This window comes from Melitaea cinxia, chromosome 29 (assembly GCF_905220565.1).
Source record: "Melitaea cinxia chromosome 29, ilMelCinx1.1, whole genome shotgun sequence".
NCBI classification, from domain to species: Eukaryota; Metazoa; Arthropoda; class Insecta; order Lepidoptera; family Nymphalidae; genus Melitaea; species Melitaea cinxia.
This window is the reverse complement of record NC_059422.1, coordinates 7,888,972-7,997,454: the sequence shown is the minus strand read 5'-3', so window position 1 is coordinate 7,997,454 and position 108,483 is coordinate 7,888,972. Positions and strand designations below refer to the sequence as shown.

The window sequence follows — 108,483 nt, the reverse complement described above, 5'->3', positions numbered from 1 at the left end:
GGAATCGAATCCTCAACATTCGGAGCAGAATGCAGGGTCATTGCAAAAGGTTCTATCGAACTATAAGTATTTCTAAAACCTACTTGAATACAGACTTCTGATTGTGATTTTTTGAAGTGAAACTTTTTGAGATTCGTTGTGATTTGAAACTCGATGAAACGTAAATGAGAATATGAGACGGAATACACTATTGCTCAAAATGCGTAAGCGACGCATTTTGCATGGCGCTTACGATCTTTTTCACGAGACCGCAATTGTCATCTATTGAAAAAATTGCGACGCCACGCTGGCGCAACGGTTACAGCCATGGATTGTACCTGTTGCGTTGGCGGTTGCGGGTTCGATCCCCGCACATGACACACATTTGTATTGGCCATACAGGTGTTTATCCGAGGTCTGGGTATTTGTGCAGTCCTTGTGGGTACCGTGCCTCGGAGAGCACGTTAAGCCGTCGGTCCCGGTTGTTATCATGTACACTGATAGCGATCGTTGCTCGTAGTAGGGAATATATCCGCCAACCCGCATTGGAGCAGTGGTGGATTAAGCTCAGATCCTTCTCCTACATGGGGAAAGAGGCCTATGCCCAGGACTGGGATATTACAGGCTGTAGCGAAAAAATCGCAACGCCTACTTTCCTACGACTTTTCAGAAGTTTCAATTGCGGCGTCTGTGAATTGCACAGACGATTTTATTTTTATTTTTATAAGTATACACATAATTGCGTAATACAGACAATCATTTTTCCTGTATTGCCATTTAAAAATACGAAATAAATCTAATTTCTCCTATATCGGATACAAACTGGCAACTTTCCAGCATCTGCGAACGACATGTCAATTTGTTTCCACAGAAGTATAGTTTTCCTCATCGGTGATCAATTGAGATAAACTTCTCATAAGTTATCTATTTTAGGGCCAATTTCACCAGTAACTGATAAATTCTACCTGACAGATAAGCTGCTGATATTCTTTATCAGGAGGAAAAGTACACTCAACATCGATTCAGCCAGTAAAATCGCACTGCTGGGCTCTCTCCACGTAGCACCCAAGGTCGGAGCTTAACTCAAATCAACATACATACATTCCAAAGTAGAAAGAAGAGAAAAACGTTTAACTAATTAATCAAGGTAGTGAATAAAAATATCTAGCGGATACAGTGCACTTTAATAAAGTAATAGAACAGTATGTTAGAATGTGTGTTTGATACCGTTATATGACAGATAGCTATCTGAGGCTTTATCAATAGCTGGTGGAATAGGTTCTTTAAATGTCAGTATGTTCTAACGATAACACAATTATTTATTTTTGGGTCACTACGTATTTATTAATTAGTTATCGCATTCAGCTTGTAACATCCCACTCTCTCTCCATGTAGGAGAAGAATTGCAGCTTAATTCACCACGCTACTCCATTACGGGTCGGCGGTATATTCCCTACTATGAGTAACGATCGCTATCAGGTGTACATGATAACAACCGGGACCGACGGCTTAACGTGCTCTCCGAGGCACGGTGGGGAGACCCACTAGGACTGCACAAACACCCAGACCACGGCAAAACACCTGCACGGCCAATACAAATGTTTGTCATGTGCGGGGATCGAACCCGCAACCGCCAGCACAACAGATACAATCCATGGCTGTAACCGTTGCGCCAACGCGGCGTCACGAATATACGTATGTTATTAAATTATAACATACAAATATACGTGTGTTATAATTTAATAAATAAATGAATAAATATCTACACCTATATCTGTTCCTAAAGTAAGCAACTTAATGCTTGTGTTATATATATGTTATATATATTATAGATAACAGCCGACTGGTATAGCTACATATTTTTTTTTTCGATAAAAATACATATCAATAATACATATATATTTATATACATTACACCCAGATTCGGGGTGGGAATCGAACCTACAACTCCGAGAGCAGGAAGCAGGGTCACTATAAACTGCGCCAACGGGTTAGTCAATAATTAAATAATCTATACATATAATATAATTTTTAACAAAAAAAAACCGACTTCAAAAAGGAAACTAAAAAGTGAAAAATAAATTTACTTAGTACAAAGTAATTCGTATTTCGATTTAGTTAATCAGAAATGATTAAATAAATATTTTATAATTTTGAAGTCGGTGCCAAGTAAAACAATAACTACTCTAGTATCTACTTATAAGTTGTATTCAGTTTTCTTTCATAATTTGTTTCATTGACTATTAGGTTGAATACTGTTATTATTCTGTTATTGTTTTGACATATCTAATAATATTTTTTGTACTTGTTTGTTGTGTGTGTGTTGTTTGTATTTGTTATTGTAGCCAGGTTGTTGTAGTATTTACTTGGCACCAACTTCAAAATTATAAAATATTTATTTAATCATTTCTGATTAACTAAATCAAAATACGAATTACTTTGTACTAAGTAAATTTATTTTTCACTTTTTAGTTTCCTTTTTGTAGTCGGTTTTTTTTTTGTTAAAAATTATTTTATTTTACAATTTTTAGTGATGGGTAGACCTAACAAGGATGCTTTTTCTCTTATGTCGGGGGTTCGGAAACATACACAATACTCAAGCACAAACACCCAGATCATGACAAACATCTATATGGCCAATACAAATGTCTGTCGTGCTCGGGGATTGAACCCACTAACGCTAGCGCAACAGCCGGTGCTGTGACCGCTGCGCTAACGCGTCGACATACTATGAGTAAAGTTCGCTATCAGGTGTACGTAATAACAACCGGGACTGACAGCCTAGCGTGTTCTCCGAGGCTAGGTTGGGAGAACCACAAGGATTAACAACTAGACCAAAAATAAATATTTATATAAACATAAATATCCACTCCGAGCTGGAATAGAACCCGCGACCGTCGGTGTTTAGGCGCCGTCGACACGGCACATGCACCATTATATCAAAGCGGTTGTCAAACAGCAAAAGGTAACTGCTGTAAATTGTTGAGAAATTCCCTCGAGTGTTTATGGGCTCCATCATCAAACCTGGTCCTGCGACACAGATGATCACACAGCAGGTAATTGCTATAAATCGTTGAAAAGTTCCTTCGACTATCTTTCGTCTCCATCATCAGACTTTAATGGCACTTGTAACTCATATAGGTGCAAAGTTCTCATCAATAGAAACGAATTAAGTTCAAACAGCGGGTAAATGCTGTAAGTCGTTGAAGAGTACCCTCGACTATCTTTCGTCTCCATCATCAGACTGAAATGGCATTTTATAACTCATATATATGCAAAGTTCTCATCAATAGAAACGAATTAAGTTCAAACAGCAGGTAATTGCTATAAATCGTTAAAGAGTTCCCTCGACTAACTTTTGTCTCCATCATCAGACTGTAATGGCACTTATAACTCATACATATGCAAAGTTCTCATCAACAGAAACGAATTAAGTTCAAAAAGCAGGTAATTGCTATAAATTGTTGAAGAGTTCCCTTGACTATCTTTCTTCTCCATCATCAGATCGACTCCAGACCTCTACTAAATAGTAGTGCTTTATAGTACTTAATGAAAACATGATTAAATTTACTAGTCACCCTTACGATTTTTGAAAGTTTCCCTCGATTTCTCTGGGATCCCATCATCAGATCCTGGTTTCCTTATCATGGTACCAAACTATGAATATCTCCTTCCTAACAAAAAAAGAATTATCAAAATCGGTTCATAAACGAAGAAGTTATCTCCGAACATACATAAAAAAAATATATATATACGGTCGGATTGAGTAACCTCCTCCTTTTTTTGAAGTCGGTTAAAAATGGTAGGAAAGTCAAAACTGTACATTGAATATTTTTTTAAAATAATACTTGGGGTGTGATCTACAATCGATACCGAAGCCAAAAATATAGTTTTTAGAATTTTTGTCTGTTTGTCTGTATGTATGTCCGGGATAAACTCAAAAAGTACTGCATGAATATTATTAAGAAGTCGGGTCAACATATAGGCTACCTATTTTCACGCTATCACCTACCGGGAACGAGCAGTGAACCTTTATTTCTTCAACGCATTCTGTAACAACGTGTAATCTAACGACGCATATTTTAATGTTGTTGTTATTATGTTAATAACCATGTCATAAGCTAGCTTCACACTATAAATAAAGACATTCTGTAGTATATATAGTATCAGCATTGCACCCGTGCGAGGCCGGGGCGGGTCGCTAGTAATAAATAAATATCTTATAACACACACACACACACGGTCGTCTGTTCCTATGATAAGCAACTTCATGCTTGTGTTATAGGTAACAGCCGACTGTTAGAACTATTTTCTCTAATATACATACAAATAATACATATATAAATATACAAATACAAATATTACACCCAGACTTAGGCGGGAATTGAACCCGCAGCTCGCGGAACAGAAAGCAGAGCTACGAACTGCGCCAACGGGCTAGTCATATTAGAAAGCAATATAATACATATAAGATCTAAAATTAAGATTTTCCATCTTTCTGCAATCGGCTTACAGAAGTCACTTCTCCCTTCCATGGCATAATCTTTTATATAACATTGTATAAAAACCATAATTAAGACACTTATAAATTAATTTACGACTTTAATCTTCCCTTTTGGAATATTAATTAAACTATAAATACTTAAAAATGTTATTTAGTTAAACATAATCAGAATTAACTGTCTTTCATTATATTTTGATTAAGACGTGAACAAAATATTTGTAAGCAAGGATTAATTTATTAAAATTCTGTATCAAGGTTTTTGTGATGAAATTTTTAATAACATTTAATTTAACTATATAAATTTCTGGTTTTGGTGTATGTTCTTGTACGTCTTCTTAACGTGTCTCAGAGCAGGTTGTTATAATATAAATTTGATAGTAATTGGAATTCATAGTAGGTAATATATCCATAACCCGCAGTGGAACAGCGTGGTGGATTAAGCGCGGAACCTTCTCATACATGTGAAAAGAGGCCAATGCCCAGAAGTGGGGTATTACAGGATGAAGCATCGATCGATAAATTTAATTAATTTAAAATATAGGTAAATACAAGCGATGGGCATTAAATTACGCCATATATATACTACATACTTTTCTTAGCTATATCATTATCATTATTACATAGTATAAAACAAAGTCGCTCCCCGTTGTATGTATGCTTTGATCTTTAAAACTACCCAACGGATTTTGATGCGGTTTTCTTCAGTAAATAGAGTAATTACAGAGGAAGGTTTATATGTATAATACATACCTAATATAGAAGAAGAACACTGATAGTTTTTGTAAGCGTGCGAAGCCGGGGCGAGTCGTTAGTATAATATGAAACAAGATGTCTCTGTGAACTTTTCATCGCCATATTTGTGTATGTATTTTGTGAATGTGTATATATTTTTTAATTTATCTTATACAAACTTTCTCTAGACAATTACTCTACCTAACCTAGCTCATAGAAGCCTGCAACACCAGAATCGTCGCAAACGTGTTGCTGACCTTACCCCCAATCCTCCCCAGGAGCTCTGGTCACCTTATTCACCACAGGAATACAACACTGATTGAAAGCAGTATTATTTAGCTATGATCTTCTGTAAGGTCGAGGTACTATCCCAGTCGGACTGCTCCATATTTTGAGCAAGAAATTTCCTGCTGTGCACTACATCAAAACGTGTGCGTACATACATTTCGTCAATTCATTTTAATTTATACAGATACCAGTCAAATAGTAGCAGTTGTTTATTTTATTTTTTAATCAGTTATAAAACCTATTTTGTGCCTAATTTATAAGTCGGATTTTGAACTATGAATTATTCATATTAGGCGTACAACTAACTCAAGTTTCCGACTGCGCGAAGTAATAGTCTCCTTTCTGGGTTTTCGTATTCGCAAGTACAATAAAATCCCACACACAGTTTTGGAATTGTTTCAACATAAATTAAAGTTTTTATTACAAAAATAATAATTGATAAAACGTATTCGGTGCAGGATTACATAGTTGACATAGTTGAGGATTACATGTGTGGACTTAGTGACGCTGTATTTCATGCAACATGTTACTAATTTTGTACTAAAACACAGTTTATATATTATTTTTCATAACAGTAACTGCGGAGTTTCTTGCCGATTCTTCTCTGCAGAATCTACATTCCGAATCGGTGGTAGCTTTACTTTTACAAAAATAATAATCATTTTTAAAGTTTTAATTTGTAAAATGACGATTCGAAAGTGCTCATGGAATTAAGTTGTTTGTGATATTGATTTTGATATTTTGATACACTAGTTTTTGTAAATGAACCGCGTAATATGCAACGTGTTTTGATAAAGAAGACGTATGGAATGGCAACAGACAAAAGTTATATGAGGTATGCAGTAAAAGGGCCTGGCCCTCTGTTTGCGGTCAACTCAATAAAATCTTTATTGCACTGTGGCGCTAAATGTTAGTTTTTCACGCCTGGATATGTGAACTCTATTGGACGTACGTTTTCTTTATAAGAATTGATTTTCTTGTGGTCTATTACTGAAACCTAGTGTGCGCCAAGTGATCGAAATTCGACCATAATTTAACCACATACTTTAACAATAAACAAAAGAGTATATTATGCGTGTGTGTGCCAAATACATGGTAGTGTGTGTAATGTTTTTTTATTGATTTAATGTATTGTTTTATCCATAACTAGCTGTACCCGCGACTTTGTCCGCGTGGAATTTAACAAAAAAGTTATTGTTCAGTTCGCAGAGTTATGTAAAATAAATAAATTATTAAATAAAAGTAGCCTAGGTTACCCCTTATTACAGCTATTTGCCTGCGAAAGTTCCACCAAAATCGGCTTAGCCGTTTCAGAGATTAGCTGGAACAACAGACAGACAGATAGACTGACAGACAGACCGACAGACAGACAAAAATTGTAAAAATATATATTTTGATATATGTACCGTGTTTACATATCCGCCAACCTGCATTGGAGCAGCGTGGTGGATTAAGCTCTGATCCTTCTCCTACATGGGGAAAGAGGCCTATGCCCAGTAGTAGGATATTACAGGCTGAAGCGTATACATCCATATGCATTTAGTAACAAGCGGTTATTTTAATATTACAAACAGACACTCAAATTTTATTTCTTTGCATAGATTAAAAAAAGAAAATATTTAACATTCTGCACTCCTTCTCTGTATAAAATTGAAGTTTGCGAAATTTCATACTCATCCATTCGCGCAAGTAATTGCATCACGTATTAATATATAAATATAAATAAGAAAGATTTGTTTTATAAAAAAGTTATATACTACATGACAATGACATTATAAACACAAGTGGAACCGCGGGTCTAGTCTACCTAGATATATATGACAGTTTAACAGGCAGACAGGATGAAACAAAACTCTTACCAGGTGTGAAACTCTGGGGTTAGATAGGGCACAATGGATGTTCAAACAAAAGAAGGGAAATTAAATTTTCGCGGTAGATTTGTCGAACGTACACCGCGGACTTGGGACCTTTTTAACTTCAAATTGAGGTTTTTGATTTTATTTCGGTTTATTTCGGTTTCGCTTAAACCGTAAATAAAAATCATCAGATCAAAAAATTTCGCTCTTGCGGGTACATCGTTCCATAGCTTAATTGGCTAGAGCGCCGACACGGTCAGTCGGAGACGCGGGTTCGAACCTCGCTGGAGCGGTCAATTTTTGATATGATATTCAAAAATGTTTAGAATTCCTAATGTATGGGTAACACAAAAATAAAATCGTACATATTATCCATACTAATATTATAAAACTGAAATGTTTATTTGTTTGTTTACACGTTAAATGTTAATATGTAAAACACATTTATTAAATTTTGCTTATGTTCGAAGTTTATGAGGTACTTCATCGAGTACCATTCACTTAATACAATGAAGTTAACTTATTCAACTTGTGATACAGACTTCAATTGAACATTGCTTATTGTTTTATAAATCTGTTTGAAGTTCGCTTATTCACTTATTATTTTACACGAAACTATTGTAGTTATGATACTAGTGTTTATCTCGGCTTCGTTCGCGTGGATTACGATATTTTTCTAGTTCAAGTATATATTATATAAGATTCTTTTTCATGTTCAAAAGTTTACTAAGTCAATTTTATTGCGTTGGCAATATTGAACATTGTTAATTTGGGTTCTTAAAATGAAATAACAAAGTCTTTGGAAATATCAGCAATTCGGAATTTAGATTCTGCAGAAAAAAATTGCGAAGTAACCCCGCAGTTACTCTTTGAAAAATTATAACTGTGTTTTGAAATTGGACAAAAATATTTCCGACCGTCAATCATGTTAACATTGTTTAAAAAAATTGGAAATTTAATGCTTAATACGATTTCATTTTTGGGATTTTCGAATAAAACATCTGTTAGTATAAATAATGTATTTTGATTGAGGAATACAAAGTGATAGGTTAGTTGAAGTCGAGTTGAAGCGTTTATTAAATCGGCTTAGACTAGGATTAAAACTCTTGTTCTTAGGGATTTTTTTAGTTTGGACTTGGGATTATCAACCCAACCCGGTCCCAACCCGCCTGCCCAGCGTGGTGACTATGGGCAAAACACATGAGTTCACGTTATTTTTGGCGTAAACTTGTGGAGGCCTATGTCCAGCAGTGGACTGTATAGGCTGTAATGTAATGATGGGATTATCAACTGGACTTTGGGATTTTAATGAATAATCTTCAGGACTTGGTGGAAATACTACTCTAGGTAGACTAGGTTTCTGCCCACGACTTCACTTACTTGATTTACCATCTTCTTTAAAGTTTTTTGGGCTAGAGATTTTTGGTGTCACTGGACTTAGATGTCAATTTTTTTTCAGAAACATACATTTGGGAACATGTTAGAAACTAATTAAATAGATTAAATATCACTCAGTGATAAGCTAGTCTAGTAGTCTATGTGTTTTTATACCACTATGGCGGCGAGCGTACATTTGTTACCGTAGCCTATGGACGTCTGCAACACCAGAAGCACTGCAAGCGTGTCGCCAACGCTGTCCCCGACCCTACCCAGGAGCTCTGTCCAACTTACTCACCACAGTAACACAACACTGTTGAGAGCGGTATTATTCAGCTGTGATATCTAAGGTTGAGGAACATCGGTGTGTGTATGCTGTAAATATTTATTTATTTATTATGTATTCCACAGTTACGCTTCAGCCTGTAATATCCCACTACTGGGCATAGGCCTCTTTCCCCATGTAGAAGAAGGATCAGAGCTTAATCCGCCACGCTGTTCCAATGCGGGTTGGCGGATATATTCCCTACTATGAGTAACGATCGCTATTAGGTGTACATGATAACAACCGGGACCGACGGCTTAACGTGCTCTCCGAGGTGCGGTGGGGAGACCCACAAGGACTGCACAAACACCCAGACCACGGCAAATACCTGTATGGCCAATACAAATGTTTGTCGTGTGCGGGGATCGAACCCGCAACCGCTAGCGCAATAGGTACAATCCATGGCTGTGACCGTTGCGCCAACGCGGCGTCCATTTATTCCACAGTTTCTGTTCCTAATTTTTGATAACATTTGTATAGATACACGTGTGCATGAGTTATTTAAAAGCTATTCACATGTACGTTTTCCCCACAAGTCAATTGTGTCTCTGTACGTCACGTTGTTTCCGTGATATGGGTAACTTTGTTTAGCAGATAATGTCAGCTCTGTAAATTAATTTACACCCACAATCGTATTGTCTGTATGTTTCTGTTTTATATTTAGGAGTAGGCGATGTACTACGGCTTTATACGTTTAAAGATATTTATAAAAATTAAAAAGAAATTAATAATTAAAACTTTTTATTCGGTGCAGGATTGCGTAGATTATAAAGATATGTGCCTAGTGACGCTGTAATTCATGGAGGATATTATTGATTTTGTATTAAAATACAGTTCTTTTGAGTTTCTTACCGGTTCTTCTCAGCAGAATTTACAATCCAAATTGGTGGTAGCTTCACTTTTGACAATAATATTTTTTTTTGTAAGATCACAATTGGAAAGTTTTTTAACCCGTTTGAATAAAGTTGTTTTGATTTTGATTCAATGGGATATTCCTTAGTTTTTTAATATTGATTTAATGGACAGACATATTCTCATTATATTTTTAAGTATTATTAATTATTTTTAATTGTCATATTATAAAAAAAACAGCGTTTTCTAAAAGAATGTTTTCAATAATAATATAAAAATGAAATATTCTAATTGTCTGTATGTGTATGTCTTTTTTTTGCATTTTTAATACAAATACTTAAGTAATTTTAATATTCTTTATTCAAATTAATTTTAATACAAACGCGAGGAAAACCACCCAGGTTCCTTAGTATGAAATAGAACAATTTATAATTTTCAGCATAATTTCAAATTCAATTAGACATACATGCAAATTTATGTCACTAGAGGCGTATTAATTTCCGCATCACGCGTCCACTATCAACGAACTCCTGGCAGCGAATGACAATATCTGTTAGAAATTCAAATTTAACGCCTGACAGGAGATACGGCGACTTCCGGTGACGTTTAGGCACTGTATGCTTGAATTGTATGGTGCTTGGTTTTTTGTTTTTCTTGTTTGATGTTGTGATGAGTTTCTGTTCAATTTTGTATATTTTGAAGGGATTTTTGTATTATGTGTGTTTCGTGTTAAATACATGTTTGATTTTTTTGGAAAAATGTATATTGGTGGAAATTTCTATACATGACAATCTTGTAACATTTAATAAAGATTTTTGTATGTATATCAACGCTTGAAAGGCAATCCTTACTAACCGACATAAATTCGTAAAATGAGTTATATATACCATAAGTATATTAGAGAGATATTTTTACTTGTACAACATAATATTTCTTTTTTATCCTCAGTTCCTTGTTATTATAGTAATTAAGGACAGCAATTTTTATAACTATGTCAAAAAAATTTACACTTATCATCACTCCAACTAATTTTGCTGTTATTTTACAAGAATTTTCTTAGTTTAGTTTACTATTTTTAATAGTTAGTTTATTAAAAATTCATAATTCATTTACTAAAAATGTGAGTTATATTTTTTTTTTTGAAAGTGAGCGATTAAGGTGATAGTGTAATTTATATTTGCGACTGTGATAATAATTTTCCAATAAAAAAAAAATGATCTCAGACTGAATACTATTGTATGATTAGTTTCATTATTTATTTTGTATAGTCGGCACTACGGCGCATATTTGCTTAATTCCAATAAAGACGATTATTCAATAATCATTTATTTAATTTATTTTCGTGCATTATAAAATTACCTAGAGCTCTCTGTTAGGTTTAGTCAGTTACGAAGTTACGTTTGGTGTAATTTTAATAACTAATATAGAATTTCCAAAATCAAAAAAAAAAAAATCACTAATAAATGCTCAGATAAATTTACTTGATTTATTTTAAACTATCAGATCTTTTTAGATCAATCTTTCTGTATCAAAATTCTAAACTAAGTAAGTTTACCTATTATTGCATGTTACTGCACATATTACAGTAATTATTTAAATAAATTTACCTGTGTATCAAATCAGGTAAATTTTATCTAACCGACACAAACTGGTGTTTAAAGGTGTCAAGTATCTTATTTTAACAATGTGGATAGCCATAAAAAATGACTTCTACGAGTGTTAACGTCATTTTAATCAAACAGGTAAATTTTTATGATTTTTTTAAAATTTATATTTGTAAGGTTATAAGGTTCATATCCATAAGTGTTTGTTGTTTTCGTATTTTCATATACGAGTAAACAGATTTGTTCGCTCCATAAAGTTCCTAATTTTATACATGGTTTCCAGAAAAATACGTTTTTATTAATAGCCAAGCCGAGTTTGGTCAGCCGTTATAATATATTGCAGATTATGCTTTTTGTTGTTGTTATATTAATATAAGATAATTAGTATTTTTTATACGAAGACTAAAAAGTGTAAGTTATTAATTAGAATCTTCTCAAATTCAATGACATTTACTTTCAGAAACCAACTAGTACACTTCGTAGATTTTACCGTTAAACTGTTCTTCATAAAATTTAGAATAAGCAAATTGAAGTAGCAGTGGACTGGTCACCTGTGTCACAGAACGGATGGCCATTGGAGCTTAGTCTGGAGTGGAGACCGCGTGCAAACCCAGTATGAAATCTGATCTACGTAAGATGGGGATGGTGGGGGCCGGATTTGAATTGCAGAGAACCTGGGAGTTTGGCGCGAATTTAGGGAAGCCTACGTCCAGCAGTAGACTGCGATAGGCTGAAGCGATTCGAAGCGAAAAAAATTCAAATGATCCCTTATTAAAATTAAATAAAGATTAAATTAGTCGCTATATTTGTTTGTAGAATCAATTTTGACAGATGACAGCAGTTTGCGCGGGAAACGGTTTTCAATGATGGCGGACGCGTGCCTTATCCTAACATCAGGATTTGTTGCCATTGTTGACTGGATTTAAAATTAAATATACATTTAAAATTGTTTTATACTTTAAAAAGCATAAATAATTAAAACGTTTAATGAATATTGTTATTTTGTATATGTTTTAGTTGCTATATTATTATTTTTTAAGCAACTAGGTTGGCAAATAGGCGTACGGTCTATCTGATGGTAAGCGGATACCGTAGTATATGGACCCTGTCCAAGACCTCTGGTATCTTACTCACCACAGGAACACAACACTGCTTAAAACAGTATTATTTAGCTGTGATCTTCTGTAAGGACACTTTCCCAGTCGGGCTGCTCCATATTTTGAGATTCTTTTATATTATTATAATTATAATACTTATTAACAGTTCAGTTAATAAATACAGCTTATAATAGGTTACGATGCAAGGTAACAATCAATCAGTCATCAATTGTCAAACCCTGCATTAAAAGTGTTAAAATTTTGTGATTATAATTGTTACAATTTTTAGCATTTTAATCACAAGCTCAATTTGATTTGATTCAAAATTTTAATTGAAATTTAAAAATTAACTTCGTATAATGGAAACACACCCTATAATTTAGAATACATTTTAAAATTTCAATACAATTTCCACATATTATCTCAAGTGTTAAAGGTTGTTTCGATAACATCGTCTGAGTCTGGATTCGATTCTCGTTCGTGTTAAATTTAAGTTTAACGTCTAGCACTCATACGTAACATGGCTTTTGGTTTCTCTTCCATGACTTATAGCTTATTTTTTTGTAATTGTTACATGTAAAAGTGTAATTAATTTGTCATATTTTTTCTTGTATTTGCTTATATTGATATTGTTTATTATTTATTCTTTAGAGGTTGGGCACAGCAGAAAATAAGTTAGCTTCAACTCTGGAGCAGCCCGACTGGAGAAGTACCTCGACCTTACAGAAGATCACAGCTAAATAATACTGTTTTCAAATAGTGTTATGTTCCTATGGTGAGTAATAGAACTCATGGGAGGGATTGAGGGTGAGGTCGGCACCTCGTTTGCGAATACTTAATTCCATACGAGTAAAGAAATTGATTTTTTTAGTATAATAGTCTTAAATAGTCTTATAAAACAATAGAAAAAAAAATCAGATAACCAGATCGTTGTCTAAAGTACTAAAGTACTTTTTTTGTGCTTGTGTTCGTTGCCCACCTTTTATGACGGTGTCCTAGTCTACAAGTAAATCAATGTCTATTAGTCAAATCAGAATCTAAATTGTTATTTTTTTAAAAGCTGTTAACATATTAACCAGTATAAAGTCACTATCTGTCCTGCGTAACAACAAGCGCTAATAACTTCTACTACATATCTTTTACATTCAATCTTGAACAGATATTTAATTTTGCTATTAAAGAATTCTCATACAAAATTCATAAGACCCCAATAAAAAATAAATTATTTCTAAATAATTGGTCGTATCAAACTTTAACAATAAAAATCTGAATGAAAATTTAAAAAAAATACATAAAATAAAACGTATGTCCGAAGTTACAGATAATTGCATTAAAATAACGAATTGGGGATAACGTAGAAATACAAAACGGATATAATATTCTTAACGTAAGCAAATAAGTTTATTCTCATTCGTCTCAGAGATCGAAATGACTAGTATGGATAAGACGTTTTTTTGCAGATAAAAAAAAATTGCTAAATTCGCTTGTTAAGTACAAAACGCGAGAACAGCTGGATTCATTGTGATTCTTTTTTTCTAACTTTTTTTTGTGGTGTACAATAAAGAGTATTTATAATAATTATTATTATTACTTTTTTGAGTTTTCTAATAGATCGTAAGATCTTCGTATGGAATTAATTAATAATTCTGAGACAATTAAATATATATAGAAAGTGTATCGCTTATTTTTTAAATAAACTAATATTATATAGAGAAATTATTTGAGTTTTTGTTTGTGAACGCTATACTTTTTGATTGCAGTGTTATTAAACTGTAATGTGAGGTAAGGGTACTCTTCCAGGCGAGCTTATCTAGATTAAGAGCAAAACATTATATAAAGCACATTAAAGTACATAATGTATAATTATTGTTTTTCACAATACAAAAAACAAATACTATCCATAATTAATTATAATAAAATATCTATAAAAAAAATATAAATAGAATCCTAAAATTTCGAATTCGGTTCATCGTCTTATCCATATTAATATAAATGACATTTTTTAACCGGCGGGCAAGTTGAACGACGCTTATTCAAATGAGGGTTAAAATGAACAATATATAATAAAGACGTATAATATACAAATACATAGCTTGTAGCATCTGGCTTTCTTAATAATAGAAATGTATATTTACTTGGAGAATTTTGGTAGTTAGCAAAGTTTTAATGGTTACAACTTGCTGATAGTATTCTTAGATTTTTTTTATATTTATATAAATATAAATAGAAATATCTAGTATATTATTTTCTGTATAAAGTTGATAAAATATCTTTTTCTATCTATATATAAATAAGAATGAATTAAGAAAACGTATGTACGTGCATAACTTTCAAACGACGCCATTAATATGGATAACTATTTTAATTGTGTTCATTATTTTCAGAACAAGAATTATATAGAAGAAAAAAAAGAATAAATAAAATTCAAAAAAAGAAAATATGGGGTACAGAGTTCGTCGTGTCATGTACATTAAAGCAAAAAGGGATAGCATTAGGATATAATCAAAATCAAAATAAAAACAACTGTATTCAAATAGCTTCAAAAGCACTTTCGAATTCATTTTACAAATTAAAATTTTAAAGTGATTATTATCTTTGTAAAAGTAAAGCTACCACCGATTCGGAATGTAGATTCTGTAGGGATGAATCGGCGAGAAACTCCGCAGTTACTCTTTTGAAAATAATATATAAACTGTGTTTCGTCATGGCATAGAAATAAACATTCTTCCTAAAATATTATTTATTATAATTATGTCCTCGTCTTAAAGCCTCCACTGGTGACAAGAGGGTTAGCACATTATTTGCCCAGAGATTCGGGATAGTGATTCAACGGGGAAATGCTGCCAGCATTCTCGGCATCACACCACGCGGACATGATTTTTACAGAAACTATGCGTAAATATTTAAGCTCTTAAGTTGTGAATTGTAAATTACTTAATTAATTCCATTTAAAGTAAAAAAAAACATTTCTCATATAAAAAAAATTGGAGTGTCTGTTTGTAATATTAAAAAAACCGCTTTTCACTAAATGCATATGGATTTATACACGGTACATATACCAAAATAACATTTTTTACAATATTTGTCTGTCTGTCTGTCTGTTTGTTCCGGCTAATCTCTGAAAGGGCTGGACCGATTTTTACGGGACTTTCGCTGGTAGATAGCTTATATAATAAGAAGTAACTTAGGCTACTTGTATTTCAGAAATTAATTATTTTATAACTAGCTCTGCGAACTGAAAAATAACTATTTTGTTAAATTCCACGCGGACGAAGTCGCGGGCACAGCTAGTTATGAATAAGTAATCTTTTGTGACCAAACTTTAGTGGTGTCTTCCAAAATTACATTTAGTAATTTAATTATGCAAGTTACTCTGGTTGTTTAGGTGTTACTCTTGTTGCATCCAGGAACATAATCTTCATAATGGTTTTAATGAAAGTTTTTTAAGAAAAATAAAGTATTTGTGACAAAGTCAAAGCTAAATAAGTATTTCTTCTTTTATTACGGATAAGAATTAAGAGTTTAAATCAACATTTTTAACCGACTTCCAAAAAAGGAGGAGGTTCTCAATTATACTGTATTTTTTTTTTGTATGTATGTTACATCAGAACTTTTGACTGGGTGGACCGATTTCGACAAATTTTGTTTTAATCGAAAGGTGGTGTATGCCAATTGGTCCCATTTAAATTTATTTGAGATCTAACAACTACTTTTCGAGTTATATCTAATAATGCGTTTTTACTTGACGCTTTTTTCGTCGACCTACGTTGTATTATACCGCATAACTTTCTACTAGATGTACCGATTTTGATAATTCTTTTTTTGTTGGAAAGGGGATATCCCTAGTTTGGTACCGTGATAAGGAAACCAGGATCTGATGATGGGATCCCGAAGAAATCGAGGGAAACTCTCGAAAATCCGTAATAACTTTTTACTGGGTGTACCGATTTTGATAATTTTTAATTTAATCGAAAGCTGATGTTTATCATGTGGGCACATATAAATTTTATCGAGATCTGATAACTACTTTTTGAGTAATCTTTGATAACGCGTAGTTGCTTGACTATTTTTTCGTCGATCTACGTTGTATTACTTGTCTATGTAATTGAAGTCGGTTTTTTTTATTTAAATCGTATTTAACAACGCCATCATAGCATCTGTTTACGGTATACATTTGTATTAGACATAAAATTTGTTTGCCGTGATCTGGGTGTTTGTGCTTGTGTATTGTATTTGTGTTTCCGGTGCCCCGATGCTGAACTAGATCCTGCTTTTTTCCTTATTTTTTTTAAGTAAAATTTCTTTAGGCACATGAGGGTAATTTTTTTACGCAAGAAACGGCAACGTTTTTGTCGAATAATAGAGCCATCTAGCGTGTACTATGGAAACTACAAAGGTTGTTACATAAATATCGATAGTATTACATTGCAAACTAACTAGATGGCGCTGGAACGGAAATCTAAAGCTTTAGTTTTGTACAAATATAAACGAGACTTAAAAATTAGTTTGCCAGAGAAGTTTCACTTCTGACATGTGTACTTGTACGCACGCACTTTTTTTAATGTGTAGAGGTATATTTTTATAGATTCAGTTGTCAATAGCTCACTGCTGAGTATAGGACTCTTTCGCCGGGTAAGTGGATAGGAGCTTAATATAGCACACTGCATTGCGTGTTGGCGGCTATACTCATATTCCCTACTTTGATTAACTATGGTTATCAGGCGTCTATGATAACTACTAGAACCGATGGCTAATTATTCGAGTCACTGTGGGGACACGTGTAATTATAATTGTAAGTCGCTTCAGCCTGTAATATCCCACTATTGGGCATAGGCCTTTTTCCCCATGTAGGAGAAGCTTCAATGCGGGTTGGCGGATATATTCCCTACTATGAGTAACGATCGCTATCAGGTGTACGTGATAACAATCGGGACCGATGGCTTAATGTGCTCTCCGAGGCACGGTGGGGAGACCCACTAGAACTGCACAAACACCTAGACCACGGCAAACACCTGTATAGATAATACAAATGTTTGTCAAGTGCGGGGATTGAACCCGCAACCGCCAGCGCAACAGGTACAGTCCATGGCTGTGACGGCTGCGCCAACGCGGCGTCACTATAATTACTATAATTGTAAAATTATGACATAAAAGTACTTTTGAAGCCTATTTGAAAATAATGTATTTTTATATTTCAATTTTTCATCTTCACACAAGGAGGTAGGGCTCAGATACAAATCTCGTTTATGACAATTGTCGCTCCAAGTCGAAATGGAATCAACAACCGTTTTAATGTTACTTTTATCACCACTAAACCATTCGCTGGAAATAAATAATCTCTATTATTTAATAAAAACCAATTTGTGATAATTTAAAATAATTTCAGCGTGTCTGCGTTTAAAAATATGAAATAATATTTAAAAGTCAACTACAAAACAAACAGTGAACGCTTAGCATACTAATGAGTGATAAAATCGGTCAAGAGTGAAATTTATTTCAAGAGGGTTCTCTAAGAAATACTTTAGACATACATTTATATTTAAAACACTAGCTGTACACTGCGGTTTCATCCGCATTTATAGCCTATAGCCTTCCTCGGGAAATAGACTATCCAACACAAAATAATTTTTCAATTTGAACCAGTTGTTCCTGAAATGAGCGCGTTTAAACAAACACACTCATCAGCTTTGTAATATTAGTATAATATATATATATATATATATATATATATATATATATATATATATATATATATAATATTAAAAATGTTTGTAAAGATTCGTCGTTTTCTTTTATAACTATATATTATAACGTTTTTTTACATATATTTTTTTTTAATTCTGTGTATTATTTAAAAGAACGAGGGTGCTTAAGACCTCACGACTGAAGTATATGCACAATAGGCCTGCACTGTGTCTTAGATATAAGAAACGTAATTGATGGCTACGAGAGGAAGTAAGAAAGAAAATGTGTGGTCGCACCTCTCTTGCTCCGTTCGCCTCACTCGATCACACTTTTCGTAACGCTCTCGTCACGCATTCACCAGCTTACTCTCCAAGTTCGTATAGAAGTTTTACTTCAAATATTCTATGTTTTAACATTCACACACGATTGTCTGATTCTAAGATTGTTTGGTTCAAAATTGTTTGTAAAATTGTGTAGTGTAAAAAGTTTTTATTTTCTTTACATTAAAAAGAATTTAATATACAAAGAATATTATTCGGTTCAAGATTATATAAATAATAAAGACGAGTGGGGTTAGTGACACTGTATTTCATGCAAGATATAATTAAATCTATAACTAGCAATACCCGTGCGAATAATTCGCACTAAATAAATAAAAAGTTTACCGTCCGTCAATCATGTTGAATTTGTTTCAAAATTAAAGCCGTCATATATAATTTTAATAATTAATTAATTTACAAAAACAAAAGCACTAATAAATTATTCAGTTGTGGATGCCGGTAGAGAAAACAATTATCTATAAAATGATATATAATTTACGTGGAGTAATTGGGGGTTTTTTTTTCTAAAAAGGGAGGCAAACATCTTAGCTTTAGCGTATTAATAAGATGTTTATTGACTGTTGTTTTTAAAGATTAACTGCAGAGTTTCTTGCTCATTCTTCTCTGTAGAATCTACATTCCGAATCAGTGGTAGCTCTACTTTTAACTATTATCGAATAATTTAAAGAAATATAATTTTAATTTGTAAAATGATGATTGCAAAGTGCTTTTGAAGCCAACTTAATTTTGATTGCTTATATACTAACTCGTCGAGTAGGGATATACATGCGTCCTACATGTGTTGTCGGATAACGAATGATAGATAATAACGACTCCAAAAAATATGTCCAAAAAATAGAGTGTGTGCTTAAGACCGCACAGCAGAAGGAAAAACTTCATAATTATGTTTTTTATGATGTTTAATCTATAATAATATATATAAAAGCGAAAGGTCACTCACTCATCACGAAATCTCCGAAACTATAACACCTACAAACTTGAAATTTGGCAGGTAGGCTCCTTATAGGACGTGGACATCCGCTAAGAACGGATTTTACGAAACTCGACCCCTAAGGGGGTAAAACGGGGGTTGGAAGTTTGTATGAAAGTCCTATGTTTTTGAAGTAAGAGACCTGAAATTTAAAATGTATGCTCTATAGATGGTGAGAAAGTGTCCAAATAATGTATCTTTAGAAATCAACCCCTTTTTGGGGTTGAAACGGGAGATGGTACGTTGACTCACTGATCACGAAATCTGCGAAACTATAACACCTACAAACTTGAAATTTGGCAGGAAAGCTCCTTATAGGGCGTAAACATCCGCTAAGAACGAATTTTACGAAAATCGACCCTTAAGGGGGTAAAACGAGGGTTGGAAGTTTGTATGAAAGTCCTATGTTTTTGAAGTAAGAGACCTGAAATTTAAAATGTATGCTCTATAGATGGTGAGAAAGTGTTCAAATAATGTATCTTTAGAAATCAACCCCTTTTTGGGGTTGAAACGGGAGATGGTACGTTGACTCACTGATCACGAAATCTCCGAAACTATAACACCTACAAACTTGAAATTTGGCAGGAAAGCTCCTTATAGGGCGTAAACATCCGCTAAGAACGAATTTTACGAAAATCGACCCTTAAGGGGGTAAAACGGGGGTTGGAAGTTTGTATGAAAGTCCTATGTTTTTGAAGTAAGAGACTTGAAATTTAAAATGTATGCTCTATAGATGATGAAAAGGCGTCCAAATAATGTATCTTTAGAAATCAACCCCTTTTTGGGGTTAAAACGGGGGATGGTAGGTTGACTCACTGATCACGAAATCTCTGAAACTATAACACCTACAAACTTGAAATTTGGCAGAAAGGCTCCTTATAGGGCGTAGACATCCGTTAAGAACGGATTTTACGAAACTCGACCCCTAAGGGGGTAAAACGGGGGTTGGAAGTTTGTATGAAAGTCCTATGTTTTTGAAGTAAGAGACCTGAAATTTAAAATGTATGCTCTATAGATGATGAAAAGGCGTCCAAATAATGTATCTTTAGAAATCAACCCCTTTTTGGGGTTGAAACGGGGGATGGTAGGTTGACTCACTGATCACGAAATCTCTGAAACTATAACACCTACAAACTTGAAATTTGGCAGGAAGGCTCCTTATAGGGCGTAAAGATCCGCTAAGAACGGATTTTACGAAACTCGACCCCTAAGGGGGTAAAACGGGGGGTTGGAAGTTTGTATGAAAGTCTATGTTTTAGGAGTAAAAGAAATTTAAAATGTATGCTCTATAGATAGCGAGAAGGTGTTCAAATAATGAATCGTAATCTATATATATAAAAGAAGAAAGGTCACTGACTCACTCACCACGAGAACTTAATAACCGCTGGATGGTCCATCCATCCAGGATGGACAAAGATGATGCAGGGAGGTAGATTATAGTTAGTTGACGACCGCTAAGAACGGATTTTGCGATATTCCACCGCTAAGAGTGTTTAATTAGGGTTGATAGTTTGTGTAAAACATATACAGCCTGAAAATAAAACTAAAAATGTGGTGTATAGAGAGGTTTTATAAAAATAACTATTAAATTATACTAAATTGTGCCTTTTAAAAAGTTACTCAGTTTGATAAGCATTTCAAGTGACTGAAATAAAAAAATAATTTGCGTTAAGCATCTTAATAGTAATGCATATCTTCATAACCACGCGGACGTAGTCGCAGGCGATAGTTAGTGTATTATAAAACAAAGTCCCCAAAAGTATATGTGAAAGATTCCTTCAAAATCTACTGAACGGATTTTCATGCGATTTCACCAATGGAGAGAGGGCTTGGAGAGAAAGGTTTACGGAACGGCTAAGCCGATTTCGATAATAGTTTCACTGGAAGTTTGCCGAGAAAACTTTGTGACACACTGATTTCTACGCGGGCGAAGCCGCGGGCACAGCTAGTATATATATATATATATTCTATGTAAAATATTAGCACGATAAACCATTAACTACACACACTAACCTCACAATGTAAACCAAATAATTGTTAAATAATTATTATTACGTACCAATAATAACTATTAAATTAATTAAGATAATTATTTTAACGTATTAATTGAATATACTAAACACAGCCACACAGCAGTGAAGACTGACTGTATCTTTCTCGCTCGGGTGCGCTCGGCGGTCCCGAGTTCACCCGATCGAGCCTTTCACCTCAGCGTGACGGATCAACATAACTTACTACCTACGACAAAATATGTGTGCAGTGCGCCAACTTTAGAGGAATATTTACGGAACCCTAAAATCAAAAAGTGATTATTTTTTAGTCTTTTTCCCACCCTCTAGAGTTCAATGGCTGTACGAAACGGTCGTAATACTGTGCTGATGTGAACACATCTTGTTTGTTTTGTTAATTTAATAATGAAACTCTATGAGAATGCCTCATAATCAATTAATAGACGCCGCGTTGACGCAACGGTCACATATTTTTTTTTTTTTTTTTAATTATGTGATATATCCACAGGCTCATTATGCCCGTGCTTTTGTTATTCCATATATTATTATTATTATTTTTTAACATGCATCGGTACTTCACCGCAACTTAGAATCCAGAAGCCTTAATAAGTAGTCTTAAATTTCAAATTTCTAAAAGTCGACGCGAGTCCACTGACCAAGACTATTCTACATATTGCTTTTTTATATTCTTATATACTAATTATTTTTATCACACTTACACCCATTTGCTAACTACAATATATGTACACTTATTTTCTGACACTTATTACTTGACTTATTTTGACATAATTTATTTGTGGCTGCTCCGCGGGCGATTGTGGGTTCGAACCCGTTCATGACAAACTTTTGTATTGGTCATACAGATTTTTGCTGTGGTCTGGGTGTTTGTGCTGTCCTTGTGGGTCTTCCCACCGTGCCTCGGAGATCACGTTAAGCCGTCACGGTTATTATCATGTACACCTGATAGCGATCCTTACTCATAGTAGACTGGGGGGATTGGGGATTGGGTCGGCAACGCGCTTGCGATGCTTCTGGTGTTGCAGGTGTCTATAAGCTACGGTAATCGCTTACCATCAGGTGAGCCGTACGCTTGTTGCCGACCTAGTGACATAAAAAAAAAAAAAAGTAGACAATATATCTGTCAACCCGCATTGGAGCAGCGTGATGGATTAAGCTCTGATTCTTCTCCTACATGGGGAAAGAGAACTATGCCCAGCAGTGGAATATTGCAGCTGAAGCAGTTAATATTGACTTTTAAAGTGGGCTATTAATCTCTTTTGCTGGAACAGTTTGTAAGTATCCCACTTTTGGGTAGAGATTTTTATCTATGATGAATAAGTATATGCTTATTCTGTTATTGTATATAATAATAGCTTATAAGCATGCTCATGAGAAGTTATCTATCAAACAGTCAACCGCTTAAAGTTGAGAAACTTCTTTACATACACTTGACTTGGGGAGTAAGCTGATGAATACACGACGAGAGCGTTATGAAAAGTGTGATTGTGGCGAGGCGAACGGAAGTTGAGAAGGAGATAAAAGTTAGTGAAGATAGAAAATTTTACTTCAGTCTTGTGGTGTAAAGGATACTTTTTTTGCGCAATTTTTTTTTAAATTTTAATCCGATTCAAACTTTTTTAAAGGAAAATGGGAAAATGAGAATTATTCGAATTGGTACAGTTCTTTTCGAGTTTAAACATTTTTGAATATCATATAAAAATTGACCGCTACAGCGGGGTTCGAACCCGCATCTCCGACTGACCGTGTCGAACCTGGCTGGAGCGGTCAATTTTTGATATGATATTCAAAAATGTTTAGAATTCCTAATGTAACACAAAAATAAAATCGTAGATACTTTTCGAGTTTAGTTAATATGGTCGCTTTAAAGCCTTGTGCTTGTCGTATCTCTTTTATATGTGATCGAGATCAGACGGACAGTCAAATAATCTTTCTTTATAATCTTTTTTTAAATATATAACTAGGTCGGCAAACAAGCGTCCGCCTCACCTGATGGTAAGTGGTAACTGTAGCTTATCGAGGCCTGTAACACCTAAAGCATCGCAAGCGCGTTGCCGACCCCATCCCTGATCCCCCAGGAGTTCTGTCCACCTAACTCACCAATAGGAACATAATACTGTTTGAAAACAGAATTATTTAGCGTGACGTGAAGGTCGAGGTACTATCCAAGTCTGGCTGCATCATATTTTGGGCAGAAAATTTCCTGCTGTCCCCTACTCCAGTTAATATTACGTTCTAAACTTATCGAAAAAAATCGTTTTGTTTTTTAGAATTATACAAATGCATTATATAAGTTAATAACGAGGTACGAATACGCTTTCTATACATTTTTATGTATCTGTATTCACCTTTGCAATATAAATAAAATAGAACCACATTACAGAATATCTTCTGACTAAAACTATTCTTTATCTGCATGAATTTGTCTAGCCGTTATCATAAAAAAAACCTCTGCAGTATTTTTAAAATATTCATAAACAGCCTGAAGGCTGCAAATATTGATTTTTCAGTACTTTTACCCAATTGGCTCGGCACCACGCCCATAGAAGTTGCCATGGAGAAGGGAAACTTGAGCACAGTCGGTTGTTGGATGCGGTTGTTATCAACGTCTTTAATACAAATGTTTATTTATTAAATACTAGCGGGCCACCCCGGCTTCGTACAGTTGTAAAAACTATCAGTGTTCCACTACTATATTATGCATGTATTTTACATATGAACCTTCCTCTGGAATCACTCTATTTACTAAAGAAAACCGCATCAAAATCCGTCGTGTAGATTTAAAGATCTAAGAATACAGACAGTGGGAAGCGACTTTGTTTTATACTATGTAATGATACTCATAATCTTATATTTTCTATATGAATAAAAAGGAATAGCTGAAATATCTCCACGTACATACAACGCACATAACTTCCGCATTACTGCATTGAATCAGATAATTTAATATTTTGCTAGGACAAGTGTAATGTGGAAAAAAATAAATAAAAAAACATATAATGCAATGTATACACCAAAGCCGTATGTTTATGGCATTTAAAAGGCTATTTTAGAACAAAACAAAACTATATTTTTTTATGGTTGTACTAAAAATATTATAAATTTTTAAAGTATATGAAAGATAGGTAGGAAATAATTGTCTACAGGAGACACAACACAGAATTTTCTAAATTATATTCTTGCATATAACTTAATAACCTTCTCTTCCCAGTTCCCAACACAGTTCCACTACAACCTTGGATCTTAAAAATCCGACCGATGACGGGATAACCCAGCGTGGTGACTATGAATAAAACACATGAGTTCATGCAATTTTTGGCGTGAACTTGTGAAGTCCTATGTCCAGCAGTGGACTGTGTTAAGCTGAAATGATATAGCTTAATACACAAATGAATGAACTATACAGAATTTGAAACTGTAAAAATTATCTGTTGTATTTAGGCCATGAATCACTTAAACATTTACCTGCTTGGATGATGATTCAGTCTGTATCATCCTACTGCTGGACATAGGCCTATTTCTCCATATAGGAGTAGGATCGTAGCAGAAATATCCGCTAACCTACAGTGGAGCCGAGAGATTAGTAGGAGCAGAAATTGCATGAATATCAATGTAATTTTGCTAGATTGACGAACTCTGATCCAAGATTGTACTTTCGTTTGTCTCAAAATACACTAAAGTTCCTTGCGGAGAATGGTACGAAATATGATTTTTTATTATACTAGGTAGGCAAAAAAGCGTTAACTCCTCACCTGATGGTAACCAATTACCGTAGACTATTATAGACGCCTGTAATACCAGAAGCATTACAAGCGCGATGACGACCGTACCACAATCTCCCCAGGAGCTCTGGTCACCTTACTCACCAACAGGAACACAAAACTGCTTGAAAGCAGTGTTAACGACGCAAAAGTTGAGTTTTACGCCATTATTGTAAGCGCAGAGCAACGGGTGACAACGGCTTTAATTATTTATATTATAAATTTATAAGTATCAAGATCTAAATTTTTCCCAAAACATATATTTCCAAAAACATATTCCATTCATTGAAATTACACGAATAAATCCAAAAGGTAGTCCCAATCTGACAATTCTTTTCAATCACTTTAACATTATACTTACTAGCTGTGCCCCGTAACTTTACCCGAGTTAATTTGAGAATAAAACATACAAAAATCTCCATGTATAGACTTCCTCGGAATGGACTATCCAAAACAAAACTAATTTTTCAGGTCCAACTAGTGATTCTTGAGATTAGCGTGATCAAGCAAACAAAATTCTGTACTTTTATAATATTAGTATAGATTAGTCAATTTTTGAAGTAAACGTGTGAAGAGCGTTATGAGAAGTGTGATCGGGCTGGTCGAGTAGAACTTGAGAGGAAGTTAGTGAAGATAGAAGGTTAGGTTTGGAAAGTTTTACTTCAGTCGTGTGGTCTAAAGCATACTTTTTTTTTATTCTTAATATTTTGTAGAGGGTTTGTTGACAGGTTGGACATGTCACCCACATTTTTACACACTCATACTTACATATGACGCTTCAGACATAGTTGTACAATTCCATACAATTGTTTTGCTTTTTCGCCAAGACGAAAAGCACGAATGGTATTATAAACCCCTATGTTATTAAGGAGTACATTGTGTTCTGTATAATGACTTGTCTTTCGGCTTCAATCCGGGCACTAATATAGATTTGAAAATGAAAAATACTATATTTTGCAAAATAAAAGAAATCCACACAATACAAAAATATCTCCTCCAAATTTCCAACATCGATGGTTATCAAACCACGCCCCCCACAAGTCCCTCCCACTCAGATAGGCGTTCCCATTTCCGTATATAAGCACATATCTCCTTAGTACATAAATGTCTGTCTGTCCTCAAACTCTTTGTTCAACGCCACAGTTAGCAGTTTGTATCAGATACAACCTTAACTCGATTGGCATTTTAGATGTTTCAAAACTCTGATCATATTTTCTGTATATCTATTATTTTCTTTAAAAAAATAACACTTACAGTTTTATATTTTAATAATTAATATAGTACATATAATTACTTACGCAGTAACAAAAAAAAATAATAATTTTGTAGCTATATCAATCAGCAGTTACCTATGACACAAGCATAGTTGCTTAATTTAGGAACGGAAGACCGTGTTTGTGTTAAGATATTTATTGATTTGTTGAAAAATAATAAAAGTACTAACTTTTAACAGGAAGTCTGGCCTTATTTTAATTGCAATTGTATTTGACAATAAGCGTGCGATCAGCGTTTGTTAGCATTCTTCTCGCTATTACGTCAAGCTGTCATTATATCGTTTTGCGGAAAACCGGGATGTCTGGCGCGAACTTGGGGAGGCCTATGTCCAGCAGTGGACTGCAATAGGCTGAGCTGACTGACTGGGTGTTTTGTTCAAATATCGTCTGAAATAGTTTGTTTAGCGAAATAGAAATTAATTTTATATCGTTCATATTTTTTAAGTAAATTTTACCTTTTATTAAAAAAAATGTATTCCTTATATGAGTTAAATTAACTTTGAAACTTTCAGTAAAATGTAGACCATGAGCTGCGCCACGCGGTCTCAATCTCTTACCTTAAGACACGGACAAATAGAACCACGAAATAGAACGTCAGTATCTGCGTACCGTATTATTAATGGCTGCGGGGCAGTATTATGTTGACATGACCAATCTGATTGATTACAACATGATTCGGTCTGTATCATACCACTGCTGGGCAAAGGCTTTCTAAATCTGTATGTAGGCTATATTCCCATCTATGAATAACGATTGCTATCACATTTCTGTGATAAAAACCGACGTCGGTAGTCTTACGTGCTCTCCGAGGCACAATTGGAAGACCGATAAGGACAGATACTACGACCGAAAAGAAATTTTTGTATAAATACGAACATTCATTCCTGTTAACAATCGAACCGCGCCCATCGGTTTTCAGATTCCTTCACGCACCACTACAGCAGAGACTGGGTGTTATCTGACGAGGACATTATTATAAGTCAAAAGTTGTGTGTCATTGTCATTGCTACTGTGATTATATTCTTTGATTACCTACTTTATAAGAAAGAAAGTACATCTTTAGTCTGCTTTTTACGAAAGAGTCAGCAAATTATTTGGTGGTTATCTTAAGAGAAGTCATATATTAAGAAGAAGTTATGGCACTCGCCACTCTCTCGTAGATCGTGGCTACGTTTCGCAGTTTCAGTAGCAGTTGTGTAGCTATACCGTAGCGAGTATACATATGTAAAAATTATAACACTAAAGGCGATAACGTATTATTTAATATATAGTATTAAATTTTAAATTAGTCTTGTAAACTTATCCATAATTACATTTACGATAACAAGTAAAAAGATTTTCTTTTAAATTTGAATTTATGAAAATATTTAAAATTCGTTTAAAACCAATTAAATTGTTACCATACTCAAAAGAAGCATACGAAAAATATTGTTAAAAAAACTTAAAATGTAATGTTGACCAGTTATAAAAAAACATCTGCGCATACCGATTAAATAGACAAATTATAAAAATATAATTTTTATCAGAAATACTGCAGTAATACACAGACAATGTACGAGTACACATACTATTTCTATGGTCTTTTAAATCCTATTGAGATTGTTATCTCAACCGCCCCGATCAATCTTATTCATGTCCTCTCCATTCTACGTAACATTGGCGACATTATCTGTGCTATTTTGGCACTGTTGCAAGCCATTAATACAAATGAACGAATGAATACACATGTGTATTTTTAACCTATTTCAAAAAAGGAGGACGTTATTAATTCGTTTTTTTTTTGTGCGTTACCTCATAACTTTGGACTGTGTAGATCGATTTTTATTACTCTTTTTTAATCGAAAGGCGGTGCTTGTTATGTAGTCCTATGTTAATTTAATCGAGATCTGACGAGTGCTTTTTTAATTATCTGTAGCAATAATAAATAAATTAATATGCGTTTTTTTTTACAGGATATATTTCGGAGAGTGTGCTCAAGAACTATACAATTTGGTTCCGCCATCACCTTTCTACCACCGAACCGCAAGGCATCTTATGTGTCTGTACCGCTACGTGGTTGAAATCCCACGATCTCGCACTAAGCGCTTTGTGTCCTTTTTTCCTAATACGCACCGCAAAAATATGGAACGGGTTCCGTTTTTCCAACTAACTAAAACTTGGGTATCCTTAAATTAAGAGTGAATAGGCATCTTCTAGGCAAGTGTGTCTTAGGCTGCATCTTGACTTACCATCAAGTTTCTCACTTGTCATTGTCAAGCGCTAGTCTATATATTAAAAAAAAAATAGGTACTTGACAATTTTCCGCCTACCTGAGTCGTATTACTGGTTGATGTAATTCAAGCCGTTTTATTTTCGTTTGCAAACAAACAAAATTATTATTTATTTACTACCTGACCCTATAAAGATTTTTGAATATCAAACTAATTAATCGCTACATTTCAGCCTGTATTATCCCTCTGCTGGGCATAGGCCTCTTTAACCATGTAGGAGAAGGATCAGAACTTAACTCACTACGCTGCTCCAACGCGAGTTGGTGGATATATTCCCTACTATGAGTAACGTATATAGTCGCTATCAGGTGTACATGATAGCAACCGGGATCGATGGTTTAACGTACTCTCCGAGGTACGATGGGGAGATCCTCAAGGATTGTACAAATACCCAGACCACGGCAAACATCTGCATGGCCAATACAAATGTGCGGGATCGAACCCGCAACAGACACAAATCAGTAAACTACTTAACTTTTTGATTATAGTGATTAAGTAGTTTATTTAACTACTTAATCACTATAATAAAAATGATTACTTTTACGATTAATATATTGAAACTTAGAGCCGAGATTACCAATAGTAAGGGCTGAGGAATCTCAGCACAATACACAGTTTCAAACAACATTCTAATTCTGCAACCCTTTGTCTGACCTGTTAGGGACAATCCTTGATGCAAAAATACAAGGCTATGGCTATATAGTATTTTAATATGTTTTTTTAATCAAATTAACGCGGTCGAAAACACAGGGCACGGCCAGTTATAGTCATGAAAAAAATGTCCAAAATTTTATAAAATCAGTTAAAAACCATTACTGCCTTTTACCAAAGCATCATAGTTTTTCGACGTAAGCCTAGTTACAACTAGAGACTTGTATAGATGTTCATCCGTATTTCCGCAAGTGTCTATCGATCTGTTACCAATAAAATTCTAGTTGTATTTATTATTTAGCGTACGGTCTCCCTCGCCTGACCGCTCGTAAACATGGCATTTGCTATTGTTGGCTGGGGACGTGTGAGAAACACTAGGTGATTCTTTTGACGTTGTACGCCTTTTACCGTAAAATAGGGCCGTCTATATATTACGCCACACGAATTTCACGATTATTTTACTCTTCCCTATCCTTGTCACAGATCAATGTCCCCCCCCCCCTAATGCGACGTCACATATTTTACAACTTTACACCTATATAATAGTATTATGTATTAAATGAGAACATCACTTTTGACATTATTATTATTTCCATTCAAGCTATTTTTCAATAAAATTAACATCAATTCAACTACTAATAATATATGTATGTATATTACATTTTGAAATGCGATTTCTTATAATTTTGGACCCTCCCCATCCCTTGTCACACACTATCACACTTCCTGGAACCCTACCCCCTTAAAGTGTGACGTAATTTATGAATTGCTCAAATGGAAGAGTAGTTTACGAGTTATTTTTATACGGCAGTCTGACTGAGGAAGAAAATGTTACAGAAGGTCACAGCTAAATAATGCTGCTTTTGAGTACTGTTTGACTAGCCCGTTGGAGCAGTTTATAGTGACCCTGCTTTCTACTCCGGGGTATTAAGTTCGATTGCCGTCCCTTTGGCTGTAATATACATATTTATTCTATATATATTTTATTTGTATGTATGTTAATCGAAAAAAATATAGCTATATAATTTGGCGATTACCTATAACACAAGAATTAAATTTCTTAATTTAGAACAGTCGACCAAGTGTGTATGTAAAAGAAATAGTGTTGTCACCAAGTAGGCAGACAAAACACCTTAAGGAATTGAGAAAACATGAGAAAAGATCATCACTTCAGCCTAACACATAGGATAGGATAGGACATTGGCCTCCACAAGTTCGCGCCAAAAATGGCGAAAACTCACGTGTTTTGCCCATAGTTCCCCCAACACTGGAGAAAATCCTACTGGGGACCGTTGAGTGTGATGTGTTTATTTATTATTTATTTATTTATAGTCACCACGCTGGGCAGGAGGGTTGGTGACCGCAAGGCTGGCTTCGGTCTGTGTATTTCAAAGTCAGTTGGATGGTTATTCCTCCATCGGTCGGCTTTTTAAGTTCCAAGGTGGTAGTGGAACTGTGTTATCCCTTAGTTGCATCTTACGACACCCACGGGAAGAGAGGGGGTGGATATTTTTAAAACTGCCGTAACCACGCAGCAAAAAGATACAATAGTTTAATCGGAAGAAAACATTTTACACGATAAGAATAAGAGTATACAGCTTAATAATACGTCTTATTTGGGGAAGGGGACTGTGGGATATATTCCTTTTTTTAATTTACCGACTTCAAAAATTGTGTTTGGTTAAATTACATAGACAAGTAATAAATACAAAGTAAGTAGACAAAATAATTGTTTTTGCTCGCAAACGAAAAAAACTGACTTCAATTACTTCGACAAGTAACGTAATGTAAGTAGACGAAAAAAATTTATTAAGAAACGCACTAGTCGTCACTACGATTTTCAAGGGTTTCCTTCGATTTCTCTGGGATCCCATCATTAGATCATTCCCTGTTTCCTTATCATGGTACAACATTTGGGATATCTTCTCTCCAACAAAAAAAGAATTATTAAAATCGGTTTATAAACGACGAAGTTATCCCCAAACATACATTAAAAAAAATATATACATACGGTCGAATTGAGTAACCTCCTTCTTTTTTGAACTCGGTTAAAAATAGTCAAGTAAATACGCGTTATCAAAGATTACTCAAAGAATAGTGATCAGGTCTCGATCAAATTTAAATAAGATCACATGACAAGCATCAACTATCTATTATTAATAATGCGTATTTACTTGATTATTTTTTCGTCTAATAACGTTGTATTACTAATCGATGTCATTGTAGTCGGTTTTTTTTTTCGTTTGTGAGCAAACACAATTATTGAATCTATCCAGCGAGTTGGTGGTCGGCAACGCGCTCTTTTGCAGTTTAAGTATACTATATATTACACCCATATTTGGGTCGGGAATCGAACCCACAGCCCCTGGAGTAGATAGTAGGGTCACTTCAAGCTGCGCTAACGTGCTAACGTGTAACTGCGCTGCGTTTGTAATATTAAAATAACCGCTTTTTAAACGGTTTTATTTAGCTTACCCCGTTTGTTTTATTTTTTATTTATTATTTATTCTTGGGTCGAATTTAGTAATTCAAATTTCACCCTCTTCCTGTCAACCGATTAATCTGAAATTTTGTATACACTTTGGATTTTGGTGACAATACAATTATGTTTATTCATTATCATTATAAATTCAAGATGGCCGCCGCTACAAAATGGCGGATAATTCATGTTTTATTAATCCCATCAATATGGGTATCAAATGAAATGGCTCAACAAGCAAAATACAATATACTATAAAAAATTGAAATCCAAGATGGCGGCCGCTACAAAATGGCGGATAACGTAGGTTTTATCAATCCCATCAATATGGGTATCAAATGAAAGGGCTCAACAAGCAGAATACAATATACTATAAAAAATTGAAATACAAGATGGCGGCCGCTACAAAATGGCGGATAACCTAGGTTTTATCGATCCCATCAATATGGGTATCAAATGAAAGTGCTCAACCAGTATAATCAATGTACTATATAAAATTAAAATCCAAGATGGCGGCCTCTACAAAATGGCGGATAACTTAGGTTTTATCAATCCCATCAACATGGGTATCAAATGAAAGGTCTCAACAAGTAGAATACAATTTACTATGCAAAATTGAAATCTAAGCTGGCCGCCGCTACTAAATGTCTGATAACAATTTTTTATCAATCCCACCAATATGGGTATCAAATAAAAGGGCTTGACAAGAAGAATACAGTGCACTATACAACCTCAATATTTAAGATGGGCCTTGCAATAATGAAGCACTAAATGAATTAAACAGAATGCGAAATAAAAACTAAAAACTAGAAAATAAAAATAGGTAAAAAAACTTTTTAAGTTAAACGGTTTTATGTTAAACATACATTGCAATGTTTAAGATAAATGTACTAAAAACGAAAAAATAATAAAATAGATACAGTCGTGGGAATTATAAACATATGCATAGACTAGACTAAAATAAAACCGTGGGGCACGTCAATTGTCTACAAATTATCGACTTAATGTGCGATAGAAGAATCGTTTAATTCATCGTTAAAATAGGCAGTTGGCCCGCAGACGGTGAGGAAATTACTTACTATTTTCTTGCTCATGGAAATTCCAATAGTTATACACTCCATGTAAATAAAAGAGATGTTTCAACTAGTTTATCGTTGGACATTCACACTGCTGGCTGGCGAGGAATCGTTTCACTGCTCGTAGTTTGTCTTTAATCGACAAAACATATGATAAAAGTACTACTCGCTCACCACTATGAAACCCTAAAACTCGCTTATAATCGAGCTTGCTAGCTTGTTTCCACATTCTAGCCCTACTTATCACACGTCCATCTTTGTCGGTTGAACAACTGCCTAATTATAGTGTAACATTACAAAACAAACATTTTAATCAACGATTGTAGACAATTGACGTGCCCCACGGTTTTATTTTAGTCTAGTCTATGCATATGTTTATAATTCCCACGACTGTATCTATTTTATTATTTTTTCGTTTTTAGTACATTTATCTTAAACATTGCAATGTATGTTTAACATAAAACCGTTTAACTTAAAAAGTTTTTTTACCTATTTTTATTACTAAATGCATATGGATGTATACACGGTACATATATCAAAATAACAGTTTTTAAAATTTTTGTCTGTCTGTTTGTTTGTTTCGGCTTATCTCTGAAACGGCTGGACCGATTGTGACAGAACTTTCAGCGGTAAATAGCTTATATAATAAGGAGTAACTTAGCCTACTTTTATTTTACAAATTCATTTATTTTATAACTCTGTGAACTGAACAATAACTATTTGCTAAATTCCACGCGGACGAAGTCGCGGGCACAGCTAGTAGCTACATATAGCAATGTGTATCTTTTATTTTTTTAATGTTTTTAAATCTTTATAGGGTCTGCTCACAGTTTGAATATGTCACCCACGTTTTTAAACATTAAAACTTACACACGACGCTTGAGATATTGTTGTATATTTTATACAATTGTTTTGCTTTTTCGCTAAAAGGAAACCAAGAATGGTATTATGAACCCCTATGTAATTAAGCAGTACATTGTGTTCTGTATATTACACCTCTCTCTCGGCTTCAATACGGACATATTCCATAAAAATGTGATGGACATCTTCCAATCTTCCGCAATCCGAGCGATTTAGTGACGCTTTGTTAACCGACTTCCAAAAAAGGAGGAAGTTCTCAATTCGATTGTATTTTTTTTTATGTATGTTACTTCAGAACTTTTGACTGGGTGGACCGATTTCGATAAAAAAAATTTAATCGAAAGGTGGTACGTGTTATTTGGTCCCATTTAAATTTATTTGAGATCTAACAACTACTTTTCGAGTTATATGTAATAATGCGTTTTTACTTGACAATTTTTTCGTCGACCTACGTTATATTATACCGCATAACTTTTTACTGGGTTTACTGATTTTGATGATTTTTAATTTAATCGAAAGTTGATGTTTATCGTGTGGTCACATTTTAATTTCATCGAGACCTAACTAAAACTTTTTTGAGTAATCTTTGATAGCGCGTATTTACTTGACTATTTTCTCGTCTACCTACGTTTTATTACTTGTCGATGTAATTGAAGTCGGTTTTTTTTTTCGTTTGTGGGCAAACAAATAGTTAAGTAAATACGCATTATTAGATATAACTCGAAAAGTACTGTTTAGATCGCAATTAAATTTAAATGGGATTACATGACACACACAATCTTTTGATTTAAAAAAATCATCAAAATCGGTCCACCCATTCAAAAGTTCTGAGGTAACATACGTTAAAAAATACAAAGGTGATGAGTTTAAATGCGCTTAACTTAGGAACTACCGGTTCGAACAGAAAAAGTTGCCGAGGAAGTCTATGGACTATATAAAGTTTTAGTGCGTTGTTTCTTCAAATCAACGCGAGTAAAAACGCGGGTCACAGCTAGTTTCATATAATGCCAATACTTTAGTTTATATTGATTTTATATATGGCAAAGATATTAATATTTTACAAGTAACGCTACCCCAGCTAGACTAGTGATGTACGCAAATGCATTATCGATACAACGCGATAATTAGCGTTGTACATTATCGAAATTATGATGTCGAGACTGCACTTACCTGATACACAGTTAGCGTAGGGATGTGCTGGTTAAACTTTATCGATGTTATTTAATATTAAGTAAGGTTTTTTGTGGATAAATGTTTGGTATCACGATTAAAGTGAATCGCTTATGTTACTCAACACCAAAATAGAAGAACTTCAAGAGTTGATATTTTCAAAAAAAGTATAGTTTTTTGAACATATTTATTTTATGTCTGTAATAGAAAGGGATAGTATTCTTACATGTATTCGAAATATTGTAAAAATCTACTCTTGATTTGTATAAGACTTCTGCATATGAATAATTCGTTATCGTAGTTGACAGTATCTCGAAATTCCACAGGTTTGGTTAGATTGTCACCCTAAAACTGTCTGAGCTATTACTTACAATGCTTCAGCCTGTAATGTCCCACTGATGGTCCGATGAATGTGCAACATTTATTTTATTTATTTATTTATTAAATGAGAAATTGCAATTGTGAGATAAATAGTAATTAAATATTTTCGGATTTTATTACAAAATTATGATACCAATTTTTTTTTTTTTTATAAACTTTGTTACATGTTATTTTAATGATTTGTATATACTTAGTGAAAAATCCATCCACTCAAATATTGCCATTTATAATAATTATAATAATAATAAAATTAATAAAAAAGCGTGTGTGTGCAATTGACTAGCCCGTTGACGCAGTTTGTAGTGACCCTGTTTTCTGCTCCGGGGGTTGTGGGTTCGATTCCCACTACGAGTCTGGGTGTAATATATAATATATTTATTTATCTATGTATTATTTATGTCTATGTTTATCGAAAAAAAAATGTAACTAAACCAGTCAGCTGTTACCTATAACACAAGCATTATATTGCTTACTTTAGGAACAGATGATTGTGTGTGTATGTTGTATATATTAAAAAAAATAAAAAAATAAAAAACAAATTATCTTATTACTATCTTATCTTACTTACTATCTATTTACATTGTTAAAAAAATCACACACTGCAGAAGTGAAACTTCTGAAAAGTCGTAGGAAGTTAGACCATTGTGATTTATGCTATCGACGATGATCACGGTTTCGTGAAACAGTCGTAAGCGCCACGCAAAACGTGTTTTGAGCAGTAATGTATTATATCCCATACTCTTCTATGCATTTACGCGTCTGTTTCTTTGTTGTACCGCATTTTCGTTTCATCGCGTTTCAAATTAAAACGCTTCCAAAGAAGTTTCATTTAAAAATAATCAAAAATTCTATCGATATCGATAGCCGCTGTGAATGTTACCCAGTCCCGTAACTAGTTCCGAGCAATGCAATAATTTTCGTACAAAATACAGCACTTACCTCGATGGTTACGTTCAATACCGTGTCCTCTAGTCCCTTACACAGCGGGCTTGGTAACATTTGAGAATATTTTTCTTTTAGTAACATTTGAAATATTCTAATAGAATAACTGCGGAATTTCTTGCCGATCCTTCTCTGCAGAATCTAAATTCCGAATCATTGGTAGAATCACTTATAACTGTAATTAACTGAATAAATAATAATTTATAAAATGACGATTCGAAAGTGCATTTGACGCCTATTTGGATAAAGTTATTTTTGATTTTGAATTTGATTTCAATAAATAAAATAGTTCCCCCAACACCCCGTACAGTCGGTAATGAGTAAACACGTACAGAGGCGATGTATATTTAAATTTCACGGCACACGGCGGAAGAAAATGTATATAATATTTATTTATACAGAGTGCCTCGTTTGTATGACTGTACACACTTCGGTATCATAGTACCTCAGAGCATTGGACGTAGAATGTTGTATAGATTGGATATCATATTTTATTTAAGAAAATGTGTCTAAAAATCTAAATAAAACATCGTTTCAAGTGGGTTTTAGAAGTACTTTTGAATTGCCATTTTAAAAATGATAATTATATTAGTTTTAAAATTGTAGTTAAAACTAAATCTACCTTTGATTCGGAATGTACATTTTGTTGAGAAGAATCTGTAAGAAGATTGATAATTAGTTAAAAAAAAACAATGTGTGTGTGTGCAATTCACACACGGCAGAAGTGAAACGTCTTAAAATTTATAGGAAGTTAGGCCGTCCACATCACATCACATTGTATTCTCATATACATTTAATCATGCTCAATTAGTCATTTATTAATTTTTAATTAAAATAACACTTTATTAATATTTAAATTACGTAGACAAGAAACCAACTATGGCGATGTAAACAATGCTCTCTCTGAACTGGTGCACTGGTTTAGTGTGAACTTACTTCATAATAGTAAAAAAACTAATTGTATCAAACTTTCTGTTCCAAATGTAAAACAAATTGATATGCATCCAAAACTCAATGGTGATAAATTGAACTTAGTCAACCGTTTTTCATTATTTCCGGGACATTAGTTTATCTTATTTATTGTAATATTTAATAAAGCCGAGGACATAATAGGAAGGTAATGTCTACCGAGACATTAGAAATTTAAAGTAACTTAATTTTTTTATTATTTTGACTAGTTAAGGTTGCACATAACACTGGGTATATTACCTAAGTTTGTAATGTACCCAATGTTAAGATATAATTTTTTATTATATTGTTTGATTTTTTTTTAATTTATTTGTATTATTATTTTTGTAAATGACATTATTTTGACTTTCGTTAAGTGTGTATATCACCTTATGACGAAATAAATGTTTTCATTTTATTTCAACAAAATATTTTTAAAAATTTTCTTTCCATTTACTCGTACTTAAATCGAAATTTCTTTCAACGCGAAACTCTTATGAATAATACTTGCAAAACAATCAATTTGTAAATAAGACATAACAAAAAATAACAACATTAAAATAATCATCCTTAACTTATAACTACAACTAATTTTTAACTAGATTATTAGCTTCAGCTTGTAATATCCCACTGCTGGGCATATGGCTCTATCCCCATGTAGGAGAAGGATTAGAGCTTAATTCACCATGCTGCTCCAATGCGGGTTGGCGCATATATTCCTACTATGAGTATCGATCGCTATCAGATGTACATGATAAAAACCGGGACCGATGGCTTAACGTGCTCTCCGAGGCACGGTGTGGAGATTCACAAGGACTGCAAAAACACCCAGATAACGGCAAACATCTGTATGGCCAATATCATATCCGGCGTCTGTATTTCCGAGTTCATACAACCCGAACATGTTTAAAGCGCGAGTGAACAGGCTTCTTCTGGGCGAACTCGCTCCATCTTCGACCTCGTCTGTGCTCCAGAGCTAGACTGAGGTCAAGAGTAAGCCCATATCATAATAAAAAAATAAATAAAAAATCAATGTTTCTCATGTGCGGGGATCGAACTCGAAACCGCCAGCACAACAGCCACAAACCAGTGCTGTAAACGTTGCGCCAATGCGTCGTTGATTAGATTATTAATTAGCTATAACACAGCTAAGCTAGCTAAAAATTAATTTCTAATAAAAATACAGAATTTAACTGAAATTTCTTCATATACACTATTTGTGTAATAAACTTGATAGTAAAACTCTTACAATTTCATTTCCAAGTAATAAAAACTAAGTATTAAAAACGTAATACAACAGCCGTCTGCTGAGAACGATAAAATGCAGGCAAAGTCTGAAATATTAACTAGCTTGTGTCTCGAATTGTTATGAGTTCGCTTGGTTAATTTGATATTGGATCAGGCCTAGAGTTTTGTTGGATTCATTTAGCACACTGTCATCTGTCCCTAAGGTAGTAATTTCCAGTTTTAATGATATGTCTCTGAATATACCAACTAGAGATAGAATATTATTTTCTAATGTTTACGCGAATTTTACTTTTATTTTTTATGTCACTAGTTCGGCAAACAAGCGTACATCTCACCTGATGGTAAGCGATTACCGTAGCTTATAGACGCCTGCAACACCAGAAGCATCGCAAGCGCGTTGCCGACCCAATCCCCAATCCCCCCAAGAGCTCTGGTCACCTTACTCACCAACAGGAACACAATAGTGCTTGAAAACAGTATTATTTAGCTGTGATCTTCTGTAAGGTCGAGGTACTACCCCAGTCGGGCTGCCCCATATTTTGAGCAGGAAATTCCTACTGTGCCCTACCTCAGTTTATTTATACTACTTATTATTATGAAACAACTTTTTCGGATTTTTTCGCATTTTATTAAGTTTTTTAAATGCCCGACGTTTCGGATACTTAACAGCAACAATGTTCACGGGAGGACGTTTAAAAAACTTAATAAGTCATGATAAATTCCAAAAAAGTTGTTTAATATAATAGAGATAGAATTTTTGAGGTAAGCTTCATACAAGTCGTGTCAATGCCTATGAGAGAAAGGGAGAAAGAAAATGTTTACTCGCTCCTTTCTCTCTTGCTCCGTTCGCCTAGCTCGATCACACTTTTCGTAACTCTCTCGTCACGCTTTCACGAGATTACTCCCCAATTCGAGCGTGTGTAAAAGTTTTACTTCGAAAAAAACTTTTCGTTTGTTCACGGAAGCAAATCGTATAGGAGTCATTTTCTGAATATGAGAAATGGGTTTCAGAGTTGTAATGTTAACTCCATATATAATGTTTCAGATTTTTATTTTTACTAAACAAATTTTTTTTATTGATTAAAACATTTGTATTGGCCATACAGGTGTTTGCCGTGGTCTGGGTGTTTGTGCAGTCCTTGTGGGTCTCCCCACCGTACCTTGAAGAGCACGTTAAGCCGTCGGTCCTAGTTGTTATCATGTACACCTGAAAGCGATCGTTACTCATAGTAGGTAATATATCCGCCAACCCGCATTGGAGCAGCGTGGTGGATTAAGCTCTGATCCTTCTCCTACATGGGGAAAGAGGCCTATGCTTAGTAATGGGATATTACAGGCTGAAGCGTACATTAAAACCGACCGTTAGTGATCAACCTCATTACTGCCTGTTGCCCTTCACCGGTCGGTTAATAATTTTGCTGACGGATGTATTAAAAATCAAGTAAAATAAGCAATTTTAGAGATACCCAGATACTTTTTGGTATTAAGCGTATTTTGGTATTTGATAATCTTTAAAAATCTGTATTGTCCACTCTACGTGATATTGGCGGAACAAGCCGTGCTCCACTGGCACCACTAAAAGTCATAAAGCCTATCAATCAATAAATCTATCAACCAATCATTCCTCATAAATAATAAACACATTTTTAAGAATACGATTTAATAAATATATAATTAATTAGAATATACATTTATATCTATAAATTAATATCGTCTAGTTTAAGAGGTAAACACTTTTAATCCTATAGGATTTAGGCTTGAGTCAAACGTGACCATGGCGTCTGCAACGTCGTTGAACCATCAGGAGTTTAAAAATGACAATCGCAGTAAGTTCCATAGATTAAAAAGTAATAATTTTATTGACCGTGAAAGTTAAGAAACTTATTAACAGCTCTAAGAATTACTACTTATCACATCAATTGCTTCAAATTTATCATTTCTCTTATAAGATTCTTTATTATCATCAATTTTTTCTTTTCCTTTATCATCAACCTTAATTTTATCAATTTTATCAATGCGTTTCCCTTGTTTATTATCTTTATTAGTTTCTTTAATATTTTGTTTGTTTTTATTAGTTTTATGTAAATTCTTCTTTGCTTTCGTTACTGGTATTCCTTTACGTGTACTTGCTGTTTTTCTTCCTTTACGTGTACTTGCGGGTTTTGTTCTTTTATTGACGAAATTTTTGATAAATTTGTTGACTTTTCTTTTTTCTCTTTGATTTTGGTATATTTTTGAGAAGAGTAAATCTCTTCTAGCTTGCGGCACTTGCCTTTTTTCGTACAATTTGTATAGCTGAAAATATTTAGGATATTAATGAATATTACACAAGTTATGAGAGTGCTGCTGTGTGGTTACGGCATTAAGAATATAGCCACCCCCTCTGTTCCCGTGGGTGTCTAAGAGGCGACTAAGGGTAACACAGTTCCACTACCACATTGGAACTAAAAAAAACAACCAATGGCGGGATACCCATCCAACTGCTGGCTTTGAAATACACAGGCCGAAGACGGGCAGCAACGTCTTCGGTGCGACAAAGCCAGCCCTGCGGTCACCAACCCGCCTGCCCAGCGTGGTGACTATGGGCAAAATACACGAGTTCACTCCAGTTTTGGTGCGAACTTGTGAAGGCCTATGTCCAGCAGTGGACTGTATTAGGCTGTACTGATATGGGAATAACATTAATGCTACTTGATTGTAAGCTGTTTTTGAGTAGTATCAATTAGTCACCTTAAATCAATGTAATGGGTTTCAACTCCTACTCAAAGCAGATATTTGTGTGTATTACAAAAATGTTTCTGGCTTTGATATCTTTTTAAGTCTCCCTATTGTGTTTTGATGAGCGCGTAAAGTAAATCGTTCTGATTATTATAATTTTAAGTCTCCCAACTATGTCAGCTATTAATATAACCAAAGCGTATTTTGAAGTAAACTTCTTTGACATTTGACTTGGGAAGTAAGTTGGTGAACGCGTTACGAAAAGTGTGTTTGGGCGAGACGAGCGGAAGTTGAGAAGGAGATATAAATTATTTAAGATAGAAAGTTTTACTTCAGTCGTGTTGTCCAAAATAAACTTGTTTTTTTTTCTATTTATAATTCTTATTTCTTTACGAATACTCACATTCGCTTCGTCGAAACTACCGAGTTTCTTATTCAAAAAATCCAACTGATTTTCAAGATAGTCTTTTACGCCTGTCATTTTGCTCTGGAAGAAATATTTTCGTTTGAAAATAACCAAATTTTTAGTCCACGTTAAGGTTATGAAAGTTTTGTCTAATGTATTAGTTCTATGTACCAATTATGTCATCATACTCTTCGGCACAGGTATTTAATATCTTACTTTAATGTCTAGCTTGCATCGAATTTTTAGGGTGGCAATTATTTTCGCTAAGTGCTAACTGTAGGATGGATCTTTAGCTAGAGGCTTTCGATGATAGGCAAAATAAATAAGTTTTAAAGCACCTTATGTACAGAGATTTATTCTCTAAAGGCTAACAATATCTTCAAAACTATTGTAATATTTCAAATGAACGAATAGTAGTAACTGCTTGGTTTATTTGCTCATTTGACCTTCATCATTGATTATAATGGAAAAAATTTTTCGCGGTTTATTAGGTTTTTTTTACATGCCCGACGTTTTGGATACTTTACAGCAACCATGGCCAATGGTCACAGCCATAGATTGTGCCTGTTGCGCTGGCGGTTGCGGTTTCGATCCCCGCACATGACAAACAGTTGTATTGGCCATACAGGTGTTTGCCGTGGTCTGGGTATTTGTGCAGTCCTTGTGGGTCGGTCACCGTGCCTCGGGGCGAGCATGTTAAGCCGGTGGTCCCGGTTGTTATCATGTACGGGAGATACGTATGTATGTGTGTAGCGACTTGTAATACCTTATCTTCATCACTCATCCCTTCATATTGTTGTATCAGATCTTGAACCGCTCTGATCGTTCCTAAGCACTCGGTCCTATCATCTTGATGCGTGTCCTCCGTTAGAGGTAAATCGTAAGACGGAAAAGTTGATTTTTCTGTAAATATTTAGTTTCTATAGTTAGTAACTAGCTGTGACCGTTAACTTACTTCTTATTAGATCAGATATCTAGCAGTGAAAGTCCCATCAAAATCTATCCGTTCCAGAGGTTAGCCGGAACAAACAGACAAACAGATAGACAGACAGACAAAAATTGTGAAAAATGTTATTTTGGTATATTTACCGTGTATACATCCATATGAATTTACTAAAAGCGGTTATTTTAATATTACAAACAGAGACTTCAATTTTATTTATTTGTATAGATTAAGTGATTCCTACCGTTGTAACATAGAAAGAAAGAAAAAAAAAACAAATGACGACTACACACATAACTACATCAGGGCGGTTGTTTTTAAAAACTTAAGTTAAATTACCTTTACTTTATCTCTATCTGTGTGTTACCTAATATACGGTTTGCGACATTGGAGAGAATTTGAATTAATTGGTATATGAGTCCAGAATGAACTTCATCCAAAAAAAGAAAATTTCTGATCAGATAAAGTAGAAAAAATATAACCAAATCTATACAAATCATCTTCATTGGTGTAACTTGGCATAGATATCTCTTCATCGACTTCAACGTTCTTGTCGTCTGGTACCGTCAGCCACTCCAGGAATTCTTGTAAGTCCGATGGGAGCTCTGAATATACAATTAATGTGTAATTATTTTACTTTTCTGGTGTTTTTTTTTGTCTTCTAGCACATATTTGATTTCATATAATTGTGATTGCTTAAAAACGAAAAGAAACCAACTTCTATTACATAGACAAGTAATAAAAAGTAAGTAGACGAAAAAATAGTCAAGTAAATACTCGTTAACAACGATTACTCAAAAAGTACTTATTAGATCCAAATCAAATTTAAACGGAACTACATGATACTAATTAATATATTTCGATTTAAACAAAAATTATCAAAATCGGTACACCCAGTAAAAAATTATGCGGTATTATACAACGTAGGCCGACGAAAAAGTAGTCAAGTAAATACGCATTATTAGATATAGCTCGAAAAGTACTTGTCAAATCTTAATTACATTTAAAAGGGACCATACGACACGCAGCACATTTCGATTAAAAATAAACCATCAAAATCAGTCCACCCAGTCAAAAGTTCAGAGGTGATAATAATACTTTAAAAGATTCAATAAAATTGAGAATCGATTTAAAAAAAATCCTTTCTAGTGTAAGTAGTTATCCTTGTAGTATCTTCATCATGAGCTGGGAGTACGATTAGCTGATACTTCGGGTTGTTACCTTAGTAACCAGATAACTTTTGTAATATTAGTGTCAAAATGATTATGATGATAGATGACGATGACGATGGTGTCAGTTTTAAAATTTACTTGACTGATTAAATTAACATACTTGCACAACTCTTCTGTTGGACCTGAATGTCTACGAGGTCGGTCATGAGCCTGACCAGACGTTGCATGAGTGATGTAGCCGCACTATCTTCTTTGCTTTCTTCTCGAACTATGCAAATGTAATTATTAAGGTGCTAGCGTGTGTACTGTGTGGCTACGGTACTAAAGAATATAGCCACCCCCTCTCTTCCCGTGGGTGTCGTAAGAGGCGACTAAGGGATAACACAGTTCCGCTACCACATCTGAACTTAAAAAGCCGACCGGTGGCGGGATAACCATCCAACTGCTGGCTTTGAAATACACAGGCCGAAGACGGCAGCAGCGTCTTCGGTGCGACAAAGCCAGCCCTGTGGTCACCAACCTGCCTGCCCAGCGTGGCGACTATGGGCAAAACACATTCAAGTTTACGCTATTTTTGGCGTAAGTTTGTGGAGGCCTATGTCCAGCAGTGGACTGCATAGGTTGTAATGATAGCGAGTGACAGCGACAGCTGTTCTCTAAAGTTTTTATTGAAGTAAAAATTCTTTACACACGCTTGACTAAGCTAGGAGTAAGCTGGTGAATGCGTGATGAGAGCGTTATGGAAAGTGTCATCGGACGAGGCGAATGGAAGTTGAAAGGGAGATATAAGTTAGTGAAGATAGAAAGAGACATAATTACGTTTCGTATATTACTATAGGGGCAACTAAAGAACTTTTTTTTACTTTAGTCGTGTGGTCTTAAGCACACTCGTTTTTCGAATATTTGTAATAAATCTGCAAATTGTTTACAAAAAATATTTGAAAGTAACATTTTATAGTAATCCAGGCAAACAAGTGCTATCAAAATTTTATAATAAGTTATATAATTAATAATTCAAATAAAAGATTGATTAGTGCTATGGTACATACAATCGCTGACAAAAACCATAATCTTCAAATAGATAAATAGTGAGTTTTGTAGACAATTTACTTTTTGTTACATTTCAAAACTTTACGAGATATTGTGAACTGGACAAAACTCAGTTAATGGATTGGATGAACGAGACGTCGTAAGTGCTGAGCAGGTTAGGGAGTGCTGCCAGCGATGAGCGCCCACGTCGCAGGCCTATAGTGGTACAGTTAGCGTGACGCGATTATTCGAGCAGCGAAGGTGAGCCCAGGCGTGAGTACACGTCAACGTCATTACGTAATTTCTAAATATATCACCTTCAATATTCCTTGTATCTTGGACCGCTTTAGCAGCTTCATGGAAAACTTTTTTCATATTAGCCGTTAGATCAGCGAAACTTTTTTTTATATCTGCGTCTCCGTTCTGTAAATGATAATAATTAATAATACAATTGAGTCCGAATGACACAAAAAACAGAATATTTACGAAGTCTACTAAATAAGAATTAGTATAGAACTACTGACGTTATTCGTCTGTCGTACATATCTTAGCCTTGAAGTACGTTTAGAAGGACTAGTGGTAATTTTCTTGGCAGTCGTTTTAGGTTTCTTTGTGAACCTTCCTTTAATTTTTTGCGTCAAATTCTTGAATCCACGTCGGAACCAATCCTTGGACTGTCGTACGACGTTTTTAACATTTTTCACGGAATGCTTATTCCTTATATTATCAGAGTAATCAATTTTTATTCCGTACTCATCGTCGTCGTAAAAATCACTCCAAAACACTGACTTACGACCTTCTGAATTTCTTTTAACGATAGTCTTATTACGGCCCGTATCTGTATTTTTATGTAATTTATCTTTTTCAGCTGAAACGTTTTGTTTGTCATTTCTTGCCAATACAAGAGCTATGGGTACAACTTCCTCAAAATCTGTAAAGAAATATTCTAAGTATTTGTTCAATACAGGTTATAAATTTTAAAGAGATTTCATACATACATTCTCATCAGCTTCAAGTAAATCAATGTATTTTTCTAATCTTTTTTTTAAACTTAAGTTTATGCTATTGTAATATTTATAACTGCATTCTAACCTTTTGTCTTATCTTCAAAAGCCATCAAAACTCGTGATTTGCGTCCGATGTTACTAACTCCAATAGAATCGTGCGATGTAGATAAATCACTGCGTGTATAATTGTCAGCAAAATTGCGATTTATTAGTTGAATCCTTGCAGTGCTATATCTGTACATTGATTCATATTTGTCACTTTACTTACTGTTACAAGTATTTGTAGTATTTTCTAAACTTCTTTCATATGATGATGACATGTAGGAAATGGTGGATAAATTTTATAGAGATTATAGTAATGTATCGTTGTAGGTATATGAGGCTTTGGTAATTGATTGGAATACAATAAGAAGTATCAAAGTAGGACTAAATGGGAATCATGTTTTATAGCTTACATTGTTTTAATTATAATTTTATAATTAAACAACTTTTTTTTCGGATTTAGTGCTTTCAAAATAAATAAATTTAAAAATAAAAATAAAACTTTTTTGGATTTTATCGCAGTTTATTAAATATCCAAAACTTTGGGCATCTAAAAAACATAATAAATAGCGTTAAAATCCGAAAAAGTAGTTTCATAAAACGATATAATATCATTTAATACTCAAATACTAATAATTGGAAGATTTGAACACTCACGGTGACTGTTGATTTTTATCACCAATAATTTTCTTTAAATCATCACTATTTTTACTTCCACTCGGATTGGGTCTTTTGAACCAATTTGATATTGTCATTAGGAAATTTATTCCTCCGTCAGTTGCGATTTTCTTATCTTTGTTTAGATTATTATTAGCATCATTTAATGGCTCTAAATTTATTTTATTATTTTCATTTATAGATTTAAGTGATCGAGTACCTTTACTTAAAGTGAACACAATGTGTTTGTCAATAGGCGTTATTTCGTTATCTTTAAGTGAATGCGTCGATGAACACATTTTTTGAATTGAATTCATAGTTTTACAAGGTTTCATGCATTTCGGAGAATTAACTATTTTGATGTGCTTTTGGATTGACTTCATGAATTCTTCTTTAGCGTTAGGAGGTTGACCTTTCTTCGCCTGAATTGAGATTCCTTCACTTGAGCCTGGTACAAAAAAAGAAATTATGTTAAAAAAAGGTGTAGAAAAAGATCAGAATATCGAACATGTAGGTAAAAAGGTCCGTTGATTCACAAAATATTAGCCTTTCCTGTGAAATGATTATGCGCTAGAAATATATTTTGATCAGTGAATGCAATTACTATTTTTTTTTAATGGATAAACGCATTAGTTTTGTTTATGTGCGAGAAACACACTGACTTGATACAGACAAAGTAAAAACGATTTTATAAAAAGAGTGAATTTTCTAAGACTTTTGGTTTCATTTACTATTTTGGTACAAAAATAATTTTTAAACCTTTCTTTGGCCTCCCGAGAAATCTATTCAACAGGGAATCATTATTGAATAACATTTTGATCTTGTTATCTTCATTATTTTCTTGATTGTCTTTTGAATTTTCAGTTTTATATTTCTTATCATATAAAACACCATAATCGCTATATGCTTGAGCCATTTTCACCATTTTATTGTATTTATTGTCAGTATAGTCTTCTATGTACTCTGTGTCGCTTACTTCTTTCTCAGTTCTATCTTTTTCGTTTTTGGTATCTTTCGTATTTAACGGAACTTGATGTAAATTTTCTAAAGCCGCTTGTTTTATCATTGCATTAAGTTCATCAGGGTAAAGTGGCATCGGTCCCTTCCAGTTTGGATTGTGGATATTTTGTGGTGAATATTTGCCTGAATCACTTGCAATGTCAGTTTCATGTTTCTGTGATTTTAAGACGGTATAGTTTTATTGTTGGTATCAGAGTAACAGACATTTTTTTTTTTCACAAATAATTTAACATAAAAAGCTTAAAATCAATAATGAATGGTATAATAGTCGAGATAAAAACCAATGAAATCAATGCTTTATACTACAGAATGGTAAATGTTTTTAACATGAAAAAAAAAGAAAAAGATTTTAGGGTCGTTAGTGGTTTGTTATCAGTTATGGTAGGTTCTAGTGGCATTGGTATTTTTATGTTTGTAAAATTCAACTTACTAATTTATCTAATGATATTATTACCTTATCTGGTATTATAACTAAGTCGGCACTAAAACGAAATACTTCTAAATTTTTTAATCTTTCAATATTTCTTAAAATTTATACTTTACATCATTCCTTTTGCTTCTATCGACTGGTTTGTCAAGATCGTCGTGGCTCTGTCCTTCATCAGTGAGAATTTCTCTCAGATCTTCATACACTAGATCTTCTTTGTCTTCTTCATCATCTGCTTGCATGAGATTACGCTGCCCTGCCCGTTTTATTAGTGCATTTTTAGGTTTTGGATCATCTGCGTCGATAGCATTTCTGAAAAATGTTACAAATTCCAAAGAAATCTATTACCAAAATGATATTATTTTTATTTAATCCATATGTGAAATGAAGAAAAATACTCCAGGTAGACTCGCATGTGTCAACAGTAAGACCGTATAATAGCTCTGCGGTCAGAGAGCGATTCCTGTCTATGTATAACTAAATTGATTTTTCTTGCCAGTTCTTGTCGGCTGAATCTATGGTTCAGTTCAAATCAGTGGTTCTTTCAAATGAACTACAATACACTATATTATATTACTGTACAACGATACAAGATGATGATGGATTAAGCTCTGATCCTTCTCCTACATGGGGAAAGAGGCCTATGCCCAGTAGTGGGATATTACAGGCTGAAGCAGTACAACGATAAAACTGAGGTAGGGAACAGGGATTGGGGGTAGGGTCGGCACTGTGTTTGCAATGCTTTTGGTGTTGCTGGCTTCTATAAGCTACGGTAATGACTTACCATAATGTGAGCCGTAAGATAGCTTGCCGACCTAGTTTTATATTAAAAAAAAACAGTGAAGACTTAAAAATTTTTAAATCCTACTAGAAATAAAGTGTTTTTATGTAAATTTGACTCAATACATATTGAAGAAGATCCCTTCACCAAAATATATTTTAGACTATCTTAAGCTTCTTACATAAACTTCGAAGAACTAAACGAAACATTATCTTCAGGGGTCGTAGCCAATATTACTTCAACATCGTAATCAATATCGCTTACACCATCAGTACTATCAGTAAAACTATTAACATTGGTTTGATTTGCGATTGTTTCATCATTATTAGCAAAAAAGTCCGGTACAACAAATTTTCTTTCTTTTGTATTTTTAGCTTTCGTGTTAACCTCGTTAGAATTATTCTTATCATCTTTTTCCGTGACTAGTATTTTATTTATATCACTATTATCATTTTTGTTATCAAATGCTTTGTGCGTATCAAGCATTTCATCAATTCGTTGACTGTTTTTATGATATGGATGCTTTAATTGTTTCTCGTGATTTTTTGTTTCATATGTGTGTGAACATTTAGGAAAATTCCTTCGCCTTTCCGGTTCATACTTTATTAATATTTTCTCCTCTATAATGACGCTTGCATTGTTTGCTTGTAGAGATGTTTTATTTTTACTTTTAGTGTCATGTTCCTTTACGCCTGCATCAGTCTTCTTTGATCCAGTTTGAACTGGTTTCTTGTGTGTATGCCTGTGTTTGAATCTCAACGATCTTTTAAATCTGTCTGTTATAGAACTCACATCTGTTAAGTAATTACTGTCAACTGTTTGTTTTAATTTTCGTATTTCAGCGTCTGTTTCTATAAGTTTCTTAAAGAATTCTGAAAGAAAAGTAAAGTTTTAATTTATATGACAAGTAGAACTAACTACAACTGCTAGTATACTAAACTAGAACACACTGTTATATTTTACTAAAAATAATTTTTACGAAGGTAGATTACAAGGACAGGAATTTTACTAGTCAAGTTACGGTTAAATAATCCAAACTATAAATTCTGTGTAAATAAAAATGAATTGCCAAGTATTAAGCAATAAACTCGTAAATAACTCGACCAGTTCTGGCTGATTTTCTTAACTCATCTTAAACCTTGTGAGAGATTTTTATGAAATGACAAATTAAGGAAATCGAAAATTTTTCAAAAAAGTAACCAACACTTTAAACATCCTATATTCCATATTCCAGTTCGGAGGTCCAAAAAGTATCGAACAGTTATGAGAAAAAGTTGTAGTGTATACTTAGAAAAATAACAACATCACATAGATAACAAACTCTCCTACAAGCAAAACTGACCGGGAACATAAAAATCAGCCAGCACTTTGAAAAAAAATTAACCAATCATCTTAAACATCATGAAAAAAAGAATTAAAATAAAAGGAAACCCATAATACTAAAAGCCTCCCGCGAATAAGCATCCCTTCCGGTTTGATATTTCTTTTGTTACAGCCCCTAATGGAAATATTGTTATATACCGCGTAGATGTCTACTATTCTTTCCCTCCATAATTTTCTCAGCGTCTAGAACGTTCGCTAGGTCTCCGCTCAGGCTTTGCAGGGCGTCTGGACTGTTCTGTGAAATAATTTTAGTATAATTGATTGTGACTAGCCTGTTAACACAGCTTGCAGTTAACATGCTTTCTACTCCAGGTTTGGTAATTCGATTCCGTCCATGTTGATATTATACATTTATTTTTATTAATCGACTTCAAAATAATTGTGTTTGCTCGCAAACGAAAAAAAAAACCGACTTCAATTACACCGACGAGTAATACAACGTAGATCGACGAAAAAATAGTCAAGTAACTACGCGTTATCAAAGATTACTCAAAAAGTAGTGATCAGATCTCAATAAAATTTATATGTGACTACATGACAAACATCAGCTTTCGATTAAATTAAAAATTATCAAAATCGGTACACCCAGTAAAAAGTTATTGCGGATTTTCAAGAGTTTCTCTCGATTTCTCCGGGATCCCATCATCAGATCCTGGTTTCCTTATCATGGTACTAAACTAGAGATATCTTCTTTCCAACAAAAAAAGAATTATCAAAATCGGTACAGCTAGTAAAAAGTTATTGCGGATTTTCAAGAGTTTCCCTCGATTTCTCTGAGATCCCATCATCAGATCCTGGTTTTCTTATCATGGTACTAAACTAGGGATATCTCCTTTCCAACAAAAAAAGAATTATCAAAATCGGTACACCCAGTAGAAAGTTATGCGGTATAATACAACGTAGGTCGACGAAAAAAGCGTCAAGTAAAAACGCATTATTAGATATAACTCGAAAAGTAGTTGTTAGATCGCAAATAAATTTAAATGGGACCAATTGGCACACACCACCTTTCGATTAAAAAAACATTTGTCGAAATCGGTCCACACGGTCAAAAGTTCTGATGTAACATACATAAAATAAAAAAAAATAAAAAAAAAAATACAGTCGAATTGAGAACCTCCTCCTTTTTTGGAAGTCGGTTAAAAAAGGAGGCGGTTCTCAATTCAACTGTATTTTTTATAAGTAATACGTTGTAACACAAACCTCAAAAGTTTCGACGGATTAGTCTTTTTTTTAAAAATCAAATGCTAGTGTCTGTTATGTCATCATCATCATTATGATGTCTGTTATGTGGTCCTAATTAACTTTGATCGTGATATGACGAGCACTTTTTGAGTTATACCTAACGATACGTATTTTATTGAATATTATATAACTTGTCGATGTAATTTAATGTCGGTTTACCTTTCACACCGATAAATAGTTATAACAATAAAATTTATTTCACAAAAGCGGGCAGTTGGAAATTAAAAACATTATTTAACACTTAAACGCCGTACAGCTCCCATCTAAAGTGCCACCTGCGGACTTTTAAATAACGCCCGGCATATTTATTGTGAAGGGTTAATATAGAAAATGCCGGGGTCTTTAAGACCAACGGTGCATGTCGCATTGTATAGGAGGTAGCGGGTGACATAGGCGTAGGCGGCTTTAGTAGTTTTAACATTAATATTTTGCAAGTCTGACATGATTACTATGATGACAAAAGTAAATAGAAGTTAAGCGGCTACAAAAAGTAACACAGAAAATTATTTTCAATGGCATGCCTATGCTTTATTAAGATGATTGGCTTTCTGTAAGCGGTCATTTTAAAAGAGAATCAAAACAATGACAGGAATTTGAAGAAATAAAAACAAAATTAAAGTCTAACATACGACTACATGTATAAACTTTTTAATTGGATTTCACGGGCTCTAGCGGTTTCACATGCGTGATTTACAATCCAAATAAATTTTTGGAATGAAAAGTAGCCCCTAATATGTTATTCTGGATCTTTACCTATCTACGTATTACGAAAGAGTTACAAGACTCCATCCATACTCACAAGTTTTCTCATTTCGATTATTAGTTGGATTAGCATTATTATCGCTTCCGCTACCGCACCCGCTTCCGCGCCCGTTCCTCTTATGAAATATATTCTTACTCTAACAGCCCTATTAAAGTGGTATATTTATGTAATTTCAACTTTCTCGATTAAGTCACCTGCTTTCCTTTTAGCTAAGTGGACAGTCAATCTCTTTAAAGATATAGCGGTTTTAATGTTATTATTAATGTATGATTATTTAATTATTTGCTAAACGAATATTTTTTATGAAGTGAATATTTACATTTTTAAGAAATGGTGTGTTATCAAGTGCTATATTTTGAAAAACAAACGTTTCCTTTATAGGCCTAGGTCTACTCATCTTACTTACGTGTTATCAAACTGGCGTCCTTCCGTTTAGGGCCATATAGAGATACATGAAGGCGTACCATAGAAATTATACGCGAAAAATGAAATTCAGCAGAAAGGTAACTAACTAGCTTTAAGTTAGTAGACATCCGCTAAAAACAGATTTTGTGACAGGGTCAGATTAAGGAAGACTTTCGCTATTATGTACATATGTATAAAATCGCTATTATGTGCAATAAATTATACGTACGATTCTATAGTCTATATATTAATACACGCTTCAGCCTGTAATATCCCACTACACCCTACTATTATATTAATAATAATAATACGTGAAGCAAAAATTTTGTACCCCTTTTTACGAAAATTGCGCGGACGGAGGAGTATGAAATTTCGCACACTTATAGTTTACAGCTACAAACTTGAAATTTGGCAGGTAGGCTCCTTATAAGACGTAGGCATCCGCTAAGAACGGATTTTACGAAACTCGACCCCTAAGAGGGTAAAACGGGGGTTGAAAGTTTGTATGAAAGTCCTATGTTTTAGAAGTAAGAGACTTGAAATTTAAAATGTATGATCTATAGATGATGAAAAGGTGTCCAAATAATGTATCTTTAGAAATTAACTCCCTTTTGGGGTTAAAACGGGGGATGGTAGGTTGACTCACTCATCACGAAATCGCCGAAACTATAACACCTAAAATCTTGGAATTTGGCAGCTAGGCTCCTTATAGGTCGTAGACATCCGCTAAGAAAGGATTTTACGAATCTCGACCCCTAAGGGGGTAAAACGGGGGTTAGAAGTTTGTATGAAAGTCCTATATTTTTGAAGTAAGAGACTTGAAATTTAAAATGTACACTATAGATGATGAGAAAGTGTTCGAATAATGTATCTTTAGAAATTAACTCCCTTTTGGGGTTAAAACGGGGGATGGTAGGTTGACTCACTTATCACGAAATCAGCAAACTATAACAGCTATAAACTTAAAATTTGGCAGGTAGGTTCCTTATAGGGCGTGGACACCCGCTAAGAACGGATTTTACGAAATTCAACCGCTAAGGGGATAAAACGGGGGTTGGTAATTTGTATGAAAGTCCTATGTTTTTGAAGTAAGAGACTTAAAATTTAAAATGTAAGCTCTATAGATGGTGAGGAGGTATCCAAATAATGTATCTTTAGAAATCTATTTCTTTTTGGGGTTAAAACGGGGGATGGTAGGTTGACTCACTCATCATGAAATCTCCGAAATTATAACAGTTACAAACTTGAAATTTGGCAGGTAGGTTTCTTATAAGGTGTAGACATCCGCTAAGAAAGAATTTTACGATACTCGATTCCTAAGGGGATAAAACGGGGGTTGGAAGTTTGTATGAAAGTCCTATGTTTTTGAAGTAAGAGACTTGAAATTTAAAATGCTCTATAGATGGTGAGGAAATGTCCAAATGATACATCGTAATCTATATATATAAAAGAGAAAGGTCAGTTACTCACTCATCACGAGAACTCAAAAACTGCCGGATGGTCCATCCATCCAAGATTGACAAAGATGAAATTTGGCAGGGAGGTAGATTATAGTTATTAGATGTCCGCTAAGAACGGATTTTGCGATATTCCACCGCTTAGGGGGTTTAATTAGGATAGTTTGTATGAAACATATACAGTAGCTACAAGTTCGCTTGATAGGTTATTTATACTGCAGCCTGAAAATAAAACTAAAAATGTGTTGTATAGAGAGGTTTTATAAAAATAACTATTAAATTATACTAAATTGTGCCCTTGAAAAAGTTACTCAGAGTGATAAGCATTTCAAGTGACTGAAATAAAAAAATAATTTGCGTTAAGCATCTTAATAGTAATGTATACCTTCATAACCACGCGGACATAGTCAAGGGCAACAGTTAGTGTATGATAAAACAAAGTCCCCAAAAGCGTATGTGATCGATTTCCTCAAAATCTACTGAACGGATTTTTATGCGGTTTCACCAATGGAGAGAGGGCTTCAAGAGGAAGGTTTACGGAACAGCTAAGCCGATTTTGATGCGAGTTTCACTGGAAGTTTGCCGGGAAAACTTTGTGACAAACTGATTTAAACGCGGGCGAAGCCGCGGGCACAGCTAGTACAAATATAAATATATATATATATATATATATATATATATATATATATATACAAATATTACACCCACACTCAGGCGGAAATCGAGCCCGCAACCCGCGGAACAGAAAACCACCTCAAACTGCGCCAACGAGCTAGTCAAAACTCTATACAAATAAATAAAATTGAAGTGTCTGTTTCCAAACCAAATTATAATCGTCATTTTTTTCAATTTAAGTTTCTATTTATTTTAATTAATTAATTAATTGTAGTTAAGTGAACCTACCACCGATTCAAAATGTAGATTATGTAGAAAAGAAACGACAAGAAACTCCACAGTTACTTAAAAAAAAAAAAAACTGCCTTGTCATCAACTAATAACAATCACTTTTCATGTCCTATATTTAAAACAAGTTAGAATCGCTTCGTACGAGACGTCGTAGGTTACAATACGCCATATTTTAATATAAAATCGATGTATTTTATTAAGACCCAAAACTTAAATAATAACAAGGAATTCGAACGAAGGTACCGGTATAATGAACTTAGTGAGTTAAGGGTGGGAACTATTTATACTAAACGAATAAATAAAATTGGAGTGTCTGTTTGTTATATTGAAATAATCGCTTTTCACTACATTCATATGGATGTATACACGGTACATATACTATAATAACGTTTTTACAATTTTTGTCTGTCTGTTTGTTTTGGCTATTCTCTGAAACGGCTGTACTGATTTTGGCAGGACTTTCACTGGCAGATAGTTGATTTAATGAGGAGTAATTTAGGCTACTATTATTTTAGAAATTTATTTGTTTTGTAACTTTGCGAACTGAACAATATCTTTTTTTTAATTTCACGCGAACGAAGTCGTGGAAACAGCTAGTACTAAATAAATATCTTTAGCATACACACACGGTTGTCTGTTTCTAAGGTCGGCAACTTAATGCTTGTATTATAGATAACAGACGACTTATAAATAATACATGTTTAATTTATATATTAATTTAAAAATCGAGACGAATCGAACAAACAGCGTGTCGTAGCAGAAAGAAGGGTCAAAAAGTCAATCAAAACTTAATAAATTACAACAAATTCCATAAAATTAGTATTTATAAATATTATTTATTTCAAAAATTTCCATAAATTTTTTCCACAAGAATAAAAATTCAAATAAACAATTCAACACGCAACCATCCCCTTAAGCGTCTTCAAATTAAGCCCCCGTTAGTACCACGTGACGTACGCGCCCCATTAAATCTACAACCGTCCCTCTCGAACCACCCCTATACGAAAGGGAGGGTAGATCAATTTTTGGAAGACTGATTTACTAACATCCACATATGTACGTTTATTGAAACAGTATTAAGTTCAAATTTATACATCGTAATGTAGGTTAAAAAGGGATTTATTAGTTTGTAAAGCGATAGGCACAATTAGTTTTGTTGTGATAATTTATTGATTGCTAGACGTTATTAAATTTATCGGTTCAATGTATTTTTTATCTTTACGTATAATTTATATGTCGGCGGCAGCGATTGCTGAGCGATAGAGCTGTCTATGTCTATGTTCGGTGGTACGGGATCCATCACGATATTGTATCAAAATAAACTCATCATCATCATCATTACAGCGTATACAGTCCACTGCTGGACACAGGCCTCCACAAGTTTACGCCGAAAATAACGTGAACTCATGTGTTTTGCCCATAGTCACCACGCTGGGCGTCTTCGGCCTGTGTATTTCAAAGCCAGCAGTTGGATGGTTACCCCGAAATCGGTCAGCTTTTTAAGTTCCAAGGTGATAGTGGAACTGCGTTATCTCTTAGTCGCCTCTTACGACACCCACGGGGGGTGGCTATATTCTTTAGTACCGTAGCCACACAGTACAAAAAAAAAATAAGCTCGATGTAGGTATATCAAAGATTTATAATTGCAAATCACAATACACTATAATTAGGTATAGGTACTACTAGGTAGGTAAACCGACAGTTTTGCCTTGGAGGTGTGGGCTGGTCGGTTTCTCAAGCGCAAGTCTTAGTAGCTTCGTATTATCGTAACGAACTCTGTCCACGTGACTTCAATAACAAATGACGTCACCGCGTTTACCTGTTACTATTGTAACTGTACTATAATCAATTCGGGTGATTTTAGTTAAAATTATTGTTTTTCCACGACTTGTTTCTCCAATACTGTTATAGTGACAAATAAGCTTAAGTCCGCCTAATGTTGAGCGGATACCATAATCTTTAGAGACTGCAATAGTAGTCATTACAAGAGCGTACCCTTCCTATCCCCGATCCCCCCCCAAGAGCTCTGACCACCTCACTCAAACATGAGAACGACACCAATTGGAAGCAGTATTATTTAGCTGTGGTCTTCTGTAAGGTTAAGGCATCCCTAACTTGAGCAAGCTATTTTATACAATTATTTATTTATTTATTTATTTATTCATAAGTCAACACCAACAAGTAGTACAACAACAAATACAAAATTAATAAAGTTAACATCGGTATCTAGATAATTGCCTACTTTTTTACAGGTGTTCCTAAATTACTAAGAATATCGTCAAAATTGAAACAAGTCAAATTAAAAATTGTCCATTTAGTATACAGTAATAAATATTCGAAATTAAATTCAATATAAATATACAAAATAAAATTAGTGTAAAAATACAATGAATAATTGTGTTTGCTCGAAAACGAAAAAAAAAATCGACTTCAATTACATCGACAAGTAATACAACGTAAGTAGACGAAAAAATAATCTAGTAAATACGCTCTAGCAAAGATTACACAAAAATTAGTTATCAGATCTCAATCAAAATTAATTGGAACTACAAGACAAGCATCACATTTCGATTAAAATAAGAATTATCAAAATCGGTACATCCTGTGAAAAGTCGTGGGGTATAATAAAACGTAGGTCACCGAAAGAATTAATAGTCAAGTAAATACGAATTATTAGATATAACTCCTTACTTACTTGTTATGTCGTCATTGGTTGTAGGAAATCGGTTCGTCCAAAAAAGTTCTTTGTAAAAAATTCTGAGGTAGCATACATTTAATAGAAAGAAAAGAAAACAACCAAATTGAGAACCGCCTCCTTTTTTGGAAATTGGTAAAAATGAGCAATTAAATATAATAATAATAGAATTAAATTAAATCAACGGGGAAATGCTGCCAGCATTCTTGACACCATTCCACGTGGTATCTGTAAATATTTAGTTCTTAAGTTGTGAATTGTAAATATTTTTAAAATACGAGTAATAATTCGATTTCGTCGTTTAAAAGTTATGAACGTGACACATTAATTTGACTCATTTTTATTTAAGCTTTAGCCTGTAATATCCCACTGCTGGGCAAATACCTCTTACCCCATGTAGGAGAAGGATCAAAGCTTAATCTACCACGCTGCTCTACCAATGCGGGTTGGCGGATATATTGTATATGTCGGCGATACGCCACAGTTACCTCGGTCAGAGTCAATTACAGTGAAATAACACAAAATAAAATATTTCTTAGTATATTAATGCGCAATCACTCGCATAGAACTGACCGATCTTTACATAAATCAAGCGCTTTTATAGTTTCCTTAACGTATAAATAAAAATTGAGCTTAATATATGTAATAAATGTTTAAAAAAACTTCAAATGATTTATACATTTATTGAGACTATCCACGAGAGAACGAAAGTAACCGACATAGCCCACAGAATTAGCAAGTTGAAGTGGCAGTGGGCAGGTCATCTGTGTCGCAGGACCGATGGCCGTTGGAGTAGACGGGTCCTGGAGTGGAGCCCGCGTCTTGGCAAACGCAGTGTGGGACGTCCTCCGGCCCGTTGGACCGACGATCTACGTAAGATTGCCGGTGTAGGCTGGATGAGGATTGCGGAAGACCGGGATGTGTGGCGCGAACTTGGGGAGGCCTATGTCCAGCAGTGGACTGCGATAGGCTGAAGTGTGTGTGTGTGATTTATAAAACACAAAGCTTTATCAATTTAATTTAAACAAACATTACTCAAAACATTCAAACAATAAATAATGGTTATATATTTACAAATAACTTACATATTTCATGAAATATTTAATCATATATATTTTAGACATTTCCATAACGATATATTCACTTCAATCGATAAACTAAAACGTAAATATCAACAGCCGCCAATTATTGGCGATTTGCGCCCATATAATACTATGAGTAATAATCACTATCAGGTACATGATAAGAACCGGGACCGACGGCTTAACGTGCTCCCACAAAAACTACACAAACACTTATTTTTATTTACATATAAGTTTATTAGATTGTCGACCTTGCAACCCCTGTTTAAAATCAAATTAACCATTTAAAACTCGTAAAAAATTTCTATAGAAATACTTAAATATAATGTTTTGTCATCAAACGGAGAAATCAAGGACTCAAGTTAGTGTTTAAAGCGTGAGTCTAGTCTAGAACGACTGAATGCTAACGTCTGGCCGAAATGTGTACTTTTTTCTGCATTCATTATTTTGTAGTGTAAGAGATTGGAGTTGTTTTATTAATAATTGTATTTGATCGCTAACGAAAAAACCGACTTCAATCACATCGACAAGTAATACAACGTAGGTAGACGAAAAAATAGTCAAGTAAATACGCATTACCAAAGGTTACTAACGAAAAATATTATTACTAAAATTACTTTAAATGCGGGCGAAGCCGCAGGTAAAAGCTAGTATTTTTATACAAACTTGCAAATTCGATTCACAAATCAGACGCACTAACATTCATCTAGACTTTTCAATAATAAAAAATCGTACACGCTTCAGTGTGTATCAAAACAATAATACTTTCCAAGTAACACAAAGGAATCATCTCCTCGTCTACGAGATATTATCTCAATGTCTGCGAACGCAAAATGGACAATTTTTTTTTTCATCGTACGGTTGCTCCTTTGTGCATTGTGCCTCTACGGTCTGGTATTTTATTACGAAATATAAAAAAATAAAATACGACAAAGGTTAATCGCGATTTCAACGTTTTGATTACTGAATCGATGGCAGACCTTTGACCTTACATCAGCTATTACAATCTTCATGCCTAGACATCTTTATATTAATACGTGAAGCAAAAACTTTGTACCCCGTTTTACGAAAATTGCGCGGACGGAGGAGTATGAAATTTCGCACACTTATAGTTTATATAGAGAAGGAGTGCAAAATACTAATATTGTTGTAATATTATCCATAAAAAAATGCATTAAATCAGTAAAAAATGCATTTTTTTTTTTCAATTTATCGGCCAATACATAACAAATACATTATAATTTGCAATTTAAGTACCACGAAAACCTCGCGGGCTTATCTGAGTACAAAGAGTCACTCAGTTAATTCCTTTTGTTTTTGTAAAAAATATTTTTTAAAACGTGATTTGTTTTTCGTGGTACTCTTATACATTTCTTGCAGTTCTCTGGGCAGTTCGTTAACATATTCGGGTATCAAGTAGTTGTCAGTTCTCTTTCATTACTTATTGTTAGTTTTTGGTAGGTGATATTTAAGGTTTGAATCAAGTTGACGTAAGATAGGTCTTAGTTTTTCATTTAATAAGGTTGTATATGATATAATTATACTCTTTTGTTTATTATTATACTACTAGTTGACCCCACAAACGTTGTTTTGCCATACATATTACAAACGCCCTAACCCCCCCCCCCTGTATAACTTAGGGGGGATAAAAATCGATGTTGTTTGATTCTCAGACCTACCCAATATGCACACAAAATTTCATGAGAATCGGTCGAGCCGTTTTGGATGAGTTGAACTACAAACACCGCGACACGAGAATTTTATATATTAGATAGGCTTTGACGAAGAGAATCTTAATAATGTTCGAACTTATCATTTAAATTAATTATGGTCGAATTTCGACCACAGGGCGACCACTACTTTGTGTTAATTAGACGTCTAGAAGGATAAGACTGAAGCTTGCCCTCAATAATACCTCAATAATATCTCAATAATAACCCATAATTGATTTATATATTTTTTTGTAATCGAAAAAAGATTACAACTAGCTCACTCACTTTACACTAACCCCGCTTTCTGCTTCGGAGTTAGATTCAAATGCCAATACAAATGTTTGTCATGTGAGGGGATCGAACCCGCAACCGCCAGCGCAACAGTGTACCTGTGTACCTGTGTAATTTAATGTTATTATCAAAATTTCTTTTAGTTTTTTGAATACACCAAGAAAATACTTATTACCCACTTTATGTGTGTGGTTAAGGTAAAAATCAACTGATTACACCCAGGTGCGGTGTGGGAATCGAACCTACAACCCTGAAAGCTAAAAAAGGGTAGCTATCTGATAGTTCGTGTCTCAATATGATCAACAACAAATTAGGGCAGGTATCCCGTTTTACTTATAAAACACACATGGAGACAATTTACATTAGTATATACACTAGCTGAGATCATTGTAGGCCTCTTTTTCCATATAGGGGAAAGGTCAGAACTGCTCCACTGCAGTTTGTCGAATATATTCCCTACTATGTATTTTTGTAATTAGTATAGTTTATTGTAAGTTAGTGTTGAAAATATTGTAAAATGAATATTTTGAAAAGTACATCTTCTGAGTTTCTTGCCGGCTCTTCTCAGCAGAGTTCGCATTTCGAACCGGTGGTAGATTCATGACGTGTCATAAGAGCTACAAGTTGGCCACATGAAATAAATAATTTTGAATTTTTTTTGAATTATGAGTTACGATCGCAATCAAGTATTTATGATAACAAGCAGGATCGATGGCTTAACGTGTTCTCCGAAGCACGATGGGGAGCCCCACAAGGACTGACGTCCAAACGAGAATCGTACCCACATACCGCCAGTGTTTTAGGCGTCTACCACTACGCCTAAAAACGCACAAAAACAAACAATAAATCAATAAATAAATATTGACATTGTGAATTATAAGGAAGCGCCCTCCGTACTCTGAGGAGACAACAAATCATAACAGGTATTACGCCGTATACTCTCCAGACTCGCGTGATTTGTAGCCGGGACCCGGTTATGGAGACAACTCTTTATTAGGGTTTCGGGGGTGAATGGGAAATGTAAGTAATTTTGATTTTCTCAAAAAATATAGATTTCAGTGTAGTTTATATATCTATATATGTATACATATATATAAACTACAAAATATCCTGCTCGAAATCTGGAGCAGCCCGACTGGATAAGTACCTAAACGTTATCAAAGATCACAGCTAAATAATACGGTTTCAACCAGTATTGTGTTCCGCTGGTGAGTAAGGTGGTCAGAGATCCAGGGGAGGGTCAGGGGTAGGGCCAGCAATGCACTTGGGATGCTTCTAGTGTTGCTGGTGTCTAAAGGCTACGGTAATCGCTTACCATCAGGTGAGCCGTACGCTTGTTTGCCGATTTAGCTGTATAAAAAAGTAGGGTCACTGCAAAAGGGCTAGTCATGTTAAATTATTATCATCATACGGAACCATTTTTTTATCTTTTAAACGTACTTTGTTCTTTATTCTTCTTATAAGTCTCACTAAACTCCGTACTTAGGCTTTTGCACGTTTTTCTGTAAAATTTGTAAAGATTCGTCTCCATGGGTAAAGCGATGATATAAATATATCACACTATATTTTTATAAATAAAAATAGGTTGTCAAAATAAAGTGTGCGCATAACTTTTAAACAGTTCCATCAAATTCGATAATCCTTTTTTTTGTGTTTATAAAAATAATAAATCTATACGAATTTATGATTCAAAATAAAATCTGCTATATAAAAAAATTTAATAGCGTAACGCTGATCATATAATATTTCGCTCCCCTAAAACTAATTACGTTAAGAAGTACGACTTTCGAGGAAACTCAGGTGTATAACCGGTTACCGAAAGACATTAAAGAGCCTAGCCTAGCCTCCAGTCTAAAAGCCAAAGCCCGTCTAAGATTTTATATAACATTGTATGTATGGTACAAAACCGTAAATGGCGCTATATGATTTAAACAACTGGACTAATATTTAAAAAACATACGAGTGCGCTTTAGTCCATACGACTGAAGTAAATCTTACGAAACGTAACCTTTTCTCCTTCTATCTTCACTAACATATTATATCTCCCTCTCAACTTCCGTTCGCCTCGCGCGATCACACTTTTCATAACGCTCTAGTCACGCATTCACCGCTTCCTCCCCAAGTCAAGCATGCGTAAAAAAAGTTTTACTTCAATATCGCTTAGAATAGCATTACAATCGCACAGCTATCACTGGAGGTTAAGTTCAATTGATTTATTTGTACCGTACTTTATAAGTCTCAAGCGTAAACCGACAGATAGAAGGAAAATCTATTACAAAGGGAATCTCGAGGACTGGGATTTGAGATATAGTAATATATGTCTGTCGTGAATATTATGTTTTTGAGTTTTTTTTTTCTATGTTTCATTATTAAAATAAACGATTTGTATATACTAGGCTGTATTAAAGCAGCTATGCGTGTATAAAATTTAATTTTTGTAGTAGTTCGTTCTAATTGTACAACAGCTTATTTTTTAATATTACGGTTCAAATCCAACCCCAAGTTTATTTATATGAGCGTACATTTTTTCAAAATATTCTAAATAATGAATTGCCGAAACCGCGTGACTTTGACTAGCCCGGTGGCGCAGTTTGTAGTTGCCATGCTTTCTGCTCTGCGGGTTTCGGGTTCGATTCCCGCCTCAGTATTATATTTGTATTAATGTATGTATTATTTCTATTTATATTTAAAAAAAAAATGGTGTATCAGTTGACTGTTACCTATAACACAAGCATTAAGTTGCTTACCCTAGGAACAGACCACCGTGTGTGAATGTTATATAATACTAATTTTTTTTATAACTTTGGAAAATTTACAACAAATTTCTTTCTTTCTTTCTTCCCTTCTTTCAAATATTTTTGTGTTAGTTATTGCCAAGACAATTTTTGTAAAAAAGAAAGTTTAAAAAAAATCAAGAAGTATTTACAAAAACTATTTAGAATTTACGAAGATCACCGGGTTATGTAGTTATAGTAAAAGATATACATGTGTATACAGTATTATTAGCCGAACATACGTTAATTTTAATTACTTTTTATATGTATAAAAACCAATTTCTGTTCGTTTGTCTCGTTAAACCTCAAAAATGGTTGGACCGATTTGGCTAATTTTGATCTTGAAATATTTGTGGATGTTCAGGAAAGATTAAATGGTGAGAAACATAAAAAATAAGTAACGAAAAATACTAAAAACGAGAATCTAATTTTCCCATACAAAACTTTCCTAACTGTGAAACATTATTTTGATGTCATTTGTCAAAAAAATTGTCACTCGGTTGTCAAATATTTATAGGTGCGTTCAAAAAGTATTTTGTTCATATTTTTCACAAATATGTGTCAGACAAAGGTAATCAAGTTTTTTTTTTAATTACCTATATTAAAATCGTTTAAAACAATAACTAACTATTTGGTTAGCTATAGACTTTGAAATCGATTACTCAAACGTAATTCAAAATAACGAAACATTAATTTATTTTTCCACTTAATATAACGAGATTATTACATTTTCTAGATTAAGTAGCGTCTCCCTCGCCCGACTATCATCAGCCTTCGCAATAAAACAAAAAAAACGAACAAACAGTTACAAAAGGCTGCACAAAAAGGCCACAGTCCAGCAACAATGGAGAGCCGTGGGCGCATTGCAGATTAAAAAACTCTACGCCCGACTGTTCGGTGTAAGGTTGGCGGTAGTCGAGCGGTTTTTAAGACGCTTGTAGAAATGTTAATATAATTAAAAAAGTGTATGTGTGTCAGCTCCGACATACGACTGCTTACTACTTTAGGTCGACTGTCCAAATAGACATAAAAAAGGCTTACTAGTCTATCAAAAATATTAATACCATATCATAATAAACGAATCAATTAACGCCATCTATCGGAATAGAGAAGTCCCTATAGACGACGTTGACAAAAACGTTACGAGATCATTCGTTCAGTATATTTTTCTCCTCATATTTTTTTCATACCAAGGGCCTTATATGAAAATCGATTCTTATAGAATTAACTCCTATAAATAATTGTATTGTATTGTACAGCGATCTTTACTCGTAGTAGGGAATTTATAAGCAGCCCGACTACATTTATTTAATACATATATCCGTCCACCCGCATTGGAGCAGCAGGAATTTCCTGCTCAAAATATGGAGCAGCCGACTGGGGTAGTACCTCGACCTTACAGAAGATCACAGCTAAATAATACTGTTTTCATGCAGTATTGTGTTCCTGTTGGTGAGTAAGGTGACCAGAGCTCCTGGGGGGATTGGGGATTGGGTCGGCAATGCGCTTGCGATGCTTCTGGTGTTGCAGGTGTCTATAAATAAAAAATAAAAAATAAAAATAAAAATAAAAAAGCCTTTTATTTCTTGCTTTTTTCATATTACAATCTTAATACCAATGTGCATGCAAAATTATTCACAAATACAAAAAAACGTTTTTAAAAAAGTAAAAAAATAATAGTAAAAAAAGTAAACAATAAAAAATAAGAAAATATCCGTTAAGTACCTAAACACAAATTGATATGGTTAAATAAATAGTAAATTTAAAATAAAAATATTAGTATGTATTGTTTTAGTTTATTAGATCCTAGTATTTCATTAAAATAGTAGTAATTTTCCTGGCAAGAACCCTCTCAATGAAAGGTAAAGGCCTCCTCCAGAGATGACCAGTACTCTCTATTCTCTGCCGTTCGCAACCATTGAGTACCTGCTACTTTTATGATGTCATCTACCCAGCGTGCGTATGGTCTTCCTCTTTTTCTCTGTCCTTGTGGACCTACCCATGTTGTTGTCTTTTTAGTCCAGCGATTATCGCTAAGTCTCGCAACATGTCCAGCCCATCGCCATTTAAGTTTTTTTGAATAGCTGAGAGCGTCTATGGCTCTAGTTTTTTGTCTTATATCAGTGTGGCGGATCTTTTGAATTTTTCTAATTTTCAAAATGCTTCTCTCCATACTCCTTTGGCAGGATGTAATTTTATTTTTTGTTTTTCTGGTGAATTTCCAAGTTTGGCAAGCATATGTTAATGAGGGGAGTAGGCAGGTGTTCATGACTTTAGTTTTCATCCGTATCGTCATATCGCTTTTGAGTATTTCTTTGAGACTCCAGAACTTCTTCCACGTGATGTTGATTCTTCTCTCCACTTCCAGTTCGTGATTTTTTTGGTTGAATGAGACTTGCTTTCCCAGATAGATGTAGGCATCGACATATGTTAAAGGTGAATTTTCGAGATATATAGGTCTTTTAGTATGGTTCGTCATGATGTTAGTTTTTGTTAGATTGATTATTAAGCCAACTTTACGACTTTTTTCGTTTAGAGTGTTTATCATTACTTGCAGTTGATTTGTACTTTTTGATAGAAGCACTATGTCGTCGGCAAATCTCAAGTGATTTAAGTAACATCCATTTATATTTATGCCAAATTTTTCCCAGTTTAGTTCGTTAATGATGGCCTCTAGCACCGCTATGAAGATAGTTGGCGAGAGTGGGTCCCCCTGCCGTACACCTCTACTTATTTGTATAGGTGGTCCTGTAGTTTCCAGCTTCACTCTGCTAGTACTGCTTTCATAGATATTTTTTAGGACTTTGATGTAGTCTAGGGGCACTTCTTGAGAGAGTAATGTTTCCCATATTGATGAGTGGAGCAGAGAGTCAAATGCTTTTTGGTAGTCGATAAAGAGAATGTAGAGTGGTTTCTTGAACTCTTGGTATTTTTCAATCAACATTTCTAGCGAGTGTATGTGATCCACTGTTGAAAAACCTCTTCTAAAGCCCGCCTGTTCAATAGGTTGGTATTTCTCTGTGCGTTCTTTTATTTTTTTCTCTATTATTGAGGAAAATAGTTTATAAAGTGAAGGTAGTAAGCTTATTGGTCTGTAATTGCTTATGTCATTTGGGTTTCCTTTTTTATAGAGCAAGATGATTTCAGATTCGGACCATTGACGAGGAGTGTGCGAGTTGTTCAGTATCAAATTGAAAAGTAGAGTTAGTGGTTTTACTAGATACGCACATCCAGCCTTTATGACTTCGTTTGTGATCCGGTCAGGGCCTGGACTTTTCTCCAATTTTAGTGATTTAATCCCTTTGATCACTTCGGATTCGTCTATGACTGCTCTCGCCTCTATTCTATTTATATTCGGTAATTCATATGGATGTTGATTTGGTGCGCTATATAGTTTCTTATAAAATTCTGTTGCTATTTTCAATATTTCTGTTCTATTTTGGGTATTTTCCGTTTTGTCTTTCAACTCTTCAATCCATAGTTTATGTGTTCTCAGTTCCTTGTATGCTTTCTTGACACTATTTGTTGTATTGAGATGTTTTTCGATTGTTCTTGTACGGTGCGCCTTATAGTCTAGATGGATACGTTTACTTATGAGTTTGTAAAGTGCTTTTAGTTCGTTTTTCATGGCTCTTGATTTCGGTTTTATCTTTTGTAGTTCTTGTCTTCTACAGATTAACGCCTTTGTGCGAGTTGAAAGTGCTTGGTTTTTCCCTGGATTTGTACTGCATGAAACCTCGTGAGTTCTTTTCAGGCTGATGTCTATTGCGTTAGTTATGTCGTCATAGCGCTTCTGAACGGTGTCCTCGTCTCTCCAGCTCTCTAGTAGGTTTGTTAAGCAGGAGTTAAGCGACCTTTTGTATGTTTGCGTTTCTTCTTCGTTCTTTAATTGGAATCTTAGGCATTGGCCGAACTTACTACGACTTTTTGTTCTGAGAAGAGTGTTTAATGCTGCTCTCACTGGTCTGTGATCCGAAGGGTAGGTAATGTTTAAAACCTGTATATTATATATGTTTCTGTGTAAGTTTGTTAGAATGTAATCTATTTCGTTCTTTATTATACCGTTAGGTGATCTCCAAGTCCATCTTTGTTTGTTATTTTTTTTGAAAAAGGTGTTCATAATAGCCAAGTTGTTTTCGTGCGCAAAGTCAATAAGTCTATTTCTTCTACAGTTTCTATCTCCATAGCCGTATTTACCTGTGGCAATTTCATTGGGATTAGTTTGTCCTATTTTGGCGTTAAAATCTCCCATGACTATAACATTATTTTCTGAGAGTTGTAAAGCTTTGTCGACTGTACTGTAGAAAAATTCCAAATCCTCGTCGCTCGACTCCTCCGTTGGAGCGTAAACTTGAATAATACTTAATTCTAAGCCATTGATATTCATCCTTAATAGTGCTACTCTTTCTGATATTCCTGTGAAACTTGTGATAAATTTTTTCAAATATTTTTTTACGATAAAACCTACTCCATATAATCCAGGCGTTTCTCCAATGTAGTAAAGAATAAACTCATCGTGTTCCTCAATAGTGTTTCCAAGTTTTCTTATTTCTGAGAGACCAATAATGTCAAAGTTTATATTTTTCAAGCACTCTGTCAATTCTAGTAATCGCAAATATGTCGACAAAGTTCTAACATTATATGTTGCTATATATAGGGTATTTTGATGACTAGCTTGTGCACAATTTGCTTCAATTTTCTCTGGAGGGTTTTGGTCGTGATCTTCCACGGTGGCCAGCCGGCTTGGAAGATGTATTATGTTCTTTGTTTGATTATTTAGTGTGTTTTTCATGTGAGAGGGTAGTCGCTATAATTTAATGTTGTTGCCTTGTTCGTTTGGTAAGTTTTCAGGGTTTTTATTAGTAAAAAAACCGAGTATTCCTGGTTTGAGAGCTCCTTCTGACAAACTTGACGATCTCTGTAGCCCTGTTTGAGTTTTGTTCTTCTTGTTAACTTGTGTTCTTTGTTTTGTTCGTGAAGGATTATGATCATCCGGTGATGTTGGTAGAGTTCTTTTCTTTGTATCTGATACTTCTGCGGTTTTGTGGCGTATTATCAATTTGTCATACCTGATGGTGGCGTAGTTTCCTTTCTCTCTTTCTAATTTTACTTGTTCTTGTAATTCCATTCTTTTTTCTAATATGTGCCGTGGGAAGTCTTCTTTTATATAATAAGCGGTATCTTCTAATAGTTTTCTCTGTTTAAAATTTTTTATTTTTGTACCTAGTGTAGTAAATGTTACAGTAATCGGCCGAGGCTTTACTCCTTTCTTCCCTATCCTTCTAGTATTGTCCTTGTATGTCTCTACTCTCCAGTCCTATTGATAAATAGTGATTTAAGAAGTTCATAATGTTATTTTCTAAATTCTCATAAGATGTTTCTGTCTCCGGCAAGCCAAATATTACTATGTTCCTCTTTCTTGACTGTTTTTCCAGGAAGTACAATCTTTTCTCTTGGTTTTCCAACTTTTCATTAAGGTAATTATGTTTTTCCTCAATTATTTTAAATTTTTCTTCTAGTGTGAGATTTATGTTTTGCGTAACTTGTTTTGTAACATTTACGGCTGATTGTACGATAGTTGTTTTTTGTTCGTCTAGTTCTTTTTGTATTTTTTGGAGCATTTTCATAACTTCTTCCATGGTTAGAATGGTATTGTTTTGCGATTTACAAAAATATTCGTTTATTTTGGTACTTATGCTGCCCTCTGTTGGTAGGGTTAGATACTAGCGGCGGAACAGGTATGGCGAGCTAAGCGATTTTCAGTGAATCCTCTAGATGGCGCTGTTTCCTTGATCGATATGGAAATATTTTCTATTTTTGCAGTTATATATTATATTATTCGTTAGGTCTATTTATTCACTTTAATGATGTATATTGTCACTTTTGCACTTCTTATAATTTTTTGTAGAATGTTGAATGTTGCGAACAAATTTTTGTGCGGAGAAAAGTCACTGGTAGTCTAGTAATGACGTTTTTTCACTTCACTTTATTGCATGTATTTAGATGGTTATTCACTAATTTGGTCTTTTGTCCACATTATATATTAATAGTCATTTATTTATAATTGCACTGCACTTAGATTTTATATTGAATAGCACTGTTTATATTTTATAATCCACAATAAACACGGAGCTCGTATGTATCGTGACTCAACGGCGTCTACCCTCCCTCACTAAATCTAGCAGGTGTCTATAAGCTACGATAATCGCTTACCATCAGGTGAGCCGTACGCTTGTTTGCCGACCTAGTGACATAAAAAAAATCATCTTCCTGCTCTTATCCTACTCATGTTGGGTCGGCACAACATGTTTTCCTCTTCCATTCCTCTCTATTATTCGTCACTTCAGCGCTTACTCCTTTCTTTCTCATATCCTCACTCACACAAATCACAAATCCGCATTGGAGCAGCGTGGTGAAGTTAAGCTTCGACTATTCTCCTACACGGAGAAAGGGGGCTATGCCCAGCAGTGCGATATTAGAGGCTGAAATATATCAATAAAATTTTTACTTTCCCACGGTAAACGAACCGCTCGTCTGTGAACGACCTAACGAAGATACGTACAATCATTGGTACGGGGAGCAGTTTTTAGTTATGATGGTTTTTATGGGAAACAATGTGATATCGTATTCACATATACATGTATATTACCATTAAAAATGTATATAGAACAATTTTAACGAATCGTTAAGTTTTTCGATAGTTAAAAGCTGTAACCTACATATATAAAAGTGAATGTTTGTCTGTTTGTCCTTTATAGAATAGTAAACTATGCATTTTATCGTGTCATTATCTTCAGCAAAGTGTTGTGCATGAGCCCACAAATGTTTTTGATTTGGTGTATTATGCATTGTATATAAACGCGCGCAGGGTACAAATAATTTTTGATAAAAATAACAAGGACATGTAAATAATTAAACAAATTGACACATTCTAAAAAATGTGAGACAGATCAAGAAGGAATAAATTAATTTTACATCGAACAATAATAATTCAGGTTTGAAAAAAAGCTGTGTGTTATAAACCCTAATAATTGTCTTTGCTGGCAAACGAAAAAAAAGCCGAGTTCAATTACATCGACAAGTAATACAAAGTAGATAGACGAGAAAACAGTCAAGTATTGAGTAACCTCCTCTTAATAAAAAGTTTTGTTAATACCGTTTGAAAATTTAAACAAGATATATAAATATATAGGGGGTGGGGGATAAAGGGGGAGAATAAACAACAAGCAGGAATTGAAAAAGCACAACATTAAGTCCTCCATTTCATGATCATTCAAATTCTCAACAAAATCTCCATTCCGAATCCGTGGTAGCTTTATATTAACTATATATTAATTTCATTTGCTTTACTTAAACTAAATAATAATATCATATTTTGTGCAATGACGATTCGAAGGTGCTTTTGAAGCCTATCATCATATATAATATACTAGATGACTCGGCAAACGTTGTCTTGTCGCTAAACGCTATTTAAAAATAGGGGTTGGTGGTAGAAGGGTGAAATTTAGGGCTGTATGTATTTTTCAATGCCAAATCATAATAAAATAAAGAATAAATAATTTATATAAAAATTAAAAAAAATTTAGGGGTGGACTACCTCAGATCTTCGGACCTACCCAATATGCACACAAAATTTCATGAGAATCGGTCAAGCCGTTTCGGAGGAGTTTAACTACAAACCCCGCGCCACGAGAATTTTATATATTAGATAAAATGTGCCGTGTGGCTACGGCACTAAAGAATATAGCCACCCCCTCTCTTCCCGTGGGTGTCGTAAGAGGCGACTAAGGGATAACAAGGTTCCACAACCATCTTGGAACTTAAGAAGCCGACCGATGGCGGGATAACCATCCAACTACTGGCTTTGAAATACACAGGCCGAAGACGGGCAGCAGCGTCTTCGGTGCGACAAAGCCAGTACTGCGGTCACCAACCCGCCTGCCCAGCGTGGTGACTATGGGCAAAACACATGAGTTCACGTTATTTTTGGCGTAAACTTGTGGAGGCTTATGTCCAGCAGTGGACTGTATAGGCTGTAATGAAGATAAAATTCAACCTAATATTTATTATTTCTATTTTACTGTACAATCAAGTATTCTATTTAGAACTAAGGAATACAATAATAATGTTTACTCTCAAACTGAAAAAAAAACCGACTTCATCTTACATACAAATTTAATACAACGTTACCTATGTTGAAAAAAAATAATCAATTAAAACCTCATTACTAGCGATAACTCAAAAATACTCGTTATACCTCGACCAAATTAAAATGGTATCACATGACAAACACCAGCTGTACATACGTCACATCGGGTTAAAAGGAACGAGGTGACTCTCAGAACAAAATAATAATTTTTTTTTGATGTCGCTTGATAAATTCATAATGAGTATTAGGATCACCAATTGACTCCCTTGCATCATAATTGATTTAATATTTACACCACGAAGGGTCCAATATTTTGTAAGACATTTTAATCATTATTTCTATAAAATAGAGTTTATATTTGAATGATTAAATAATGGTTTCAGGAGTTATATTCCTTTAGGCGATATTTTTGGTATATTTCTGCTGTCGAGTTAGTTACGCAACAATGTTTATGTAACGTCCTAAAGAATTTGCTTTTGAAGCGAAACTTCTTTAGAATCATTGTGATTTGAAATTCAATGAAACGATATTGCGTCACAATAAAGAAACAAAAACATAAATGTGTAGGAGAAAAAGAGATGGAATACATTAATTACACAGTATATTATTATCTCGTTGAAAAAAATCGCGTAAGCTACTTATCAGAAGTTTCACTTCTGTCTTGTGTCAATTGCACACATATATATATAGACTTTATTTTAAATAAGTGGTTTATGTGTTAGTTAGTTACTTCAGCCTATTGCAGTCCACTGCTGGACATAGGCTTCTCCAGGTTCGCGCCAGACATTCAAGTTTTCCGCAATCCTCATCCAGCCTACACCGGCAATCTTACGTAGACCTTTTTTATGTATTAGACCTTAAGTTATAGTGGTAACATTTTAATAATTGTATTCCTGTTGTAAGTAAGGTCACCATATTTCCTGCGGAGGGTCAGGGCTAGGTAAGCACTAGGTATAACTACATCCTTTGGAGGTAATACGAATGTTGTCATTTCTTAGTGTTTGATATATATAGGATTTGACTTTTAGACTTCTGTTTGTATATACATAATCTTTATATATATTGTAAAACTATATAATTGTGTGGGTGCCGTAAGAGGCGACTAAGGGATAACACAGTTCCACTACCACCTTGGAACTTAAAAAACCGACCGGTGGCGGGATAACCATCTAACTGCTGGCTTTGAAATACACAGGCCGAAGGCGGGCAGCAGCATCTTCAGTGCGTCAAAGCCAGCCCTGCGGTCACCAACCCGCCTGCCCAGCGTGGTGACTGTGGGCAAAACACACGAGTTCACGCCATTTTTGGCTTGAACTTGTGGAGGCCTATGTCCAGCAGTGGACTGCGAAAGGCTACTGTGATAATGACGATGATGATATAATTATATTATTTTATACAAAAGTTCACTCCATCACTCTTTGTAGCAGAATTATAAATGTCAAAAAGAGTACGCCGTGACTGTTCAAACTTTTTTATAACGTCAAAATACTTATAAAGCAAAACTCAAATACGTTTCTTTGCGCACATTTAAAAATAACTTCAAAAATCTACCCTTTCTAATACATCAAGCGACAAAGGAGTTACGTATATATCTAGATCTAGGCACAGGGAAAATAACAGACGTCTGAAGATAGGGTTGCAAAACAGTTCAACGATTTCAATGCATACAAGCGTTAATGTTAATTGTATATTTAAATAACTATATGTATTTATTTATATATGTATTATTTATAAATATTTTTATCAAAAAATATGTAGTTAAACCAGTAGGATGTTACCTGTAACACAATCGTTACTTAATGCTTGTATTAAGTTGCTTTCTTTAGGAACAGACGACCGTGTGTGAATTGTGCAGATATTTATTTATTTACTAGCTGACCCCGCAAACGTTGTTTTCCTATATATTTTTTTAACCCCGTTTATCCCCCCCTCCCCTATAATTAAGGGTATAAAAAATGGATGTTGTTCGATTCTCAGATCTACACAATATGCACACAAAATTTCATGAGAATCGGTCAAGCCGTTTCGGAGGAGTTTAACTGCAAACACCGCAACACGAGAATTTTATATATTAGATTTATAACTGTATTAAATTGTTTAGATTATTTGAACTAATATAATTAATTAATACGCGAGTGGAGATTAGATTACCGTTATATTTGATATTGTATTTTTTTATGTCACTAGGTCGGCAAACAAGCGTACGGCTCACCTGATGGTAAGCGATTACCGTAGCTTATAGACACGCCTGCAACACCAGAAGCATCGCGTTGGCGACCCTATCCCTCCCCCTCAAGAATATGTGTTTAAAATAAATACTCTAAAATCAATAAATAAATTGACGCTCGCTATTCATATCGATATGCCGCTGAAAGCGCTGTAAATCGTCAATCTCAGCGTCATTTGTTTTTGTTACACACTATTTAACTCCAACATTTTCACACCGCACCTTATACCCTTTCTAAAGGAGTAAACTCTCATAAATGTAATTTAGTAACGTGTTTTCGAAAACAAATCGTCTACAGTGATCTGTCAATAAGTTACTATTGAGTATAATTACAAAATACAGATGGTATTGAATGATATTTATTACTTTACAGTACTTAAGCCTCGGACGGATCTCGCCACAACGAGCCCTCAGAGGGAAAGTATGAGTTACTACATGTTTTCGAAGACAGTAGTTTTATTATCAAATTTTATAATTTATTTGTTGCTATATTTAAATTAACTATTATACGAGAGACTATCTCATGAGACGCTTTTATCGTCAAGGTCGTCAAATAACCGATTATACGCGGGAAGATATTTTCTAGATGTTTTTTCGAATTATAAAAATCGCGAAGAACAAATGTCAAACTCGCCATATACTACGGGTATCGTGCGGATATCATTATTTAATAAATATATAAATTAAATACTAATATTTAATATATTATTATGTATTTAATATATTATGTGTGATGTGTGACATGTTTAAATATAATAAATAAATTATGAGTTTTGCACAATTATATTATATTTAATATACATTTTTTATTTTGTAAGACAACCTCCACGGTCTTTTACTGTGTTTTAGTTTTTTGTTACACGTTATGTACACTGTTTAAACATAGAATTAAAATGTGTTAATACTTTATAAATTGTTAGTGTATGAAAAGAAATATGCCATCAATCGCAATACAGGAAAATGTCGTCATTGCGCGTTAAACACGAGCAATTGCGTCGACCATCTAATGAGAATGAAAGATATAAATAGCTTTATTCTAATTACAAGTTTTCCATTTTTAATTTTGTATAAATTTCAAACTGTAAGCGAATTTAATTCGAGAAAATCTCGAACGTAACTCACGTATGAATAAACAGTAATAATAGTACCAACCCTTTGTCTGATTGATAAAAATAACTCCCTAAACTCTAAATCAAAAGGTATTCCCTTCGTAACAAACAACAATAAACATCTTGTATCCAATAAAGTGGGGTTTAATGATAATAAATGATGGTTCCCGGGGATGTAGACGGACGCACTTATTTTAATATTACAAAAAAGCGGATTATTTTGGAATTTTTGGGCATATACAACCTCTTTCGTAGCAATTTTTATTGAAATATATTTTAAATTCAATTAAGATCGTCAACTAAATACGTGATCGTGGTGATACGTGGTGAGCTTCAACCCAATACCCGAGAAACAAATAACTTTTTTCGTACAACATAAATTAAATCTTTCTTTATAATTTGATTCAATTTTGGAAAACTGAACATTCATATTCAGTATCAAATTTCTAGACAGGCTAGGTTGCAGGGTGCTTGTTAGTTGTTTTTTTTTTTTGTTAAGAAATCGCGCGCTGAATTGAAAATAAATACGCGTTATATTTTAGTATAGCCGGAGGGTGGAGGGGTTGGTGGAATTAGAGTCTTTGCGATAATTCGTGATGTTTATCCGAATACCTATTCCTCTCTCACCCCTTCCAGCCTCACGTGATAAATGTACGACGCCTTCTCTATAAGCTATAGTATCCCAACGCTGGGCAGGCTTATAAGCTTCTTTCCTCATGTAGGAGAAAAAGGACGACACCTTACACATAACCAATAAGATATACACACGTAAGATCATCACTCGGTTCATTTGTCTAAAATAAAAACTATTTTATCGTAAGGGTTTTTTTGTAAAGTTCTTGCAGTGCATCATAACATATAATTTCAAGAAAATTGTAGGTATCGCAATTTATAAAAAAAAAAATCTATACATCTAGAAGCCTTTTCATTTCTAGATAAAAAAAGTGTTCACTTACCAAATCATTAGTGCCATCGACGTTGTTATCTAAAAATTAATAGTTTATAAAAATATAGAAAATCAGTTTAGAAAAAACCGCAACTAATTAATTTAATCTCTCTCACCGGAATCAAGAATTCCAGGATATCTTCCTAAATTGGAAGATTCGTCCCAATGGTTCCTATGAAACGACGAAATATTATTTTACTATGTCAATGGACATCGTACGACCATTAATACCAGGTGTTTATGATAACAGCTGGGACCGACAGCTTAACATGCTTCCCCAGGTATTCGGGGAGATAGATTTACAAAGACAGACACGCAGATGGGAAGTAAATATTGGTATAAATACAAATAACAATTTCGAATGAAAATAAAACCTACGAACGCCGGTGTTTAGACGTCTACACGCACCAATACACAAGAGCGGTTGACTCTTCTTCAACATGGAGAAAGAGGTCTGAGTCCAATGTGGATTGACGAAAACTTTCACGAATAAATTTTGGAGCACCAGACCATTTATTGAAGCAACAACAGCGAATCTATATAATTATGCACATGTCCTTATTTGCAATTAGCAGTGCTATTATTATGTGATTGTAATTTAGAATTTTAACACAATTAAATTTGAAAACAAGTATCGTTTTTATTTTTATCATTCTGTCCAATTTTGTCAAGTTTATTCAGACCAACATACCTAGAGTAAACATTATAAGGTGTACATGAGAACAACCTAGGAAGATGGCTTAGCATGTTCTCCAAAGCACTACACTTGACATACACAAGTAAAAATACCTAACCAAAATTAGTTCAAACATAACTTTTGCTTGGGGCATTACTTGAGTGAAGTATAAAATACCGTTCAGTATAATCACTCCATCCATATCCTTCAGTTAGCTGCCTTTTCTCCTTCATCATTTTAATCTTCTTCACCAGACCTTCATCATCATCACCTCTTACTACTCCTGTGTCAGACACAGTCATTGTCTTACACAAAGTTAGGAAAATGATCGCCACTGAGATTGAAAAGAGTATGAAAAGACACGCCACACAAGTATACTCTGACCCTACAATCTTTTTTAACCTGAAAACAAAAATTAGATCGTATAATCTTAATAGGTCTAGAGAAAAGGGTAGAAGAACTAAGAGTGAGACTAGAAAGATATTAGAGACCTAAGAAGAAGAAGAACAGAAAGTGGAGTTATAGAGTGACTAGAGAAATTACATCATCATCATCATCATTTCAGCCCATCACAGTCCACTGTTGGACATAGGTCTCCAAAAGTTCACGCCAAAAATAGCGTGAACTCATATGTTTTGCCCATAGTCACCACGCTGGGCAGGCGGGTTGGTTACCGCAGGGCAGGCTTTGTCGCACCGAAGACGCTGCTGCCCGTCTTCGACCTGTGTATTTCAAAACCAGCGGTAGGATGGTTATCCCGTCATCGGTCGGCTTTTTAAGTTCCAAGGTGGTAATGGAACTGTGTTATTTATACTTAGTCGCCTTTTACGACACCCACGGGAAGAGAGGCGGTGGCTATATTTCTGTGGCTAAATTACAGATACCAATGAAACCATGATGATGATACGTTATGAGATGGATGGTGTACCATCAACTGCAAATGATATACCGATGCACCCAGTGGATCCGCAGACTTATACTTACGCACAAGAAACACAGGAACATGTATCTTCTGTTCTTTTCTGTTTCTTTTGATTCTGGTCTCCCTGGGAAAAGATTAATAAATATCTGTAATAGACAACAGTTATATGTATGTATACAAAACTTTGCTTTATGACTTTAATATATTTTTTATGCCTGTAAGCAAATAGATAATATATATACTTATGTTATTGCTATGATAGATACAAAAAACTGAGTATTAGGTTGTGTTTTCATGTAATTTTGACCATTTATCTTTCGTGGTTAAGAATAATTTTAATTCACCTCTTTGATTTTTATTAAAATTTCCTAAGCCTATTTCTTATTCGTATAATTAGTAATAGTTAGTATAGTAGTAAATTATCAGTGCTACGTTTGTGACTTCTCTAATGCTGCCAATATTAAGTGACAGAAGAGGGATTGTAGTTTTATGGTCGAATAATGGTATTACGAAACACTAACCCAAAACCACCAGCTGTCTCTTTTCTCGCCTTGGAAAGCCTGAAAATTTTTATTTCTATTTTATTTATTTATTAAACTTTATTGCACAAAAAAAAATAAGATACATTTTAGAACGATTAGAAACAGAAACAAATAATGTATGCAAAGGCGGCCTTATCGCTTATAGCAATCTCCTCCAGGCAACCTTGAATAAAAGTAGTATATCAAAAATATGTCGGTAATAGTGCGTAATGTTTATTTATTATGTTACTAGCGACCCGCCCCGACTTCGCACGGTTGCAATGCTGATACCAAATATACTATAGAATGTCTCTATTTATAGTATGAAGCTAGCTTATTAGCGTGGTTACTAACATAATAACAACATTCAAATATGCGTCGTTAGATTACACGTTGTTACAGAATGCGTTGAAGAAATAAAGGTTCACTGTTCGTTCCCCGTAGGTGATAGCGTGATAATTTGTAGTCTTCTTAATAATAGTCGTGCCAAATTTGAAGTAAATCCATGCAGTACTTTTTGAGTTTATCCCGGACATACATATAGACAAACAGACAAACAGACAAAAATTCTAAAAACCATATTTTTGGCTTCGGTATCGATTGTAGATCACAACCCAAGTATTCTTTTAAAAAAATATTCAATGTACAGTTTTGACTTTCCTACCATTTTATTATATGTATAGATTTTTTGGTATGTTAGAAATAGGATGACATAATCAACTTTTGTATTATTTGTAACTCTCTGTTCTAGACTGCACTGTAACATAAATATGTTGATAGCTAGAAATCCAGAATAATCAATAGGTAACCAACTACAAAATAAATAGTTAACTAACCAACTAACCACGTGCAAAATTTCCAGCGGATTGGAAAAACAATGAGAATGACAATGAACATGAACAATGAAAATGTTGTGTCATAAGCGATTGATAGGTACTAATGGTGATTGTCTGTCATATGGAAATTCGAAGCCAGGAGTTCTGGTCACCTCACTCACGACAACAACACAATAGTACTAAAACACAGTTTGTTTTAGTATTTGTTTAAGATCCTAGTGTAGGTCGAGACAGCTCCCCAATCTAGACTTTTTTGGCAAGATATTCCTACGATGCCATTTCTCATGGCTGCATTATTTTAATCAAAGTAGAACTTACATTTATTTCATTTTTAGATGTATTGTAGTAGGCATTTTTGTCTTCTTGACTATCTTGAACTGTGATATTTGTCTGTTCGTTCGTTTTGTATCTGTCAGTGCTACTTGATTCATAGTTTCTCTGGAAAAAAAAACGAGCGTGCTCTAGACCACACGACTGAAATAAAACTTACGAAGCAAAATTCTCTCTCTCTTTCTATTTACACTAACTTTTATCTCTATCTCAACTTCCATTCGCTTCGCCCGATCACACTTTTTCTGACGCTGTCGTTTTAATTAATTGCATTTTTCTGAGAATTTAAGTTAGTGCTAAAGTTTTTTCTCGATTTTTCTGGTTTTGTGGTCTATTTTATAAAGTACCACATTAATTTCAAAATTCTACGAAATATACGTTGATTTTATGGTCAACTTCCTTTCTAGTTATTTTTTCTTAAAATTATCTGTATGCAAATTTAGTGGAAACAGTTCAAAGAAAAAATTTAAAAAATCTACTTAAACAGGGCGCATTTTCTTCATTCAAGAAAATACTTGTGAGATTTTAATTAAATACACTATAATACTTTTACTGATTTACTTGGTCAGATTTTTGACGAGATTCAAGATGAGTTTTTCTCCTTTTTTCTCTCTTCTTGTCTTTCAGCAAGTTCACTTTTTCAGGATCTCTGAAAATAATAAGATATTATGGTAAGAGCTTAGATCAATTTATTACAGTTTATCAATAGATTCGGTTTGTAGCATCCGCCTGTTGCGCATTTGTCCCTTTCTCCATTTGGTCTAAAGATCGGAGCTTTATCTACCATGCTGCTCCATTGCGGGTTGGTGGATAATTTGAATAATGTAATAATAATAGCAAGTCTCTATGGTAGCAGATGGGACTTCCCAAGACATGACACAAGGACAGACACCTAGACCGGAAAAAATATAAATACAAATATATAAATATACAATCCCGAGCAGAAATTAAAACCGCAATCGCTAATGTGTACACCAGAGTGGTTGTCATATATATGTTAATCCCAAACAATGTGTAACATGTATTTTATATGCGTTTGTTCAACTTTCATTGAGGTAGAGCACACCAGACAATATTGTATTCAATATCAGGAACGGCGGGATAACCATCCAACTGCTGGCTTTGAAATACACAGGCCGAAGACGGGCAGCAGCGTTTTCGGTGCGACAAAGCCAGCCCTGCGGTCACCAACCCGCGTGCCCAGCGTGGTGACTATGGACAAAACACACCAGTGCACGCCATTTTTGGCGTGAACTTATGGAGGCCTATGTCCAGCAGTGGACTGTGATCGGCTGAAATGATGATGATCAGGAATAAAAGTACCTCAAGTTGACAGGAAATTACAAATAAATATGCCCTCAAATAGTTTCTCTTTGGTAAGTAAAATAGCCAGAGTTCTTGGTCGGGACGAACCTTACCGATGTCCCAGGTGTCTAAAGGCTACGGTAACCGTTTACCATCAGGCGAATCAAACTCTTGTTTGCCATTATAGTGGAATTAAGGATGGCAAATCTTTGTACTCAGATCTTCCATCTTGATCTGGGCGTTTGTGTTTGTGTTGTGCATGCCAGATCAGCAGAGATAGATTATTGGAGGCATTTGAATCTTAAATGTTTACTGTAAAAAATTAGACTTACGTATTTTCCTTGTGCATTATATCTTTAAATATTTTCAGAACTGGCGATTGTGTTTCTTTATCAGACTTCTTTCCATGACTGTTAGAAATTAAATTAATTAATTTTGTGCCAACTGCACGCATACAAAATCTACGTTTAGTTATCTGAATACAATTCAACTTCCAATCACATCCAGGCACAAATTTCTACAACTATTTTTTTCTGAGTGTACGTCCTTGTGGGTATCTTCGCCTTACCTCGCCAAAAACAAAGTTATAGGTCCCGGATGTTATTATAGATACCTGATGGTAATCATTGTTCGTATTAGGTAAACTATCTGCCAACCAGTAGTAAAGCAGTGCAGTTGATTAAGCTCCGACCTTTTAACTTGGAGAAAGAGGCATTTGCCCAGCTGTGGGAAGATTCAGTCTGAATTAAGACTTTCTTATACATTTTAAGGATAGGTTTAAAGGTAACGTTTTTCCGTCTTTTTTTTCAATGTAATTATATTAGACTACAAATTAGAATATTTAATTATACTTACGTCTTACGGCTTACACCCATAATAATATATAAATGTAAAATATCATCTCAAAATCTCAAAATATTTAATAATTCACTTGAAAATATACGTCTTAAACGTCATTCGTAAATGACAAATCGTAACTTTTTTTTGCAATAAATAGTTTCGAATAATTTTTTATTCGACAAATAGCACGACAAACGGTGCAATTTGTTTAACCGACTTCAAAAAAGGAGGAGGTTACTCAATTCTACCGTATATATATACCGTATACCGTACCGTATATATATATATTATGTATGTTTGGGGATAACTCCGTCGTTTATGAACCGATTTTGATAATTCTTTTTTTGTTGGAAAGGAGATATCCCTAGTTTGGTACCATGATAAGGAAACCAGGATCTCATGATGGGATCCCAGAGAAATCGATGGAAACTCTCGAAAATGTCTATGTTGTGTTTGTTAATTTACTTCACAAACAACGTGTATTTTATCATATAATTAGAGTTTGTATATACATGTATACGAGTATTTATCTGTATGTCTGTGTATCTATCTACGTATATGAATATATTTTTACTTTTGATTTTATATTTTATTATCCCTATTATGTGTATAAATGATTAAATTAGACAAAATTACATTAGGTTTATTTAATCCGGGATCACTTGGCTCTCACCATGAGGAGTTCGTTGTGCTAATGGAACGTCATATGGTTGATATAATTGCAATCAATGAAACCTGGTTACATCCAGGGGAGGACGGCAAAGCTCCTCGTCTTCCTAGTTATCGATTGCGTCACATACCGCGGCCAACGGAACTAAGATCGAGAGGTGGTGGCGTTGGTTTTTACATAAAACGTGGTTTATCTGTGCGCACGCTTGTGCATCCCCACGCGCCTACGGTGGAACAGATGTGGATTACAATGAAAATAAATCAAAAAACGATTATTGTCGGCACAGCATATCGCCCCCCCCTTTTTTTTTTTTTTTTTTTTTTTTAACAAGTCATACATCCACGGGCTTATGAACCCATGTCCTTTTTTACTCTAATACATGCAAATTTTTATTTTTATTTTTTCTCTATTTCAAGGTAGGCGTTAGTCAATAACATCGCTGTTCAAGTCACTATGTTTGTTTTTAATGTCTCCAAAAGAGACGTGAGTCCACCGACCGGTTCTTAATCTAATCTATGGTACAATTTTTTTTTTTTTTTTTTTTTTTTTTTTTTTTTTTTTTTTTTTTTTTTTTTTTTTTTTTTTTTTTTGTTATTTCCTTATAATACTATACTTATATCTAGCTAAATATTATTTACATGCGTGATAATAGTTTTCTTAAATATATATATATTTTTAATATTATCTATATTACTACCAACGAGGAGTACTCCCAAGCCAAGCAACCTATTCCAATTTTATTTTGACATCTCGAGAATACTCTCAACGACGGCGGTGTCTCTATTTTTTTTTTTTTTTTATTTATAAGTTTTGATCCACGGGCTCAAAATGCCCGTGCCTTTGTTTATCATGCATGCATTATAATACTACAGGCGATTTTTCTACTTATTATACTACAGATCGACAGTCCTGTGACTGCCTAGTAAAACTAGGACGTGGCCCGACGCCGACGGTTTTTTTTTTACTTTTTTTTTTTTTTTTTTTTTTTTTTTTTTTTTTTTTTTTTTCCTTACTAAATACTGTTTATGCAGAAGTATACACATAATTGCTTTCTAATTTCTAACATTATTATTTTTCTTATCTATGTCTATATTTACACTTATTTGCCTAGTTATCATATATGTACACTTATTTCCTAGTTACCATATATGTACACTTATGTTCTACTTACAATGTACACTTAATCTATGTTACTGTTAGTAAGGATTTTTTTTTTTTTTTCTTATATATATATTATTTTTTATATAGTTATTATTTGTTTATCTATGTATAAGTTATCTATTTCTGTTATTTACTTAAATTTCACTACATAACTATTTATTTATCTATTTTTTTATTTTATTTTATAGGTACATCCACAAAATACATATGGAACAATATATATAATTCACTATTACATTATTATCTAATATGTATCCCATCACGGGGTACACAACATTCCACATTATATTAATGCCGTGTAGCAAGTATAATTAAAATTACTTCGCATAAAAAATTAACAGTAAAGATGCTACATGTCTACATGCGGTGTCTCTATTATGAATCGCCATCTTGAGACTATGCTCGAGGATGTCTTTTTCCATAGCCTCCGCCGCCCTCCCGACGAAACGACAGATCGCGTCATCCCTGTAGTCGGTGTAGTAGACACAGGCCTTGGTGTGTCTAGTCACCGCGACTATCGCGTGCGAAACGCTGTCATGTATTCGCAGCCTCCCACTCCTCGTCTGGATGACGATGACACTCTCACTCGTCTGGCCCTGCGCCTCGTGGATAGTCAAGACACGCGACCCCTCCCCTTTCCCGTATCCCCGGTCCACCAGCAACTTCTTCTCTTCCTGCGTGAAGGTATAGGGTCCAGTTCTGTCTTGCAGAGATTTGCGCGCCCGTGAAGCTTTCCACGCGCAGGGAACGGATTATTGGGCTTGAGCTATAAATATATTTGTAGACCTCGCTGATGGCGAAGGCGACATCCTTGGGGTTTCGGTGCGTACAAGACAGCTCCCACGATATGCCTGTTATCAGGGTTGGTCTGCTGTACCGCATCTTGAACAGGTTTTCCCTGTCGATGTACGGCAGCTGGTTAATATCTCCGATGAGGACCACCTTCTTGGCCCCTGATAGTCGGGCTGCCATCACTATGGCCCCGAAGTGGTTCATGAGGGCTTCATCTACCGTAAGACGGCTGATTTTTGCGCCCCCTCGAAAACCATTGACCAGTACGGAGGCCATAGTGCGCACCTTAGATTTGGCTTTAACGCCATAGCGGTGTGCCAGCTTCTCCTTAAGTTCTTTGGCAGCCTCGACTGTGGTCGTAATGACGACTTCCTCGTCCTCATCGAATTCCCCGACTATGCGAGTTGTCTTGCCACATCCTGGAACCCCATTTATCCATTCCAGTGAAGGTAGCCCCCAGACCACGGAAGAATCATCGGCGTCACGGTCCCCCGTGATGGTTTGAGCCATCCGGAGTATCCGATCATCCAGCATTACTCTCGTGCATCTGGCCACTACCACCACCGGGTCCCCTGGTGGTGTATTGAAGATCTGAGGCTCTTGTTCCTGCCCCTCAGACTCGACCGCGCTCACGAAGCCTGCTGTGATGTTATATGCAGCCATATACCTCCCCGACATATTTCCTTTGAGTATCTGTCGAGTGTCGTTGTTGTAAATGGCTGCTTCGGCTTCTTCGAGTTCCACCTCCAGTAACTTTAGGTTGTTGTACTGGTAGGTCTGCATGATCTTATTGCATGTGGCCAGGTTCACCTCTCGGTTTGCCTTTGTTATGGCCAGGAACTCGGTAAGGGCATTTTGCGCGTGTTCAGATGGTGTGGACGCTGGTCGAAGTTTTGGTGGTGTTACTTGCCCCATATCGGCCCTTGTTCGAACAGTTGGTGGCGCCTCCGGGTGCTTCGAACTTTCGTCCTCGGTGAACCTTTCCAACGCCTTAATTTGCCGCTCTCTTGTATCAACCTGATTGGGGGACAAGTGGGGCGGTTTTTTGCCTCGTTTTGGGGAGATCGTCGATTGGATAAACTTCGCCATCGACATCAGGCTCGGTTTCGGTGTGGCTTTTGTCCGATTGCTTAACTCAGCCTTTTGGGCCTCGACCTGTTTCTGTAGGCGCTCCGATCCACTGGGTGTGGGCTCTTCAAGAGCCGGCGATGCGGGGGGTTTAGATGTCCTGATCTTGGGTTTTAGGTAGCCTAGATCCTCCCCCCTGTCTTCGTATATAATGACCTCGTTGTTCAGTGAGGCCTTTAGACACCCGTACCTGTCTGATACGTTGCCTTTGTCATACCCGACTCTCATTGAGTCCACACTGATCCTTCCGGGGGCCCCACCGGAGGCCTCGTCCAGCCGCTGTAGCCACAAACTTGACTGCGCAAAGGCAGACCTTTCTCCTTCCTCGAAAAGCACGATTGTTTTATTTTTCAACCGCACCAGACGGTAAATTAAGTCGTCCTTCAGTTTTTGCGCAAGCGCCTCGATCTTAGAGCGCTTTATGCTTGTGTTTAGCGTGCTACCTGTCATCAGCAGGGCAAGCCCCGGCGAGACCACCAGACGATCGTGACCTTCGGAGCGACAAAAACTCATTCCGACTCTCTCCGCTTCGCTGTCCATAAACAGAGCCACGCATCTGGTCTTTATTCCCACTTCACCGCTTCCTTTCCATTCTTTGAACAAGGCCACTGGTGTTTTGCTGTGAGTAGGTTGCGGAGGTACGTTTTTATTGGCTCTCTTCTGGAACAAACTCTGCAGAGAAGACGGTGTGGTCTGTGTTATTTGGCCACGCAGCGTTTGGGTATTCAGGGGCTGAGAAGCAGTTGCCCCAGGCTGGTAAACGGTATATGGGACACGGACCTGAACGTGTGTCGGTGTCTGTGTAATTGTGTTTGTGTTTGTGTTGGTAGTTGTTGTGACGGTACTGGCACTATGTGGTATGAATGCAGCCTGTGGTAGAGCGGTCGTGCTATTTCTTTTTGCAGCCGAGGAAGCGGCTTTTCTCGCAAATGTCAGGAAAGACGTTCAACCCCACATCGCAGTTTATTGCCACCCTGCATATGTCAGATGTTAGTCCATCCGGACCTGGAGCTTTCTTTGGATTTTGGTTCAAGAGAACTTGTTCCAGCTCGGCAGCTGTAAAAGGTGGATCATCATCCGAAAGGTCTTGTAGCTCCGCAGGAGTTCTGTATTCTACGGCCTCTCTGACCTGTTTGTGATAGGCAGTTTCGGTTGTCACAGAGTCCATCGGGTAGAACGTGTTTGCTAGGAGTTCAGCCGATTGATCCGGTGAAAGTGTTTCGCCGACCTCGCTCCTTAGCAATGTGTCTTCGTTTCTGCGAGATGTTTTCCTGATGACTCTGTAAATACTGTCCCATACGCTTTCACGGTCTTGTGCCGTACAGAACTCCTTCCAGCTTTGGGTGGCTGCTTCGCTTGCCGCTAGTTTGTATTTATCCCTAGCCAGTATGTATTCTTCTACAACGTAAGCCCTTCGGCTGGGTGCAGCATTTTTTATGCGACGTTTGTATTTTTTTGCTTCCCTTTTCAGGGAGTTAAGCTCAACAGACCACCATGGTGGTCTGGGGTCGCCTTTCCACGGCTTTATCTTCGGGATAGTTTTCTCGCAAGTGCGATGGATCGCGGAGACATAGTTATTGATGATATCCTCCAGTTCTTCTTTGTCCAGGACCTTAGAGACGCAACTCTGAGTTATGTTTTCTTCTGCAAGCTCGGACTTCAAGTTTGTGGTGAAATCTGTCCATCTCGCCTTATTGGTGTTGTATCTGCGAGTCGAGATTGGTTCTAGCGGTTTTAGAGGTCCCTCGGTACGCAGGTTGAACGTGATGGCGTTGTGATCAGACGTAATCAGATCTCTTTCCACCCTCCAGTTCTCCATTGCTGCAAGAAGGGACTGACTGGTCAGAGTCACGTCCACACAGCTCGAGTAAAGCTTGCCGCCTCTATAGGTCTCGAATGTAGGGATATTGCCTACATTGTGGATATGGAGGTCCATCTCGGTTATAAATCCGTGGAATTGTGCTCCTCGATGATTTTCGGAGCTGCTGCCCCACCAGTGACTCCAGGCATTCACGTCACCTGCCACTATAAGATGATGAGTGGAGATTTTTGTGGTTGCCGCTCTCAGCTGCTGTAGATAGGTTTCCATATCTTGGTCCCCTTCAAAGTACACGGACAGTAACCCGAGCTCGAGCTTGCCGGCCTTTACAAAGACCGCTACCAGGTTTTCGGTGACGATCTGGGGGTCGTGAATGACTTCCACATTGTCACCGAAGACGACGATTGCTGCCTTAACTGGTTTCTGGCGGCCCAGGGTGCACTGGATGATTTTCGCACCCGGGTATTGTCTCATTTCACCCGTTCTACCGATGTACGGTTCTTGGACTAAGGCGAAAGATATTCTCCTTTCTGCGGCCACCTGACGCAGCTCATCCGTAGCCAGTTTCGAGCGCTGCAGGTTTACCCGTATAAAGCGTAAAGCGCAGCCTGTTTTGTCCGCATCTTCGTTGGGAGCCACCACTTTGGCCTCCGGGTCACCCTCAGCAATATTGGACCCTCGATCTAGCTATGTTGTCCCATTTTTGTCGTTCCTGGCACTCTGTGCTGTATGCAGTGTGAGCTAGGTCAGCGCCTGCCCTTTTGGCCCTGGAGCAGTTCACGCATCTAGGTTGTTCGTTCTTAGCCCTCGATGGACAGTTCCCCCCCGTATGCTCGCCGCCGCAGTAGCTGCAAACATCTTTTTCCTGCTTGCAGAGTGCCCTGGTGTGACCGTAGCTTAGGCACAGGGTTGCACAAGCTATATCTAGAGAAAAGTCTGCTTATTTTAATTTTCATATTAATTCTAATTTTAAAAACTCTAAAGTATTATGGAAACATCTAAAAAAAGTAATTAATATAAAGCAGAAATATAATCATGGTGTGCCTGAACATCTTAAAGACCCTCAAATAATTAACACAAATTTTCTCGATGTGCCGGGCGTGAACTGTGTCCCAATTGAAACTATTAATTTTTATGAGTCTCGTAAAGGCTGTTCAGTGGAATTTAGTTTACAGCCTGCGAGTGAATTAGAAATTTCAAAAATAATTCACTCCTTAAAGTCAAATGCAACTGGCATTGACGAGATCTCTCTGGATATGGTATTGTTAACGTTACCTAGTACGTTGACCACCATAACCGGAATTGTTAATAAATCGATTTTAACGAATACATTTCCTGAGATGTGGCAGATAGCTTTGGTGAGACCGATCCCCAAAAAGGAAAACGTAAATGAAATTAAAGATCTACGACCTGTTAGTATACTGCCTTGTATATCAAAAGTTTTAGAGAGGATTGTATGTAATCAATTAACAAAATTTTTAGACACTAATAAAATTCTACCAGAGAAGCAATCTGGTTTTAGGAAATATCACAGCACGACTACGGCGTTGCTGGATGTTGTAGACAATATATTGTGCGCTCAGGACGTTGGAGAAGGCACAATTCTTGTACTGCTGGATTTTTCTCGAGCGTTTGATACAATCAACAGGCAACTGTTTCTGGCTAAATTAAAATACTACGCATTTAACGCTAAAACTGTAAAATGGTTCGCTAGTTACCTACAACATAGGAAACAGATAGTTGAAATCATCAATGATGATGGGTCCAGAAACCGATCGGACTGTTGTTCGGTAAGTAGAGGCGTACCACAAGGATCGATCTTAGGACCCATAATTTTTGCGCTGTACTGTGCCGACATAATAACTCATATCAAAAATTGTAAATATCACATATATGCTGACGATATACAGATGTATATTTCGTTTAATCAATCAGAAGCTAGTGTGGCTATACAGAAGTTAAATGACGATCTCGGCCGCATCTCCAAGTGGTCAGAAGATCATGGTCTTGCGTTGAATCCGGGAAAAACGAAATATATGATACTAGGCACAAAAAATCAAATACAAAAAATCAGTAGTTTAAATCCATTTATTCACATAAGGGGTGAAAGGATTGAAAGAGTGACAGAGGTGCGTAATTTAGGCTTAGTGATTGATGAGGGGTTGAGGTTTGAAAGACATACCATGAATACAGCTCGTAATTGTTTTTATAGGTTAAAAGTCTTGTATCAGATAAGAAATGTTCTCAGTAAGGATATGCGAGTGAAGTTGTGTGAAACGCTGGTTCTTTCAAAATTCAACTATGCTGATATTGTAATTGAACCTAGGCTACTTGCACGTACAAAAAAACTTATACAACGGGTACAAAATGCATGCATGCGGTACTGTTTTAATATACCACGTTGCGCGCATATTTCTCCTTATATTAATGATGCACGAATGATTAGGATGGAACATCGTAGGCAATTGCATCTTGCGACCTTACTATTCGACGTGATCCAAAGTAAAGCCCCTGTGTACTTGTACGATAAATTAACCTGGGCAAAGGAATGTAACAGGAATTACCCTACACGAGCATCGTCTTACATGCTCAATATACCCATGCATCGATCTGCAGCGTTCCATGGTAGTTTCCGCTATGCAGCGACGAAGTGTTGGAACAACTTGCCGCCTCCGATTCGGATCCTGAAAACCAAGAATACTTTTCGTTACAAATACAAAATGCATTTATATAATTTACAACTTCAATCGTCACAGACCATCTAGAAAGTAGAATAAGGAATAGGAATGTATAGTCATTTTTTAAATTTGTGTATAGGTACGTTAATATAATTACTAATAATATATGATTATTTTTTTTTTTTTTTTAATTCATTGTGCATATTTGTAAAACAAGGCAAATACATAATAAATTCTCAGTACCTAATTGAACTGACTTCGTCGCGGGCGGTAGGTTGGTTCAGCACGTGCTTCGGTGACAGCCTCGTCGACGTTGACGTCATTTGTTTTTATTTTTTGTATGCCATCGTCTCTTTTTTTTTTTTATAGCCTGTAAATGCAGGGTTGTGTAAGATAAATTAGGCACGGGAACGATTTTAAAGAAATATGATCTTACCTTAATAAATAGCCTCATTCGTAGCCTTGCTCCTTTTATATATTATACTAGCTGTGCCCGCGGCTTCGCCCGCGTTGTAATCAGTTTGTCACAAAGTTTTCCCGGCAAACTTCCAGTGAAACTCTCATCAAAATCGGCTTAGCCGTTCCGTAAACCTTCCTCTTAAAGCCCTCTCTCCATTGGTGAAACCGCATGACAATCCATTCAGGAGATTTTGAGGGAATTGATCACATACGCTTTTGTTTTATAATACACTAACTGTTGCCCGCGATTACGTCCGCGTGGTTATGAAGATATGCATTACTGTTAAGATGCTTAACGCAAATTATTTTTTTACACTTGAAATGCTTATCACTGAGTAACTTTTTCAAAGGCACAATTTAATATAATTTAATAGTTATTTTTATAAAACCTCTCTATAAACCACATTTTTATTTATTTATCTTCAGGCTACAGTATAAATAACCTATCAGGCGAACTTATAGCTGCTGTATATGTTTCATACAAACTATCAACCCCAATTAAACCCCTTTAGCGATGGAATATCTCAAAATCCGTTCTTGGCGGAGGTCTGCTAACTATAATCTACCCCCCTGCCAAATTTGATCTTTGTCGATACCTCTCGATATATCTATATACTCAAATACCGCTGGATGGTGAGTCAGTGACCTTTCTCTTTTATATATATAGATTACGATGTATTATTTGGACACTTCCTCACCATCTATAAAGCATACATTTTAAATTTCAAGTCTCTTACCTTAATAACATAGGACTTTCATACAAACTTCCAACCCCCGTTTTATCCCCTTATGGGTCGAGTTTCGTAAAATCCGTTCTCAGCAGATGTTTCCACCCTATAAGGAACCTATCTGCAAAATTTCAAGTTTCTAGCTGTTATAGTTTCGGAGATTTCGTGATGAGTGAGTCAACCTACCATACCCCGTTTTAACCCCAAAAGGGAGTTGATTTCTAAAGATACATTATCCGAACAACTTCTCACCATCTACAGAGCATACATGTTAAATTTCAAGTCTCTTACTTCAAAAACATAGGACTTTTATACAAACTTCCAACCCCCGTTTTATCTCCTTAGGGATTGATTTTCGTAAAATTCGTTCTCAGCGGATGTTTACGCTCTATAAGGAACCTATTTGCCAAATTTCAAGTTTGTAGGTGTTATAGTTTCGGAGGTTTCGTGATGAGTGAGTCAACCTACCATCCGCGGTTTTAACCCCAAAAGGCAGTTGATTTCTAAAGATACGTTATTTGGACACCTCCCCACCATCTATAGAGCATACATTTTAAATTTCAAGTCTCTTGCTTCAAAAAGATAGGACTTTCATACAAACTTCCAACCACCGTTTTATCCTCTTGGGGTCGAGTTTCATAAAATTCGTTCTCAGCGAATATTTACGCTCTATAAAGAGCCTACCTGCTAAATTTCAAGTTTGTAGGTGTTATAGTTTCGGAGATTTCGTGATCAGTGAGTCAACCTACCATCCCCCGTTGTAACCCCAAAAGGGAGTTGATTTCTAAAGATATATTATTTGAACACCTTTTTACTATCTATAGAGCATATATTTTAAATTTCAAGTCTCTTACTTCAAAAACATAGGACTTTCATACAAACTTCCAACCCCCGTTTTACCCCTTTAGGGGTCGAGTTTCATAAAATCCGTTCTTATCAAATGTCTACGCCCTATAAAAACGTACTTGCCAAATTCCAAATCTTCAGGTGTTATAGTTTCGGAGATTTCGTGATGAGTGAGTCAACCTACCATCCCTCGTTTTAACCCCAAAAAGGAGTTGATTTCTAAAGATACATTATTTGGACACCTTCTCACCATCTAAAGAGCGAACATTCTAAATTTCAAGTCTCTTACTTCAAAAACATAGGACTTTCATACAAACTTCCAACCCCCGTTTTACCCCTTTAGGGGTCGAGTTTCATAAAATCCGTTCTTATCAAATGTCTACGCCCTATAAAAACGTACTTGCCAAATTCCAAATTTCCAGGTGTTATAGTTTCGGAGATTTCGTGATGAGTGAGTCAACCTACCATCCCTTGTTTTAACCCCAAAAAGGAGTTGATTTCTAAAGATACATTATTTGGACACCTTCTCACCATCTAAAGAGCAAACATTCTAAATTTCAAGTCCCTTACTTCAAAAACAAAGGACTTTCATACAAACTTTTAACCCCCGTTTTACCCCTTTAGGGGTCGAATTTCGTAAAACTCGTTCTTAGCAAATATCTACGCCCTATAAGGAGCCTGTCTGCCAAATTTCAAGTTTGTAGGTGTTATAGTTCTGGAGATTTCGTGATGAGGGAGTCGACCTATCATCCCCCATTTTAACCCCAAAAGGCAGTTGCTGTCTAAAGATACATTATTTGGACACCTTCTCACCATCTAAAGAGCGTACATTTTAAATTTCAAGTCTCTTACTTCAAAAACACAGGACTTTCATACAAACTTTCAACCCCCGTTTTGCCCCTTTAGGGGTCGAATTTCGTAAAACTCGTTCTTAGCAAATATCTACGCCCTATAAGGAGCCTATTTGCCAAACTCCAAGTTTGTAGGTGTTATAGTTCTGGAGATTTCGTGATGAGGGAGTAAACCTATCATCCCCCGTTTTAACCCCAAAAGGGAGTTGCTGACTAAAGATACATTATTTGGACACCTTCTCACCATCTAAAGAGCGTACATTTTAAATTTCAAGTCTCTTACTTCAAAAACATAGGACTTTCATACAAACTTTCAACCCCCGTTTTACCCCCTTAGGTGTCGATTTTCGTAAAATCCGTTCTTAGCGGATGCCTACGTCCTATAAGAAGCCTACTTGCCAAATTTCAAGTTTGTAGGTGTTATAGTTTCGGAGATTTCGTGATGAGTGAGTGACCTTTCGCTTTTATATATATTATATTATTATTATTATAGAAGATATATTATACGAGTATAATGGAAGCGTGCGTCGTCGGGCCGGACATGGGAAGACGTAAGTCTTCCCATGTCCGGCGCGCGCGGTGGTCTGAGCTTACCTGCATTCCGTGCACCCGACGACGTAACATCACATAATTTCACAACTATTTATTTATTTATTTATTTATGCAAAATATATCTTCTCTGTTGTTACTTATTTATTTATTTTGCTCCATTTTACATGTTTATTTATAATATTTGTTATATACATGTACGGATATGTATATGTGTGTATGTGTATTAAATGTTTATGTGTGTGTGTATGTGTATGTATGTGTGTGTGGTGTATGTATACGTATATAATTATATTGCTAGAAGAAAGGAATGATACTTGTCGCGCTAGTCAAAACAGGGGTATCACTGAAAATCAGCGTTGGTTTTTGTTTTTTATGAAAGCCAACACCAAGCTGAGTGATATACCTTTTTGGGGCACAGCACTTAGCCGCAGGCGGTATTATTTGGTCATATAATCACACATTTTCACATTTCTTGTTTATTCGTCTTTTTTTTTCATAACTTCTTTGGAATTTTTTATGTACATTTTTTTTTACTTTTTTTTTTTTTGATGTTATAGTTTTTTGTAGTCTATATTACTGGTCATGTAAATTTCTTTTTTCTATATGTAGTTATTGATTAATTATTATTATGTCTATTTAAGTGTGTCTTTTTTTGTGTAAAAACTGTCTGCGTTTTTGAGTGATGCTCCGAATAAACGTGTTTCTTTCTTTCTTTCTTTCTTTCTTTCAAAAAATCCGCATAACTTTTTACTGGGTGTACCTATTTTAATGATTTTTAATTTAATCGAAAGCCGATGTTTATCATGTGGCCAGATTTAAATTTCATCGAAATCTGATTACAACTTTTGGAGTAATCTTTGATAATGCGTATTTACTCGACTATTTTTTCGTCTACCTACGTTGTATTACTTGTCGATATAATTGAAGTCGGTTTTTCTTCGTTTGCCTGCAAACACAATTATACGTCTTTCGCTTCGGTGGTTGTGAGTTTGTAGTAAACCTTTATACAAACTTTATATTTTCTATAAAACGAACCTAATTTATATATTTTTTAAATGATACATCTCAATAAATTCAATATCATTTATCAAATTCGTCTCTTAACCCTATAACGATTTAGCCTGCAACACATCCTACTGCCTGTTGGCCTGGTGGATTGCGTGGTGGATTAAGCTCTGATTCTTCTTCTACATGGGGAAAGAGGCCTACGCCCAGCAGTAGGATATTATTACGTCTTATAGACATTTGTCGTGGTCTGGTTTGTGTATGTGTATTGTATATAACATTTTAAATTGACATGGTTATTTTCATAGTTAAAAGTATTTAAAACGGGATATTTACCATGATTTTTATTTATATTGTGCTGTGTGGCTACGGCACTAAAGAATTTAGCCACCCCCTCTCTTCCCGTGGGTGTCGTAAGAGGCGACTAAGGGATAACAAGGTTCCACAACCACCTTGGAACTTAAGAAGCCGACCGATGGCGGGATAACCATCCAACTGCTGGCTTTGAAATACACAGGCCGAAGACGGGCAGCAGCGTCTTCGGTGCGACAAAGCCAGTACTGCGGTCACCAACCCGCCTGCCCAGCGTGGTGACTATGGGCAAAACACATGAGTTCACGTTATTTTTGGCGTCAACTTGTGGAGGCCTATGTCCAGCAGTGGACTGTATAGGCTGTAATGATTATTTATATTTTGAGTGTCGTGAACCGTCTCCTAAACAAAACATTCGTAGATAATGTCGAAATATCAAGCTCTGCAAAAATAAAAAAAACCGTGTATCGTATGTGTTTCCAGATCGACACACAGGACACACAAAAGAAGTCCTACGGGATGATGTTGAGTGTGAAGCGTTTTTGAAAAGATCCTTGTTCTGCATGAGGAAAGAGGATTAGGCCCAGCAGTGGGATGTTACAGGCTGAAAGCGTATATATCCATATCGATCAAGTGTCACTTAAAACAGTCATTAACTACCTTACAAAGAGACAACCGTGTGTTAAGCATAAAGTTTTTAATAGAATGTCTATTACAGAAACGATGAACATAACTTCGAGTTATTCCCAGCAGAACTCTAAAGCATCTCATACGCAATTATTCTTTAGAATTTGTACATCTTACGTATTTTTTATTGCATCTTTCGTGGTACACGCAATTTCGTTGAGTGATACCAAGCAATTTGGGGTACGTCGGGACGATGATAAAACCATTTATTATTTATTATATGCATCCCGAATTCACTCGTCGAAAATTACAAGCTGTGCAACGCGGTTTCATACGCGCTAATCCACACCACAGACACATACACACACAAACACACACACATATATATATATATATATATATATATATATATATATATATATATATATATATGTATATATAGTGCCCTTTTAAAAATAACTAGATGATCCGGTGAACTTCGTACCTACCTAAATTTGTAAAATTATAATCAATACTTAATACACCATTTTTTTTTAATGTCACTGAGTCGGCTAACAAGCGTACGGCTCACCTGATGGTAAGCGATTACCGTAGCTTATAGACAGCTGCAACACCGGAAGCATCGCAAGCGCGTTGCCGACCCAATCCCCAATCCCCCCAGGATTTTATCCCCCATTTTATTTACATCAACACCTTTAAATATTTGACAGCCAAGTTACAACTTTTTATTTCTAAAAAGACAAAAGCCACCAAATGGATCACAGCTAGGAACATTTTGTATTGGTAAATTAAATTGTCTTGTTTTTATTAGTATCCGTTACTTATTATCTATGTTTCCACAAATATTTCAAGATCAAAATTAGCCAAATAAGTCCAGCCATTTCGAGTTTTAGCAAGACAAACAAACAGCAATTGAATTTTACATATTTAGATTATTTTTATTTAGCTGACTGACACTTTCCTGTTATTTTTTTTAGCTTAAATTAATTGTAAAATACCAATTTATTCTCTGTATTCGATAGCCGTTGTTGTGAAATTGTGCGAACAACCTTACAGAATAGTATCATTTATAGTTCTATGTTTGCATTCAGCCTGTAACATCCGACTTTTGGGTATAGGCCTCTCTCCATGTAGGAGAAAGTTTGGAGCATAATCCACCATGCTGTTCCACCTATATATCTATCCCCAGCTACAATTGAACCCTAAAACTTTCGGTGTTTTAGGCGACTACTCGCCCCACTCCACCAGATTGTTATGCAGCAGTTCTATTGTAAGGGTAGATAAATAATCCCCGAGGTAGAATATTGCAGGAAATATACTGCTCAAAATCTTGGAAAGCACCTCGACCACACAGAAGACCATAGCTAAATAATACCGCTTTCAAGCAATGTTGTATTCCTGTGGTGATTACGGTGATCAGAGCTCCAGGGGAGGATCGGGAGTAGTAACGTAACGCGCTTGTAACGCTTCTGCTGTTGCAGACGTCTATAAGCTACGGTATTCGTTATCATCATATATATGATTATTAACTGAGGTAGGGCACAGCAGAAATTTCCTGCTCAAAATATGGAGCAGCCCGACTGGGGTAGTACCTTGACCTTACAGAAGACCACAGCTAAATAATACTGTTTTCAAGCAGTATTGTGTTCCTGTTGGTGAGTAAGGTGACCAGAGCTCCTGAAGGGGAATGGGTGTAGGGTCTTCAACGCGCTTGCGATGCTTCTGGTGTTGCAGGCGTCTATAAGCTACGGTAATCGCTTACCATCAGGTGAGCCGTACGCTTGTTTGTCGACCTAGTGACATAAAAATAAAAAATAAAAATCATCAGGTGAGCTTGTTTGCCGACCTAGTTTTATAAAAAAAATTATTCTACGGAACATAATATTTTGAAAGCTCATTCAAAATTAGCGTCATTTATTACATTTTATATGATCCCGTTTTGAGGTACGATCGTACTAAACATGCAGTAAGCGGCTTAACTCGGGCAAGTGGGCCGTTTGGTTAAGTTATGGTAGCTGGGAGTTTTACTTATATTTATTTTATTGATACAGACACGCTACGCGGCGTTGCTTTTAACTTACTTTTTATAAATGATAGTAATGTTATTAACTAACTGTGCCCGCGACTTCGTCTGCGTGGATTTTAACAAAAAAGTTATTGTTCATTTTGCAGAGTTATAAATTAAATAAATTTCGAAAATAAAATTAGCCTAAGTTACTCCTTATTAGATCAGTCAAAGTCCCGTCAAAATCGGTCCAGCCATTTCAGAGATTAGCCGGAACAAACAAACAGACAGACAGACAAACAAAAAATATAAAAAAAAATATTTTGTTATATGTACCGTGTATACATCCATATGTATTTAGTAAAAAGCTGTTTTTTTTTTAATATTAAAAACAGACACTCCAATTTTATTTATTTGTATAGATAATTATGTATCTTGTTTTGTCAAGCATACAATATACATTATTAGTGATAGCTCAAGAACTATTTGACAGATCTCGATCAAATTTTCAAAAAGACCACACGAGGCACTAGGTTTTGAATAAATAATGAATGATCAAAAACGGTTAACACAATAAAAAGTAATGAGCGTTTAACACGCGTAAGAAAAAAAAATAGAATTGATAGCGTCTTCCTTTCTTGAAGTCGGGTAAGAACTACTTCCCACTTTTACTAGCTTGTTAAATTACTTATAAATTTATTTCATTCATCTTAATTTATATATTGCTAGCTTTGCCCCGCGATTTTATCCGCGTTTATTTGAGGATAAAAAAGCTAGTAAAATATCAGATATAAATCCTTACTACATTTAAGTTTTAAATTATTATTGAAAAAAGTAGTTTAAAAATACGCTGTGGGATTAAAATATAACTGTGCGGCTTAATACGGGTTTTTTGAGGAACAAATAGCCTTTCTCAGTGAATGGGCTATCCAACACAAAAACACTAGTTTCTAAGATCAGCTTTATAAAATTAATTACAGATAAATACTTTTAAATTTCTTTTTTATTATGAATAAAATTTCAAGACAACCAAGTCGGGAAAATTAAGAGTTATGCACTAGTAAAGTACAATGTCGATGCAGGGGACTTTAGGGGTAACCCTAATATAGGTCCCCAGGGGAAACCCCGCCGTAAAACTATTACCCCCTTACCCTGGACGAATGGTTAGTTTACTGTCTTGTTCGACACTTACACCTAAATACAATATTTGATTATTTTCTTGATAAGTATTTATAATTAAATAATCTATATAAATAAATAAAATTGGAGTGTCTGTTTGTAATATTAAAATAACCGCTTTTTATTAAACGTATAAGGATGTTTACACGGTACATATACCAAAATAACATTTTTTTAAATTTTGTCTTTCTTTCTGTTTGTTCCGGCTAATCTCTAAGTCGGCTGGACTGATTTTGACGGGACTTTAACTGGCAGATAGCTGAGGTAATAAGGAGTAACTTAGGCTACTTTTAGTTAGTAGTTTTTTTTTTAATTCCACGCGGACAGAGTCGCGCGCACAGCTAGTAATATGTACAAATATACTTATATTATAAGTCTAAGGAGTTTTTTTTCAGAACTTCAAATACAAACAATAACCGAGGTAGGGCACAACAGGAAGTTTCCTGCTCAAAATATGGAGCAGCCCGACTGGCGTAGTACCTTACAGAAGATCGCAGCTAAAAAATACGGTTTTCAAGCAATGTTGTGTTCCTGTTGGTGAGTAATTTGACCACAGCACTTGAGGGGAATTTGGAAAATGGTCGGAAATGCGCTTGCGATGCTTCTGGTGTTGCAGGCGTCTATAAGCTACGGTAATCGCTTACCATCAGGTGAGCCGTACGCTTGTCTGGCGACCTAGTCATAAATATAAAAAAAAAATACTGGAACGTATTGAAAAAATGAAGTCGGTTTTTTTTAGTCTCCGACTTCTATGACTGACGAAATTAAAAATATAATTATTTCTAGTAAGTATGGTTTAATTTCACTACTATACATATAATGTACATATAATACTAAATATAATATAATATAAAATAAAACTCAGGTACGGAAGTTATAGTTGGCGCGAGTAATAAAACGGGAATCGAACCTGAACCCGAGGGTATGATGCGACGTATGTAATTTATGTTCGCCTGTCACTCACATATTAGCTGGTAGGGTTGTCGCTTACGGGAATCCTGCTAAATATTTTTCTTTATATAAAAATTAGCATACCGCCCCGGCTTCGCACGGGTATTTAACGGTTATTTATTTTTTTGAAAATAAAATATAGCCTATGTCACCTAAGGATAGTGTAGCTATCTAACAGTGACAGAACCTTTCAAATCGGTTCAGTAGTTTCGGAGCCTATTCAATGCAAACAAACAAACAATCAAATCTTTCCTCTTTATAATATTACAATAGACCATTATACGCATGTGTAATAAAAATAAAATATACTTTTGTACAAATGTTGTTGTTGTTGTTGTTCACGGACTTTTTTCCGCAGCTCGACGTCTTGGTGCGCCTTTTTTGCGTGATTGGCTAGAGGCACTATTCGTGCCAGCCTAGCTCCTTGAGGAAGCCTAGCAGACCCTTCACGTTGCCGGCGACTTCCTGGAGCAAACTAAAAATGTAATGTATTTGTACAAATGTTACTAATAAATGAATTTCATACATATTAATTTTCTATGTCAAATTATACTGATTTTTATTTAAGTGTGTCTAGATTTTGAAAAAACTAACAATTTTTTGTAGTAAAAATTTTTTTCCCAAGCTTTACTTAGGTAGTAAGCTGGTGAATGCGTGACGAGAGCGTTACGGGTAGTGTGATTAGGCAAATCGAAGTCTTACTTCAGTCGTGTAGTCTAAAAGCATACACGTTTTTTTTTATTCATATTTTTCCATACAACGCTCATTGTAATTTTATATATATACTAGCTGGGCCCGCAAATGTTGTTTTGCTATATATGTTACTAGCTGTGCCCGCGGCTTCGCCCGCGTTGCAATCAGTTTGTCACAAAGTTTTCCCGGCAAACTTCCAATCAAACTCTCATCAAAATCGGCTTAGCCGTTCCGTAAACCTTCCTCTTGAAGCCCTCTCTGCATTGGTGAGGTTGTGGTCGCATGAAAATCCGTTCAGTAGATTTTGAGGGAATCGATCACATACACTTTTGGTGACTTTGTTTTATAATACACTAACTATTGCCCGCGTATACGTTAGCGTGGTTATGAAGATATGCATTACTATTAACGCAACTACTGTTTAACGCAAATTATTTTTTTATTTCAATCACCTGAAATGCTTATCCCACTGAGTAACTTTTTAAAAGGCATAATTTAATATAATTTAATAGTTACTTTTGTAAAACCTCTCTATACACCACATTTTGAGCTTTATTTTCAGGCTGCAGTATAAATAACCTATCAGGCGAACTTATAGGTGCCGTATATGTTTCATACAAAGTATTAACCCCAATTAAACCCCCTTGACGGTTGTATATCGCAAAACCCGTTCTTAGCGGACGTCTACTAAGTATAATCTACCGCCCTGCTAAATTTCATCTTTGTCCATCCTGGATGGATGGACCATCCAGCGGTTTTTGAGTTCTCGTGATGAGTGAGTCAGTGACTTTCTCTTTTATATAGATTACGATGCATTATTTGGACATGTTCTCACCATCTACAGATCAAACATTTTAAATTTCAAGTCTCTTACTTCAAAAACATAGGACTTTCATACAAACTTCCAATCCCCGTTTTACCTCCTCACAGGTCTTAACGAATGTCTTCGCCCTATAAGGAACCTACCTGCCAAATTTTAAGTTTGTGGCTGTTATAGTTGCGGAGATTTCGTGATGAGTGAGTCAACCTACTATCCCTCGTTTTGACCCCAAAAGGGATTTGATTTCTAATGACGCACTGTTTGAATGCCTTCTCACCATCTATAGAGCATATATTTTAAATTTCAAGTCTCCTACTTCAAAAACATAAGACTTTCATACAAACTTCCAACCCCCGTTTTATCCCTTAAGGGTCGAGTTTCGTAAAATCAGCTCTTAGCGGATGTTTGCACCCTATAAGGAACATACCTGCCAAATTTCAAGTTTGTAGCTGTTATAGTTTCGGTGATTTCGTGATGAGGGAGTCAACCTACCATCCCCCGTTTTAACCCCAAAAGGGAGTTGATTTCTAAAGATACATTATTTGGACACCTTCTCATCACCTAAATAGCGTACATTTTAAATTTCAAGTCTCTTACTTCAAAAACATAGGACTTTCATACAAACTTCCAGCCCCAGTTTTATCCCTTTAGGGGTCGAGTTTCGTAAAATCCATTCTTAACAGATGTCTACGCCATATAAGAAACCTACCTGCCAAATTTCAACTTTGTAGCTGATGAGTGGGTCAACCTGCCATCCCCCATTTTAACCCCAAAAGGGAGTTGATTTCTAAACATACATTATTTGGCCACCTTCTCACCATCTCTAGAGCATACATTTTAAATTTCAAGTCTCTTACTACTACAACATAGGACTTTCATACAAAATTCCAACCCCCGTTTTACCCTTTTAGGGGTCGAGTTTCGTAAAATCCATTCTTAGCGGTAGTTTACGCCTTATAAAGAGCCTACCTGCTAAATTCCAAGTTTGTAGGTATTATAGTTTCGGAGATTTCGTGATCAGTGAGTCAACCTACGATCCCCAGTTTTAACCCCAAAAAGGGGTGGATTTCTAAAGATATATTATTTGGACACCTTTTCACCATCTATAGAGCTTAAATTTTAAATTTCAAGTCTCTTAGTTCAAAAACATAGGACTTTCATACAAACTTGCAACCCCCATTTTACCCCTTTAGGGGTCGAGTTTCGTAAAACCCGTTCTTAGCGGATGCCTACGTCTTATAAGGAGCCTACCTGCCAAATTTCAAGTTTGTAGGTGTTATAGTTTCGGAGATTTCGTGATGAATGACCTTTCGCTATTATATAGATTATAGATAAATTCCCTTAATCTTTAGGAGGGGCCTTATAATTTAGGGCTATGAAAAATAGATGTTGGCTGATTATCAGACCTACCCTATATGCACACAACATTTCATAAAAATCGGTCCAGCCGTTTCGGGGGAGTATGTTAACTAACATTGTGACACGAGAATTTTATATATAAGATCAGAGAGGTACCAAATTAATTGTGATGTCAGAATGTGTTGGAAAATCTAAACTTATGTTATTACGTTTTATATTTTTTCGTTCCAGTTCTTGCAGGTTGCCATAGGCAACTGTAACCGCTTACCATCAGACAAGCCGTATACCACCGTAGTTGGATAAAAAATTTGTTTTTTAAAATTTATTACAGTAATTTCACTTATCTTTGCGTGAAAATTTAAAATGTATGTAATGTACATAGCTCAATGTTAATATTTTGAAGTGTTGATTTTTTGACGGTCGTTATGTTTGTACATAATCATTTTATCGCCAAATATATGTTTCCATTTTATTGCATTTCGTTTCATTTTATTGCATATCAAACATCTATCTATTCACATTTCATGATTACGGAAACCTCAAAATAGGTTGTATAGTTGTTAACTTTGAGAAAAAAAAAAACGATAATATATATCTGTGACGTGCAGCCCTACCGGTGTTTACTCGACCCGCCGCCTCTTACTTTATTTATAAGAATTTTCACATTTACATTCAGAATGTGAACTTGTTTGCCAAACTCTTACTCGACTCTTCGAGAATGATAAATCCTACATTACTTAATTTAAAACTTAGAACTAGGCTTTAAAAGTAAATTTTACCTGACCTAATACAGTGTTTAATAATAAGTTTAGTGAAAATAACGAAACATTTTTTTTTCTGTACGGCGTAAGGTCCAATTTATAATTTAAAAAAAAAGACTTTTTTTGTTTTTTGTTTAATAAAACTAAGTCTGCAAACCAGCGCACGGATCACCTGATGGTATGCGATTACCGTAGCCTATAGACTCCTGCAACATCAGAAGCATCGTAACCGCTTTGCTGACTCTACCCTCAATTCCCCCCAGAAGATCTGGTCACCTCACTCACCACAGGAACACAAAACTGCTTGAAAGCAGTATTATTTAGTTGTGATCTTCTGTAAGGTCGAGGTACTTACTACCCCAGTTGGGCTTCTCCATTTTTTGAGCAGGAAATTTCTGACTGTGCCCTACCTCAGTGACAGGCTTGCCAGAAAGTTTTGATTCAAGTCGCTCTCTATGATCGAAAGTCGCAAAATATTCTTAGCAGTCGCCCAATGAAAGTTTGAATATACACTAGCATCTGTCTGTTAGTTTTTTATGACAGTCTATCATAACAGACTCGAAATTAAAAATTATTTATTTAAAATATTATTAACTTACATGATGTCCCAAGATACAAAAGATAAAATAAAAGATACAGATAAAATATATTGACTCAATTTCAAAATTAAAGGAAGCTTATTGGGACATTAAAAAAAAAACAATATTTTTTGTAACGGTTTTTGTACTTTTAATTTGTTGGCAACGCTGAGGATTAAAAAGAAGGCTCTTTTTGCGAATTTGCGATTTGTCGCCCAAACTTAAAAAAAACAGCGTATCCATGAAAAAAATCGCCCAATTCGCGACAAATCACCCCATCTGGTAGCCCTGCCTCAGTGATATGAATGAAAAATTATGAATTACGTGGAAAATTAGATAATTTCATAAAACATAACGTTTATTTTAACTGGTGCATTTGGTGCAGGTCGCAAGACCGAACAGTGGCTGTCGTATCAACTTCAAGTTTCTTCGCTTCAGCCTGTAATATCCGACTACTGGGCATAGGCCTCTTTCCCCATGTAGGAGAAGGATCAGAACTTAATCCACCACGCTGCTCCAATGCGGGTTGGCGAATATATTCCCTTCTATGAGTAACGATCGCTATCAGGTGTACATGATAACAACCGGGACCGACGGCTTAGCGTGCTCTTCGAGGCACGGTGAGGAGACCCAGAAGAACTGCACAAACACCCAGACCATGGCAAACACTTGTATGGCTAATACAAATGTTTGTCATGTGCGGGAATCGAACCCACAACCGCCAGCAACAAGTCAATTTTCTTGCTTAGTGAGAAATTGAAACCTATTAGCTAATTATAGATATTCTTGAATTTTTATTTGAATTCTATTGAAATTATAACTTTACAAACTTAAGTCTAATATCTAATCTTATCTAAACTTTTTTTAAATTACCAAAGTTTATTAATCAACATTATACATATTTACAATTCACAACTTAAGAATTAAATATACTAGAATGAGAAGTAAAATATATAAAAAAAGGCACGACAGATAAACATACCGAGAAAATTAAGATGTTACTTTGTTACAAGTCTATCATAACGGATTATCACTAGTCCAACAAAAACAGCTAAGGAGTATATTACTGGCCCAAACCATTCACCTTTTATGAAAATCCTAAATACATATAAAAAATACGAACATAAGCCAGTAATAACATACTATAACCAAGTATTGAAGTATAAACCCAGCTAACCCGATTCGAAATAACCCAACAAAACAAAGAATTCAATTACACCTGTAAAATGATCCAAATAACCAATATAATGTCACCTTTGCGGTGTGTACATCGTAAAATGGACGGCTTATACTAATCCCTGAGGGGACTTGGTGGTTGGTGCGAGTTGAAGACTGAAGCGGTTTTGATAGTATTAAAACGTATATAAAAGGACACAAATAAACGCTTCTCACTCATCAGCCCCAGTAGGATTTTCTCCTGTGTCAGGGTGTGGAAACACAATACCCAAGCACAAACCCCCAGACCACGATGAACATCTGTATGACCAATACAAATGGTTGTTATGTGCGTCGTTGATCTTCTTTGAAATTATAATTACTGCAATCATTATATATTCATTTTTGATTATAGATTTATATTTGAGTTCATAAATCCAAAGTTATTATTGATCGATATAATTTCTATTTACTATTGTTTTTAATGTTAATTGGTAATTTGAATAATTTCATATTATAATGAAATTCTTCTCGAATCTTTTTCGGATTTTATCGTGATTTATTAAGTTTTTTAGATGCCCGACTTTTCGGATACTTTACAGCAACCTGGTCTGGTCATAGTTTTCTCTGTAATCTCAATTGTTCAATTAAGCTTTTGTTTGGTTTCTAAAGACGCATCTGCACCCCGTACTTTATTATGTTATAAGTAATCGTTTGAAAGTGTATCGGAAATGATTTTAAATGTGTTTCTTAATTTAGTTTTCATAATAATATTTATAGGTTTAATATGAAAATAAGTTTTTTCATTTTTTGTTTTTCCTTTTTTTTCACGTTTGTTAATTTAAATTTTAAACGGATGGATGGTCGTAATTGGCCTTTTTGATTATGTTTCATTCTTGTCTGTTTTATAATTTTTTCTGTGCTGTGTACCATCCCTTATAAGTAAATTAATAAATAAATAATAATGAATAAATAAACAATAAGTTTTATTTATTTATTTAATATGTATATTTATGTATTAAATAGTTTGTATACAAATAGGCTACCAAAAAAGCAACATACCTTAGCGTATAGACACCTGCGGTTCTACCCCGGACCACACCACAGGAACACACTAATGCTTGAAAGCAAGTATTTAGCTGTGATCTTTGTAAGGTCGAGGCACTTCCCCATTGGGGTTGTTGCATATTTTGAGCAGGACGTTTCTTGTTGTGCTTAAAAAAAGTATAATTAATTCGCTACCGCTTACAACTCACACCATACAGTATCAACGTATCGATGGGTGATGGGTGATAGGACGAAGCGAGAGGACGCGATGTTTTACGATTGTGACTTTTTTATCTGTTGCTCGAAACCCCTGGGTTAATACTGGGGAGTTTGACACTATTGAATGTATATACATATATATTCACAAAAATATAAATTATTTTGATGTATATAATAATCACAGTGTAAATATGAGAAGGATTAACAAAATTGTAACTTCAAGGTTCCGTGTGTGCAAATTAAACGTCTCGTTTCTAGGTTATGGTATTTACATGTATAACTAATTAACACAAACTATTTTAGAATTGCCATAAAATAAATTTGAATTTTATAATAAAATATAAATTTATATTAAAAAGAACCTAATAGCGAAAGAATATTATTCATTTCAAGAGAATATTATTGATAAAAGATGTGTGGATGATTCGTGGCGCTTCATTTTATTTAAGATATGACCATTTTGTAATAAAACACATTTTTAAAGTAACTACGGAGTTTCTTGGCGATTTTTCCTTTCAAAATGTACATCCCGAATCGGCGGTAGTTTCAATAAACCGTGTGGTGTCAGATAGAAACGAAGTCACGGAACGAACTTTCTTATTATAAAATATTCATTTCAAGTTCTATTCGAGCTATAAAGAAAATAATTATTCGGGTATACTTTTTTTTACTATGATTTTTTTATCAATAATAAAAAAACTACTTTACAAAATAATATTAAAACCTTTATTTTATTTAGAATAATTTGTAAAAATATATAATAACAATCGAATGATATAATAATAATAGTAAACTGCAATAATGCTATTATTATCATCACGTATACTATAGGTACATTAGACCAGTGGCGTGCATAACGTTTTTAGACAGTGTAGGCAGTCAAAAAAATATGAACAGCCACACTGCACCTACTTTCTCGCAATTTTTTCCTAATTTATTTCAATTGTGTTGAGAATAGAGGCTTTTAGATAATTTCAAGAACAGACAAGTAAATTATTAGACACGTAAAGTGCATTTATACTTATGATAATGCAGGCATACAAATACACGTACAGCAACCAACTGATACTTATCAAATAAATCAGTTAAACAAAACATAGACTGTGACCTTATAAGGCCGGCACTCTGATAATTTCGTTTGTGTCAAACATAGGAAATCATTGATAACACTATTAATTAGTTATGGAATTGTATGCTTAATGAAAGTACTTGTTTATTTATTAATAAATGAAAAATTATAACGTCATTGTTATTTATATGTTAAATCGAAACGCCTGAATAATTTTTAATTTATCCGTAAAATCGAACGTGTTGAATTTCAATGCACTATTTACTTTGATCAAACACACATCTCCGTTACATATTTCACAAGTAAACTTACTCATCACTAACATATTAATATTTTCACTAATAACAAGAACGCACAAACGAAAAATTCGAAGCGAATTATTACTATTACGAAATTAATCTGTGGAATGTTGCGATTACGCGACCGTGTCAAAAATCATAATTATTAGTACAAACGGTATCGAATTTAAGACAATTTAATTTGACAGGTTATTCTTAGGCAGTGCCAAATTTCGTTGTTAAACCGACCGATTTTAAAAACAAAATACTTTGTTCGTATTCCATATGACGCGCGCGACATTATAAAATTGTAGGATTGCATAATTAATGTCTTACGCCGCGTCCGCAACGCGGACATGACAAACATTTGTATTGGCCATACAGGTGTTTGCCGTAGTCTGGGTGTTTGTGCAGTCTTTGTGGGTTTCCCCACCGTGCCTCGGAGAGCACGTTAAGCCGTCGGTCCCGGTTGTTATCATGTACACCTGATAGCGATCGTTACTCATAGTAGGGAATATATCCGCCAACCCGCATTGGAGCAGCGTGGTGGATTAAGCTCTGATCCTTCTCCTACAAGGGGAAAGAGGCCTATGCCCAGTAGTGGGATATTACAGGCTGAAGCGTAATAATGTCTTACTGTCGTTGCTAACATTTGTTGAGCGAATATAGGCAGAAGTTTCATAAAAGGCCCGTCGTCGATTCGCGCGAAGCGCTGATATCGCATATATGTATTAAGATTAAAAAAAAAACCGACTGATCATATACACACCCTGTGAGTTAGCGGAAAATACTTAATTAAATGCTATGATGTAACACAGGGGTGAACAACCCGCGGCCCGCGGACCGCGTGCAGATTTTGTGCGGCCCGCCAGAGTTTTCAAATTTTTAAAAATGACAATTTGGCAAAACTAATAATAATAATAATGGTGTACCACCAAGTCTTATTATTGTCCATCATTCTGTGCTTTTGTCCCGAATATAAATTTCTAAAATTTTGCGACCCTCTACTAAAAAAAGGTTGCTCACCCCTGCTGTAACATATTGACAGTCTTGTGAAAACATTATATCATTACATCATCATTACAGCCTATACAGTCCACTGCTAGACATAGGCCTCCACAAGTTTACGCCAAAAATAACGTGAACCCATGTGTTTTGCCCATAGTCACCACGCTGGGCAGGCGGATTGGTGACCGCAGTACTGGCTTTGTCGCACCGAAGACGCTGCTGCCCGTCTTCGGCCTGTGTATTTCAAAGCCAGCAGTTG

General features: G+C 35.2%; 1 protein-coding gene and 2 long non-coding RNA genes across 3 annotated transcripts; 1 reads left to right on the top strand and 2 right to left on the bottom strand.

The window, feature by feature from the left end:
- Window positions 1-66,697: 66,697 nt before the first annotated feature.
- On the bottom strand, window positions 66,698-68,405 carry LOC123667793. Its single transcript, XM_045601632.1, has 2 exons — window positions 66,842-68,405; window positions 66,698-66,705 (listed from the first exon to the last, which is right to left on the bottom strand). The coding sequence occupies exons 1-2, from the start codon at window positions 68,403-68,405 to the stop codon at window positions 66,698-66,700; spliced, it is 1,572 nt and encodes a 523-aa protein (XP_045457588.1).
- Window positions 68,406-83,293: 14,888 nt separating this feature from the next.
- LOC123667853 lies at window positions 83,294-106,812 on the top strand. Its single transcript, XR_006745485.1, has 4 exons — window positions 83,294-83,304; window positions 94,809-94,814; window positions 99,077-99,080; window positions 106,710-106,812. It is a non-coding gene; the product is annotated as an uncharacterized LOC123667853 (long non-coding RNA).
- Window positions 89,115-90,034, bottom strand: LOC123667852. Its single transcript, XR_006745484.1, has 2 exons — window positions 89,966-90,034; window positions 89,115-89,728 (listed from the first exon to the last, which is right to left on the bottom strand). It is a non-coding gene; the product is annotated as an uncharacterized LOC123667852 (long non-coding RNA).
- Window positions 106,813-108,483: the final 1,671 nt, after the last annotated feature.

Coding starts and splice junctions, on each gene's coding strand:
- LOC123667793 (XM_045601632.1), bottom strand. CDS start 68,405: ATGAAAAACACACTAAATAATCAAACAAAGAACATAATACATCTTCCA.